At 37.7% G+C, this 144,179-nt stretch overlaps 1 protein-coding gene across 1 annotated transcript; it reads left to right on the top strand.

Moving 5' to 3' along the window:
• The first annotated feature begins 29,040 nt into the window (after positions 1-29,040).
• IGSF1 (immunoglobulin superfamily member 1) lies at positions 29,041-125,826 on the top strand. The gene is made up of 23 exons (XM_074358991.1): positions 29,041-29,130; positions 45,172-45,927; positions 109,852-109,934; positions 110,061-110,121; positions 112,505-112,622; positions 112,754-112,780; positions 113,194-113,478; positions 113,839-114,126; positions 116,030-116,314; positions 116,555-116,848; positions 117,309-117,587; positions 117,943-118,063; positions 119,957-120,027; positions 120,124-120,156; positions 120,539-120,829; positions 121,128-121,406; positions 122,029-122,316; positions 123,080-123,367; positions 123,557-123,844; positions 124,043-124,330; positions 124,450-124,728; positions 125,127-125,250; positions 125,407-125,826. Exons 1-23 carry the CDS (start codon positions 29,041-29,043, stop codon positions 125,540-125,542), a joined length of 5,052 nt encoding a protein of 1,683 aa, XP_074215092.1. The 3' UTR covers positions 125,543-125,826.
• The last annotated feature ends 18,353 nt before the right edge of the window (positions 125,827-144,179 follow it).

The raw sequence follows: 144,179 nt of genomic DNA, 5'->3' as shown, positions 1-144,179 counted from the left end.
TCTTCCTTGGAGAATTGCTTGTTTAGGTCTTCTGCCCATTTTTGGATTGGGTTGTTTGTTTTTTTCTTATTAAGTTGTGTGATCTGCTTATATATTCTATATATTCTGGAGATCAAGCCTTTGTCAGTTTCATTTGCAAAACTTTTCTCCCATTCCATAGGTTGTCTTTTTGTTTTGCTTATGGTTTCCTTTGCTGTGCAGAAGCTTGTAAGTTTCATTAGGTCCCATTTGTTTATTCTTGCTTTTATTTCTATTGCATGGGTAGACTCCCCTATGGGAACATTTCTGAGATGTATGTGAGATAATGTTTTGCCTATGTTTTCTTCTAGGAGGTTTATTTATTGTATCTTGTCTTATGTTTAAGTCTTTGATCCATTTTGAGTTGATTTTTGTATATGATGTAAGGGAGTGTTCTAGCTTCATTGCTTTACATGCTGCTGTCCAGTTTTCCCAACACCATTTGCTGAAAAGACTGTCTTTATTCCATTGTATATTCCTGCCTCCTTTCTCGAAGATTAGTTGACCAAAATTTGTGGGTTCATTTCTGGGCTCTCTATTCTGTTCCATTGGTCTATATGTCTGCTTTTGTACCAATACCATGCTGTCTTGATGACTGTAGCTCTATAGTATTGTCTGAAGTCTGGGGGGGGTGGTTATTCCTCCAGCCTCTTTCTTTCTCTTCAGTATTGCTTTGGCAATTCTAGGTCTTTTGTGGTTCCATATAAATTTTGTTATGATTTGTTCTAGTTCTGTGAAATATGTCCCTGGTAATTTGATAGGAATTGCATTAAATCTGTAGTTTGCCTTGGGCAGTGTGACCATTTTAGCAATATTGATACTTCTAATCCAGGAACATGGGATATCTTTCCATTTTTTAAAGTCTTCTTTAATTTCCTTAATCAGTGTTTTATAGTTTTCTGTGTATAAGTCTTTCACCTTCTTGGTTAAAGTTATTCCTAAGTATTTTATTACTTTGGGTGCTATTTTAAAGGTGATTGTTTCTGTACTTTCTTTTTCTCAGCACCATTTATTAATTAAGTTATCTTTCCTTTTTTCTATAAATTTTAATTGCCATCTTTTTGATGTACCAAATTCCAATATGATTTGTCTCTTAACTTTATAATGCATAAAATTGTGTATACCAACTCCATTTCATTATTCTTCTTTTGCAGAAAAGACTTGGTTATTATTCAATGATTTTTTTCGTGGAGAAATTTTAAAATAAGATTGATTAATTAAAACAATTCCTATAATGATGGATAGATGTCACTATACATCTGTCTAAACACGGAGAATGTACAACATCAAGAGTGAATCCTGAGGGAGAAGCAAGATGGCGGAGTAGAAGAATGCTTGTAGCTCACCCTCTTCCACAAATACACCAAAACTCACATGTATGGCCCTACTCAGCCAACCTGAGCACCTGCTGAACTCCGACAGAACATTGCCCTCTTCGAAAGACAAAGACACCAAAACTCTGGTGGAGAAAAGGAAAAAAGAAAGAAGGAAAAACAAAATAATGTGAGACTGGTTCCATGGGGAGTGAGTGGTAAAGGAGGACTAGCGCTTGTTCACTGTGTCTCCGCCCTCCAATGGAGAGGCCAGTGGGATGGAGGTGGAGCCTCCAAGGCTCAGATCTGCCCTGAGCACTCCTTGACCAACAGAACTAAGTTAATCAGGCACAAATGGTCCCCATGACACCCAGCCCAAGATGTGAGCCAGCATCTGGGGCTGGGACAGGCTCTCTGAGCCAGTCAGAGGACTGGGGCAGCTGCACTGAGGCAGCCCCGGGGGACTGCAGGGTGCTGCATGCTGTGGCTGGGAGGGGATATGGAGCAGACCAACCTCGGTCCCCCATAAACTGTGAAAAAAGCAAAGCAACATGGCTGTTGTGTCCTGGGGGGAGGGGCGCCATAGCCTTTGTCTCCTCAGACCCACAAGGAGCTTCTCCTGAGAAGAAAGGTGGGGCTCAGCCACAGCCTCCATCTCCTCCTGTGCACAGTGCCTGGGCGGAGGCAGGGCCGAGACCTGTATCCGCACCCTGGGGCTCCACAACTTCCTAGGTAGGACTGAGACTTGTTTACAGCCCAAGGCAGATAGGATCTTTCTGCCTTGGCACCTCAGAGAACTTGCGCCACCAAGACAAAAAAGGAGCTGAGACTTGGCCCAGAGCAGGGGTGGGGCCATTCCCTGGCCTCCCCCAAGCCCACCTAGGGAGCTCTGACCCAAGGCAAGCAGGCAGCTGCACAGAGCAGCAGAGCAATTGGTGCCAGGAGAGGGCAGGCAGCCACTCGCCTTCCTGGCAGGAATGCAGCACCTGACCGGAGTGCTGGGATGAGGCACAATCCACCCACCTGCCTCCCCCTGAGTGCCCCATCTGACTGTGGCACTGGGAAGGGGAGTGACCTGCCCACCCACCGGTGCCAGAGAGATATGAGCAATATGAAGAAGCAGAAGAACCACTGCCAATTAAAAGATCAAGAAAAATCCCCTGAAAGCACGATCAAGGAAATAGACATTGATTGCCTACTAGATCAAGATTTCAAAAAAGGAGTGATCAAAGTACTGAAAGAACTAAAAGAAATAGTGTTTAGAGATATAAAATATGTCAAAAATGATATAGAAGCTATAAAGAAGAACCAAATAGAATTAGTAAACTCATTTGCTGAGATGAGAGCTGATGTAAAGGATATAGAAAGCAGGCTAGATAAAGCAGAGGAGCGAATAAGTGACCTAGAAGACAGGACAACAGAAAGCACCCAATCAGAACAGCTGAGAGAAAAACAAATAAAAAACAAGGAAAACAATATGAGGGACCTATGGGATAATATAAAGCATGCCAATCTACGCATAATAGGGGTTACAGAAGGGGAAGAAAGAACAAAGGGGATTGAAAAGGTGTTGGAAGAAATTGTGACTGAAAACTTCCCAAACCTAAAGAAGGAATCAGATATCCAAGTACAGGAAGCTCAGAGGGTCCAAAACAGGAAGAATCCAAACAGACACACACCAAGACATATCATAATCAAAATGGCCAGAGTCAAGGATAAAGAAATGATCCTAAAGGCAGCAAGAGAACAACAAAGAGTAAGAGGACACTCCCCCCCCCCATAAGGCTCTCAGCTGATTACTCTACACAAGCACTACAGGCCAGAAGGGAGTGGCAAGATATATTCAAGTCCTGCATGAAAAAAATGCAGCCTAGGATACTCTATCCAGCAAGGCTATCCTTTAGGATAGAAGAAGAGATAAAGAACTTCACAGACAAGCAAGAAATAAAAGAGTTTAGCAACACTAAACCCATACTAAAAGAAATATTAACAGTTCTACCCTAAATAGAAAAGAAGCAAGATGCTACAAAAATGAGAAACTTATAACTGGAAAGGTGATAACTGCTATGAATTACAAATAGAATAAACACAAAATTGTAAAAGAAGACATGTAAATCATTAAGAGTGGGAGAGGGAAGCAAGGAAAGGAATAGTATTCAGCCACAAAAACCGACAACATAATGACATTTGCAGCAACATGGATGTTCCTGGAGAATGTCATTCTAAGTGATGTAAGCCAGAAAGAGAAAGAAAAATACCATATGAGACCACTCATATGTGGAATCTAAAAAAAACCAAAAAGACAAAAAAAACCATAAATACAAAACAGAAACAGACTCATAGACATAGAATACAAACTCCTGGGTGCTAAGGGGGTGGCGGGGTCGGAAGGGACAGACTGGGATTTCAAAATGTAGAATAGATAAACAAGATTATACTGTATAGCACAGGGAAATATATACAAGATCTTGTGGTAGCTCACAGCGAATAAAAAATGTGACAGTGAATATATGTATGTTCATGTATAACTGAAAATTGTGCTCTACACTGGAATTTGACACAACATTGTAAAATAACTATTGCGCAATTAAAAAAATGTTTAAAAAAAGTGAATCCTAAGGTAAACTATGAGCTTTGGCTGATTATTATGTATCAATGTAGGTTCATCTTTGGTTTAAAAAAGTATCATTCTGGTGAACGATGTTGATAAAGGAGGGTAATGAACGTGTAGGGGAAAGGTAACTGGAAAATCTCTTAACTCCTTCTCAATGCTGTTGTAAACTTAAAATTGCTGTAAAAATAAAGTTTAAATTTTCCTGTTAGTTTTTTAATAGGATCATGTTAATACTATAGATTAATTTAATGTGCAAAGTATGTCTTCCCATTCATTTAACTTTATGACCAAAGATTATGGTTCAAATTTTACTTATGTGCTCCCTATGCATTTCTAGTTAGATCTATTTCTAGAGTCTAGTTTTTGTTTGCTCTTATTGTTGTAGTTGTAAATGTTATGTCTTCTTTCATGACATATAAAATGTGTTTATATATGAACACTTGTGTTTTCTAATTTTTATTTTTGTGTCATCCATCTTATTGATTTCTGCTATTTTTTAAAGAACAAAATATGTTTTCTCTTAAGTAACTAAAGTATGATTTTGGATTAATTTTGAATGATATTATACATTTTAATACAGAATGCTTCATAATACCTTTTCTGCTATAGAAAAGGTGATTTAGCAATGTTTATAGTTCTTATTTTTTCTATATTATATTATTTTTTAATGAACTTCTTAGATGTAAATTACAAGGTTGTATGGTGGGTTTTTTTATTTAAAAAAATTGAAGTATAGTTGATTTAGAATATGGTGTTAGTTTCAGGTGTATAGCATAGTGATTTCAGTATTTTTTTGTTAAACATTTCAACCTTACTAATAAGTTGAGAGAACAAAGAATTTTTATATCCCCTTCACCCATATTACTTAATTGTGACTATTTTAGAATATTTGTTCCATTTCTCTCTTTCTCTGTAGAGACACACACACACACACACTCACAACCGTTACTCTTTTTTTATGACCCAAATGGTTTGATAGCAAAGTTCAGGTATATGCCCAACCATTCCAAAATACTCATGTTTACTTCCCAGAAGTAACGATGTTATCTCTCATAGTCATAAATAGAACCATCCAAATCAACACATCAACATTGATACAGCACTGCCATCCAACCCATATATTGTATTTCAATTTTGCCAAATATCAACAATGTCTCTTTATATTTTCTGGTCTAGGATCCAATCCAGAATCACATGTTACATTTAGTCCTCACTTATTTATAGTCTCCCACAGTCTAGAATATTTTCTCAAGGTTTTCCTATTTTCACGACCATGACAGTTTAATAAGTACATTTCTTCCATTTTGTAATGATGTTCCTCAATCTATGTCTACTTGGTAATTACTCCTGTCCAAACTCAAGCCATGTATTTCTGGCAGAAAGTGCACAGAAATGATATTGTGCTTTAAACATAAAATCAGGGGACAATGATGGCAATTCTGTTCTATCAGTGATAATGGTAATCTTTGTTACTTGCATAAGATGGTGTCTTCCAGGTTTCTCCAACTTAGAGTCATTATTTTTTCCTTTATAATTGTTGGCTTTTTTGAGGAGAACTCTGAAACTATTCCACTACCCTGTTCTTCAATCAGACATTCATTCACTTGCCTTGATGGTTCTTGCCTAAATTAACCACCGTTACCATAATTCTCAAATGATGATTTTCTCCTTACATTATTCCTTCTACGTTCATTACCTTATATTCTACTCTAAGGAAGAAATTTTATTTCTCCTCCATTTATCAAACTCATAATCTTTTTTGTATTTGTATGGACTTATGGATGAATTCCTCTATTTTTCATTTGGTTGTAATCCTTTACTATCATTATTTTATTTGATACTCAAATTATCCTATATTTGGCTAGTGCTTTCAGGTTTGCTTTAGTGTCCTCTTTGCCACATCCCTTTCATTCTTTGATTGTTTCCTTATGTGCCAAATACAATAAGATGTTCCAGGATCATCTTGTACTTCTTCTGCTCCAGCCCTATAATTGGTCATTTCCCAAGGAGCCTTGGTTCCTTTTAGAGGAGGATGATATTTATAAACCAAGATGTGTGCACTCAGTGCCCTCTAGTAGACAGAGCTAGGAAATATTTTGCACATATGTGTACATGTGTGTACACAACAAACTCACACCCCATAAAGATCTATATCTATTTTCTGTGTGTGTGTGTGTGCATGTGATGAATACACATCAATATCTCAAATTCAAATCCAACATCTCAAGATTCTTTCTAGCCTTCCCCTTCCCATATTTGTAAATCCCTTCTCTTATAATGAGAAACCTAGCTCTCATTATTCTCCATATGTTTACTGATATGTTCAATATTCCTGTATATAATCAATTTCCTGACCATGATGGTGACTTCCTCAGCCCATGGCCCCATTGCCATTTCCTCAACCACTGGCTCTTCAGACTTGTCATCTTCTAAATCTCAGCCACACCACTATCTCCATCATCTCATTGTCTTGGTGCATTTTTCTTTTAATGAGTTGATGGCTTCTAATTGCTGATGTTTAATTTGGTATTTTTTATTGGTATTAATAATTAAAATTGACAATATTTTTCTTTTATCAGTTTTTGTATATGTTTGGAAATGTCTCTCTCTTGCTCTATACGAGATTAAATTGTATTAATGTACATTGTTTCTTTAAAATCTGATAGAACAAAAAAATCTGATAGCGTTGGAGACTTGTAGTTTTAGCTCCAATGTGTAAAGAGCTTGGAAGTCATCACTTCTGTTGTAACAGTAAAAAATAGCTGAATAAACTGAAAATCAATGACTTTTCTGTGAGTCATCAGAAAATTGAGGTTTCTAGGAAAACTGCCACCCCAAAATCTGGAGAAACAGGTGAATTCAAAGAGTCAAAGCACAGATCTACTTACTTGGAGTAGAAACTGCTGAAGCCATAAATTCATAGAAATCCTTAAACAGTAATTTTGACAAATTGATTGAGGCTAAGTATGGACTCATATGTACTAGTGCAAAAGTAAAAATTCCTGGGGCCACACTTTTATTGATTTTACTTATAGGAGACCCAATAGGTTCTTCTGGTGAAGAAGAGAGAAAAATCCCCTTGTGGCTGTGATTAGGAGTGGAGAACAGTAATACTTATGAAATATGCTTAGCGTTTTCCATAACAAATGCTTATCGTACAAGGCATAAGACTTTACCAGATCCTTATACTAGCTTGGAGAGGGGCATTTCTGTCATTCCAGTCCCCTCTAGCTTTCCTGTCTCACCAAACAGAGGGAAGCTATACCACTGTCAAGAAACACTTGTGAAGGTCACAGCCTAGAGGACAAGCCCACGATAAGACTGAAATTTAATTGTATGATTACATGACACAAACCATTCCCTACACCTTACCACCATACCAACAAAGTGCCTGTATAATAGCAGTAGATTACATCTGAAAGAGCTGCAAAACACAGACTCTTTCTGAGGAGGAGTACTTATGAAAATCCCAAATCAAGATAGGAGCCAAAAACAAGGACATTGGAGGAATGTGAGGTCTCTGGCACCTCTACCTACAGCAAACACAAAACAGTCCAACTCCTAGGAATATTAACACAAATTACTTCACTAAAGACTATATACCTCACTTCTTATTACCTGCTAAACATATCTGGCTTTCAACAGAAAAAGAATTGCATAACATGCTGAAAGTCAAGGAAATACACAATCCAAAGAAACAAATCGAGCATCAGAATCAGATTCAGATGCAGTATCAATGTTGGAATTATCAGACAGGGAATTTAAAATAATTATAAATTAATACACTAAGGAATTAAGTGGAAAAAAATAAATGGCATGCAAAAATAGGTAATATAATCAGAAAGGTAGAAATTCTAAAAAAGATTCAAAAGGAAAAGCTAAAAATAAAAAAACTGTAGCAGAAATGAAGAATGACTTTGGTGATCTCATCCACAGACTGAGTAAGATTGAAGAAAGAATCAGTTAGATTGAAGACAGGTCAGTAGAAACATTCTAAATTGAAATAAAAGGAGAGAAAAAATTAAAAAAGCAGAACAGGGCATCCAAGAACTATGGGACAACTTCAAAGGGTGTAACATAGTCACAATTGGTGTACCAGAAGGAAAAGAAAGAGAGACTGGAAAAGAAGAAGTAGTTGAAGTGATAATGGCAGAGACCTATCTAAAAGATAGAACAGACACACAGCACAGATTCAGGAATTCAGAGATTAGCAAGCAGAAGAAATAGTAAAACAAACAAACAAACAAGAAAGCAGGAGCAGTAATACTCATATCAGACAAAATAGACTTTAAAACAAAGGCCATAAAGAAAGATAAAGGACACTATATAATGATCAAAAGAGCAATACAAGATGAGGATATTATACTAGTTAAGAAATATGCACCTAATATAGGAGCATCTAAATATATAAAACAAATACAAACAGACATAAAGGGAGAAATTGGTGGAGTATAATAATAGTAGTAGACTTTAACACCCCACTAACATAATTGGACAGGTCTTCCAGACAGAAAATCAGTAAGGCAACAGAGATACTAAATGGCACAACAGAACAATTGGACATGGATATTTTTAGGACATTACATCCCCCCAAAAAGAATATACATTCTTTTCAAGTGCTTATGAAGCATTCTCTAGGAAAGACCATATGCTCAGGCACAAAAGAAGCCTCAACAAATTTAAGAGGGTAGAAATTATTTCAAACATCTTCTGTGACCACACAATGGCATGACACTAGAAATCACAGAAAGAGAAACAAGAAAAAAATGATTGCAAGGAGACTAAACAACATGCTACTACAAAAACAATGGTTCAACAATGAAATCAAAGAAGAAATTAAAAAATACCGTGAGACAAATGACAATGAAAACACAATCACACAAAATCTATGGGATGCAGCAAAAGCAGTCCTTAGAGGGAAGTCCATAGTGTTGTTTCAAACAAGCCTTCCTGAAACAATAAGAACAATCTCAAATAAACAACCTAATGTACCACCTACAAGAATTAGAAAAAGAAGAAGAAACAAAACCTAAAGTCAGCAGAAGGAAAGAAATAGTAAAGATAAGGGAGGAAATAAATAAAATAGAAATTAAAAAAAAAAAGAAAAAAAACCCATCAAACCAAAAGCTGGTTTTTTGAAAGAGTACACAAAATTGACAATCCTCTGGCCAGGCTCACCAAGAAGAAAAGAGAGAGCACACAAATAAACAAAATAAGAAATGAAAATAGTGAGATTATAACCAAAATCACAGAAATACAAAAAATCATAAGAGAATACTATGAGCAGCTATATCACAATAAATTGGACAACTTACAAGAAATAGACAAATTTCAAGAAACATACAGTCAACCAAAATGGAATAAAAAAGAAATAGATCATTTGAACAGCCCAATCACTAGAAATGAAATAGAATCAGCAATATAAAAAACTCCCTGCAAACAAAAGTCCAGTACTAGATGGCTTCACTGGGGAATTCTATCAAACATACAAAGAAGAGCTCATACTGATACTTCTCAAACACTTCCAAAAGATTGAAAAGGAGGGAATACTCCCAAACTCATTCTATGAAGCCACCATCACCCTGATACCAAACCTAGACAAAGACACTACCAAAAAAAGAAAACTATAGGCCAATACCCTTGATGAATATACATGCAAAAATCCTCAAAAAATATTAGCAAACAAAATCCAACAACACATAAAAAATATTATACACCATGATCAAGTTGAATTCATCCCAGGGACATAAGGATGGTTGAATGTATGCAAATTGATCAACGTGATACACCACATCAACAAGAGAAAGAATAAAAATCACATGACCATCTCAATAAATTCAGAAAAGGCATTTGATAAAATTCAACACCCATTTATGATAAAAACTCTAACCAACGTGGGTATAGAAGGAGCAAATTTCAACATAATGAAAGTTCTTTATAACCAACACACAGCAAGCATAATACTCAATTGTGAAAAGTTGAAAGCCTTTCTGCTAAAATCTGAAACAAGATAAGGATGCCTACTCTCACCACTTCTATTTAATATAGTATTGGAAGTCCTAGCCATAGCAATTAGACAAGAAAAAGAAAGAAAAGGGATCCAAATTGAAAGAGAAGAGGTAAAATTGTCATTATATGTGGATGACATGATAATATATACAGAAAACCCTAAAAGCTCCACACAAAAACTACTAGAGATGATAAAAGAATTCAGAAACGTAGCAGGATACAAGATTAACATACAGAAATTAGCTGCATTTCTTCACACTAACAATGAAATATCAGGAAAAGAAAGTAAAGAAACAATCTCTTTTAAAATTGCATCCAGAAAAACAAAATACTTAGGAATAAATCTGACCAAGGAAGTGAAAGACAGACACAGAGAGCTACAAAACATTGACTAAGGAAATTAAAGATAACTTAAAGAAATGGAAAGATATTCCATATTCTTGGATTGGAAGAATTAATATTGTTAAAATGGCTATACTGCTCAAAGCAATCTACAGATTAAATACAATCCTTATCAAATTACCCAGGACATTTTTCACCAAACTAGAACAAATAGCCCTAAAATTTATATGAAATTACAAAAGACCCAGAATTGCCAAAGCAACACTGAAGAAAAAGAACAAAGCTGGAGGAATAACCCTCCCAGACTTCAGATAATACTACAGAGCTACAGTAATCAAAACAGCATAGCATTGGTACAAAAACAGACATATGGATCAAGGGAACAGAATAGAGACCCTGGAAATAAACCCACAAACTTTTGGTCAATTAATCTTTGACAAAGGAGGCAAGAACATACAGTGGAGTAAAGGCAGTCTCTTCAGCAAATGGTGTTGGGATAACTGGACAGCTGCATGTAAATCAGTGAAGCTAGAACACTCCCTCACAGCATACACAAAAATTGACTCAAAATGTCTCAAAGACTTAAACATGAGACAAGACACTATAAACCTCTTAGAAGAAAACATAGGCAAAACATCATCTGATGTCAATCTTAGCAATGTTCTCCTAGGGCAGTCTACCCAGGCAATTGAAAGAAAAGCAACAATAAACAAATGGGACCTAATTAATCTTATAAGCTTTTGCACAGCAAAGGAAACCATAAGCAAAACAAAAAGACAACCTATGGAATGAAAGAAAATATTTGAAAAGGATGAGACTCACAAGGGCTTAATTTCCAGGATATAGAAACAGCTCATGCAACTTAATAAGAAAAAAACAAACAATCCAATCCAAAAATGGGTAGAAGACCTAAACAAGCAATTCTTCAAAGAAGACATACAAATGGCCAATAGGCTCATGAAAAAATGCTCAATATCACTAATTGTCAGAGAAATGCAAATCAAAACTACAAAGTATCAGCTCACACCAGTCAGAATGTCCATCACTCAAAAGTCCACAAACAATAAATGCTGGAGAAGCTGTGGAGAAAAGGGATCCCTTCTACACTGTTGGTGGGAATGTAGTTTGGTGCAGCCATTGTGGAAAACAGGATGGCAATTCCTCAAAGACTAAAAATAGACATTACCATGTGATCCAGCAATCCGACTCCAGGGCATATATCGAGGGAACCTTAATTCAAAAAGATATATGAACCCCAATGTTTATAGCAGCACAATTTACAATATCCAAGACATGGAAACAGCCTAAATGTCCATCTTTGATGACTGGAAAAAGAAGAAGTGGTATATTTATACAATGGAATACTACTCAGCCATAAAATGACAACATAACACCATTTGCAGCAACATGGATGCTCCTGGAGAATGTCACTCTAAGTGAAGTAAGCCAGAAAGAAAAATACCACATGAGATCACTTATATGTGGAATCTAAAAACAAAACAAAACAAAACATAAACACAGAACAGAAATAGACTCATAGACATAGAATACAAACTTGTAGTTGCCAAGGGGGCGGGGGGTGGGAAGGGACAGACTGGGATTTCAAAATGTAGAATAGATAAACAAGATTATACTGTATAGCACAGGGAAATATATACAAGATCTTATGGTATCTCACAGAGAAAAAATGTGACAATGAATATATATGTTCATGTATAACTGAAAAATTGTGCTCTACACTAGAATTTGACACATCATTGTAAAATAACTATAACTCAATAAAATAAATAAGAAAGGAAGAAAGGAAGAAAGGAAGAAAGGAAGAAAGGAAGAAAAGAAAAGAAAAGAAAGAAAGAAAGAAAGAAAGAAAGAAAGAAAGAAAGAAAGAAAGAAAGAAAGAAAGAAAGAAAGAAAGAAAGAAAGAAAGATAGAAAGAAAGATAGAAAGATAGAAAGAAAGAAGGAAGGAATTGTATGGGGTATTTGGGAAATCTCTGTACTAACTTTGCAAACTTTTTATAAGTCTAAAATTGTCCTAAAATTTAAAAAATATATTTTAAAAATCTGGTAGAACTTACTCATGGAACAATTTGGGCCTTATGCTTTTGGGGGAAGAATTGCTCTTTGTCAATTTTCTGAGTTTCTTATATGGTAATTGGTTTGGTTATATATTCTATCTATATGTTCTAGGAGTGAGTTCTGGTAATTTTTATCTTCATAGAAAATAAAATTTAAAAGTCCATGTTTTAAAGTTTGTGTGGAGCGCAACAAGATTTTGAGAAATGCAATTAGGGTTAGCCCAGTAAACTCCTAACTTATGGGCATTTTGCAGCTCCTCTAGTGCATACAAATAAATCTCCCAACTGCAAACTCTCTCTCACTCTTTTCTGAACTGTTGCTACTTTTAGCAGAAACCCTAGCAGCAATTTCAAAGCTTCCATTCCAGACTTACTCTCAGTTTCCCCTGTTACAAGTCGGACTATGACCTGGTACCCAAAATTCCCATGTTGACCCTCTATTAATACCTCCACCTTACCTAGCAATGCATCAGTACCTGGAACTGGGATGGCTTTTTCTGTCCTCTGCTGGATTCATTTGCCTAGACCCCTGCAGAGTTGGAGCTCCCTGCACACACCCATACTCTCAATGCTAACTGATTATCCAGAGCCACTTGCTATCCTACTCTGGTCCAACTTGTTTTCTAGACCTCATCTGTGCCACCTGTTTCATTTGCTACCAGGGTACAATTCTTTGGAGCCTTCTCCACATGTCTCTACTTGCTAAGTGGTGCCCCCTGGAGTTATGAAACATGGCAGTCACCATCCCTTTTCTCTCTCCAAGGAATCCCTTCTGGCTCTCAGGAGTTTTCACTTCATTCCTAATAAATGGATCATTACTTTGTACTAGCTCAAGTCAAGGTCTTACTTGATGACTTTTGCAAGGTAAAAGGGGGAATTCTGTCCACCCACAATGTTTTTTCCTTTCTGTACCCCTCTTTGATGTGAATTTATATTCCAGGGATCTGTGTTAGACAGGTGTTTCTTGGGGTTTACATGTACATTTTTCTCTTTCAGCAGAAGGTGCCTTATAACAACTAGCAACAGAGAAGAGCAATTTAAGAAAATGCTGCTAAAGCACAGAGGCTAAAGCAGATTGATTTCAGTTTCCAAGCTGACCACTGCAGCTGACTACCAATATATCTGCCTGTCCAGGGATGCTTGAAGGGATTTAGCATTTTGCTTGGGCTTTTGTAGCAAGGATTCTGAGATCATTGCCTTAATAGAAGACACACACCCAGGGGAACAATCACAAACTGCTTTAGCAAAAGAATTTCTACAAACTGTTTCTTGTAAGAGACAAAATCACTTTCAAAGCAAGGTACTTTTTAATCAGAAATCTTTGAAAATGTTTTAAACAGTTATTGTTCAAATGTTACCAATTACCCCTGGTGGGTTCAGGCTACAACATGGGAAAATTTGAGATCAGTGGGATGTTGGAGATCTTTATGGCTACTAGGGTTATTAATGGAAGTGACGGGGGTTAGAACAACAGCCTGGTAAGAGTGTGGGTTCTATGTTATATGAAAAGTGGGGAGGGGTAGTCAGGCAGGTGTCAGATGAAATGTATTGGAGTTCTATGAAGATTTATGCTTCAGGAAACTGTTTACTGATTGGTTTCTAGAGTCTTTTAAAAGCCTACAATCCTTTTTTAAAAACATTTTTTATTGATTTATTATCATTTTACAATGTTGTGTCAAATTCCAGTGTAGAGCACAATTTTTCAGTTATACATGAACATATATATATTCATTGTCACATTTTTTTCTCTGTGAGCTACCACAAGATCTTGCATATATTTCCCTGTGCTATACAGTATAATCTTGCTTGTCTATTCTGCATTTTAAAATCCCAGTCTATCCCTTCCCAACCCCGCCCCCGTGGCAACCACAAGTTTGTATTCTATGTCTATGAGTCTATTTCAGTTTTGTATTTATGTTTTATTTGTTTGTTTTAGATTTTATATATGAGCAATTTCATATGGTATTTTTCTTTCTCTTTCTGGCTTACTTCACTTAGAGTGACATTCTCCAGGAGCATCCATGTTGCTGCAAATGGTGTTATGTTGTCAGGTTTTATGGCTGAATAGTAGTCCATTGTATAAATATACCACTTCTTCTTTATTAAGTCATCTGTTGATGGACATTTAGGCTGTTTCCATGTGTTGGCTATTGTAAATAGTGCTGCTATGAACATTGGGGTGCAGGTGTCATTTTGAAGTAGGGTTCCTTCTGGATACAAGCCCAGGAGTGGGATTCCTGGGTCATATGGTAAGTCTCTTCCTAGTCTTTTGAGGAATCTCCATACTGTTTTCCACAGTGGCTGCACCAAACTGCATTCCCACCAGCAGTGTAGGAGGGTTCCTCTTTCTCCACAGCCTCTCCAGCATTTGTCATTTGTGGATTTTTGAATGACGGCCTTTCTGACTGGTGTGAGGTGATACCTCATTGTAGCTTTGATTTGCATTTCTCTGATAATTAGTGATACTGAGCATTTTTTCATGTGCCTATTGATCATTTGTATGTCTTCCTTGGAGAATTGCTTGTTTAGGTCTTCTGCCCATTTTTGGATTGGGTTGTTTTTTTTTTCTTATTAAGTCATATGATCTGCTTATATATTCTATATATTCTGGAGATCAAGCCTTTGTCAGTTTCATTTGCAAAAATTTTCTCCCATTCCATAGGTTGTCTTTTTGTTTTGCTTATGGTTTCCTTCGCTGTGCAGAAGCTTGTAAGTTTCATTAGGTCCCATTTGTTTATTCTTGCTTTTATTTCTATTGCTTGAGTAGACTCCCCTATGAGAACATTTCTGAGATGTATGTGAGATAATGTTTTGCCTATATTTTCTTCTAGGAAGTTTATTGTATCTTGTCTTATGTTTAAGTCTTTGATCCATTTTGAGTTTATTTTTGTGTATGGTGTAAGGGAGTGTTCTAACTTCATTTATTTACATGCTGCTGTCCAGTTTTCCCAACACCATTTGCTGAAGAGACTGTCTTTATTCCATTGTATATTCTTGCCTCCTTTGTTGAAGATTTGTTGACCAAAATTTGTGGGTTCACTTCTGGGCTCTCTATTCTGTTCCATTGGTCTATATGTCTGTTTTTGTACCAATGCCATGCTGTCTTGATGACTGTAGCTCTATAGTATTGTCTGAAGTCTGGGAGAGTTATTCCTCCAGCCTCTTTCTCTTCAGTAATGCTTTGGCAATTCTAGGTCTTTTGTTGTTCCATATAAATTTTGTTATGATTTGTTCTAGTTCTGTGAAATATGTCCTGGGTAATTTGATAGGGATTGCATTAAATCTGTAGATTGCCTTGGGCAGTGTGACCATTTTAACAACATTGATATTTCCAATCTAGGAGCATGCGCTATCTTTCCATTTTTTAAAATCTACTTTAATTTCCTTCATCAATGGTTTATAGTCTTCTGTGTATAATTCTTTCACCTCTTTGGTTAGATTTATTCCTAGGTACTTTATTACTTTTGGTGCTATTTTAAAGGGGAGTGTTTATTTTCTTTTTCTGTTGATTCATCTTTAGTGTAATGAAATGCAACTGAGTTTTGAACGTTAATCTTGTAACCTGCTACCTTGCTGTATTCTTCAATTAGCTCTATTAGTTTTTGTGTGGATCTTTTAGGGTCTTCCATATATAGTAACATGTCGACATATAGTGACACTTTTACCCTTCTTTTCTAATTTGGATCCCTTTTATTTACCTCCCTACAAATAAAAGTCAAGGACCGGATGGCTTCACCAGGGAATTCTACCAAACATACAAAGAAGAACTCATACCAGTCCTTCTCAAACTCTTCCAGAAGATTGAAAAGGAGAGAATCTCCCAAACTCATTCTATGAAGCCACCATCACCCTGATACCAAAACCAGGCAAAGACACTACCAAAAATGAGAATTATAGGGCAATATCACTGCTGAACATAGATGCCAAAATCCTTACCAAAACATTAGCAAGTAGAATCCAACAACACTTAAAAAAGATTATACATCATGATCAAGTGGGGTTCATCCCAGGGACACAAGGGTGGTTCAGCATATGCAAATCAATCAATGTAATACATTACATCAACAAGAGAAAGGACAAAACCACATGGTCATCTCAATAGATGCAGAAAAAGCATTTGATAAAGTTCAGCACCCACTTATGATAAAAACTCTCACCAAAATGGGTATAGAGGGAACATATCTCAACATAATAAAAGCTATATATGACAAACCTACAGCCAGCATAGTACTCAATGGTGAAAAACTCAAAAGCTTCCCCCTAAAATCTGGGACAAGACAAGGATGCCCACTACCAGCACTCCTATTCAACATAGTCCTGGAAGTCCTAGCCACAGCAATCAGGCAAGAGAGAAAAGCCTACACTCCTTGATTTTATATTACAGGAATTCAAAAGGACTAGAAGATCAATTAAGGCTAATAAAACTGGGAATAATTCTTAGAGGAGGTGGAACTGGAAGTTCTGGGGCAAAATTCTGCCCAGGGTCTTGCCTGTCTGCTGATCTACTGAATGAGAACAAACTGGAGAGGTCTTTTTAAGATAGAGATTCCTGAAACTTACTCCTCTACACTCTACCCACTGTAAACTAGGAGGAACCTGGAAGATCCACTCTGATATCAGTGTTTTCACTAGAAGCTTGGGTTTCATAGAATGACCAAATACCTGGGACACAGCAGGATTGCCACAGGTGCTCACTGGCTGTTCTGGAGATGGGTTGGAGGTGGAGTCTAAGCATGAGCAGGAGGCTGTGGCTCAAAGGAGAATGATGTGGAGGTGGGGGATACTGGTTGGGTAAAGATCTGTGCCTCCAGTGGAGCTATAGCTACCCGTTGGAGAGGAAAATGTTTGTGAAGTCTGGAGAAGGTTTTCAGGGTCTAGTTCCCCTGATATGGATGCAGCAGCCTGAAGTCTACTCTTGCAGTCCAGTGAGCTTGGTGAACCCTACCCAGAGGATGAGGTCTGAAACTCACCTTGATCTGAAATACAGAGGGCCTGATCCACCGTAGACATTTCCACATCTCTGGCATTGGAGGGCATGGTTGCTCTACTAATTCCTGATTAGGGGCTGCCAGACCTGTACCTTGACCCACCATTCTTTGGATGCTCAGAGTGAAAGGTGTTTAATCCAGCATGCCTTTGGCTATGAGTCTGGAGTTAAGAAAACCTCTGTGTCACTCTGGTGAACTTGGACAATTACCTTATCTAATTTATGTCATTAATGGGAGGGGGTACTATGTTGCTGCTGGATTTCATTGTATCCTCTGTTCTCCTGGTCAGAATCCCCTCCTGGAAATTTTTTCTCACCTTCGTGTGGCCCTCTCTCTTGCAGCAGGGCTCTTGTACAGATTTTTTTTAACAGTATGAGTTGGTAGGGAGAGAGTTAATCCCACCTGTCATGGTCTCTAAATATTATTTTATATGCTTCTTGGAGGCCTAATGCTCTCACCTCCTGCTATTAATCAAAAGTTTTATTATTGTCTCACTTAGCCAATATGCAAAGCACTCACTCTCCCTTCCCCAGACATGCGTCACTGTCCCTAGCCCAGGGCCTCTCATGAAGCCAGTGCTCAGCTGTTGAATAATTTCATGACTTCAGTGCTGCAGTAGCTGCTTGTAAAGGCCACGTTTTCATTTTCTCAGAAAAACAAGCTGCAATTTAGGTACACTATCACTAGATGGAAGTAGTCTGTTAGAGCAACCTGAGGCCAAGTCCAAAAATTTGAGCTCTGGATAAGTTGTAGATAAATAAGTACAGTGTTTAGATGTTTTCTAGAATCAAATAAATCTATTACAACTGTTCAACTCCAATTTAGACAGCAGAGTAGACAATTCTTTTAAATGAAATAGAAGCCCCAATAGACTCTGTTACCTTTCCTTCTTGATCACTTGCTTCCCCTTCATCATCTCAACTGGAATCATAACTTAGAGTCCAAAACCTCTTCCAACAGGTACTTTTTATTCAGACTTGGAGGTGTTTTTACTTCAAAGCCCCCATCCCCAGATGCTTATCCCTCAATGGTTAGCAGAAACCAAACTGTTGATCTCAACCACAGGCTGTCTCTTCACTTTGCTTCCACTGTTTGAGCTAATTATAGGGAACAACTCTTTGCCCACTAAGGAAGAGAAATAAGCTTCACAGAGGTGTGATGGTGCTGAAAGTGTACAAGCTACCCCTCCCTTCATATCTTTTCCTCAAATCAGAAAAGATACTTTCTCACTTGATACCTTCTACATTACCTCCTCCCATCAGTTCTCTGAACCCACTGGGGGCTGCTGGCTTAATTTCCACAATAGCTGCAGTTAATTAGTATCCCAGGGTAACTGACTTCCCTTAGCAACAGAGGTAACAATGGCTTCAGCTCACAAATTACCTTAGTTACAGTTTCTCTCCACTGATAAAAACATATTCAATGATACTCAAACACAGGTTTTAAACAGAAAATTAATCTGATGTCCACTCATCAGCAAATATTTATTAACCTCCTTCTGTGTGCAAATCACAGAACTGACCACTGGGTATAGTTAAATCATTTATGGTCCTTCCTCTTGGGGAACTCAAAAAGGAATTGGAAAGAAAAAATATGAACTAAAAATGTCTTCTACAAGATAGTGTTAAATATATAGCTTGGTATCAAGACCTGGAGGGTGTCTGAGGAAGGTGAAGGTCTTTGGGGCTGGGGAAGGTGGGTCTTGAGCGTCAAAGCCCAACTATGGAGCTTGACAGATTTTTAACTGAAACCTTAACATTACCACTAGCTGTGTGATCTCAAGCAAGTTACTTAAACTTTCTGAGCTTCAGTTTCCTTTCCTGTAAATGGGGAAGACTGAAGCCCACCTCAAAAGGCTTATGCAAAGATTAGAAATACACAGATAAAGCACCTAGTACATTGCCTGATCAATAGCCCCTCTTTTCATCATTGATAATTTAGGCTGCATAGGCTTTAGCTAGGTGAAGAGGAAAGGGGTGAAATTTCCACTTGGAAGAAAGGGCATCAAAATGCCGAGGGCAACAGCGACAGGTTGGGAAGGGGAGGCAAAGGAAATTAGCTTACAATGAAAGTTTGGGAGTAGGGGTAGATTGAATTGAAAAGGTAGCTCAGATTTTGTCACAAAGACTCTCAGTTTAAATGTCAGAGATGGAAGAAAACTTTAGAAATAATCTGATGGCCCAAGCTCTTTATTTGATTGATGACATGCCTTTCCTTCCATTGGTCCTAAGTCAGATGACTCTTTTCATTGTGAAGTAGAGTTTTATTTTCAAATTTTGAAAAGTTAGTGTTGTTACACTTCCATAATGCCCCCTCTCAGCAGAGCTTTAGTGTAGGTCTAGCTATTGATATGAGGATGACTAAACCCTTACCAGAGACTCTGAAGAAGAGAGACTCCTTGACCTGGTCCGGACCATGAGTCTGACTGGTTGAAAGGGGGTGAAGAGGTGATGAAGAAACAGTTTGCTGCTCCCACAGTTCTGCAAGAAATCCCAGGTTTTATGCTACCCAAGGCCATCTTCACCCTCGATTTAAATCAAGGAGGATGTCTGGTTACTCTTGATTACCAAATTATCATTGCTATCACTGCAAATGATGATAAATAATAATCTACAGTTGTATTCACATAACACTTCTTGCCTTTCCAAAGAACACTCAAGTCTGTTCTCTTACTTTCTTCTCACACCAAACCTGGAGATAGTTAAGCTATTCCCACCCATACCTCACACACATACCACGTCAGTTCTACAGATGAAGAATGAGACCCAGCAAGTTGAAATTACCTGCTCTAGAACACATAGAGAATTAATGATTAGAACCCAGGTCTTCTAACTCTCTACCCAGGGCTGCTGACTGTAATTGGGAGCAGAGCCTATGCAGGAGAAAATGACATAGGATAATCTATGGGACATTCAAACTCCTGTCTCTAAGAAGCCTTGTTCTTCATCACCCTTCCTGGATATCTCTTAGATATCACACATTCTCACCAGCAGCCTTCCTACTCCTACAGATCATCAACAATCATCCAAAAAGCCTGGGGCCAGCACAGTGCTTGGGCTCTTTTCCCACATCTAACCATTCCACAGCATATAACAAACCCTTGACAAATTTCCAATGAGAGAAAAAAATAGCAGGAACCAAATGCCCTCCATCTGTGACGTGATGTGGCCAAGCATAGGCTTATTTCAAAAGGTACACCATAGAACAGTCATGAGGCTCAAACCCCCACTCCAAATCTAGCTGGTGGTTTTTTTCCTGTTATTAGTTAAGAGAATCTTACTAAGATCTTATTTTTTTTATAAAACAAAGGCAAGCATAATTATTACAATTCAGTAAATTTACAGAGGAGCCCTGTTGATACATGTTGCTGTATATTTTGTGGGTTTTGTTTGTTTGTTTCTTTGTTTCATACTGAGCATTCTAACATTAGATCAATATATTTATCTGATTTTCCCCATATGTGTATGATGATATTACTTCCTCATATTTGAATAGAAAACTCACCAACCTTTAAACGGAAACCAAATGCCAAAAAATTCCACCTTCTAGAAAAGCATCAAAGGAAATGACTTTCCAAATGTGTATAATTTTTAATATCTAGCTTTCCACAAATAAATTGACACTTATTTAATACCTATAAAGTTACATACCTGTGTGCTGTGCCCAGTGCACTTTGCCTGTATATCTCATTTAATTCTTAATCTCTATGAAATAGGGATTACTATCCCCATTTTATAGATGAGGAAACTGGAGAACAAAGATGTTAAGCCATTTACCTTTTACAGAACAGAGCTACTACGTGGCAGATCTGGGACTTTAATCCAGGTCTTCTAACTCCAGAGCCAATGCTTTTCTTATTCTACTACAGCAGCAAGTACAGGAGCTTGTTCAAAAGTAAAGTTAATTTTTAGTAAAGAACTAGGTAAGCAAGTATTCATGAATTACAGACATTCCAAATTTCAGATCCAATTCACTTGGCCACTTAAAAAATAAAAGACTTAATCAATCATAAAGAATTCCACTTAAACTTATTGTCTAAAATGATTAATAAGAATGACATTTCCCTACCAACTCCAAATGATAAAATCAATTTGGGAACTTTACCAATAATTTGAACTTGAAACACTAATTTTAAGACAAAGCCTATATATCAAAAATTGTCATCATATGACACAAATATAACAGAATCTTACTTTTCAATTTCTATTAAACTGATTTTTCTTTTAAAGCAGAGTTGGAAAGCCAAAAAACCCTTCAAATCCATTGAGCCCCTTGCATTTTGTTTAAGAGGTTTCATTTTTCAAGCCAAAGCCCAGAAGACAAAACAAGCTCAGTTAATTCACACCCCAGAGTTGTAATTGCTCTGCTCAAGCCAGTGTCTAAGTGCCTGTATTAAGGGCTTCCTACTGACCAGAAAGTGTTAATTCATCAATCTATATAACTTTATTTTGTACTTTTAAGCTACTGCTCATTTTCCTCTTGATTAGGGTTACCTATAAAACAGAAGACACCCGTAATTTTAAATTTGAGGTAAACAACAAACTTTAGATAAGTATGTTCTGTGCAATAATTAGGATATGCTTATACTAAATAAAAATCATTGTTTATCTAAAATTCAAATTTAACAGGACATTCGGTATTTTTATTTGCTAAATCTGACAACATTATTCTCGATAAATTAATGCCATATAATAGAGATTGCCCAACTTCTTACCCTAAAATAAGTTCTGGAACTGTCTATGAGTTGGATGGAAAAGGCAATTTAAAGGCATTAGGAAAAAACATGGAAAAATTATATGAAATCTTAAAGTGGGAAGGAATATGAAAAGCTCAGAAAATGAAAAGTTTGATAAATGTAAATGCATGTAAGATTTTAAAATTTGCTTTTACATGAAAATACAGTAAACACTGTTGAAAAACAATTTTGAAAACATCTACAATACATCTGACCCACAGTGGACTGTTATTTAATATGTAAAGATCTCTTACAAATCAATAGGTAAAAGAGCAAAAGCATAAATAGAAAAATGAATAAAGGCTATAAGTATACAGCTCACTGAAAAACAACTAAACATAGCCAATAAACACAGAACAATATGTGTCACCTCACTAATTTAAGCAACACAAGTGAAAACAGTAGTGAAATATCATTTCCTTCCATCAGATTGGAAAAGATCAAAAGTTAAATAATGCCTAGTGTTGGTAAGGATAGAGAGATGAGCATTTGACACCATGTAGCTGGGGTTATAAATTGGTGCAACTTCTTTGGAGAACATAATTTTGCAACATCTATGACTATTAAAAATGCATTTATCCTTGACTCAAAAATTCTCCTTTTATAAATTTATTTTATGGAAATACTTGTGTAAATTTGAAAAGGTGTACATATGCAAGGGTGGTTATTACAGCATTACTTGTACCAGCAAAAAATTGGGACCAAGCTAAATGTCTATTTTTAGAGGAACGGATAAGTAAATTAGTGTACATTCATGTATTGAAATAATATTCAGTCAATTAAAAATATAGTGGTTTTCACATTTCATTGAAATTAAAGAAAAAGTAAGGATCACAACGGAGTATATAATGTCCTCCCTTTTTTGATTAAAAAGATATGTATATATATAAATACATACATATGTTTGTATGTGCAGAGATAGACTGGCTTTCATTGTTATACCCTTTTGTACTCTGAAACTTTTTGTATGAAGTGCATGTATTACTTTTTCAACAACAAACCTTAATCTATGAAAAATACCTATTTTGGGTCTTTTGTAAAGCTTACTTAGCTCATCTCTCATTTCTTCTCTTGTTCTTATCTCAATATTTGCCAGTTACCACTGTTGTGCCAGTAGGGCCCTGCAGGGAGCTGATGATAATTGGTGGCTTGCTCCCTTTCATAACACAGTCCAACAATCAGCAATTCAATTTCCTTGTACCAGAAAGGCCCTCAGTTGTTGTTAGTACCCAGGAATGTAACTTCTCTCAAATCCCCGAATTTCAGGAGGCAGAATGTTTTCCTCAAACCATGAAGTTTATGGCATACCGCATTTCTTGGACCATAGCAATCTATTACACTCACAGCTCTTGGGTTCTTTACTAACTCTCCAGCAGATGCCGCTCTCCTCAGTACCTTTATCCATGTTCTCATCCCTTCCTAGAATGCCCTTCCCTATTAGCTGGCACTACAAACTTTACCCATCCCTCAAGATTCAAGTCCCACTTTTCCTCCAGGTTAACTTTCATGATTACTTCAACCCTGCTCAGAACACTGTTCTTTTCTTTCTCTGACTTTGTGTCTTACTTTCATAAAAGAATAATAGATATTCCAAATAATTCTTTCTTAAAACTTTCTCTAAAGTGTAACCAACATATAAGAATTAAATATAAGATGTTATCTAAGTTGCACTGGTTTTAGAGTCAAACAGAACAAATTTCAAAATTTTTTCTAACTTTTATAGGACTTTAGGCAAATTATTTAATTTGTCTGTGTCTCAATTTCTCCATTCTTAAACTGTGGATAATAATATCTACCATATAGGGATATCATTGCTATTAAATGTGACTTACACCATACCTAGTATATCATAGATGGTCAGTAGTTTTTACTCTAGGAGAATCTCCTTCTCTGACCAAATTCCTTTACTTTCACTGTGAAAAGATCACTAAACTGGACGTTAATGACCCCAGAATGAAATTTAGAGTACACATTGTGGATTTCTTTCTTTACTTTCCCTATTTATTTCCTTCTCTTATTTCATCTCCCTTCATTATCTTAAGGCCTATTTGTGTTCTGAATCTATCACTCGTCATCTGTGTGACCTTGGGCTAATTACTGAATTTTTTAGAGCCTCAGTTTTTCCATCCTAAAACAAAGTTGATAATGCTATCCTCATAGGGTTGTTGGGAAGTTTAAATGAGATTATGTATGTGAATGTATGAAGTGGTTAAATGCTACAAATCTTATTTCTTATTAAAGTTCTTATTAAACGTTCATGTAGAGTGAAATTTTAAAATGAACAAAAGCCTTTGGAGTCTCAGTGACAGTGATTTATTTTGCAGTTCAGATTGATGTGTCATTTTTAGTTGGTTCATATGCTGGATTTCCAGCTGTCATCTATCAACACTTTGGCCACAGCCTGTTCTTGGCTGCCTGTCTATGTGGAATTAGTTATCCTTCCTAGTTTTCTCCAGATAAAATCCCTTCTTCCCAAAGACAGAGATCCTCTCACCGAGTGTTTTCAACTGGCAAACCTCTTCTTTTGAATCTACCTCATTCTTTCTTCCTCATTTTTCTGTCTTAGAGATGTTGAAACGTTTTTAAAAATTGATTTATTCAATCATCAACTCAGCCCACAAATATTTATTGAGCACCTACTATGTGCCATATCTAGTGTCTAAGTTTTGGGGCTACAGAGGTATAAAGGTACATTCACAGCCCTCAACGACTTCATAGTTGAGTAGGGGAGGTATGTGTAAACAAATGCTTGAAATTTATTTTTTGTAATAAATAAAAATAAACCTTTTTTTTCCAACTGCAGAGACAGCAGATTCAGAAAAAGTTTCTTGGAGAAGGTATCATTTAAATTTTGAAGAAGGAATAATATTTTGATAGATAAGGAAGGGAAGGATAGTTCATGCAGAGAGTACAGTGCATGAAAATGTATAAAGTTATGGAACTTGACACAACATTGTGATGACTGTAACTCAATAAAAATAGTTTAAAAAAGTTATGAAGCAGCACTGCTTATTTAGCTAATATACGACTGGATTATGAAGAGCGTTAGGAAGTGAATCTCAGGCCAGTTCATGGAAGTCACTATAGCCATGCAAAGGGGCTTGAGTAGAGGTGACCACAATAGGGTAGAGTTTCAAATAGAGGAGATGCATAATAAGTCTATAGTAATCGTTGTCAGCCCTCACTGTGCATCAGAATCATCTGAGGATCTTCAAAAATATGTATGTCCAGGCCCTACCCATGAAACTCTTACTTAACCAATTTATGTTGAAACCCAGATTTTGACATTTTTATTGTGCCCTGGTGTTTTAAAGAGTGTTCAGGGTTGAAAAAATGAGTGTAGAGTTTCTAAGAGATAATTTTGATGGTAGTTTGGAGGATGCACTGGGGCTTCAAGAAGGCAAAGGCCAGAAGTGAGCAGACCTTTGAGGAGCAGAAAGCTATTGCTATAATATGGGTGAAATAAAACCTAGAAATATAGTGATATGTTAAAAAAAAGATAAATTGTCATCTTCCCTAAACAAATTATTAGCTTCACAAAAATTAGGACCATGTTTAATAATTTTTCAATGTTGGATATATAACTGCAGTAATTACACTCTCTCTATATATACATGCATATATATGTGTATATATACATATATTTCTGTCTTAGTTCAGGGTGCTATTACTGGATACCATAAACTGGGTGGCTTAAACATCAGAAATTTATTACTAATAATTTTGGAGGCTGGGACATTCAGGATTAGGGTGCAAGTATGTTCAGTTTCTGCTGAGAGCCCTGTTTCTTGTTTGTAGATGGCCACCTTCTTATTGTATACTCACATGGTAAAGAGCAGACAGAAAGAGAGCAAGCTCTCCTGTGTCTTCTTATAAGTCTACTAATCCCATGCATGAAAACTCTACCTTCATGACCTAATCACCTCCCCACCTCCTAATACCATCACATTAGGGGTAAGAACACCAACATGTGAATTGAGGGGGCACATTCAGCTGATAAGTATATATGTAATAACATATATATGTAATGTTTTATAGATATATAAAACATATATACGGAGAGAGAAAGAGAGAGAGAGAAAGAATGAAAGAGAAAAAGCATGTGGCAAAATGATAGCAATGCCACTGAACTGTATCATTGAAATGGTTAAAATGGTAAATTTTAAGTGTGTGTACTTTCTAACAATAAAAATTGGAGAAAAATATACAGATTATATGGATGAGGACATAGACAAACAATCAAATAGGCAGATGACTCAAAGCTGAATATAAGAAAGAAATACATGGATAAGAGCTGAAAAGGTGGATAATACAATCAAGATAGTAACAATTATCAAGATAATGGAATGATGAATAGAGATGAATAATTTCATAGTTCTCCTTCAAGATTCAGAACATCAACTACACATATACAGGATGATTTGTCATGACAGCAATTGGTGTAAAAATGCTCTGGGGTTTTACATTTGTTCCTAGGCTAATGTGAGGCAAGTATGTTACACATTTTCTTTATAAAATCATACAAGTTGAGCTATCAAAAATAGAATATGAATGCCTAAAAGAACAGAAGTTTGAGTCTAACAGTTCTTTATACAGGTCAAGCCATATCTGGAGCACGGTGTTAACTGAAAGAGAGAAACAAGTATACAAGAGAGCCACCAAGATGAGGAAAGCTTAAATTATTTCATCTGAGACATTGGTAAGTGTATTGTATCTAATCAGTGGTCTGCTTGAGAAGAGTAGCTCGGAAGAGATGAAGCAGATGGGCAGATGAATACTGTGTGTTGGTTAACCAGAAACCAAGAAGCAAAATGTTAGAGGTTGAATAATCCATAGGATTCTCAAGAACTAGACCCAAAGGGTTAACAATGCAAAGTTCCCAAGAGCCTGGGCAGCAGCTGTGAGGCAGGCCAACTGCAGCTGCTGCTCAAGGTTTGGCCCCACAGCACTCCCCTTGTTGCTTCTGCCACTGTCTGCCAAAGCCAGGGTGGGGCCCTGAGAATCTAGAGATTAAAAGACATAAAAGGGACACATAAATGAAAACTCATTTCAAAATCTATAGGGCTGGGTGGCAATTATTGCTATGCCCAGTTTACAGATGAGGAAACTAAGGTCCTGAAAGCTTAGATAACTAGTCAAAAGTCACAATGATAAGGAGTGGCAGAAATGGAATTCAAACCCAGGTTATCATTCATTCATGAGTTGATATAATATTTAATGACATCTACTTATGCCCACTACTGAGGCTACAAAGGTAAATAATACATAGTCCTTGCCCTTAGTATACTTATAAATACCTTAAAACAATTCAATCAGGATTAAAATAAAGGATTTCACATTAAGTTATATATTCATGTGCTGGAGATCTGTAGCTTAAGTGGAGCTGGAGTGTAAGGCACATGGAGGAAATGATGGGAAGTACATCTGGAAAATTGATTTGGGCCCAGAATGTGTTGGCCTGAAAATGCTATGTCAAATTGGGTGGACTTTATACTGTATACAGTGAAGAATTATAAACATTTCCAAAGCAGAGGAATGACATGGTAAAATCCATTTAGCAAGATAACTTTAGGAGCAGGTGGAAGATGGATTGGGGGGAGCTGGGAAGAAAGATAACTAAACTTACTATTACAATAGTCCATACAAAGCATATGAAGGCCAGAACTAAGGCAATAACAGTAGAGACATGCAAGAACAGGGATAAACAGATGTGAGAGCTTTCTGGAAAGTTGAATCAGTAAGGCTTTGTGACTGACTAGACGTAAGGGATAAACATAAGGAAATCAATGATGATGACGAATTGGTAAAACATTAGATAATTAATGGAAATGAGAGATACAAGAAGAAGGCCAGGTTGAAGGAGGTAGAAGATGTTTGGTTTGGGATACACTGATCTTAAGGTGACTCTGATATCTAGAAGACAATCCAGTAAGCAGCTAGAAACAGGACTGAAACTGAAGAAAAGCATTTGGGTTAAGGTTGCACAATAGGGATTATCAACTCTTTGAAGCTGGTGGAAGTTTTAAGAGAAGACTGAGATTGAGTGTGTTCGGAAAGTGTGGAGAGGAAGAGAGGACAGAAGAGGGAAAAGAGAAGGGGGAGAAAGGGAAAGGAGGGGAGGGAAGGGAAGGGAGGAGATTCATAAACAATATACACAGACTGTGTCATGGTGTAACTGTAAATTAATGTATAAATGAGTCAGTGAAGGAACCCCAACAATTAAAGTTTGGATAGAAGAGGACTCATCAAAAGGCTGAAAAAGAATGGTGAGAGAATAAGAACCTCCTAGAGAGGATGGAATTGTGCGTGCCAAGAGAGAATAAAATTTTGAGACTAAAATATGATAGAGACAGGACTAAAAAGGCCATGGAAAATTGGAAAATTGCCTTGAGGGACTTGGATCTAGTTGGGGAGTCTAAACTCAGTCACTAATTGTAGCAATATATGAGTGATTTTTTTAAAAAAAATTCCATAAACAGTAAGGGAAGGAAAATAGGTATGCAGACAAAGAAGCAATCAGAGTAGCTTTCTCTGAAGGAGAACATTTGGGGCTGGAAACTTGGATTACTGAAAGGAAGAGAAATGCTCATAAGTATATTGGTCAGCATAAAGGCACATAGACTGGAATGGACTCTCTAGAAAGTGAGAAGTTGGAATATCCCCAATAGTTGGATCAAGAAAACCCACATATATCCATGCGTACCCCTTGTAGCATCATTATTGGTCCAATGTCTCAGTCTGATCACCAAGAGACTGCATTATTAGTCAGCATCTTGGTCTTTTCTTTTCCCCTCAGATTCTGCTCCCCAACACTTACCCCAGGGATTGAGTAACAAGGTCAAGATGATGATGTCTTTCATCCCTCATGCCTTAAGTTTTACACTTCAGCCAGAGAGAGAATGCAACTGTTACTGGCTAAAATCCCCAGTGTAGGTTTTGTAAACATGGGATGTAAAACCAAGGCTGGAAATAATTGGAAAAGGGTTGTGGAAAAGAGCCTAGAGTGTCGGTCTGTGAAGTGGGAACTTGATCTAGTAAGAATGGAAAGACATATGAGTATATTGAGAAGGGAGTGACACAGTGAGAACTTTGCTTCATGGCTGAGAAACAGAAGCAAAACTGATTCCGAGGGTACTTATCCTTTGAGTTTTGATTATTAAGCAAAAGCTACAACAAAATCAGGCCTCAGATCAGACCCCATTCTTGCTATCTATGCCAAGATGGAAGTTACAGCAAGGAAAAAAGGCAAGAGTGGAGGATGCAGTATACCTGGTCTCTTTACAATTTCCTGCGTTCTACAGCCTTCTTTTTCCAGCTTCACTCAGTTTCCCTGTCCCTTCCCATAATTTGGTGACCAGTCCTTCCCAGAAGGAATTTTAAATGATCCATAAATGTAAATAAATGTTGAGTTAAGAACATTTTTATGCCGTAAAAGACCAGTGATTTTAAACAAATATTAGAGTTAGTATTGGCAATCACAAGTTGGGCCTCTCACCAACCTGAAGGCAAGGTACTGACCCAGAAGGTCTCTCAGATTAGATTCCTGTCCAGATCCCTAAGTGTATGCCTTGGGAGTTCTGTCTTAGATGCCACTTGGAAACCATTGGAGGGAAATCAGAAATCAGTACAGTGGCAAAGTTCCTTCTCCAATGGATGACTGATCCTCCTTAGCATTACCTTTAGTTTAAACCCTCTCTTTGGACTATTCATTCTCTTATATACTATCATCATGATGGAAAACCTGTACATGGTCATTTTCATGGGAGTCAGTCTCAGTTTATCTTTCAGCTTTGCCTAGATTTTTGCCATTTACTTTCTCCATTCTCAGAGTCCTAGCAAAGATGTTTTCCAAGCCTGGACCATTCTTATTTTTCTGAGATCTTGAAGCACAGACGAACATCTTCAGCATGTTGTGCATCACAGAGTTATTTCTCTTGATTTGAATGGCCTATGATGACTATGTCACCATCTGTGGCTCTCTATTCTCCCTTGTCACTAGTTCAAGAGATTTCATTGAAATTTGGTTGAAGAAAACTATACATTAAAACCATCAACTCTCAGATCTTATATTCCACCTCCCCTTCTTCAGCCCCTACTCCTGCTTACTCTGGTGATATTCCTCCCAAGTTCAAGGTTATTTCTGAAACATGACTTCCAGCTTTGAACTCTCTGAATTCACTAACTCCAATATGACTCTTCTCAGCCTGTGCCCCCACCCCATGATCTTGAGGTGGTTACTTCCTGGGAAGAGAGAGAGGATATTTTCTGGTTCTACACTGAGGTCATCTCCATGCCAAATTAAAAGATCTGAAGAACAAAGTTTTGACAGAATTTTTTCAGAATTCCATCCATCATTCTTCCACTTGCTCAGATGAAATTTTTGAGGTTTTGAGGTAAAAGTAAAATTTTACCTCATTAAATAATTAAAAGTAAACCACATTTGTATATATTCCCTTAATGCAGAATATTTATACATTTTATGAAGTTCAATGAAGAAACACATTTCATATCAGAGGCATTTCTTTTAATACACTACTATTAATGAAAGATTTGCTTAAAAGTAAGAGGTGCATGCAAATAAGGGCTTGTTTTATTATTTCTGATGAATCTCAAAAATTCTACATGACTTGTATAGGTACAGACTTGTACTAGCTCCTTCAATAGCATAGCTGGTTCCTTATGTATTATGATCCCATGGAAACAAAGTCCAATTACAAAAGAAACTGAGGTTTAAATAGGTTAAATCCCAAGGTCACACAGATGGTGTAGTAGTGCTGGTAACCTTCTTATGTCTGTTTCCAAAGCTTTTACTCTTTGTACTACATATTTCTTTTTTTATATACATTTCCATTTAAGCTTTTAGTTTTTAAAAATTGAAGTAAAGTCAGTTACAATGTGTCAATTTCTGGTGTACAGCACAATGTCCCAGTCATGCATATACATACATATATTCATTTTCATATTCTTTTTTATTAAAGGTTATTGCAAGATACTGAATATAGTTCCCTGTTTGCACCACATATTTCTAACCTGATATCAGGAAAAATGTTCATCAAATGGGGATTAGCTTGGTGGCATATCAGTCATAGGGTGCTTTAAAAAATCTTGAAATTTTAAGTGGCTTGATTGACCATTTAAACTTGCTCGACAGAGATTGTGAAAGCCTTAAACCTCATATATAGCAACAAAGGCAGCATGCTTTCTGAATACACAATTTGGAACCTGAAATGTGATGTTTATTTTAGCTGAGGCAAAATAAAAATCTTACATCTCTCCAGTCATAATGGAAGTCAGTGAGAAAATATGATTTTATGTATGGTAGGCTATTCACTTTACACTCAACTTGTTATAAATGTACTTCATCTATAAGCCTGGCATGACTGGTACCTAATATCCTCCTGCAATCACTTAGCACATTTCCTTTTCATACAATAAATTTTAAGTTCACCGTCAACATTACTAGGATAGTGCACTGCATGAGCTCAGAAGATACTTCATAAATACCCAATGACTTTCTCTCTGGCTCATGTTTCTCTATTTTCCAAGTCCTTCCATTCTGCCACTAGAAGGCCTCATCCACAACATGATAATCATAATTATCTTGACCTCCTTTTACATATAGTCAAATGCCTTTATTCTGTTGGCTGTAAGCCCTTTACATCTATATGCGTTTGTCAGAAGCTGTAAGAGCTTCCAGAGGAGAAAATTTTTGTTTGTTTTTTTGTTTTGCTGAATAATATTCCATTGTATGGTTATACAACAGTTTGTTCCACCACTAATCCATTGAAGGACATTTAGATTGTTTCCAGTTTTTCACTATTATCAATAAAGCTAGTATAAGCAAATGTATATAGATTTTTATCTGAATATAAGCTCTCATTTCCCTAAGAAAAATTATCAAGAGTACAATTGCTATGGTAGGTGTACGTGTAACATGAAAAGAAACTTCCAATATGTTTTCTAGAGTGGCTATACCATTTTGCATTCCCAAAGCAATGTATAAGAATTCCAGTTGCTCCACATCCTCACTAGACTAGTATCCCAGTGTTTTTAAAGACATTTTAATAAGTGTGTAGTGTTATCTAATCTTCGATTTAATTTACATCCACCTAATGGCTAATAATGTTAAATATCTTCACCTGTACTTATTTTTTCTATCTGTATATCCTCTTCAGTCAAGTATCTCCTCATGCCTTTGGTCTATTTTTAAATTTGTGTTATTGTTGTTGTTTTACTATTGAGTTTTCAGTTATTTGTATATCCTAGATAAAAGTCTTTTGTCGGATATATGAAGACTAGGAATAGACTTACCATATGACCCAGGAATCCTTCTCCTGGGCATATATCCAGAAGGAACCTTACTTTAAAAAGACACCTGCACCCCAATGTTCATAGGAGAACTATTTACAATAGTCAAGACATGGAAACAGCCTAAATGTCCATCAACAGATGATGGGATAAAAAAGATGTGGTATATTTATACAATGGAATACTATTCAGCCATAAAAATTGACAACATAAGGCCATTTGCAGCAATATAGATGTCCCTGGAGAATGGCATTCTAAGTGAAGTAAGCCGGAAAGAGAAAGAAAAATACCATATGAGATCACTCATAAGTGGAATCTAAAAAAAAAAAAAAAAAAAAAAAGAACATAAATACCAAACAGAAACAGACTCATAGACATAGAATAGAAACTTGTGGTTGCCAAGAGGGTGGGGGTGGGAAGGAACAGACTGGGAATTCAAAATTTGCAAATACTGACAGGCATATGTAGAATAGATAAACAAGATTATACTGTATAGCACAGGGAAATATATACATGATCTTGTGGTAGCTCACAGTGAAAAAAATGTGACAAAGAATGTACGTATGGTCATGTATAACTGAAAAATTGTGCTCTGCACTGGAATTTGACACAACATGTAAAATGACTATAACTCAATAAAAAATGTTTAAAAAAATTGTAGGCGAGAGAAGCAAGATGGTGGAGTAGAAGGATGCTTGTAGCTTACCCTCTTCCACAAATACACCAAAACTCACATCTATGGACCTACTCAGCCAACCAGAGCACCTGCTGAACTCCGACAGAACACTGCCCTCTTTGAAAGACAAAGACACCAAAAATCTGGTAGGAGAAAAGGATAAAGAAAGGATCCTAAAGGCAGCAAGAGAAAAACAAAGAGTGAGTTACAAGGGACTCCCTATAAGGCTCTCAGCTGATTCCCCTACACAAACACCACAGGCCAGAAGGGAGTGGCAAGATATATTCAAAGTCCTGAATGAAAAAAAGATGCAGCCTAGGATACTCTATCCAGCAAGGCTATCCTTTAGGATAGAAGGAGAGATAAAGAACTTCAGAGACAAGCAAAAACTAAAAGAGTTTAGCAGTACTAAACCCATGCTAAAAGAAATATTGACAAGTCTACTCTAAATAGAAAAGAAGCAAGATGCTACAAAATGAGAAACTCATAACGGGAAAGGAGATAACTGCCATGAATTATAAAAAGAATAAACACAAAATTGTAAAAGAAGACATGTAAATCATTAAGAGTGGGAGAGGGAAGCAAGGAAAGCCACTGTGGAAAACATTATGGAGATTCCTCAAAAGTCTAGGAATAGACTTACCATATGACCCAGGAATCCCACTCCTGGGCATATATCCAGAAGGAACCCTACTTCAAAATGACACCTGCACCCCAATGTTCATAGCAGCACTATTTACAATAGCCAAGACATGGAAACACCCTAAATGTCCATCAACAGATGACTGAATAAAGAAGAAGTGGTATATTTATATGATGGAATACTACTCAGCCACAAAAACAGACAACATAACGCCATTTGCAGCAACACGGATGTCCCTGGAGAATGTCATTCTAAGTGAAGTAAGTCAGAAAGAGAAAGAAAAATACCATATGCGATCGCTTATATGAGGAATCTAAAAACAAAACAAAACAAAACAAACAAAACATAAATACAAAACAGAAACAGACTCATAGACATAGAATACAGACTTGTGGTTGACAAGGGGGCGGAGGGTGGGAAGGGACAGTTTGGGATTTTAAAATGCAGAAAAGATAAACAAGATTATACTGTATAGCACAGGGAAAAATTTACAAGATATTGTGGTAGCTCTTAGCGGAAAAAAATGTGACAATGAATGTATACGTGTTCATGTATGACGGAAAAATTGTGCTCTACACTGGAATTTGACACAACGTTGTAAAATGATTATAAATCAATGAAAAATGTTTTTAAAAAAAAGAAGATGTGGTATATTTATACAATGGAGTACTATTCAGCAATAAAAACCAACAACATAATGCCATTTGCATGTCTTGGCTATTGTAAATCATGCTGCTATGAAAATTGGGGTGCAGGTGTCTTCCTGAAGTAGGGTTCCTTCTGGATATATGCCCAGGAGCGGGATTCCTGGGTCATATGGTAATGTCTATTCCTAGTCTTTTGAGGAATCTCCATACTGTTTTCCACAGTGGCTGCACCAAACTGCATTTCCACCAGCAGTGAAGGAGGGTTCCCTTTCCTCCACAGCTTCTCCAGCATTTTTCATTTGTGGATTTTTGAATGATGGCCATTCTGACTGGTGTGAGGTGATACCTCATTGTAGTTTTGATTTGCATTTTTCTGTTAATTAGTGATATTGAGCATTTTTTCATGTGCCTATTGATCATTTGTAGTTCTTCCTTGGAGAATTGCTTCTTTAGGTCTTTTGCCCATTTTTGGATTGGGTTGTTTGTTTTTTTCTTATCAAGTCATATGAGCTGCTTATATATTCTGGAGCTCAAGCCTTTGTCAGTTTCATTTGCAAAAATTTTCTCCCATTCCATAGGTTGTCTTTTTGTTTTACTTATGGTTTCCTTTGCTGTGCAGAAGCTTGTAAGTTTCATTAGGTCCCATTTGTTTACTCTTGCTTTCATTTCTATTGCATGGGTAGACTCCCCTATGAGAACATTTCTGAGATGTATGTGAGATAATGTTTTGCCTATGTTTTCTTCTAGGAGGTTTATTTATTGTATCTTGTCTTATGTTTAAGTCTTTGATCCATTTTGAGTTTATTTTTTTGTATGGTGTAAGGGAGTGTTCTAGCTTCATTGCTTTACGTGCTGCTGTCCAGTTTTCTCGACACCATTTGCTGAAGAGGCTGTCTTTATTCCATTGCATATTCTTGCTTCCTTTGTCAAAGATTAGTTGACCAAAAGTTTGTGGGTTCACTTTTGGGCTCTCTATTCTGTTCCATTGGTCTATTTGTCTGTTTTGTACCAACACCATGCTGTCTTGATTGCTGTAGCTCTATAGTATTGTCTGAAGTCTGGGGTGGGTGGTTATTCCTCCAGCCTCTTTCTTTCTCTGCAGGATTGCTTTGGCAATTCTATGTCTTTTGTGGTTCCGTATAAATTTTATTATGATTTGTTCTACTTCTGTGAAATATGTCCTGGGTAATTTGATAGGGATTGCATCAAATTTGTAGATTGCCTTGGTCAGTATGACCATTTTAACAGTATTGATTCTTCCAATCCAAGAGCATGGGATATCTTACCATTGTTTTAAGTCTCCTTTAATTTCCTTAATCAGTGTTGTATAGTTTTCCATGTATAAGTCTTTGACCGACTTGGTTAGATTTACTCCGAGGTATTTATTACTTTGTGTGCTATTTTAAAGGGGATTGTTTCTTTATTTTCTTTTTCTGTTGATTCATTGTTAGTGTAAAGAAATGCAACTGATTTTTGAACGTTAATCTTGTAACCTGCTACCTTGCTGAATTCTTCGATCAGCTCTAGTAGTTTTCCTGTGGACCTTTTAGGGTTTTCTATATGTAGTATCATGTCATCTGTATATAGTGACACTTTTACTTCTTCTTTTTCAATTTGGATCCCTTTTATTTCTCTCTCTTGCCTGATTGCTGTGGCTAGGACTTCCAGCACTATGTTGAATAGGAGTGGTGATAGTGGGCAACCTTGTCTTGTCCCAGATTTTAGTGGGAAGCTTGTGAGTTTTTCACCGTTGAGTACTATGCTGGCTGTAAGCTTGTCATATATAGCTTTTATTATGTTGAGATATGTTCCCTCTATACCCACTTTGGTGAGAGTTTTTATCATAAATGGGTGTTGAATTTTATCAAATGCTTTTTCTGCATCTATTGAGATGATCATGTGGGTTTTGTCCTTTCTCTTGTTGATGTGATGTATTACATTGATTGATTTGCATATGTTGAACCACCCTTGTGTCCCTGGGATGAACCCCACTTGGTCATGATGTATAATCTTTTTTATGTGCTGTTGCATTCTATTTGCTAGTATTTTGGTAAGGATTTTTGCATCTATGTTCATCAGTGATACTGGTCTGTAATTCTCTTTTTGGTGGTGTCTTTGCCTGGTTTGGTATCAGGGTGATGGTAGCTTCATAGAATGAGTTTGAGAAGGACTGGTATGAGTTCTTCTTTGTATGTTTGGTAGAATTCCCCAGTGAAGTCGTCCGTTCCTGGACTTTTATTTGTAGGGAGGTTTTCTTATTGCTATTTCAATTTCATTTCTAGTTATCAGTTTATTCAAGTGGTCAGTTTCTTCTTGATTCAGTCTTGGTGGACTGTATGTTTCCAGAAACTTGTCCATCTCCTCTGGGTTACCCATTTTGGTTCCATATAGTTTTTCATAATATTCTTCTATGATTTTCTGTATTTCTATATTATTTGTTGTAATTTCTCCATTTTCCTTTCTTATTTTGCTTATTTGTGCTCTCTCTTTTTTCTTCTTTGTGAGTTTTGCCAGAGGTTTGTCGATTTTATTTACTCTTTAAAAAAAACAGCTTTTGGTTTGATTGATTTTTTCTATGGTTTTTTTAATCTCTATTTTGTTTATTTCCTCCCTGATCTTTGTTATTTCCTTCCTTCTGCTTCCTTTTGGGGTTTTTTGCTTAGTTTTTTTAAAAAAAATCACGAATGGATGTTTTATTTTGTCAAATATTTACTGCGTCTATTGATGTGACCAAGTGGGCTTTTATCTTCTTCTTTAGACTGCTAAAATGGCAGATAATATCAATTGATCTGACTGATTTTTTAAAAATATTAAACTGGCCTTGCATTCCCAGTATAAACCCCAATTGGCTGTCATGTTTTACTCTTTTTAGGTATTGCTGCTTTCATCTTTCCAATATTTTTTGAGGATTTTTTGTATCTATGTGCATGAGTGATATTGGTTTGCAGTTTTACTTTTTTTGCATTATTTTTGTGTAGTTTTAGTATCACAGTAATGCTGAATCATAAAGTAAGTCAGAAAGTGTTTACTGCTATTTTCTGGAATAGATTGGTGTTGTATCTTCTTTAATGTAGTAGATGTCACTAGTGAAACTATCTGGACCTGGAGATACATTTTTCAGAAGAGTTTAAGCTATGAAATGAATTTGTACAAAAGTTAAAGGACTATTCAGGTTATGTATTTAATCTCTGATAAGTTTTGATAATTTCACTTTTGAGGAGTTGGTGACTTCATTTAAGCTGTCGAATTTCTCTGTGTAGAATTGTTCATAGCATTCCCTTATTTTCCTTTTAATGTCTGCAGGGTCTGTAGTAACATATCTCTTTCACTCCTGATACTGAAAATTTGTGTTTTCTCCTTCTCTTTTCTGTCTTACCAGAGAATTATCAATTTTATTAATCTTTTCAAAGTACCAGCTTTAGTTTCATTTGTTTTCTTTCTTTCTTCCTTTAAAAATATTCATTATACTTTTTATTACTTGCTTCCTTTTGCTTGATTATGGTTTAATCTGCTATTATTTTAGTAATTTCCTAAGGCAACTACTTAAATAAATGATTTGAGATTTTTCTCATTTTCTGATACACAATTTTAATTCTATACATTTCTAAGTAGTGCTTTAACTAAATTCCACAAATTTTGGTATGGTGCATTTTAATTCCATTCCAAATAGTTTCTAATTTCCTTTGAGACTTCTATGATTCATGGATTATTTAGGTGGTTTAATTTCCTAATGACTGGAAATTTTCTTTCTCTTTTTTCTATTATTGCTTCCTAGTTTTAATCAATTATAGTCAAACACCATACTTTATATGGTTTCAAGTATTTTCAGTTGTGTTATGGTTTGTTTGGTGTATGACCCAAGATATGGTCTATCTGTTATTGTTGAGTGGAGTATTCTATAAATATCAATTAGTTCCAGTTGGTTGATGATGTTCAAACACTTTTTATTATATTATGTTTTAACACTAGGGAATACTGTTTACTGAGCACTTTCTATGTTACAAGTGCTGTAGTGGACAATTATTTGTAATACTTATTTAAACTCTGTAAGGCAATTATCTCATTTTACAGATTAGAAAACTGACACTCAGAGATGTTGAGTACTGTGCTCAAGATCACACAAGAATAAAACTTTGTGGTCAGAATTTGAACAGAGTTTTGTCTGACTCTGAAGATTATACTCTTTTCATTATACCACCCTCCTTTTGGCATGATATATGTACTAGTTAGTATGTTGTTTGGGGAATATTTTTAAATGTTTTTCACAAGTGTATATTTTGTCTCTCCAACTAGATTATGAGCTCTCTGAAATTAAAGAGTGTTTTCCTTTTACATGGTGAATGTTAAAGATTCAATGTGCAATGATGGCTTGATAGTAGCTGACTCTCAAATTGACTGACTGAAAAGTCTTTTAAAAAGCCTCAGTGGGAATAGGATGATGGTGATCATAACCGCTGTCATTGAAGTGGAAAGAAGTCATATGTCAGACCTGGATTACATATTATTATTTCTCAGTAAATGTGCTGTTGGTATTTGGAGGGAGAAAATTCTTTTCTTAAGAATTGCACAAGACTCTTTTGAGCATTATAGAACATTTAACATTCCTGGCCACCTAGAACAATATCAGTATTTCTTCACAGTTATTTTCACAATCAAAAAAAAAAAAAAACTTCCACACAATTCCAAGAGCCCTTTATAAGGGAGTTATCACCCAAATTAAGAACTAACAGTTCCTGGCACATATAGGTGTTCAATAAAAGTTTGTGTATAAAAAAAAGAGAAAGAGCACCCCTCAATGAAGGTACCTTGTAACTTTGAGAATTGTGATGAAGGATATGTCTCTCCAGATATCCTTGTAGGGAAGCAATGAAGATGATGTTTAAAGTCACTCCTGAAATGTGTTTCCTTCATAAGATTCCTTGGGTTTATCCAAGATTACAGTTCAACTTTTCAGTGATGATCAAGATTTGGTAGGTAAGGAAGCAATTATGAAGATTCAAAGGATTAGTCCCTAACCATTGTGAAAAGACCCTTTCCTGATTGTATTAAGTGAAAGCTCTAAATTCTTCCTCAGACCTGGTAAAGAATCAGGCAGCTAAGGTTAAGTATGCTGCCTGTAAAAAGGAAGCAGGAAAAGGAACTCAGCATAAAACGATGACAATACATTAGTGTCACCTGGGAAGATTTTTTAAAATATGGATGCCCATGCCACACTGCAGACCAGTTAGATCAGAATCTGAGAATGAAACCTAGGTATGGTATATTTTTAAGCTCCCAGGTGATTTTAATGTGCAACTAGTGTTGAGAATCATCAGTTTTAAAGAAAAAGGCTGAGCAGATTAGCAAATAAGTTGTTAAAAGATGATTTTCAGTGTGCTATGGCAAAAATAACATAGATTGATAGATTGTAGTCAGAAGAACCTGGGAAACATTCCTGGCTTAGTTACATATCATCTGTGTGATCCTGGGAAATTTACTTACTTTCTCTGAGCTTCAACTTCTTCATCTGTAGAAATAAACATAGTACCTACCCTATAAAGTTGTTGTAAGAATAACATAAAATTTTGTTTTTGAATTTAACACAGTTCCTTGTACTGACTAGTTAAATAAATCTTTTAAAAATATGTGCATGAAAGTGTAACTTTTGTGCTACACAATATACATTCAGAAAAGTTAGAGAAATTTTCATTTCAGACAGCAAATGGCCAGGATGACATCATAACTAAGGGGGGACACTCATTTCAAGGAGGATATTAATGTTCCAGGTTCTGTGAAGATGGATCCTCTGCCCTCATTCACTGGAGACTGGTGAAAGGACATTCCTCAGGATTTGTCACCAGGATAGGTGATTCCTTTGTCAAGCAGTAATACAACACAGTAATACAAAAAGGGGAAACATGTTTGGGTATCATAAAGCCTGTTCCTCACGTCCTCCAGAAATTCTCCATTCTCACAAATGGAGAAACAAATTAATGTTAGAAAGATCACCAACTTCAACATTGTAAGGAAGGAAATGCTTTCAGATAGACATAAATCTAGAGCCTTCACAATTTAGAGGACTAATTTACTACATTGCCCCTATCAAATAGTTAGGGATGGCTCAGAGCTCACTAGTAAAATACCTACAGAAAAAAATCAGGGACAACAGTGATGACATCATTAGAACCCTTATAAATTAGTCACTTTATGGCACCATCAGAATTTTGCTTCTAGCCATTGAAAGATCTTTGGAGTTTGAGAAATTGATAGTGCACAGGGCTGAGTGCCCAGAAGGCATTGCATCTGTGTTATTCAAATGTCTAGAGGCAGTGACAATGGATAAAGACATCCCCATTAATATATCACAACATGGGAAAGAGATACAGGTCTCTAGATGAAAATATTCAGGCACCAATTTGGTTTTCTGGCACATTACCTTATTCATCCCTGAGCATTAATGAGTTAGCCTTTAAGTTGTTATCCCATAACTTGCATTTCAGCAAAGGCTGCAGTCGTGATGAACAAAATGACTCATTTTACCTTATGTTGTGGTGATGCCCCAAAATAATTAAATTTGGGGACAGTGTTCTACAATACGTGGAATCAGCCCATTATGCCACAGCAGAAGCTCATAAACTGGTTCAAATGTCACCTAATATACCACAGTTTAACTTGAAGAAAATAATAATTTCTCCTTTAAATGGCTACAAAAATCTGCAGAGTTGAGCAACAGAATTAAATGAATCTACCCACAATAGACATGTCTATAAAGTCTACTTTTTAAACAATTTTCTTGCTTTAAAATCAATAGCTTTAGCCCTTAAAATGCATAATAACTTGGTATTTTCTATAAAAGCTGTTAATGAGCCAGCACCAACGAAATTAAGACTGCTTTGGCCTCCCAAATGAGCGACTGTGCACACGCACACGTGTGTGTGTGTGTGTGAGTACACTCACATGTGTGCATATATTGGGGAGTGGGAATGGAGAGTACGTAGGGGATATTAATTTACTATTGATTTTGTATTCCTAGCTCCTAGCACAATGACGGGCACATGATAGATATATAATAAACATTTACTGAATGGAAAAATAAAAGAAATGCATAGAAACAAATCTTCCACAATCCAAACCTGGTCTGATAAAAATGAAACAGTATGGTACCAGGCAGTTGGCCACCACATACATTTCAGGTACAAAAGTATTTTATTAGAACACTGAGTGGCACTCAGAGACTTTACTCACCACATAAAAACTAATTAAATAATTCTTTGATGTTAAGTTATTTATAGTTTATAATCAGAGTAGAGAGCTGAGTAAACAAGGTAATATGACAAATCATGAAATGAGAAATTTATCCTTACTACAATCTTCTGTATTGGTCATTTATCTCTAATTCTTAGGATTCATATGTTTAGGGGAAACAACTGGTATTTTAATTGTGGCTAAGACTTTTTAATATGATTAAGAATGTATTTTAGATTAAAAGTTTATAACACAATATATCTCACAGTCAATTTGATTCTTCCAACTGTTTCCAGAACATCTCAGTGGTGACTACAAGCCCCCAAACTCTCAGTATAATTCAGTGGAAACACCCCATTGGGGATGGCTCTGCTTACTGTTTCAGCCATCTTGGATGTTACAGCTGCTCAGCCCTTGGGCTTACTTTCTTCAGCATCTCAGGAGACCAGTCAAGAAGACAGAAATTTTGCAATATTAATGATACTACCAATTACATAGAAATGGCCAAACCTGGAGGGAGAGGTGGGGAGGGAAATATAACTTGGAGCTTAATTCCAGAGGCTTTACTATTGTGGGCACACAAACTTATCTATGCCTGCCAAGGGAACATCTGGAAAAAGCCCAACCACTGATGCAGGCCTGAAGCATTTTGAATAAGCACAGAAACAGAAAAGTAACTGGTGAATATTTGTGACTTCTAGAGACGTTCAAAGAGTAAAGGTGGGTGATAAAGGACAGGATAAAAGTTTGAATGTCCCAGATATCCAGTCATTCCCAGTTAACTTCTACGTGTACCATTCTTCCAACTGGAGACAGTAGCTCTGGGTAGAATTTAGACCTCGGTTCTACTCCTGACAATGTAACTAAACATCTGAGTATTCTCTGGATATTTGTATGGCTAGCTTCTGTCTATTCATATTCTAGTTCTTAACATCAACTCCATAGATAGGTGTTCCCTTTCACTCTACCTAACGTTGCCTTTCCAAACTCTGAGCTCTCTCTATTCCATTAGCTTGTTTTTATTTTCTTCATAATGTTATTAACCAAAAATTATTTATTCGTTTGTTGGCTGCTCATGTCTTTTCTTTTAGGTTGTAAAGTTCATGAGAGTACCCCAAGGCCTATCACATTGCCAGAAACACCCCCAAGCATCCAGTGAATATTAGTTGAGTGAATGAATGCTGAAAAATAATGTACATAACTTTTTGGTAGCTTGCATTCATTGCCTATAAAATTAAGAGAAACCACCTTGATTATTTCCAAGGTTAGCATGATAACAAAGAAAGGATGTATTTGTAAATCCCTTGAAAAAAACTTTAACAATCTCTAATTGTATGACTCTATATTTAGAAAAGACAGCATGGATACAACAATAGCATTAGAATATTGCAGAACCATACTTGAATATAGATTCTGCAACTTAACAGCTATGAGATCTTGAGCAAGGCATTGAAACACTCTGATCCTAAGTTACCAGGTTTGTAAGATGGAAATGATAATAGTAGTTACGTGCTAAGGTGATTAAAAGATTAAATAAAATGATTTATGTCAATCACCCAGCATAATGTGTGGCACATATTAGGTACTTTATTAATGGTATCTATTAATACTCAAGATAATTTATTTAAAATTTAAACAACCAATACTATGTTCTGTGGAAATTTCAGTTCCCAAAGATGGCCATAAAAGTGACTTTAATGGAACACCAGCCAAAAGCAGGCAGCCACAGCCTCAGGAGGCAGAAGGGCACCAGGCATTTACTTACAGGTTGCTAGAAGCTAATCCAGCTTTCTCTTCCAGGGTCTGACTTGGAGGCCACAAGAAGATGGAAGCAAGTGTTGTGAAAGCCAAGGTGGGTTGGCAGGTGTCAGGGGAGCACCCAGGGAGGAGGGGGCTCTATAGGTGCAATTTAACAATGGTGATAGAACTTTTTAAAAAGTTGACCTGGCTATCCCAGTGCATGCTTTCTGAGTATTTGCCCTGACTATTATTATACTTTACAAAGCATTTTCATATGGACTGTCATAGGATATTTGCAGCAATCTTGTAAATTCAGAAGGCCAAGTGTTATTATGCTCATTTTACAGATGAAGATACTGTGGCCCAGAAAGGACTTACCAAATGCTATAGAGCCAAAAATAGCATGTTATCTGAACTCAAATCCAGGAGTTCTGACTCTAAATCCACTTATATAAATTCTCTATGCGATGCTATAGTTTGTCCTCCACTATCCTAGGTCTTAACAGGAAACACAATATTAAAATAAAGGGCAATTAGAGATTGGCAATCTCCCTGATTAAGAGAAAGGATGGAAATGACCCTGAGCAGAATTCAACGCTGTGATTTCTCAAGAAACTATAGGTGAATCAGCACCCTGTGTTCTGATAAGGACTTGGATTCCATGTTTCTGAAAGAAAAGAGGTCAGAGGCTGTTACCTCCTCCAAGTGGGAGGAATACTCTAGACAGGACACCTGGGTTCAAGTTCTGGCAGTTACACCAAATCATAGGGCAACTTTGGGCAATTTACCTTTCCTTTTGATGCCCTGATATTTGGATTTCTCCCTCTCTAAATCAGTATTAAATGAGAGTAGTAGTCTCACCCTTTTTTACTGCCTCAACACACTGGAGAACTACAACACAATGATTAATAACAGGAGTTCAGTTAGGAAGGGATTCTTAGTAAGGGGTAAGTGGCAGAATGTAAAAGGGGCTTCTGTGTGGTTTGAACAGATAAACCAGGAGTTTCCAATCATGATAAAAGCTAATATTTACCACGTGCTTAATGTGTACCAGACACAGTGCTAAGTGCTTTACATGAATTATTTTATCATCTTCACAGTAAATTAATGAAGTAGGAAATATTTGGTACTCTCATCTTAAAGATGAGGAAACTGAAACTCAGGTTAACTAACTTGCCCAAAGTCATGCAGGTAGTAAGCCACAGAATTGGATTTTAACCCACATATAATTGACCCTGGAGCTTGCCCTCTTACTTCTAAATTATATTGTTTGATATTTCCCCTCCACTCATCCCTTGCTGTCCCTCAGATACACAACTGATAATGAAAGAGCTAGTAAGTCTGAAGAGTCCCCTAATATTTATGACCTTGACTTTATGCTCAGGCTAAACTTTAGTCAAAGACAGTTTCAGTGCTGGGAAAGAGAAAGGAAATTAGGATTCATTGAGTACCTGCTCTTTTCCCCAGGCACTGTTAGATATTTCTATATATACCTATCATCACCTTTAGTCCTTACAGCCAGTCTTACAAGACTGATGTTTTATCCCTGTTAACAAAGAAGACTCAGAGAGGTTAAGACACTAGGCCAAGGTCACAGAGATAATAAGTGGCAAAAACTGAGATTCAGACCCATTCTTCTGACTCCATATTCCATCCTCATGCCTTTAAACTTTGTATCCAATTAGCTGGAAGGTAGCAAGAAATAGGTGAGCAAGGATGAAGCATTTGTCATAGTTGACATACAGAATATGTCATGTCCTAGGTAACCATGACCAGACCCTGTACATCTCTGTTTAAGGACTTGAACTCATTATTGTCATGCATATCCCTCTTGCAGACCTGCAGTTGCCTATTGGGAATAGGCAATGCCAGTGAGTTGAGTGAATTTTTCCTTGTGGGCCTCACTGATGATTCTCAGCTTCAGCCCATCCTCTTTGCCCTCTTCTTCATCATCTATTCATTCACAGTGGTTGGAAACCTGGGCATCCTTGTTCTCATTGTGGTCAGCTCCAGACTCCACACTCCCATGTATTTCTTCCTCAGTAAACTATCCTTTATTGATTTCTGTTATTCTTCAGTCACAGTCCCTAAAATGTTGATTGTGTTTTTCTCTGATTGCCAAACCATTTCCTTCTCTGGTTGTGTGGTCCAGACAAGCTGCTTTGTGATCTTTGTGGTCACTGAGTTCTTCCTCCTGGCCTCCATGGCCTATGATCGCTATGTGGCCATCTGCAACCCTCTGCTCTACCATATTATCATGTCCCCAAGGCTCTGTTTGCAACTAGTGGCTGCCAGCTATGCAGTGGGCCTGACAAATGCGGTGCTCCTCACTAGTACAATCTTTCATTTGACCTTCTGTAAGTCCCATGTCATCACTCATTACTTCTGTGAAATCCCTCCCCTTTTAAAACTCTCCTGCTCTGACACACAGGTCCTTCAGTTTCTCCTCTTTGCCTGTGGTGGTTTTAATGTGACTGTGTCCCTGACAATAGTCCTGGCCTCCTACACATGTGTCTTTTTGGCTATCATCAGAATACCCTCAGCCCAGGGCAAACACAAGTCATTCTCTACTTGTGCATCCCACCTGATGGCGGTCAGCCTATACTATGGAACCACAGTGTTCATTTACTTGTGCCCAATCTCTGAGTACTTAATAGGCAGGGACAGGCTTGTCTCTGTATTCTACACAATGATCATCCCTATGCTTAACCCTATAATATACAGTTTGAGTAACAAAGATGTGAAGGAAGCATTTGGGAACATTCTCAAGAAGACTTCATAATTCTTCTCTCTCCCTACACCCAGATTTCCATAATGTCCCATGCAGTAAAGGAAGGACAGAAAAGAAAAGGAGAGGTAGGTGACATTATTTGGCCACCAACCATGTCTCAGGCATTATTCTAGCAATTTAAAATAGATTATTCCTTGAATCCTCTCCACAGCTCTGGAAGTCAAATATTATTATCTTAATTTTACAGGTAAATAAACTGAGTCCCTGAGAGGTTTGGTGATTTGTCCAAGGTCACACAGCTTTAATGCAGTGGAACTTAGATTTCAATTTAGAACTATCTGATTTTGAAACTTCCTTTCTACTACATTACATTTTTTGCATAAGGCAAGATGCCACCCTCTCTCTTTACCTTCAGCGTCCAAGGTTTCTGAATTTTTTCCCTTTCTGGTAAATCTGGTCTCTCAAATTTATAACAGATTCATTTCCCTAAGACACACTCCCTTCCCCATAGTCAATTCTCTACCTGTGGCATTGGATCATGCCCTATCAGGCCTCTAAATTAATTGAATAATTGATATATACAGAGCCCTATAGCAGATGCAGGGATGGAAGAGGCTGATGAGGAAGAAATCTGTGGTCATTACCTTTTGGCATCTTTCAATTCACTTAGGGAAGACAGATGATCCCACCCAAAGGCAACTGAACTATGGCTTTTTGTTTAAATTGACATTTATTGAATTATTTCTATGTGATAAATGCTAAATCATTTACCTCATAATCCTCCTAAGAACTCTGTGATGTAGGTACTATTGCTGCTTCCATTTTACAGATGAGAATACTGTAGCTAAAAGCATTAAGTAACTCACTCAGAGTAACACAACTAATGAATGGTGAGTACAAGATTTGAATTCTGGTCTGTTTGTCCAAAGAGCCTATGTTCTTTCCATTCTTCTATTTCACCTTCTAGATTACCAGGATGCCTACCAAAAAGCACCAAAAGGCATAAGCTGTGAGGCTGGTACTCAAAGCAAAGGAAGCAGGATGGATTGGGTTCATAAGAGAGCCCCTAGGAAGAGGTGGGTAATTTGAATAAAACCTATAAACAGTGAGAAGTAGCAAAAATAGATGAGTAGTGGAGGGAATGAAGGGAACTGTGGATACAAGTCTGAAATAAAAGAATCTAGATGCATAAAGGGCTGATTTGGCTGAAGCAAGGTAGATGGCAAATTTGGAAGCAAAGGTTGTGGACAAATTGGAGAGATGGTTGCGTAGGGCTGATATACCTTCTTTGTAGATATTACTAACATCAAAACAATCCCTTGATACCATATGTTAGGAAATTCTAAATAGAGCTTGGATTTCCCTAATTTGACCCAAGATGGTTTTGAGTATGTGACTGCTTACAATTGTAACAATCATGTTTTGTGGAGGCCAAGACCTCCATAGAACCTTACTCTGGCTTTACTCTGTTCTCTGTCGACAGTCCATACTACTCAGATTGGCCAGACAACCAACAAATGTGAGACCTTGGTCACAAGGAGCTATCCGGGAATTATTTCCTCACCCAAAACTTGTGGTCAAGTTAGGTTTGGGCAAGATTTAAACAAGTGTGGTCTAGTGAAGTCACTTCAAGTCTAAAGGCAGCCAGACCTAGAGGAGGATCTTGCTTCCTGACACCTTCTTTTTGGGAATTCCTCTGTTCTAAAGCAGGCTTTTCTCTATTTATCATTTGCATGGACTGTTGCAGTAGCTTCTTACCTGGTCTCCCTGCCTTCTAGGCTTGCCCTGACCAATTCATCCTCCACACTGCTGCCTTATTGATTATTCTAAACAGAAGTCTGACTACATCCACTGTTCTAATTTAAACTCTTCAATGGCCCTTCATTGTCCTCAGAATAAAGTCCAAGTCCCTTAACTTACAGGTACTCCATAATCAGAATCTTACCTCTCAAACTTTATCTTTCACAACCCCTTGTCCCTTCTTTGTACTTCATAGCCTCCCCTTTGTACTTACTATTTTCCTCATTTACAATGCTCTAGCTTTCATCACTGAAAAATCCTCCCCTTATTTCTAATCATGACCTTTTTCCTGAGCTGGCCAAAAGTGTTCACCCTTTTCTTGAAACTTTAGAACCGATGATTGCAGCATGCAATCATCCTATACTTCTATACTGTCGTGTTCTATTCCACATTTTTATGCTCATATCATTCTTCCTCTACTAGATTGTATACCTTGTAGGGGAAGACCAAGTTGTCTCATAGCTATGTAACCACCTCAGTGCCTGGAACCAAGTTGACATTAATAAAATGTTCATGGGAAGAAAAACAACTTTGCATGCACTACATCTTTGGGCTTTGCTATGGGCATTTGTGTTCACTTCTGAACCCTCTGAAAAGCCAGAGGTGTGTTTGTTACTATTTCAGCCCTCTTTCTTTTTTCAATTGTATACCTCCTCTCCAATATTTACTTCCAGTCTGACCTTTTCTTATGTCTCTGCCCCACCCAATTCCCAGCATTATAACTTAGCATTTGCAAATACCTTGCTTTCTATTGATTTGATGTATGTGTGTTGTATTCCCAACCAGATTAAAGTTCCTTGAGGAAATGGATCACGTCTGTTTTGGGCTTTCCCAGTAATACTAAGTTATGGAAAACAAGTGCCCATTGGGTGAATAAATACATACCTATAGCTGAAGGGGATTTATGTGGAGCTCAAGCAGGGCAGAGTTAACTAGATACAAGTTTAAGAAGGGAATAGGGAGCTACCATTTATTGTGAGCCTACTAAATGCCAGACACTATGATAAATCCTCAGATTAACTCATTTAATCATCACAACAAACTTATTTAAATTGTTTTAATTATGGCTTTAATTAAGACAATTTTAGAGCAGTTTTAGGTACATAGCAAAATTGAGGGAAAGGTAGATGGTCCCCATGTACCCTCTGCCTCTATATATGCACAGCTTCCTGTATTATTGGCATTCCCCACCAGAGTGAGGTACATTTGTTGCAATTGATGAACCTGCACTGACACATCATAATCACCCAAAAGTTCATAGTTTACATTAGGGTTCACGCTTGGTGTTGTATATTCTATGGATTCAACAACATGATTTTATCCTGATTTTACACATGAGGAAAAAGAGTATCAGAGAAGTTGTGGCTTTCCCAGTTACACATACAGAGCCAGTATGGGGTAGAGTCAGAGTTCTGAAGTCTAAGTCTGTTTGAGTTTAGAGCCTTCATGTTTAAATACTTTACCAATCTTCACTGGAGTGATCATTTCACTTTTCTTAAATCCTAGGTTTGTGCTATACACTGTGGCATCAAGACGCTGGGAGATGAACACTGGGGACTGAGTCAGTAGCAACACAGTTTGTTTAGGTTGAGCTCTTGCTTAACACAGGAAAGAAAATACCCTGAAATCTCCTGTCATCCCATTCATTTAGAAAGTGTACAGGTGGGAGTGGAGGGTCACCACACACTGGTTTATTCTTAAGGCCTTCTCCTGAAACTAGACCCAGATAGGAGGAGAGAGTTCCCAACAATCACTTTAGCCTCTTGCTCAGATACCTCAGAAAATATCATTTCTCATACGTAGGAAAACTGCCAAAACGTCTCTAGAAACATACTTAAAGAAAGTTGTCCTTGGTAGTATCTAGAATCTTTAAAGATTTTACCAGTAGCCATGTGTTCCTTCAACAATTTCTTGAGGCTCCAATGCCTGGAGCACTGCTTAGCTGAAGCAAGGATACTGAGGTCTGGCTCCTACCTTGTTCTATCATTGCTCACTCCACCCTGAGACCATTCTACCTTAGGTGACTTCAAGAAAGCTCCCAAGCAGTGCATATTCTAGAAGGAACTGTTTTTCCTGGTGAATGAGGTGACTCCTAATTGTCACTGGCCTTGCCTAGGTAATATGACCTGGTCAATTGATTTGGATTTCATTCTGGACAATGTGCTCCACCCTCCAAAACTAAGCCATTTTGAGAGCATATTGAGAGGGCAGTGCTTGAATTTACTAATATTATGCATAATAGTAATAACGACTGAGCAAGGGTTCCTCAGGTTGATTGAGTGCTTACAATCCTAGTATTTATTGTTTCATATATAATTTCTCATTTCATTTTATAGACAAAAAACAAGGCTCTGAAAGATGAAACAATTGGACAGAATAAGAAAAATTTACAAATCCTTATTACTAGGGGGGAATTTTTAACACACCCCTTTCAGAAACTGTGGATATGCAAGAATATATAATATTAAACAACACAATTATGAAGTTTGAGTTAACACACAAACACAAAAATATATCAAAACCTGAGCCCCCAAAATATAGGATATACATTATTTTCAAAGACATTTGAAACACTTACAAAACCAGAACACAAGTTAAGTATCAAAGGAAGTCTCCATAAGTTCTAAATATGCAATATCATATTAATAACATTCTCATAAAAATGCAATGAAATAGAAATTAATAAAAAAAAATCCTCTCCAAAACCTGTGCATTTGAACAAAAATCTTTCTAAATGGAATAAAGAAAAATTTAATTAAAATTACACACAATTATTACTGAATTGCATATATTAAATTATAGAATATAAATGATGTGATATAAGAAAATTTGATGCATCCAACATGAAACAAAGTAGCTGAATATTAATATGTTAAGCATTCAACTCAAGAATTTAGAAAACTATCATGAAACAAACCAGAAGAAAGTAAAAGAAAGGAAATAAATATCAAAACAGAAATGAATGAAATGGGAAACAAAAATAAAAATGCTTAATAAAGCCAAAACTTAATTTTTAAATGCTTAATAAAATAGACAATACTCTGATAAGATTGAATAAGTAAAAAAAATTGAAAAAAAAAGAATCAAGACCCGAATAACCACTATGATCAATGAAAATAGGGAAATTACTAAATAAATATTTCAGACTTTTAAAAATATTAAGAGTATGCTGTGAAATGTTGTATGCCAATAAATATAAAACTTTTGACAAGATGAGAAATTCTGTAGAAAAATACAATTAACAAAATTTTGCTTAAGAATAAACTGAAAACTTGAATAGGCCATTAGACACTGAAGAAATTCAGTCAGTAGCCAATCCCTCTGCCACCAAAGACACCAATCCCAAACTCATCATAGGTAAATTTTGTCGAACTGTCACAGAATAGAAAATCTCTATATTATATACAATATTCCAGAGAACAGAAAAAGAGGAAAAGCTACCCATTCCATTTTGTGAGGTCAGTAAAACCTTGATACCAAAACCAGGCTAGCTTATTAAAAAGACTAGAAATTATATGCCAATCTCACTTTTGATAGAAGTCCCAAAAGTCCTGATTAAGATACTAGTTAATTGAACTCAACAAATGTATAAAATAATACTATGTAATCAAATAAACTTGTTTTCAGGAATTAAAGAATGGTCTACCTTTAGAAAATCCATTACTACAAGTCACTACTTAAGCTAATAAAAGAGAAAATATGTACTCACCTCAATAGATTTTTAAGAATTAAATGAAATTCATCCACTCTCTATGGGAAAAAAACCTGTCTAAACAAACAAAAATAGAAAAATTTAATCTGACAAAGACGAACTACAAAAAAATACAATAAATATTACGATAAATGTAGAAACTTTAGAAACATTTTCAATAGAGTCATGAAAAAGAGGATACCTGAATTCCAGATTACTATTTAATATTGCATAGGAGAGATCACTTTGAATTCAGTAAGACAAAGAATGGAGATAGATTTAAGCACTGGAATGAAAGAAAGTGTCATTATTCATGGAATACCTGACTGGCTACATAGAAACCAAAGAGAATTTTCAGATAAATTATTTTAACTTTTAATGGAGTTTGTCAATATTGCTGCAAAGAAGTTACTTTTAAAAAATCAGTAACAATCCTACAAAGGAGCAAAAAATAATTAGAAAATATGATTTTTTAATACCATTCACTGGCTAAAATTAAAAAAAAAACCTGATAATATCAAGTGTTGTGGAGGATGTGGGACAATTACCAGAACTCTGTATTTATTGCTGGTGAAAATGAAAAAATGGTATAGCCATTTTATAAAACAGACTGGCAATTTTTTATAAAGTTAAATATGCATTGCTATACAACCCAGCAACCCCACCCTAGGAATTCACCCAAGAGAAATAAAAACATGTACACACAAAGACTTGTCATATGTAAATATTTATAGTAGCTTTATTCATTAGAGCCAAAACTTGGAAACAACCATAAGCTGGTGAGTGGATAAACTGTGGTACATATACACAATAGAATATTACTCAGCAATAAAAAGGAAAGTACAGATATAAACAAAAACATGGGTGAATCTAAGAAAAAATTGTGTTGAGTAAAAGTCAGGCACAAAAGCCTATATACTTTATAATTCCATTTATATAAAATTCTAGAAAAAGATAAACTATTGTGAAAGGAAACATATCAGTGTTTCCCAGGGACCCAGTGTGAGTGGAAGAAACTCATCTCAAGGGGTATGTGGAAACTTTTTGGAGTGATGGAGGTGTTCTACATCTTGACTGTAGTGATGATTACATAACTATATACATTTGTCAAAACTCATCACATAATTGGTGAATTTTATTGTCTGTAAATTATACCTCAATAAGACTAGTTAAAATAAAGTTACTATTCACAATAATAAGCAGCACTATTAAGTACCTGAGTATATATCTAACAAAAGAAGCCCAAGATCTTTATAGAGATATGTAAGCACTACTGAAGGACATAAAAGAAGACTTTACTAAAAGGAGATATATACCATTTTTTACATATAGAACAACTTATTAACTTAAAGATGTTCACAGTTATAAAAATTAATCTATCAATTCAAGGCAACTTCAAACAAAATTCCAACAGGATTTTTCATAAAACTTAACAAGTTGATTCTAAAATCCTTATGAAAAATTAAAAGACCAAGAATATCCAAGACAATTATGAAGAATAAATAGGAAGTATTTATCCTACAGATATCAAGACTTAGAACACTGTAGTATTTAAAACAGTGTAATATTTGTGTAAAGAGAGGCAAACAGATCAGTTAGAGAAAAGAAAGACCCAGACGCAAATCTGAGACAATTGATGCTTGAACAATGCAGGGGTTAAGGGGTGCCGACCCTCCTCACAGTTGAAAATCCATGTATAATTTACAGTTGACCCTCCATATACACACAGTTCCTTCATACTCCTGGTTCCACATCTGTGGATTCAACCACGGATAGCATACATAGTACTATAGTATTTACTGATGAAAAAAATCCGCATATAAGTGGATCCACACAGTTCAAATCCATGTTGTTCAAGGGTCAACTGTATAAGGAACCTTGGTATGTGACCAAAGTGACATTGCCGATCATGAGAGAAAAGGATGGCTCATTCAATAAATGATGTAGAAACAATTGCTTATTCACATTGGAACAAATAAAATTAATTTCCTATATTTCATCATATACAGAAATAAATTCCAGGTGTATTCAATAACTAAATTTTTTTAACTTTTAAATTTTGAAAGAAATTTAGAATAATATATTAATGATACTGGGATAGGAAAAAGTTTTTGAATAAGACACAAAAAGTATGAATTGTAAATGACTGATAAATTTGACCATATCAAGAAAAACACATTCCAACTTTCTATGTTATAAGACATTGCAATAAACAAAGCAATAGGCAAAAGTGACAGACTTGGGGAAGATATTTGCAACAAATATACAACAGACAGATACAGATTACATAAAGGACTATATTAAACAACAATCCAAATTAACAATGGGCAAAATATTATTGGACAATGAATAAAAGAGAAAACTGAATGGTCAGTAGAAAGATGAAAACATGCTTCTATCCTCACTAATAATTAGGGATATGTATATTAAATTATCACAAATATACTATATCATCAGATACCACAAATAAAACATCTGCTAATACCAAATGCCAGCAAGAATGTGAAGAAACAGATACTGTTTTACACTGCTTGTGGAAATACGTGTTTGTACATTCACTTTAGAGAGCAACTTGGTAGTACCTAGTAAATATGAAAATATGAATATAGTCTGAGCCTACAATTCAACTCCTTGGTACCTTAAAGAAATACAAAAAAACATACTAAAAATACTCATTGCCACATTGTAATGGCTAAAATTTATTAACATAAATGTCCATCCTTTTCTAGACCAAACCATTTCTAGGTTTTCAATTTATAAGAATCTTTCATTCTTTTGTTAATCCATCTAGTGCAACCTCAAAGCAAGGATCTGAGAAAAATAATTCCAATTGCAGGACTTTTAGTTTTAGCAAGTAAGCTACAAGGAAAACCAAACAAACCCACAGCATTCAATATAATGAGGAGCAAGTTAAATCAACAATGAGTGAATGAGAACTATAAGTATCAACAAGGATAGGTCTGAAGAAACAAAATTGTAGAATAGATAAACAAGATTACACTGTATAGCACAGGGAAATATACACAAAATGTTATGATAACTCACAGAGAAAGAAATGCGACAATGAGTGTGTATATGTTCACGTATAACTGAAATATTGTGCTGAACACTGGAATTTGACACAACATTGTAAAATGATTATAAATCAATAAAAAATGTTAAAAAAAGTCACAAAAAAAAGAAACAAATGTGAAGTGGCAGGGGGTGAGGGGAAGCAAGTTGCAAAAAGTTATGCCATTTGTGTGAAATTTTAAATACACAAAATATTATCACATATTGTTTATAGATACATTCATATGTAGTAGGATAAAAACATGGACATGGAGAACACATCAACTTTAGGGGAGTGGATGCCTCTGAGGCTCGAGAGAAATGGGGTTGGGGACAAAAGGAATTTTCACCGTTTCTATAATATTTTGTTCCTTAGAAAACAAGCACTTTAACAAAAATAAGTAATGGCTTTTCCATATGCCAGGATACTATGCAAGTGTTAAAATGAATGAGATCAATCTATGTATACAGACACAGAAAGATCTCCAAAATATACTAAATTAAAAAGCCCTGTGAAATTATTGTGTATTGTGCAATCACTTTTGTGTAAATATGAAAAAAATGTAAATGTATATAAGTGCTGGTTATAAGCATACAAAATTTTTTGAAGCACCCACAACAAACTATAGTAGTGGTCTCTGGGTAGAGGGACTGTTGGTCTGGGGTTGGAGAAAGCGAGAGTTATGCTTTTTAATTATTCACCATGTGTAAATTATGTATTGTTCATTAAATTTAGTTTTTGAAAAATTCATGAATTTAAAACCAAAGGCTGACACTTAGTGTGATCTTAGGTTACTATTCTTTCTGTATTGAAGATTACATAATATTTACTGGATTTTCTCTTAATAAAACTTCCTGCTAAGCCTTAGTGACAAGCATGCTGGCAATTAAAGAAGAGGTGCCACTTTGGTGAGCTGTCCAGCTAGAACATTTTTTTTTCCATTTCCCTCAGGGCCAAGAGCTATATCTGAGACATCTTTGCATCTCCCATTCTACCTAGTACAGATTTTTGCCTGTATTAATAAATTATATTCATATATTCATTCCTTCATTCTTTCATTTGTTTATTCATGTAACAAATGTTATTAGAGAACAGCTATATTTCACTGCAAACATAAGGATTTTCAAGTACTTTGTACTTGAAATAGATTTCTCTGGGATTGCCAGAGATTTGGGAGTGCTGCTCTTTCTCCGGGAAATGTGAGTTGATATCATCAAATAACCAAGTCACACGTGAACTTCAGGGTTATGATCCATTTATATGTTTGCAAATACTCAGAAAAACTATTTTTTTCCTCAGATTTATTTTTGATAAAGTTGAATAATGATGAAGGGACAAGATGGTCTTAGTGACAATGACACTGATGTTACTATTGCCTGAAGCCACTGCCTCCTCTCTTTTTCCTGAATTGAGGTAATAGCCTCCTCACTGAACTTCCTGCCTTGAGTCTCTTCCTTTACCTCTAACTTATTTTGCATAGCTACCCAAAGTATACAACTTTCTAAAACATAAACATGACTATGCCACTTTCCTATTAATGCTTTAAGTGGCTTCCTATTGACCTCAGGATAAAGTTCACATTCCTTAGGATGGTGAATAGGGCTCTCCATCTGTGCTTGTCTATTTCTCCAGCCTCCTCTCCTGTCACTCTTTAGTGGCATACACTATTCCCTCTGACTGAAACTCTTTGCACCAACTTTTTGGCTTGAAAGACTTCTATTCATCATTTAAAACACAATGCATTGTGAAGATTAATGAAGTAATAGATGGAAAAGTGCTTTGGAAAAAAAGAATCCAAACAGTTCCCAAAACAGATGGCAGGCTCTTCAATAGATCTTCACTGTTACTGTTGGCCCTGCAAATTCATCCCCAAATTCCTTTCTCTTTTGCTACATCTACATGTTATACAGAGTCCTTTTGTTGCATTTATCCTGTTGTAATTCCACTGCTTTGTTTACATGTCTGTCATCCCACTATACATCGAGTTCCTAAGTCATGGATTCAGCTTCCTAGCCTTTCTTCATCTTTCAATCCCCAGCATTTAGAGTACTGACTGACACAGAGGAGGAACCAGATGTTGTTTGTGAACTTCATGACCAAGTGGTGACAATAATGATGGCCCGGGACAACACAGGCAATGGTCATATCTCTGCAAGTGCTCTGTTTTGTATGATGCTTCACAAAACCATCAAAGAAATGGGAGAGGCCTTACTAAGAGCTATACAAAGAGGTTTTACTACCCCCAACCAACTCTTTTCTATATGACCTGGAAAGCAGATAAACCAGCATTGAAGAAACTTACTCAGGAGGGCAGACGTAATCTGTCCACCAAGGATGGAAAAATGACAAGGTATTTGGTTTAGAAAACTACCTCTGACAGCTTGTATAAGAGGACTTTCAATTTGATTATAAAAAAAAAATTTTAACAGTTGTGCTTTTATTTAGACTGTAGAATTCACTTAAAGTTGACTGAAGGCTTTGGGGGGAAGGGGTTTAGATGTTTTCAGGCCATATTTAATGATGCAAAAAGGTAAAAGTTTTACTTCTGGTTTTAGAAGTCCAGATATCTTTGAACTTAAAGACAAAACTATCCTCAACTTTTATGATCAGCAACATCATTAACATAACCCTTACATATGATATTAGTAGGAACATATAGATTTCTAGTTGATGAAGGGTTTCCCAAACATCATCTCATTTGAGTCCCACTGCAACACTGTGAAGTCACCAGGGCAAGGTTACTGCCCTATTCAAAGTAGAAAAAACTGGGATTTAGTAATGATGAGTGACACAGCAGATTGCACATGCAGCGAGAGATCCAAGTCTAGAACCTAGATTTTCTGTCACTCGTTTCAGTAATTTTTCACATTGTATCCTTCCCAAGCTATTGCTTAGTGCTTTCAGCAGCCTCTGGAGGCTGGCTTAAATGGATAGTGGCTCTGACCCATGTGACATGTCAGATACTCCAATTTCCAATTTCACACTATTAGTAAGTGAATGGAAGTTCAGGATGTCATGAGAATGCAACATTGATCTCTCAATTAAAACGCAAAACTCCTCTGGGAGCCAAACTTAAAGATAATTGGTTTTCTTATTTGAAATGTATCTACCAGTCCTTACTTTTAGAAGGTTGTAGGAGTGTTTAGAAGACAGATACATAGCCAAGCATTGTGTTCTTTCTAAATCTAAAGGAGATCACTGCAGGAGATAAAAATGCTTTGGTTACAACCACCTGAAAACTAAAAAAGCCTTTAGGGTAAAGTACCCTTAGTTCTTCCTTTTGGAAGCCTGGTGGCATCCAAGGAAGTTATGGAGAAATCTTTGTGCAGATATAAGAGGAAAGGCTGGAAAGCTATGATTCTCAAGGTCCTGTAGGATCTTTTTAAAGGACATATAATAATGTGTCTGTCATGGTCAAACAACATAGTAGTGGTAAAGCAAACTAGTCACGTGTCTTAGCAATCTACTTTGGTCTCTGCTAAGTATTTTGGGTTCCACATTTACAGATAGAACAAGAAGACAGGCTGTGAGGAAGCAAAGTGAACATCTCCACCATGGGCTCATCGTAGCCATTTTGGGATGGCTTAAGTTTCCAAACTGAAGTGAAAGGAAACAGATGAGGTAATTATCTTGGTAATCACTATCTACACTGTCTTTACCCTCTTCTCTTCTAAAAGATGATCCTTCTTTCTTGCCTGAAGATAATGCCTCCACTTGTATATTCCCCATCCCATTCCCTTTAACCTCTTCTGAGACCCTCCTTGCTCCATCAGTCATCCCTTTGTATGTCTTTCATATTTATTTCTCTCTGGACTTAGACTCTTGGCCTAGACTCTTGGCCAAGTTTCTCCTTTACTAAAAAGCAAATCAAGCTTAAACCAGAATATCTTCTCTCAATTCTCTTATAACTCTCCTTTTTTTTTTTTTTTGGCTCTCTCTCCCTCTCCTTTAATTCACCAACAGTGTTCTTGAAACAATAACCCACATTTGTTGTTTTTACTTTTCACCTCCCACCTCAGTGCAGTCAGGATTCTTGCCCCAGCAAACCAATATTCATGGCACCTTCTCTAACAATTCTGATGGCTCCTTTCCTGCCTCAGACTCCGTGAAACCACTCTCTTTGTTTTTCCCACTTAAAAATTTTTTTTTGGTATTTATTTCTCCAAAATTGTATGTATACTCCCCCCTTTTCTGTCCTCAGCCCCCTATTCATTTTGCTCATTCTTTCTGATCAATGGCCAACATGATCCTCAGATTACTGGACCTTTTTTTCACATTATTTCTTTCACCTGAAGTGCCTTCTCTCTTCTTCTTCTGAAAGGGTACTACTTTTGCTGGTCACCCATCATAGTTCTGAAACAGTTTACTTCATCCTGCTTTCCAAACTCCTTTTTCTTAAAGCAGGTGTTTTGTTATATCTCCATCATTGAAATCTACCTCAATTTTTTATTTAGCTCAGATGATGGCAATCTCCATATGGCTCCTACTATACAGTTACTGGAAAAAAACTCCTGGCTCAATATGATTAGCATCTCGTAAATTCACATTTACATCAACATACAGAAGATTAAATTTTATCTCCAAGAGAAAGAGTTATAATTGAAATATAAGTACAATGCGGTAGTATAGTAATTATCATACTTAGTTCTCTCATCTGAAAAATCAGATGAGGAAAAGGGCAAGACACTGAAGATAGACAAAAAGAGAGCAAAAAGTATAAGAGCCTACTATAATGGAAGGAGCAAAAACTAGAAAAAGAGGCCTGGGTGTCATTTCGAGTTCTGTTACTGACTAGATCTGAGGTCCTAAGAAAGACACTTTACCTGCCTGGATTTTCTTTTTCAGTTATGAAAGTAAAGGATTGGTCAAATGATATATTTAATATACTTTCTGTCTTTAATAAACAGTGGAAGGAAATGGGAGACTTACATCATATAGTCCTTCATTACAAATTTTTTCAAATATCCAATTCTCTTGTCTCTTTTTCCCCACTGTTTTCATTTGTCAAACTAAAACCCTGATTGAAACCAATTATTTGCCTACCCCACCCTAGTAGCTAAACATTGCCAGTGAAGATCATTCAAGAAAGCCATGTGGTTACACCTTAAACTTACGCTCTCAAGGATCAAATTGCCACTCAACACTGCCTGGATATTTTACTGTTTGTTCTAGAAGAATAGCATTCCCATTTCCAGATATGACTACTTTATAGTCTTTTTCTGCTACCTCAGACCTCCCATATGTCTTCCTCTACCTTCATTTTTACATGATAACCTCTTCTACTTCATTGAGAAAACAGAAAGCATTAGAAATTCCATTATATTCCTAAGATTAAGTGTAGCAACTTAACTACAACTGCGTCTATTTTCTCTAGCCTTCCTCTTACTAAAAAGATGAAGTGTCCCTGCCCTTACCAAAGGCTAACTCCTCCACTTGAGCTCTGTATCCCACCCTCTCTCACTTTCTAAAAGATTTCACTTTTAAAATTGCCTCTTCATTTACTTATGCATCATCAATAACCCTTCTATGTTGGGTCATTCTCATAAGCATGCAAAAGGTAAGGTCAATGCTCATCTCTCTTTAGTTACCACCCAATTTCTCTATTCCCCTTCAGTCTCCAGCACTTTGCTGAATCTATTATCCATGTAACCAAATATGAGACTATTCTGTGTCTTCATTATAACCTCACACCAGCTTTGAACACAGTCAATAATTTTCTTGAAACATGGCTTCTGTTATTATATTTCCTTCTGGTTTACATCCAATCTCACTGACTCCTCTTTTTCCATCTCCTTTTCTTACTTTTTCTCCTCTGTCAGGCCTAAGAGTCTTAAAGCCCAGTGTAGTGCATTCTTTTATATCCATAATCTCTCTGCAGGTCACCTAAAGACACATATATACAGTATATTTCCTATTTGGGGTCCTTGTTTTTTACATTCATAGTAGACAATTTAAAATTATTTTAAGGGTCTCGTTACTTGTTTTTAGTCTTTCTTTTCCATTAAAATGCTGACTCCATGAGATGTAGAGAGGCATCTTTCAAAGGGTTTGGTATATAGTAGGCACTCAATAAATATTGTTGAATGGATGAATGAATGTATTAAATGATTATTATGGACCGGTGACTGTGTAAAACATGTTACACAGAATTAACATGCTATTATATGGATGAGGAAACTGTCAGATAAGTGATATGACTTACTCAAAAGCACATAGCCATTCAGTGGCAGAGCTGGAATTTGAATTCAGGTATGTCTTTATTATGCCATATCATATCCTTACTATCACTCTTCATTATGCATCTTCTACTAATGTTTAGAGAATTTGCTATCATATAAGTTTTAAGAATTAGACATCCTTCAACATTTGAAATTCAACTCGTATTATTTAATTGGTATGGAACTTTTAAAACAGGAAACAAATTTGATCTTAGAGCTTATACAATTTACAAGTAAGCGATTCAGAGTATTCATTGCTGATGATAACACCTCTAGAAGCAATAGAAACAACCAAAGTAAGATCTCCAAGAATAAAACATTCTCCCTCTATTTTTTTCAAAAATAAATTGTATGTCATAACCATAGTTTCAAAGGCCCACACATTCTATATATGATGGGGGAATTTAAGTCATGGATTAACTTTCCAAATGGCCCCTGGGGAATTGTGGTCATATTTATTAATTAAGAATCTTGAACTTCCAGAAAGAAGCCAGTTATGCTTGATATGTATGATGCCTCTAAGTAGTTTGATTTTTTTCTAAAAATAGAATTTGATCAATGGTAATTCTATTTATAGGTTTTTTTTGTTTGTTTTGTTTTGTTTTGTTTATTTTGTTTTAGATCCAAGTCATGGCTAGCACTGAAGAAGAAAATATGACTCAAATTTCAGAATTTATCCTTTTGGTGTTTGGGAATCTCCATGGCCTTCAGTTCCTTCTTTTTGGGGTATTTTTGGTCATCTATATGGTGACTCTCTTGGGCAATATTTTAATCCTAATTGTGGTTTTGGCTGATCACTCCCTTCACTCCCCCATGTATTTCTTTCTTGGCCACTTCTCTTTCCTAGAGATTGTCTATATCACTACCATTGAGCCCATGATGCTAAGGACATTGCTATCAGCTCATGTGCCTGTTTCTTTCTCAGGCTGTGCATGCCAGTTTTATTTTTTTGCTGCCCTGGTAGCTACAGAATGCTTCTTACTGGCTGTAATGTCTTATGATTGTTTTATAGCCATCTGTAGCCCATTGCATTATTCCAGCATCATGGACTACTGGGGATGCTTACAGCTTGCTGGTGCCTCTTGGGGGGCTGGGTTTCTGGCACCCATACTTCTCATGGTCCTTATTTTTCAGTTAACATTCTGTGATGCCAATAAGATTGACCACTTCTTCTGTGATTTGAAGCCCATCATGAAACTGTGCTGCGCTGATAATCAAGTCACTGAGATGACCTCTTTTATACGTACTTCTTTATTTGCCCTTGGCCCCTTCCTGCTAACTCTGGCTTCTTATACTCGCATTATCTCCACCATTCTGAGGATATCTTCTATTATAGGGAAGCAGAGAGCCTTCTCCACATGTTCCTCCCATCTGATAGTGATCAGTCTGTATTATGGGACTCTGGGCATCGTCTATGGCTTCCCATCAGGGCCTCAGAATGAAGACTTATTGAAGTTTCTTTCCCTTTTGTATACAGTGCTTATGCCTGCCCTTAACCCTATTATTTACACTCTAAGGAATAGGGATGTAAAGGTAGCTCTGATAAAATGGGTATAATGAGGAATGTATGCCTTGTGAAAAGAAAGCCTGATTTTTCTAGTAGCTCTTGGCACTTTCTGAAAATCCCAACAAAGTGGAAATCTTTTTTACAGGGTCAAGAATAGAGAGTGTGAAATTGATGGATTTTCCTATGTCCCATGAACTTTCCCCACATTAATGACCAAGAAGTGTGTTAAACTTTCTTTTGCTGAATGTTTTTGTAGTGCTAGACATTATGCTGTTCTTTGCATGGATTATTGTGCTAAAACCTCATAGCACCACAGTAAGGTAGCTACTGTTACTACCCTTATTTTATAGATATCACAGCTGAGTCCCAGAGATTGATTCACCTACTCAAGACCAGCCAGCCAGACAATAATAAAATCAGAATATGATTTTTTTCATTTTATTTATTTATTTTTATTGAAGTATAGTTGATTTACAATATTCTGTTAGTTTCTGGTGTACAGCATAGTAATTTCACCATACATACTATTTTCATATTCTTTATCATTACAGGTTATTACAAGACATTGAATATAGTTCCCTGTGTGAAACAGTAGGACCTTGTTGTTTATCTACTTTATATATAGTAATGTGTATCTGTTAGTTCGAAACTCCTAATTTATCCTTCCCCCCTTTCACCTTTGGTAACCATAGTTTATTTTCTGTATCTGTGAGTACATTTCTGCTTTATAAATAAGTTCATTTGTATCATTTTCTTAGATTCTGCATATAAGTGATATCATATGATATTTGTCTTTGTCTGACTTACTTCACTTAGTATGATCTCTGGATCTATCTATGTTGCTGCAAATGGCATCATTTTGTTCATTGTTATGGCTGAGTAATACTCCATTGTATATATATATATACCATACCTTCTTCATCTTTTCATCTGTCAATGGACATTTAGGTTGTTCCCATGTTTCAGCCATTGTAGATAATGCTGCTTTGAACATTGGGGTGCATGTATCTTTTCAAATTGGAGTTTTCTTTGGCTGTATGCCCAGGAGTGGAATTGCTGAATTCTTAGGAGACTATAGAGAGTGACTTCCAAGGCTAGGTCATAAAATGTGATTCAGTTTTGCCTAGTTCACTGTAAACTTGCTTTTGGCACACTGAGAGAACATGTAAGAAGTCTGACTATCCTGAGTCTACCATGCTGTGAAGAGGATCAAGTCACATGGGAAGCCATGTAGAGGTGTTCTGGTTGACAGTCCCTAGGGAGACAGAAGTGATGTCTATACAAGGCTTATAGGGTCTATTTAATGTCTTCAATTATTTGATATTCCTCCCACTGAGAGGTGGAATCTATGTCCCTCCCTTTGAATATGGAAGAGGCATGACAGCTTTGATCAATAGAGCATGACTGGTGCATTAACAGAGGGTGACAGTGACAAACAGCATCAATTGCAAGATATGTGAGTGAAGATGCCTCCAGGTGATCCCACTTCCTAGCTCTCTGGTTCCCTCCAGTCATAAAATTTTCTAAGCTGAGGATCCAGACATTTAGAGGCAGAGACAAGCCATCCCTGCTGTGACCTGTCCAAATTTCTGACCCACAGAATTCATTAGCATAATTCAATTGTTGTTTTATTCCACTAATTCTTGGAGTGTTGTGCTATGAAGGCATGGTAGCTAAAAGAGTGTTTACAGAATGTGTGTTATTTTAGGAGGCAAAAAGTAAGTTCGTAAAATTCAGCTATACGGGAAATGTCTCTTGACCAATACTGGATCTTTTAAACATATATTGTACCATTTAGTACACTCCTACACTCACTTGAAGACCTGTTTCTCTGAAGCTTCCCTGATCCTCCCAAGAAGAGAGGAGTACTTTGTCCATACTGGGTGCTACCATTGTGTTGAGAATACCTCTTTATTAGTGGCCTTGTCATACTTGTTGCACATGTTCTCTCTCCTCTCCTAAAATATCTTGTTTATATTACTTCTGTCTCCCCAGTGCCTTGCACTGGAGGCTCAGTTAATACATGTTTGCTGATTAAATTAATGCATCTAAGAATAATTTTAATCTGGTTTAGCTTTGGTCTACTCTAAATGCCAGGTTTCACCATGTACCAGGTCAGCTCCAACCTCCTTCTAACAAAATTGGAATATAGATGAGGGTCTGAGCCATCTGTGCTGTTCTCTTTGATTTAAGGTCATCTGTGGCTTCAACATCCAGATTTCACCACTAGCATTTCATACATTTATTTCCTGCAGTCCTTCTTCCTACAGAAGTAAACACATGGAGGGACAGTCACAGTAATGGGGAAGTCAAGGGCACAGCTAAAAGCAACAATAACCATTATAATAATAAATGAAACTAATAATTAATAAAATTTTACTATGCTCTATTCAGTGTATTAATGTTTTACATACATGAGCCTATGAAATCTTCACAACAGTCATATGATGAGGAAATTGAGGTTCAGAGAGGGTAAATACCAAAATTTCACTGCTAGCAAGTTGTAGCATCCTGGTCTTTCTGACTCTAAATCTTAGTCTACGGACAAGTATTCCCATCAATATTCTGGCTTCCTTGGGATTTTTTAAACAACTTATTTTAAATGGCAAAAGAAAAGCTGTACACATCTGGAATTTAAAGGCTTTTCAGGCAATAGCTTCATTGACTGGAAGGAGGGATGTTTTGAAAGTTAGGCTGGAGTAGGGTTTTCTTTTTTGTATGAATCTACCCCTTAAGGACAGCTGTGAAGATGACCATATTAGTCATTTCAGAGGATCAGGGGCAGAGAGGAGGGTGTGTGTGTGCTGAATTCAGCCATTTTTCCTTTATCTGTGATCCACTTGCCCCTGGAGTTCCAGATAATGCAATTCAGAACTCATTTCTTCCCCTTCATTGCCACTACTAGCCAGGAGTTTCTCCCCTCTCCCCACCTGAAATCCCTTGGGAGGGGATGTAGAACACCCTCTGATGTTGGCAGAGGGCCACATGAGAGAGGGATGGTTCTTGATGAGTATTTTAGATGAAAGGGCCCTACGTGTGGCAGTCAGAGATAACTGTTGGACCGGAAGACCCCAGATTTTATCTTCTAACGATAACAAGTGCTTGAAGGTGATGATTAACGCCAATTCAGAATCTGCATTGCTGACGTGGATGCAGATGAGGGATATACAAGAGCTGACATACTCAGAAAAGAAACTAAGAATTTCGTTTAACTGTGTGGAAGTAATTCTAATTACAGGCATTTATGTGAACTGTTTACAATTTATGCCTAATTGCCACCCAGCACAATAACAATTATGCATATCATTAAATATGTGTCAGATTAATTTTGTTGTAAATTTTGATTATAACAGCAAACCCTATGTGTGTATGCTCTGTCTTCATAATTTGCTGCTTAGATTGCTCACAACTTAGGAAAAAATGAGACAGAATGCTGGCTGGGGGGCCAAGAGTGGGGAGGTTGCAAAGGCGGCTGCCTGGGGTTGAATATTTACTATGGGTAGTGCACAAAGTGGGTAATCAACAAATGCATAAATCCCTGCAGCTTAACTTCACCAGAGCTCTGCAGGCTGCTTCACAATCTTTTATTCATTTATTGTTGATTCTTTGGGCTTATTCATGCCCACATCATGTCCCAAATATTTTCTGGTCTTCTTGGCCTCTCAACTTACCCCTTCCTCTCTACTCTTAATCAGTGGTAGGGATGACCTCATCCTGGCCTTGTACAGTAGGGCTGGCTGGTGCCCCCTACTCTGGCTTCCAAATTTCTTTCATGTTGCAATCCCCTTCTCTCGTGGGTCTCTGACCTCTATCAAATAGGTGTGTCCTTTCACATGTACTCTCTAGCTCTTTCCCCTCCCACGTCCTCAAAGACTGGTTCCTTGCCCCAGCATTTCACTATGTCTTAAATCTCTTTACCTGATTTCTGCCATGCACATAGCAGGCATTCAGTAAATCTTTGTTGAAATTTCCTCCAGACATACATGGGACATACACAGAAACACACACACACAACTGTCCTTGCTTTTCCCTCAGATGCCACCATCTTCTCCCCTTCTTGTACTTTAACCTTGTACATATTGTACATCTTATGTATCCAATTAAATTAGAAATTCATTGACAGAAAAAGATTTCTCTGTTATTTTTTTCAAATTTCTTAGCATAAACTGAAGCACTCAAAAAATGCTGAAAGATCTCCACTCATGGACCCTAACAGGCTGTTTCTCCTGTAGAGAGATGGGGGTTTCTAGCACTTTCTTCTCCAGCTTGTTCTTGGAGAGCTTGAGTAGGGTAATAGAAAGCATGTGTCTTTGGTATCAGACAGACGTTAGTTCCACTCTAGGCCCTACCACTCACTGACTAAGAAAACTTGGGCAACTGATTTCATCTTTCTGAGGTCCAATTTCTTCATCCAAAAAAGTGGGGTTAATAACAATATTTACCTATCTATCTTACAGGGTTGTTGTGAGGATAAAATGACAAATTGATGGAAAAGGCCTGACACAAACTAGAAGTGATTCTTCTCAAGCAGAAACTTTCCGCTCCAGTGGCTCACTCACACTAATGATTTGTTCCTCCTATTTTGGTAATAATAAGCCAGGATTTCAACAACTTCAAGCCTTATTTATTACCCATATTCATCTTTTATTCTTAGCACTATATCAGTAGTTCTCATTTCTATGAGACCTAATACTCCCTCTTAATAACAAATCTTTTGTGACTCCCCCTTCACTATCTGAAATGAAGTTCATAGATAATATAACTTACCTACATACATAATTTCAAAAAAATCAATATAGTGACCTAACTGAAATATAAATGAGAAATACAAGGAAAGTAATTTACAATAAAATGATATTTATTTCAATATGTAAATGCAAGGGCATGGCTACATCAGACAACATAATGAAATACATGATTGCATCAACTCAAAATGAGCAAGTTTATATTAAAGAAGAGTAAGAAGGTTGGTAGTCATTACATATAAGAAAAGAAAACATAAAAAACAGAGATATTGGAAAATAGCAGGATAAAAGCTACTGTTGAGATAAGACAAGATTCAGATAATTATAAACAGTTTTTCTCACCTATAATATTAAGGCTCACTGGAATATGTGAAAACTGTGTAGGACACAGGATAACTCTTCATTATATGAGATTATTCTATACATTTCAGAACAACTAGCATCACTAGCCTCTATCCACTAAGTGTCAGACCTCCCAAATATTGTGATAACCAAAATACCCCTACAATTTTCCAAACACATCGGAATTCCTTTAGTGAAGAACCAGTACTCTAGAGCATGCCCAGTAAGAACAAGGCAAATTTGGAAAGGGTCATGGAACTTGCTTTCCCAGGATGTGGGAATCTCCATGGGTTGGAATTCCTTGTCTTTGCAATGTTTATGGTGACCTTCTTGGGACTCTGAGACACAGTGTTGAGATCCTGATAGTGATATCAAGCAACTACAACTTTTGTTCCCTTATGTACTGCTCTAGTCCTACTTCATCCTCTTGAATATCTGTGACCAATTTACCACTGTCTCACTTTTTCTGCCTGTTTTTTGTCCCATGAATTTTTTTCTCAAGTGGCTAACTAGCCTACATATAACAATAGCTTGGTAATAATTAAATGTTGTCCAGTGGCCATAATGTCTTTAGGTACCACTTAAGTTTCTGCCACTTTCAAACTCCCTCACCTCCAGTCACTCTGACACCAAGTGTTTGACATCAAGGTAGTAAACATTTCATGGCTCATGTGTTTTATTAATTCCATCTTGGTCATTTTTTAGGTGCCAAATTTTTAATCTGTTTTAATAGTAATACATCTAAAGTGTACTCTGTTTTATTAAAGTGATGATACTGAGTATTATTACTTCTTTGATGTTCCATAGGTACTGCTCTATTGAAATTGTTATTTTAATAATTATGGTTTTATTATAAAAATCTTCATAATTTTCTGAACAAAGTTGAAGGTATATTTTTGTCCTAGGGTGAAATGTAGGGTGCCACATGGTATTTACTTGTCATAGCTCCTTAGTCTCCTCCATTCCGTAACAGTTTCTCAATACTTCCTTGTCTTTCATAACCCTGGCACTTTTGAAGAGTATTGGTAAATTATTTTGTACAATGTCCCTCAATTTGGCTTTACCTGATTTTTCTCAAGATTAGATTGGGGTTATATGTTAAGAAGAAGAATACCGCAGAGGCAAAGTGCCCTTCTTGGCACATCATATCAGACAATATATGATATATCCACAGGATTTACCACTGGTGATGTTAACCTTAACCACTTGGTCAAGGTGATGTCTTCTAGGTTTTTTTTACTATGAAGTTACTCAGTTCCAATTCATAGTCTTTCTAATACAAGCAGGTCACTAAGTCTCACCCATAATTAAATGCAAGAGAATTAAACTCTATCTCCTAGAGGGAAGAGTACCAAAGAACTTGTAAATGTTTCTTAAACACAGGAAGTTCTATTTGAGGGAAATACAAACATCTCATTTCTCCTGAAAGTTTTATCCACTAATTTTGGCATTCATCAGTGGATTTTACCTACAGAAATTATTGTGCTACTCTAAGGTGATTTTCTATTTCCTGCAATCCTTCTACTTTTATTAACTAAATTCTTCTCTAAGAAAGAGTTGCCCTTTCTACCCTATTATTCAATTATGTACTTATATCAGTATGGGCTCATTTATTCTTTGAGTTAAAATACAATAATATCATTATTTAATTTGTTGCTCCAATTTTAGTCATTGGGAACTCTTTCAGATTGGGTCCTATATCCTTCTGGCATGACCCTAACCTTCTGGGGTTTTTTAAAAAGTGCTTTCTAGCACTACAAGACACTCCAAGTTTATCTTGTATTTTCCCTGCCCCAACCCTAGAATCACCCATTCCTTTTTTTTTTAACGCTTGATCTCGTTTACTTTTATTTTTTTTTAACATTTTTTATTGAGTTATAGTCATTTTACAATGTTGTGTCAAATTCCAGTGTAGAGCACAATTTTTCAGTTATATATGAACATACGTACATTCATTGTTGCATTTTTTTTACTGTGAGCTACCACAAGATCTTGTATATATCACCCGTTCCTTCAAGGAACCCTGGTTGCTTTTGTTGGGGAATGGTGTTTAGAAAACAAAATCTGTACCTAGGTGTGCTGATTGCTACTGGGATGTTATTGCTTCTAGGCCTGCTTGTTGGACAGACTAGGAAATCTGTGCATACACACACATCTATATTTTATTTTATATCTGTGTATCTATTAAAATAAACATGAATTTACACTAATATATCTATATTCCAGTACTACATGGTTTATTTTATTGTTCCTCCTGTGGTAGGCAAAATAATACCCCCCCAAAAAATACCTACATCCTAATCCCTGAAACCTGTGAATATGTTAACCTTACACAGAACAGGGGAATTAAGGTTGCAGATGGAATTAAGGTTTCTAATCAGTTGACCTTAAAATACAGATATTATTCTGGGTTATCTGGGTGGGCCCGATATAATTAAGAGGTAGAAGAGGCAGGCCAAAGCAGGAGTCAGAGGCTGATGTGACTATGCAAGTAAGATACAGAGAAATGCATTATTGTTGGATTTGAAGATTGAGGAAAGACACTATGAGCCAAGGAATATGAGTGGCCTCTAGAAGAAAGGTAAGGAAACAGACTATTCCCTATAGTCACCAGAAAGGAATACAGCCTGCCAACTCCTTCATATTAGTTCATTGAGACCCATGTCAGAATTCTAACTTATGGAAGTGTAATATAAAATTTTTGAATTATTTTAAACTACTAAGTTTGTGGTAACTTGTGGCAGCAGTAGAAAACTAATACAGCCTCGGTGCTTATTTGTAACTTCTTTCTCTGGTAGAGAAATCTAACTGTCACTATCTATAATATACTTGCTTATTTTTTTCTGCCTTTAGTACTGTCAAAATTGCAGAATCGTACCCTTGTAAGAAATATATTTACCAACAAAAGTATAGTGTTTTTCTATAGGTCCATTTTTCTTATCTTCAAAACAGTATCTAGACAAACTAGTTTTCTAAAATTAAGTCAGCTCCTTTTTTCTCCACTTCCTTTAATTAAGCTATACCATGTTTGTAACAGAGTTAGATTCATTTGTCATAGTCCTCATTCTATCCTGTGTTCATCAGACATCCTAGTTGATTTCATTTTAAATCCAAATACAATGACACTCTTCATGAGGTACAGTTATATTGATTTTAACACATGCATAGTCATGCATCCACAACTATAGTATCACACAGAATATTTCCATCACCCTGAAAATTCCCTTATGTGGATTCTTTGTAGTCAACTCCTGACCCTCTTCCAACTCCTAGAGACCACAGGTCTCTTTTCTGTCCCTATAGTTTTACCTTTTCCAGAATATCATATCAGTGGATTCATAAACTATGTAGTCCTTGTAGTTGTGCTGCTTTCATTTAGCAAAATGCATTTAAGATTCATCCATGTTGTTGCATGAATCAGTCCCTTGTTCCTTTTGATTGCTGAGTAATAGTCCATGGTATCCCAGTTTGTTTACCCATTCACTTTTTGAAAGACATCTAGATTATTTCCAATTTGGGGAAATAATGAATAAGACACTTTAAACCTTCATATAAATGTTTGTTAGTGAATATAAGTTTTAAATTTACTTGTGTATATATTGAAGAGTGAGATTGCTGGGTCATACGGTACCTTTAACTTTACAAGAATCTATCAAACTGTTTTTCAATAAAATGTAAAACTTTTGCCCATTTTTAATTTTTTTTTTGTCCTCTCACTATTGAGTTGTAGATTTTTTTATATATCCTGGATAGTAGTCTTTATTATATATGTGTGTGTGTGTGTAGTGTGTGTGTGTGTGTAGTGTGTGTGTGTGTAGTGTGTGTGTGTGTGAGTGTGTATGATATTTTCTCCTACTACTTGACTTTTACACTTTTTTATTGAAGTACAGTCATTTACAATGTATCAGTTTCTGGTATACAACACAATGTCCCAGTCTTGCATATACATACATATATTTGTTTTCATATTTTTTCCATTAAAGATTACTACAAGATATTAAGAATAGTTCCCCGTGCTATACAAAAGAAAGTTTTTTTAAAATCTATTTTTATATATGGTGGCTAACATTTGTAAATATCAAACTCCCAACTTTATCCCCTCCCAACCCCTTTCCCCAGTAACCATGAGATTATTTAGTAAGTCTGAGAGTCTGTTTCTATTTTGTAGGTGAGTTCATAGTGTCCTTTTTTTTTTTAGATTCCACATATGAGTGATATCATATGATATTTTTCTCTTTTTGGCTTACTTCACTTAGAATGATGATTTCCAGGTCCATCCGTGCTGCAAATGGCATTATTTTATTCTTTTTTATGGCTTAGTAGTATTCCATCATATATTTACACCAAAACTTCTTTATACAGTCATCTGCTGATGGACATTTAGGTTGCTTCCGTGTCTTGTTTATTGTATATAGTGCTGCTATGAACACTGGAGTTTATATATCTTTTTGCATTAGGGTTCCCTCTGGGTATATATCTAGAAGTGGGATTGCTGGATAATATGGTAAGTCTATTTTTAATTTTTTCAGGAATCTCCATACTGTTTTCCATAATGGCTGCACCAAACTGCATTCCCACCAACAGTGAAGGACAGTTCCCTTTTCTCCACACCTTCTCCAGCATTTATCATTTATGGACTTTTGAATGATGGCCATTCTGACTGATGTGAGATGATACCTCATTTTAGTTTTGATTTTCGTTTCTCTGATAATTAGTGATATTGAGTACTTTTTCATATGTCTTTTGGACATTTGTATGTCTTCATTGGAGAATTGCTTGATTAGGTCTTCTGCCCATTTTTGGATTGGATTGTTTCTTTTTTTGTTATTAAGTTGTATGAGCTGTTTATATATTCTGGAAATTAAGCCCTTGTCAGTCTCCTCTTTTGCAAATATTTAATAAATGATTGATTTTTGAATGTTACATGAACCTTGCATTCTTGGGATAAACCATACTTGTCATGATATAGTATCCACTTTATATATTGCTGGATTTGATTGTTAATATTTTGTTAAAGAGTTTTGTATGTATATTCATGGGGAATATTTATTTATACTTCTCATTTATTTATAATGTCTCATTTATTTATAATGTCTTTGCAGGTTTTGGTATTAGAATTAAGTTGAATTTGGACGTGTGCTTCTTTTTTCAATTACGTGAAACTGCATAAATATCATTCCTTAATATTTTGATAGGATTCACAATGAAACCATCTGGCCTTGGAGTTTCTCTGTATAAAGCATTTCAAAAAAATATTACAGTTTAAAAAATAGGTTTAGGAATATTCAAATTTTCTTCTATCAGTTTCAACTTCAGTCAATTTTGGTAAATTCTGTTTTGAAGGAATCTGCCAAATTTATTGGCACAAATTTATTCATAACATCCTCTTGTTACCTTTCTTTTCACAGTTTTATTGAGGTTTAATTTATATACCATAAAGTTCAAATGTATATGTAACAATTCAATTATTTCATTAGATTTATAAAGCTGTGCTTCCATCATGACAATCCAGTTTTGAAATATTTTCGTTCACTTAAAAAGTTTCCTTGTGTCCACTTATAGTTAATCCTAGCTCTCCTATATAATCCTAGTATTATAGTTATTCTTAACCTTAGCCAACCACTGATCAGTTTTCTGTCTTTAAAAATTTACCTTTCTACTAAGTAATATGAATGAAATCATATGTATACAGCTTTTGCATATCTTCTTTCATTTAACACAATGTTATTGAAATTTCATCCATGTTGTAGCACATATCCGTAGTTCATTGTTTAAATTGCCAAAAGGCATTCCACTGTATGGATAAACTACATTATTTTTACCCATTCACCAGTTGACAGAAACTTATAATGTTGCCAGATTTGAGTTGTTATGAACAATGTTGCTATGCTGTACATGTCTTTGTCTGAGCATGTGTTTTATTTCTCTTGGGTAGATTCTTATGAATGAAAATGTTCAGTCACACAATAAGTTTAAGCTAAATGTAAAAGAAACTACTATACTATTTCCCAAACTGAGTGTACCATTTCATATTCCCATCAGCAATGTATAAGGATTCCAATTTATCCACACCCATTCTAACCCTTGATGTAGTCTGTCTTTTGCATAATATACATTCTAAAGAGTGTGTATTGGTATTTTTATCATGGTTTCATTTTGTATTTCCATAATGACTAATGATATTTATCATCTTTTCATATGCTTAGTAGCATTTATTTATTTTATTTACAGAAATGTCTATCTAAATCATTATCCAAATCTTTAATTGGGTTGTTTGTCTTCTTATTATTGAGTTAATTTTTCTTCATATATTCTGGATAAAAATGCTTTAGTAAATGTATTATTTGCAAATATTTTCCTCCAATTCAGGCTTTGCTTTTCATTGTCTTAATGTGTTTTGAAACTCAAATGTCAATTTTGATGAAATCCAATTTATAAATTGTTTTTTCAATTATGGATCATGTCTTTGGTGTTGTACCTGAGAAATCTTGACCTGACCCAAAACTATGAAGATTTTCTCTTACATTATTTTTATAAATGCTGCAGGTTTAGGTTTTAAATCTAGGTCTGGGATGAACTTTGATTTAATTTTTGTGTACGTTGTGAAGTAAAAGTCTAACCTTTCTATTCCTAGACTATTGAGTGCTTGTATCATGAAACAATGATTGATTTTGTCAAATACTTTTACTGGGTCTATTGAAATGGTCATGTAGCTTTTGTCCTTTAAGCTATGGTTTATTACATTGATTTTTGCATATTAAACCAACCATTCATTCCTGTGATAATTTATCCTTGGTCATGGTATATAATCCTTTCTATGTGCTGCTGGATTCAATTTGCCACAATTTTGTTGTGGATTTTTGCGACTAGATTTATTAGGGATATTTGTCTGTAGTTTTGTTTCTTTGTGATGTATTTGCTTGATTTTGGTATCAAGTTAATATTGGACTCAGGATGAGTTGAGGAGCATTCTATTTTTTGGAAGAATTGTGAAGAATTAATGTTAACTCTTTAAAAAAATGTTTGGTAGAGTAAAGTCAGTAAATGCATCTTTTTTCTGAGCTTTCCTTTCTTTGGAGATTTCATTACTAATTCAATCTCTCTACTTTTATATGTCTGTTCAGATTTTCTATTTATTCTTAAGTCACTTTTGGTAGTTTGTTTCTAGGAATTTGTCTATTTTATCTCAATTATCTAATTTATTTGTTTATACATTTCATAACATTCATTTATAATCTGTAAGGTTTTGTTTTCCTCTTCTGTCTTCATTCAAAATTTCCTCTTTTAATTTGGTTTCTGTAGTCTGAATATGTGTGTGTGTGTGTGTGTGTGTGTGTGTGTGTTTGTGTGAGATCTATCTTATCTAGCTTAGTATTCTCTGAGCTTCCCAGTTCTGTTGTTTGGTATCTGTCAATTTTTGGAAAGTTCTTATCCATTAATGCTTCAAATATTTCTTCCACCCTGTTCTCTCTTCTCTTTCTGGTATTCTATTCACATGTATATTACTTCTTTTGATATTGTTTCATAATTTTCCCATATTTTTCTTGTTTTCCCCCTTCCCCTGTCAGAGCCACTGGAGGATTTTTCCTGATCCTCACTGTGAGAATATTATAAGATTCCTGAAGGAAATTTTTACAAAGGTGACCCCTATATTTGTGCCCCCAGGAACTATTTACTCCCACAATAGTCCACACTCAACCTCCAACAATTTTTCATAATTACCAATTAATTAACTAGTCCTACTGCTATTGGCTTTCAGCAGCTCTCCTTAAGGTAATTGACACACCTGTCACTCCAGATTTTGAGGTGTTAGGTTGCACTACTACCTCAGTTCTCTGAGTCTAAGAAAAATCATTGATTTTTTTTTATTTTCTCAGCATTTTCTTATTGTGAGGATGGAAATGAAAACTTCTAAGCTTTTTACATGGTAAGACTGAAACCAGGAGTTCCCTGTTTTTTTAATTAAGAGAAAAAAGTATTTTATATTTACTAATATCTCTACCCCTTTCAATAATCTTTATTTCTTCCAGAGAATCTTACTTTCCAATCAATATTATTTCCATTTTGTCTGTAGAAATTTCTTTAGCAGTTTGTGTAGTGTAAGTCTGCTGATGACTAGTTTCTTTAGTTTTCTTATGTATAGAAACATTTTTATTTTTGCCCTCATTTTGGAGGAATATTTTTACTTGATGTATAATTCTTGGCTGATTATTTGCTTTCATGTTTTAGTTCTTTAAGATGTCATCTCACTATCTTCTAGTCTCCATAGCTTCTTATTAGAAGTCCATGGTCCTTTGAACTATTCATCTTTATGTAATATGTCATTTTTCTCTGGTGGCTTTATAAGTATTTCTCCACATCTTTGGTTTTCAGCGATTTAACTGTGATATGCCTAGGAGTGCTTTTCTTTGAATTTATTTGGCTTCAAGTTCATTGCACTTTTTGAATCTGTAAATGTATGCCTTTCATCAAATCATTGATATTTGGGGATATAATTTCCTCAAATATACTTTCTGCACTTTTCCATCTGGTACTCAAGTTAATTAAGGTGCTTTTCATTTTTCATGAATTTCTCTCTCTTCTTCAAGTTGGATACTGTCTATTGATCTATCAATAAGTTTACTATCTTTTTTCTGTTTCTGGCCTTCAGTGAATTTTTATATTTCATATATTGTGTTGTTAAGTTCTAGAATTTCCATTTTGCTCTTTTTATAATTTATATTTCACAGCTATGATTTTTTTTCACTTTTTAGATAAACATACTTTCTTTTTTGTCATTAAGCATAGATATAGTTGCTTTTCAAATATCTTTTTCTGGTAATCCAACATCTGAATCATCCTGGACTTAGTCCCCTTTATTATCTTTTCTCTTGTTACTGAATCACATATTTCCTGATCCTTTGTGTCAAATAATTTTAGATTGTATTCTGGACACATATTATTTGTGTAGATTCTGGATTATTTCATATTCCTCTAGAAAGGATTTATATTTTTGTTTTAGAAGTTATTAACATATTTGGATTCAAACTTCAAACTGTCTTTTTGATGAAAGATCAAATCTCAGTTAAATTATCTTATCCTTAATTATCATTCTTGAAGTCTTCTCCACACAGATATAGGCCAGAGTTCAGTCAGAGATTTTGACAGAGATTACATACAGATTTTGAAGGTTATCCTTTGTGGCTTATTCCTTTTGGGAGTTTTCCTCTCACTTTGCAGTGTCAGTGTTTGCCCTAAATTTTGTGCTATGATTCTTCAAGCCAGAAGAACTCTTTTGGAATTCCAATCTTCTCACATGGCACTGACTGCATCTGGCTCTAGGCTAAAAGTCATGAAAATAGGTAACTCATCCTATGCCACCTTCTTTTTCCAAGTGTTAACTCCTAGAATTTGCTTGATTTTATTCATTCTACAGAAGTTTTAGGTCATTGTTGCTTATATTTTTGTCCAGAGTTTATAGTTGTTATCTATGTGAATTTATGAACTTTCTAGGCCATATCAGAGGTAGAACTCTTTGATCATTGCTTTGAATTTCTAGTTTTCCTTTGGTGTTATAATATTACATAAAACTCATTATGAAACCACTTATCTTCTATTAATCTGATAATCTCATTTAGCATGGGATTTCCACCTGCCTCTTTTAACTGACAGCTACAGTCTTTTACTATGCGACATTGTGATTTGTCTGTGGGACTTCATCAATATAGTAATCAGATTAATTTACCATTAGGTTATTTTTCTGGTCTGTACTATTGTCTTCCCAATTATAGACCCAGTCATTTTCACATTGAGAAAGAAGTGTGAAAGAGGTTTGTGAGAAAGGTAGATAGTGATGTCTTTTGAGTGTGATTTAGGATTCGAAACTGGCTTCCAGTATGACCAATAATAGGCCCCCATATTACTGCAGAATAGCCAAGGTAAAACAACTATAAATAAAATAATTTTAACTTTTGTTATTTTTAGACAATGTCCATCTTTTACTCAAATAACAGACTGCCGTTAAGCTCTGATAATGTGCCAAGCGCTATACTAGCCTGTGGTTCTATATTAGTCTGTTTGGACTGCCATAACAAATAACCACTGGCTGGCTGTTTCAATAGCAGAAATTTATTTTCTGATAGTTCTGGAGACTGGAAGTCCAAGATCAAGGTGCCACCATGGTTGGTTTCTAATGAGATTTATCTTCCTGCCTTGAAGATGGCCACCTTCATGCTGTATCCTCACATGGGGAAGAGAGAAAGAGTAAGCTCTCCGATGTTTCTTCTTATAAAGACAGTAAACCTGTTGTATCTGGGCTCCACCCCTATGACCTCCTTTAACCTTAGTTACCTCCCTAAAGGCCCTATCTCCAAACAGTCACATTGGGAGTTGGGGTATCAATATTTGAATTTTGATGGGAGATAAACGTTTAGTCCATAATAGGCGCCAAGATGAATATGACATGAGGATCTCTGCTATGTACAGTTTTCATGTACCCATCAGAAATATGCAAATGATCTTCAGTGAGGAGAGATGTAATATATTAATCTTTTTAAAAATATATTTTATAAAGTATAATCAGTTTACAATGTTGTGTCAGTTTCTGGTGTACAACACAATACTTCAGTCATATAGGAAATTACATATATTTGTTTTCATATTGTTTTTAACCATAAGCTACTACAAGATATTAAATATAGTTCTGTGTGCTATACAGTACAAACTTGTTGTTTGTCTATTTTATATATAGTAGTTAGTATCTACAAATCTTGAACTCCCAATTTATCCCTTCTCACTCCCTTCTCCCTCTGGTAACCATAAGTTTGTTTTCTATGTCTGTGAGTCTGTTTCTGTTTTGTAAATAAGTTTGTCTGTCTTTTTTTTTTAGATGCCACATATAAGTGATATCATATGGTATTTTTCTTTCTCTTCCTGGCTTACTTCACTTAGAATGACATTCTCCAGGTCCATCCATGTTGGTGCAAATGGCATTATTTTACTCTTTTTTATGGCTGAGTAATATTCCACTGTATTAATATACCACAATTTCTTTATCCAGTCATCTGTCAATGGACATTTAGATATTTTTCCATGTCTTGTCTATTGTAAACAGTGCTGCTATGAACATTGGTGTACAGGTATCTTTGGAATTAAGTTTCCCTCTGGATATATGCCTAGGAGTGGGATTGCTGGATCATATGGTAAGTCTATTTTTAGTCTTTTGAGGACTCACCATACTGTTTTGCATAATGGGTGCACCAAATAATATATTAATCTTAACTTTAAATTTTTATAAAATAAGTGGGAAGAAAAGGAACTTGAATTGCACATTGAAGTTTTCACTTGATTCCCACAGATCATAGCTTAGCAGCAGTGCATGTAAAAACATGGAGAGTTGGAAGTCAACCCTCAGTATGTATCCATATTAGCCACAGATTAAAAAGCTGCTGTTAGTTTAGATTATATTTACCAGAGTAGAATATCCAAATTGAGGGAGATAATAATCTTATTGTTCTTTGTCCTTACAAGATGACACCTGGAATACTTTATTCATTTCTGGGTGTCAAAATTCATGAGGACATAAAAAAACCAGCACTCATAGACATAGAATACAAACTTGTGGTTGCCAAGGGGGCGGAGGGTGGGAAGGGATAGACTGGGATTTCAAAATTGTAGAATAGATAAACAAGATTATACTGTATAGCACAGGGAAATATATACAAGATCTTATGGTAGCTTATGGAGAAAAAAATGTGACAATGAATATATATATGTTCATGTATAACTGAAAAATTGTGCTCTACCTTGGAATTTGATACAACATTGTAAAATGATTATAAATCAATAAAAATGTTAAAAAAATAAAAGAAACCAGGACATATAGATAAGCAACTAGGATGGATAAGGAATTCCAAACCATATCATAGAAAGAGTAGTTGAAGAAAGTGGTAAGAGTGGCTTTCAGAATAGAAAACTAAAAAGGCTATAATCTCTACTTTTAAATGTGTGAGTGAACAATACATAAATTAAGCATTTCATTTTTTGGACACACAATTAGGTTGATTATAAGGAAGAACACTCAAGTAATCCAAATTGTCTGAAGATGGAATGGGTTGAGTTGGGACATAGTGAGTCTCCTGTCATTAATAGTGTATAAGTACCAACAAGATGACCATGAGCAGGGACATTGTACAAGGAATTCTAGAATCAACTGGGTATTGGACTAGAAAACTTTTCACAGCTCTTCCAACTCTTTTTAAAGTGTATGATTCTTAAGATCACCAGATAATTCTCTTATCTGTAAAATAATCAAGAGCTTTCATTTAAGTATTAAGCAAATCTGATTAATTTCTTATGAAATTCAATTTACTAATTGGGTAAACAGACAAGACTAAACCATGAATGCACTCCTTTCCTGCTATATTTGTTATTCGTATTGAAGCTACTCTTTATTACTAGCCACCTTCAATAGTGGGTATGATGCAAATCCACTTATACTTTACATTTTATTGCCCCATGATGTACTCAATTGATTAAGAATTATTTTTGAGAATTTAGTCTATGCTTAGCACTAGATAGGGCCTGTGAGGTCTCCCTTTCCACCTGGTTTAATTTGTCAGCACTTTTATAAAGATAATACTATTGGTGACAAGTTGAAAAAAAATAAGGTGATTTCTCACTTTTCTTTTGAAGATTTTTGTGAATATAGATACATTGTAGCCACTCAAATATTTGCATTTTCTCTCTCTCTCCCTCCTGTTTTCTGTGTTTTCCTATTTAAATTTATTTTCCCTCTGTTTCTGTACCTCTTTTCTCCTCTTCTTTCTCTTTTCTCCCTTTCCTCCTCTCCCTATCCTTTCCATCTATCCTTTATTTATTTTCTCATTTTTGTTTTCCCTTTCATTTCCTCTTTCCTTCCCTGTCATCTTCTAGCATAGTAATTTCTATTTACAAACTGTCTAAATCAAGAATGTGGCCAATTTACATGAGCTGTTACACACCGTAAGCATTTTGGGCACTGCCAACTCTTTATTTACTTGTTTTAACTGTGAGGATACTAAGTACTCAGTCCCATTCCTATTACATGAGATCACATCAGTCAATTACACCTAATTTCCTATAGTGATTCTGAGAATTTCAGCTGGATAGAGCTTTTACGTTTTGCTTTAAAGCACTCAGTTGTTGATTCCTATGCCGCATACCAATGTCAACCCTTCCTGCCCCTTATTAGAACTATTATGTTTTGACAAATTGGAGTCATTAGTATTTCAGCCCTCTGAAATAGGTTTAATCATTCAGGCAGTGATGTTCTATGTTCAAACTTTTGTATTAACAAACTCCCCTTTTCTTTTGCTTGCTAAATAGGAACCTGATATTCAAGTATCCTAGATTAGTGTTACAGGTGCACTTTCAGCCCACCCATGAGGATCTGTGCTCAGATTCTCATGTCTAATGCCAATGAGCTTTAGAGAGAATAAAGAGGTTCATTTTATAGATTTATTAGAATTGTTCCTTTTGTACCTAGGCCTTTTTTTTCACAAGACCCTGGCTTAAGAGTCTATGCTAGCTAACTCATATTTTCTTTCCTTTCCCAGGATCATGAAGTCCTTTCTAAAAGTGAAATGTGGCAGTGAAGGGGACCTCCTGTGGGCCAGTCCTGCGAGCTTTGAGAGGGAAAGCACAAGAATAAGGGGGAAGTGAAAGGGGGCTGCAGGGAATTGTGGTGTCTAAGGTATAAAGGGAAATAATACCAGTGTCATAGAACCAAATCGGAACATCACTCTTTTGGGAAACAGCTTTAGGGAGGAAGGATAGGTGAAAGAAAGTGGGAGGAGGAGAGTAGAGACAAAGAGAGGGAAAGGGTAGGAGGGTGATATAAAGCAAAAAGAAGATTCAAAGACAACTTCTACCTTCTGTTCCTCCTCAAGAGTTCTCATTTATAGACTAAGAAAGCCTAGGACTCTCAGCAGTCCCTCTCCTGCATGGTTTCCAGACTCTTCAGCAACCTTCTATTCACTTTAGCTTGTGGCTGCTACCCAAATGTTCCTCCCATCCTGCTATTTTCACTGAACAATTCAAGCACAAGTCTGCGAAGCACAGAGCTGGGCTCTGCTATCACTCCTTTGTTTCTGACTCTATCCTTCTATTAATGCAGATGAAGATGGATTTAGTTTTTGGTGCAGCCACACACACAACTGAATAATATTGAGCTTAGAGTCCCTGAAAACCCCTAAATCGTTTTTATATGTGCTGCTACTTAGCCACATCTCATCCTTTGCTTGGGCATCAGGTTGTTTTTGAGCCTAAATGTAGGATTTCACATTCATATTTGTGAACATTTAAAAATTATTTTTGATGCATGTACTATTAAGCTTATTTCAGTTATTTTGAAAATGTCTCAATTTTGCAGTCAAGTAAATGTCTTATTTTGTAAAATTAATTTTCAGAATGAAGGCACAGATAATTAGGCATTTGAGGGCATTTAGATTTTCAAAATTCATTTTTAAAATGTAAATGTTCTCAAATTTAACCTGTTGACAAATAGACAAATAATAGATGTAAATTCTTCATTTTGCTATCTGTTTCAGCCTAAGGTGGAAAAAAAATGTGGCATATGCCTAGACTGTTCCCAGCCTCCTACAATGATGCAATGCTGCGAAAACAACCCTAGTCCTTCATTGCTGGGCAATGGACAGTGTCAAAAATCAAACTCCTTTCATTTTTGCATTTACTTATCTAGCTTAATGTTGAGACAGCCACAAACAAACAAGGTATTTGTTATATAAACGAGATTGTTAATGTGTTTCAGGAAATTTTTAGATCTTACTTAGTGTTTATGTATACTTTCTGTGTTTTAACCTTGGAAGAGATACAAATAATTTAGAGCCAAAATTAAAATTACATTAAAAGAACTCAATCTAAACTTACTACCTTGTGATGAACACCAGTCTTAGAAGAGCCTTTCTGTTGATGTTTTCCATTTGAATGATTTCTAGCAGATGACATTAAGTTATAAGGTGATGTCTTTATAAAACCACAGAATGATCTTTTCATTTTAAAGGAAGTTCAGGTTGTTGTTAGCTTTTATTTCTCTCCCTAAACTCAAAAGAAGATGAATTCAAAGAAAACTTTCTCAATCGGGGTTGCAAATTAGTATGTTTCCAATTCTGCTCAGTTTATGTCTAGTCCTTTATGTCGGCTAACAATACTACTCAAGAACATCTTTCAAAAGTATCACAAGTTATTATATCCATTATCAGTTATAATAGCTAAATTATATATGGCATGTCAACATTCAGTCCAAAGACACGAATGCCTCTGAACAGATTGTTTTTCTGCAGTTAGGTGCTGTTTACTAAGCTAGCAAAGAAAATAAGAATTGATCCCATGTACCTAGGTTCTATTTAACAACATTATTGTGTAGGTAAATGAACAAAATGGATCTATGAACACTTTGGGGGAAAGGAACAATGGTGCAATACATACATAAAGAATTATAATAAAAATAATGACACTCATCAGGTCTAACCTCATGGAAATTAGACAGCAAAAGTAAAAGCAATTTCACAAAACTTGTGTAACTATTTTCTTCTTCTTCTCCTTCTTCTTCTCCTTCTCCTTCTTTTTCTTCTTCATTGCTGTTTGTTTGTTTCCATGGCTATCTTTATTTGCATAAAGGCTCACCATTTGGATTAATTGCCCCCAGTAGTACAACCTTTCACTCCACCTCACTCTCCAAAAGCCCCCTACCAACCTTCCATTTAACCAAATGTCCAAGTAAATTCAACTAAACAGCTAATTAGTTCAGAAAAATGGTCAAAATAAACATTAAGACTTGACTATCTCAAGATGATTTTGAAGATACCGAACACAAGTTAGCCCTTGGAAATGATGCTGTAGGCCAATTGTGCAAACTAAGAATGGGTACAATTGGCTACTTTAGGAAGGATAGGTTCGTAGTGCCAAAACAAGGAAAATCAACAGAAATAAGGAAGAGTAGATATGTTATGTTTCCAATAATTATTTTTCTTTATTATATTTTTCATTGTAATATTGTATATTTATGAACCATAAACTATATATATTTCCTCTGACTTTTTTGCTTTACCAATTTGAACTAGCGTTTATTTTTCTGTTTTTAACATAAATTTAGACTTAGAGAAATGTTGCAAGATTAGTATAAAAAATTTCCAAGATAATACCTTTGTCTCAGATTCTCTAAATTTTGACATTTTAGTATATTTGTTCTCTCCCATTTCCCCTCCCGCTCTCTCTCTTTTTAACTCTCTCTTCTTCCCTCCTTTCACTTTTTCCTGAACCATTTAAGAGTAAGTTAAAAACATAAAATCCACATCACCCTTAAATATTTAAGTGGTATTTCTTAATGACAAGGAATTCTGATTATTTTTAAGTCTACCCTAAAATGTCACTCAACTTTTTAAAAATTCCTTTTTTAATGACAAATCATTTGTTGTCACAGTAGAAAATACAGGGATAAAGATAAAAGAACAGCATCACCTGTAATTCTCCACCACATAAAAAAATGACTGGCCTGAACATTTTGTCTGTATTCTTTGAAGTGTCTTCAATGCAAGTTTTATGGGCTATCACTTGTATATACTTAAAAAACATCATAACATTTATCAAATACCTCATAAAAATAATTTTTAAAAATCGATTACATGGTAGCTCATCTTTTACAAGGGAATAATATTAAAATTTCTTAGCTTAGGCTGAAAATTTGTGGCAGTTTTGCCTCTCTCACTTTTCTCTCCCAAACGGTTTGCAGATTCATTATTTTTTATCTTAAAGAACATCTCTCTTCTTTCCTCTTTCAATTTTCATTCACTTACTTATTCAAAAATTTTAGCTGCTTTCTAGGTAACAGGTACTGAACTATGATTACATGGGCTTTGGAATCAGATAACCTGGATTAAAAATGTAGCTCTCCCTCTGAGTAACTTGTATGATCCTAGGAAAGTTGCTTGACTTCTCTGGGCCTCAGTTTTCTCACATGTAAGAAAATGATACTAATAGTGATATACAGTAGTCCCCTCAATCCATGGTTTTGGTTTCCCTGGTTTCAGTTACTCAAGGTCAACTGTGGTCTGAAAATATTAAATGGATAATTCCAGAAATAAATAATTCATAAGTTTTACATTATGTGCCATTCTGAAGTAGTGGGATGAAATCTCAAGCTGTCCAGTCTTGTCTTGCCAGGAATCCCCAACCATCAATATCATCATGGCTGAATCATCCATAATATCCTGAAGCAGATGATCTTCCATACATATCATTAGAAGGTCAATAGTAGCCTAATGCTGTATCACAACACCTATATAATTCATCTCACTTCATCTCATCACATGGGTGTTTTATCATCTCACATCATCACAACAAGAAGGGTGACTAAAGTACAATAAGATATTTTTGAGAGAGAGAGAGCAAGAGAGACCATATTCATACAAATTTTATTACAGTATATTGTTAGAATTACTCTTTTATTATTAATTATTGTTAATCTCTGACTATGCCTAATTTATAAATTAAACTTTATCGTGTGTATGTGTGTATAAGAAAAAACATGGTATATATAAAATTCAGTACTATCTGTGGTTTCAGGCACCTACTGAGGATCCTGGAATGTATACTCCATGGATAAAGGGGAACTATCATATAGCTCTTAAAGCAGTACTTGGCTCACAGTCAGCATTTAACATATGTCACTGTTGTTGCTGCTATTGCTGCCACAGGAGTGTTGTGAAGGTTAATGTGACAATGTATAGGAAATGCTTAACATGGTGCCCCACAAATAGTAAGCACATGATAAACAGTAGCTATAATTAGTATTATTTCTATGTTAGGGACAAGAGGTAAACAGACGAGTAAGTCACCCTCTCTGCTCTTGGAGAACTAACCATCTAGTATTTACAGCTAATAGATTAATTCGACCATATTTCAGAGTTCAGTTCAAATATGATCTTATCCACAAGACTTTCACTGATCCCATCAGCTGGAAAGAATATTAAAAATATTGCCTTTTACTAAAATTTTCATAACTACTTTTTCTGCACTTATCATATTTGAGCACATTGTACTTTTATTTTTATTTCTTTACATATCTTTGCTCTATTTCTTGATTTCTAGTTACTAGAAGAGCAGTGAATGTGTTTTGTTAATCTTTTAGCTGCCAGAGTATATGCAGAGGGTTTTGCATTCTTCTGTCCTTCCTTCCATCTTTCACCCATCTTATTTCACTAGATATTTGACTGTTCCTTGTTTATAGTGGGCATTCAATAAATGTCAGTTAAATAAATAAGCAATGGAGTTAATCACTTGAAATTCAAGAAAGCATATCCTTAAGTCTATCTTACATATTTTCAAAAAGTATAAAATTTAAACTACTCCTTAGGGTCATAAGGACAGATTTCTACTTCATTTTGAGTTTGTGCTAAGTCCACTTGGTAACTTTTTGGCGCCATCTTACAGCTATTTCAAGTGGGATTCTTTCATGGTGTACATATTTTTAAAATATTGTCATGCTGTGCCCAGGATAGTCACAGAACTTCCACAGCAAGTGCTCCTTGTTGAAGTACAGAGTTATTAATAATGACAAGTCATTTGGATACTTTAATTAGTGTCCAACACTATTTCCATTAGTTAATATATATTTTTAACATCATAGTGTCCGACGATTGTACTGTAGATTTCCTTGGGGCTGCAATTTCCCCAATGGATTATGCTATTCAAAGTTTCTGGAGATATTCTTAAAAATACTAAGAAAAAGTATTCTGTAGGTAAAGGTCACAGAGTTAATCAAAAATATTTTTAATGCCAAGTGGACAAAACTTTTCCTCTACTCCTTTTTTAAACATGTAGACGACTTCCAATAATCTTTCTTCTACACTCCTATCCTTTCTCTCCCTCTTCTCACTTGATTCTGAATAAAGGGGTTTAGGGAAAGGAGATTAGACAGGGCCAGTCAAAAATCTCTTCAGAGTTATCCACACCCCAACCAACCCTAAACACTACTGACATCCAAAAATTCAATTGCTATAGTTTGCAGCAAAAGTAGTATCTTTAGTAATTGTAAAGTCATGAAAATAGCTTCTTATATTGAAGCATTAAAAAATGTATTTACCCAGACACTTAGTAAAAATATTTATTGATTAATATGTGTAGCTTTTTCTGTTTTCTTCACTCACGTATCCTCAGAACTAGAAAGCAAAGTAGTGTACAATAAATAATTTTGAATAAATGTAAAAAGAAAAGATCCCATTTGCCTAAGATCTCACAGTACCTAAACACTATGAGTACTAAAGAATATTTTTTAGTTGTTTTGATTGTAGAGGTACAAAACAGCTGTTCTAATTTTTAGTAGGTGAATCCCATTACGTGCTTATACTAATTTGCTATAGCAATTTTCAGTATTTCTGAGAATTCTGATGAAATCAACTTTTGCATTTGAATTTACTGCACCTAATTTTGATTTTCTTTTCTGTATACAAAATCTTCCCCTGTAAACTGTCTCTCCTCCAAGCCTATTCGAAGTTACCTGGTTGGAGACATTAGAATCTGAGCTAGACACTGATTTTAAAATTACCAGACCTCTGAAAAGAGGCAACTGTTTCATATATGGGTATTTAGTATGCATAACTCTAATTGAAAAAGACCCTATTTCCGGTTTTTGTTTTCTTTTGAAACAGAAACCTAAACTACTAGGAGCCTGAATTAGAGGGACAGGTGGACTGCCAGCTCAGAAAGTGTCCTCTGAGCCTTGTCCCTGAGGATCTGTGCCCAGGATAGCAAAACTAACATAAGGGAGCATTAGGAGCTAGAAAAGGTCATTTTCTTCTTGGTTAGACGCCCTCCCCCTGGACCTAGCTAATGACCTAGCCTTTCAATTTGGCACAAGTAAGAAATTTTACAAAAACGTGCTATGGGGCACACATGGGCCTTAATGATCTGGTTCCTGTCCATGTCTGTAGCCTCATTTTCAGCCACTTTCCACATACCTTGTGCTGCCATACTTTGCATTTCTTCGCCCTTTATTCCCCAAAAAGTAAATCATATTTTGGAATGTCAGGGAGATATCAGGTGGGTGAGGCAAATGTTTTGGGGTAGGCAGCCTCACAGATGCCCCCACCATGGTTAATTATAGGGATGCTTCAGTCTGGAGAATTTAGATGAAGAACTTCCTAAGTGCTGCCAATCAGAATTAACTGTTGTCCTCTATGCTCTCATAATGTTTTGCTTGATGTTGTATCTTTCAAAACTTATCATGCTTTACATTATATTATACCTAGCTATGAACATGGATATAGCTCCCACAAGATCATAAGCTTGAAGACAGAGTTTATTTTGTTATCTCACTCATCACTTTCTACAATACATTGGGTATAATCAAGGTAAATACAATTTTTTTAATTATTCAAAAATAAAGATGATGCTTTGAGGCCTGAGAAGATATCCATTTCTGTTCTATTCAAGTACCCCCCCATCACTGTCCTGTTTCTACCCCCACCATCATCACCAATCTAAATCCCAGATACCACTGTAGAGAGATATTTTTAAAAAACACGATTGAGACTAACAAAGAGTTCTATATTCAGATTTAACTCACAGTTATTGAATACTCATTTGACTGATGAGGAGATGGAGACTCAAATAACTTTCAGTAGCTTGCCAAATGTCACACGATTGCACAGCTAATAAGTGGCTTTGCCAGGACTGAAATTCAAGCCCCCTGACAAAAGTCAAAGTCTCTTTCCACAAACACTGAAACGTTTAGATGAACTCCTCTCACTCTCTGTAATTCTAATGCACCTAGTTGCTTAGTCAGAAACATATTCTGTGTGCCCTCAGCCAGGAAGAAGCTAAATATTCAGAACATGTGAGGTTCATTTTATGTACATATTTATTTCTGTGTTTATGTATTTGTGCTTTTATTTATATCATGTTTTTGTATTCGTATATTTATGTATTCATGTATTTAGTATACTTATGTATTTATATGTCTGTGTTTATTTTTTATTTATGCATTTATGTATTTCTTTATCTTATCTGTAGGACTATGAAGCTCTTACTCTCAATGCTATTAGAGGAAAGCACATCAATTAATTATACCTTAATTTCCTATAGTGTTTCTGAGGATTTCAGCTTAAAATAGGTGTTGAATTTCAGTTAAAAGACCCAATCTCTTGAGCTTCTGGGGGAGAGGACAGAGAGAGCAGCTGTGTGCAGAACCAAATTGCTGAGCTTCGGAGACACCTCGAAGCCAACAGAAGTTTCAGCTACAAGAGCAGGAAAAAAGAGCACAAAAACTACCTAAGCTTAAAAGAGAATGAGGAAAATGATGACAACAACCTTAGGAGCAAACAGGAAGTACTGTGCTGCCACAGAGGAACCAGGGACCTCAAAGGGTTCAAGAGATATAGCTAGCCTGGGGAAGCAGCAGGCAGAACCCAAAGAAAGGGCCAACAAGAGGGAGCTGGTGTTTTCCACCCTTAAAGTGATACAAGACCTCGTGGATGTTTGAAAAACACACAGGAAAAGCTCATCAAAGACTATAGACTGGGATTTCAAAATTGTAGAATAGATAAACAAGATTACACTGTATAGCACAGGGAAATATACACAAAATGTTATGATAACTCACAGAGAAAAAAATGTGACAATGACAATGACAAATATGTCCATGAACGACTGAAAAATTGTGCTGAACACTGGAATTTGACACAACATTGTAATATGATTATAAATCAATAAAAAATGTTTAAAAAAGACTATAGTATACTGATGAATGAGGTCATAGGACTGAAAGATACCCTGAGAAAGGAAAATTATCTAATAAATATCATGGAAGAGAGAATCAATACAAATGAGGACCAAACTGAGCTTCAGTCTCAAAAGATAAAAAAAATTTAAGCAAACAGCTCTTCACAGTACAAGAAAAGGTAATGGATCTTGAAAACACATCAAGGAGGTATAACATTTGTGTTTCTGGCAACCCCAAAGGTACAGAAAATGAAAGTAACCTTGAAACTATTATTAAGGAAATTATTGAAGAAAAATTTCCAGGGCTAAACATAGATCTTAACTTACATACAGAGAGAATCTACAGGTCCCCACTCAAATATACCTCTCAAACTAAAAGTCCAACGCACATAATTGTACAGTTCTTAAACTTGAAAGAAAAAGAAATCATCTTGAAAGCTGCTCAGAAAAAAAGGAGAACTGATTTTCAACAAGATAAAGATAAGGCTGTCACCTGACTATGCCTTACTTACAGTGGAAGACAGACAAAGTTGGAGCAAGATCTACTACCAGCTGAAGTTCCTGGGTCTGAGGCCTCAAGCGAACCGTCCAGCTAAGCTATCTTTCCTATTTGAAGATGAGAGAAGAACCTTTAACAATCAAGATGATTTCAAGGCATCTGTCTGCAAATCCCCTGAACTACTGGCTTTACTGCAACAGCTGCAGCCCAGGGAGAGAATGCTCCTGGAGATAAATGACTAAATTGATTTACAAAGCTGTTTCTTAATAGAATGTAGATCTTAGTTTTATGATTAATTGCATTTTTGCCAGGGTAATTGGTGACAATGAAGTAAAAATGTAATATTGACTGATTTGTTAAGTGTATGTACACCTCTATCTATCTACCTATCTGTCTATCTATCTATTCTTCATGAGTAAGGAAGAAGGAAAAAGCAAAAAAGAAAACAAGAGGGATGAGGGAGGGATAAATGAGAGAGAGGATATGAAAACAGCAAGATAATAATTAACGGTGGGTGGGATAGGGAAACATTGGAATACAATAGATAAAATGAGAAAAAATTATTTTTATTGTGAATATGAAAGCAATAAATTATACAAAATTAACAGACTTGTTTAGAGAAAGAAAGTTTCTCCCACTTTCAATCAAGGGTACTTGGATCTTTTAGAAAATTTGACTGTATCTTAGAGTACAAAACAAGTAGAACTCGAAGAGATGCATGTACATTGAAATGATTGCCTATAAACTGATATTTTTAGAAACAGAGTGTAAACAGTGGGTGATGTTGCAGTGATGTGTTTTTAAATTGCTAATTTGTATTGCTCTTGCAGTTTAGATGTCTCCATTTAACTTTAATTATATAATTGGTTAATCATACAATAAATGGGAATAAAAGAACCCAATTGTTGACTTCTTTACTTTCCTTTGGACAACTGATCAAAGTTCCCAAATGACATTACCTCCCTTCCCCACCTCCAACTCCCCACCCCTGAAAATTCCTACAAATTAGACACGCTGGAGGCAAGTCAGATTCTGAAGCAGAAAAAAAAAAAAACCTTTCCTAGCACTGGCACTTTAAAGTATCCTGCCTGTTTCACACATAAACTGTTTATAGAAGCCAGTCTGCCTGCCCACCCAAGGCAGCGGGTGTGAGCCCACCTCTTTCCTTTTGGGGCCATCACCTTCTTGCTACACAGGAAAAGGGAACACTAACACTTTGCCGCCCATCCTCAGAGCCTTCATTTTATGTCTATCTCTGAACCTTCACCCCCATGTACTGAGATGCACACAACATGTAAGTACACACATATCTTCTCTTATCATTGTTCCTCATATAAATAAAAGACATCTCGTGATGCTAGGAGAATTATTATTTGGGGACAGTGGGCCAATAGTTTACCTTTCTGGGAAATGGTACGTAGGTGGGCTAAACAGAACCTTGTGGCCCTGCTAGACTGGATCACCACAAAACCTCATTTTCTTTATCCACCCCATTAACCTTAAGTTAAATTCACCTAGGTAATGACACTGTTGGTTTGCTTTATGTCAGGCATCCAGAAGCCTGATCATGCAGGTCTCTATGCCTTATTGCTTACAATAAGTCTTTTGATTAAATAAGTTTCAGTTCTAGTTCATCACTTGCATTTGATTTATTCTAGGAATCTTCCTTCACAGTCCTGAAAATACCCTCAGTTACAGCTTCTAGAAGTGACTTAATGCCCCAAACTGTGCTTTTAATAATTGAAATGCTTCACAAAAGATAAGTTGAAGTCCAAGCTCTGTAGGTGCCCCCACACTTACCTTTACACCTCTAAAAGAAGGTACTTCCCATCTCCAAAGCTCAAATCCCCCCAGGTTTTGCTGTTGGAACCTAATCTGTCTGGCTGGACTTCCTCACTGTCCCAGAACACCACTTGTCTAGTACCACCTCAGTTCCTTACTTGTCTACTCCATATACCCTCTCCACTGCAGAAGAAGATCATGACTGAGGCTTACTGGGGAGTTGGGAGGCGTGCTAAAACATATTGGCACCTTTTGAATGCACCAAACACTCTAGAGATGTGACACAGTCCTTAGGTGGCTTACCACAGCAGTGAAGTAGGGGAGGTGGAGTAGATTATAATGCTCATCACTCCCTTGAGAGTGTAAGAAAATTATCAGGATTCTTGGCAGTTCCTGTTTACCACTGAGAATCACTGTCATAAAACAAAACTGGAATAAAGTTGTCGGTTAGTGAATGTTTAACAAACAGCTCTCTGAGGGAAAAGAAAACCTGATTTATAGCATTTGTTTGTTCAGTGGTATAAATTCTCTGACCATGGCCAATTTCAAGCTACCAACATTATATTATTAAATAGTAGATTGAGATAAGATGCACACAATCAGTTCTCCTAAGCCAGTTGTAGCTAGCCCTAGCACATCACTGGGAAGAGACCACTTTTGCCCTGTGTTCCTCCTCGTTGGACTACTATAAGACAAATTTAACTTAAAAAGTCTCATCTCTTAAACCAGACTCAGTTACAAAGAAAGGCTCCCTAGACCATCCTGTGTACATACATGCCCTTTATGTCTCACTTCCTTTGAGCTCTACCTTCTTGAAGCTTTTCTAGCACTCCTGTTCCCCAACACAGTTTTTGTAAGAGAGTTACTCTTGTCTTCTCTCTAGGCTGAAAGCCTTTGGAGCTTATTAATCACATCAGTCCCACCTCTACACTTCATCATACTCCCTACTTCAATGTAGGCAGTATGTACTTAATAAAATCTTGTGTTTAACAGTTGTCTCATAATCCAAAAGAGGTGATTCTGAAGCTTTTGCAGGAGGAACCATTTTCCAGGCCCCCATGCTCAAGGAATCAAAGTGAAAAAGGGTATGGCTCAGGAATATTTTCTGGTATCACCACCTTCCAGGACAGTGACAGTGAGAGCTCCTACGCTACCCCTCCCCTAGATATCCCACCAGTTTAAGGGGATGGAGAATCAGAGGGGTTCTGGCCATTAGGAATAAGACTGACCATTCTCAAAACATTCTTGAAAGAGGAGTTGTTTAATATTATCCAACTCTAAAGTAATAAAACAGGAAAGAAACCCAGGCTTCTAGAAGTATGTGTGTGTGTGTGTGTGTGTGTGTCCATAGGGGAAGGCCAGCAGAGCCAACATCAAGATCTCAGCTAAGTCCCAGCCCCAGACTCTGTTGGCTTCTATCACCAGCTTTATAAACAGTGAGCCACTCGAGCTTTCTCTAAAAAAAGTTGGTCAGAGAACAAACATATCTCCTTCTGCAAGCAAGCTGCAAGGTCCAAGATGCAAAGAGGTAGCCTAGACATGGAGCTTCTAATACTTCAATTGCCAGCCATAGTTTGAATGAGGGGCTTCTATGAAGCCTGAATAATAAGTCCCTTCAGGATTCTACAGTGTCCCAGAGCAAAAACAAGAGTGAGTGGTATTCTCACCTACACAGTCTTAGTACTTTTTCAGGCTTCCATGTCCAGTTGTTGCAGAATCTGGACTCTAGATTCAGACTGTTGGTCCAAGAGCACAAGCTTCAGCCCAATGACTCACAGAGATCAGGAGGACGCTATCATTGTCTTTTATCTATATTATTAACAAAGCATTTGATTGGAGCTTTTCTATTTTACTAAGCATATTCACATCTGTTATTAAATTTTAATTTAAAAAATGTTTTGCTTTTATCATTTCAAGCATCCAATGCAGAGGCAACATAGGGTAGTGATTGAGAACATGGGACTTCTTTTTGCAATATATACAAATATTGAACCATTATGTTGTACACCTGAAACTAATATGTTGTGTGTCAATTATACCTCAATTTTTTAAAAGGAGTAAAAGAACTAAGAAGTTGCTCAGTTACACTGCATAAAGTTTTTGAATTATTTTCTAAATGACTATTTTTAATAAATACATTAAAATTAATAAAGGAGATTAATTACTTTTAAAAACATGGGACCATAGAACTGTGTGTACAGATTGCTTGGATGTGAATCCTAGCTCTGCTACTTCCTGGCTGCATTGGCTGTAGGCAATTTTTTTAGTGGCTCTGTGTTTCAGTTTCATCTGTAAAATGGGGCTCATACTGATAGCTATCTCCTAGTGCTGTTATTAGGATAAAATTAATTAATATTTATAAAGCACTTAGTGCCTGATACTATCATAGTGATTTCTATATACATATTTTGAAAATTGGCATGGATATTTCCACCATGACAGATAATAATTATCAGTATCATGTTCCAAAAAACCATCATGTTTGGCCAATTTTCTCTCCTAAATATTTCAGAAACCCTTGCTCTCCTCTCCTTCTTTACTTCCACTGCCATGATTTAGACACACAATAACAGAAAACTGCTTGCAGTTCTCTGTGCCTTACTTCCTGATCTTTCCTGCTGCACTCCTCTGAAACCCATGGCACACCCATCTTTGTCTATTGCCTACTTACTCTCTACAGACTCCTTTAGAGGGTAAACTGCCATTCTCCCTGGATTGTCAGGATCTAGAACAATGTCTGGCACAAAGAAAATACTCAACAAACATGTATTGAATTAATAGATGATTGGTTGCTGTGTCCAAGCCACTATGTAGTTGTTTATAGAGGGATTTCTTCAATGTCACCCAAAACTCTGTGTGATATTACTTACAATTATTATTCACATTTTACAAATAAGAAAACTGAGGCCTGGAGAGGTTAAATAACTTGCCTCAATACATCTATTTATATTCATATGGCTATTCTATTCTTTATGTGAAACCTGTAGTTTGTAATGGTGTGTAGGAACAGAGGATGCCAGGAAGCCACACTGATATCCCCAGTGCATGAGGATATGACATTCAATTTTCCCTATTAAAGAACTGTTACTTTATTTTTATGTAACTTGTTCTCAAATTATAGTATTTTTTCTTTAGATAATTTTTAATCTTCTATGAAAGTAAAAATTGTACCTAAAGAAAAATGTGGCTATTTCTTACAACAATCAATTAATCTGTGAGTCCACTGGATGCTATACTTTAATCCCATCCTATAATATATGTCAAGAGATTTGGTTAGTACCTTATCTGTACATAATCATTTCAAAAAGCTGTTCATGGTTGGGGCTGAAACCTGAATCCATACCCAAGGGTCCTGCAACATCACAGGCAGTACTGAGATATGATTCTAGCTCCAGGCAGCAGTGGTGGATTTGCTCTGCTGGTGCCTTTGTGGACTCACACCCCTAATATGAATGAGCAGTGTTCTGGCACATGGTGGGGGTGAGTTTGGCCTTTACAGTGGGTGTGCATGCCATACACAGATATGAGGCCGGGGTCTGCTCTGATGTTGTGGCACACCACTGATCCAGGTGTGTCACTGAATGCACACTATGGTGGGTCCTAGTGCCTGAAGTCAGCAGATCTGCACTGGTAGTTCTGCGGGCACAGAATCTGGGGGACACCAGAGTGGGTTGCCAACATTCCTCCAGCTGAGGAGGAGAAAAGGCAGTGTCAACAAAGTGTAACTTTGTAAGCCCACATTAACAAGTGACATACAACACCAGAGAGGGTGCTTCTCAATGGATATCTCCTGTGGAGGTATACCCATAGACTCCTCTTTCAGCTGAAGTGTTCCAACACAGCCTACTACACACCAGAGCTAAGAAACAGGTCTGGAAGCCTTTATTTCAACAACAGGGGAGCAGATTCAGCCCCTGTCAGGGCTGTGACAACCATAGAACAAAATGGAGTCCCTGCTCAACAACAACAATCAGGGCAGGCTCTGATTCCTACAACACCAACCACACCCCCAATCAAAAGGAGGACAGCCAACACACACAGAAGAAAGAAATGGCAACCATCCATACTGAAATAGCCCTCATGACAAAATTAGGATGCACAGTCTACACAAGAGCTCTCCCACTTAAAAAAAAAAAAGAGCCTTTCAAGACTACAGTGGATAACCAAGACTCCTAAAACCGTACAGCCAGAGAAATATAAGTAAAATGAAGAAGCAGAGGTACCACTCCCAATTAAAAGAACAGGAGAAGTCTTCTGAAAGAACAAATAGTGAAATAGACCTCCACATTCTACTAGGTCATGACTTCCAAAAGATGGTGATCAAAGTACTAAAGGAAATAAGAGAGACTATCAATAGAAATGCTGTTACTGTAAAAAGGAAATGGAAGCTACAAAGAGGAGCCAATTCCAAACAGAAAACTCAGTGGCTGAGATAAGAGCTGAGCTAAAGGCAGTCAAAAGCAGACTAGATAATGCAGAGGAATGAATAAGTGACTTAGAAGCAGGATAACAGAAATCATCCAATCAGACAAGCAGACAGAAAAGCAAATGAAAACAATATAAGGGAACTATGGGATAATAAAATATGCCAATCTACACATAATAAGGGTTCCAGAAGAAGAAACAGAAAAAGGGATTGAAAAGTTATTTGAAGAAATCATGACTGAAAACTTCCCAAACCTAAAGAAGGAATCAGATGCCCAAGTAAAGGAAGTACAGAGGATCCCCAACAAGAAGAACCCAAACAGACCTACACCAGGAAATATGAAGATGGCCAAAGTTAAAGATAAAGAAAGGATTCTAAGGCAGCAAGAGAAAAACAAAGAGTTAGTCCAAGGGAACCCCCATAAGGCTTCCAGCTGATTTCTCTACACAAACACTGCTGGCCAGAAGGGAGTGGCAAGATATATTCAGTGTCCTGAATGAGAAAAAGCTGCAACATAGGATACTCTACCCAGGAAGACTATTCTTTAGAATAGAAATAGAGATAAAGAATTTCACAGACAAGCAAAGACTAAAAGAATTCAGCAATACTAAATCTATCCTAAAAGAAATATTGAAAGGTATACTCTAAATAGAAAAGAAGCGGGGGAAGAGAGACAGTGGCAGAGTAGAAGGACTCTCATAGCTCATCCTCTCCCACAAATGCACAAAGACTCACATCCAGAGACCCACTCAGCCAACCAGAGCACCTGCAGAACTCCGAGAGAACATCGCCCTCTTCAAAAGATAGAGACACCAAAAATCTGGTAGGAGAAAAGGAAAAAAGAAAGAAGAAAAGGCAAAGCAGAGCGAGATGGGTCCCGCGGGGAGGGAGCAGCAAAGGAGGACTGGAGCTCCTTCGTTGGGTCTCCCCTCTCCAACTGAGAGGCCAGCAGGACAGAGAGGGAGCCTCTGAGGCTCAGATCTGTACAGACCAGCCCTTGACCGACAGATAACTTAAACAGGCACAGAGGGTCCCTGCAACACCCAGCCTGAGATGCGGGCTGGCAGCTGGGGGCAGGGCCAGGCTGCCCGAGCCGGGCAGAAGAGAAGGGCGTCTGCACTGAGGCAGCCCCAGGGGACTGCAAGGGGCTGTGTGCCATGGCTGTGGGTGCATAGGGCAGAATAACCTGGGACCTACATAAAACAACACGGTTGATGTGCCCTGGGGGGAAGGGTGCATATCCCAATTTCTGGAAACCCGAGGAAAGTTTTCGGGGGAAGAGAGGCAGGGCTCAGGCACAGCCGCCATATCCTCCGGCGCTTAGCATCCAGGCGGGGGTGGGGTGAAACCTGCATCCACATCTAAGGGCTTAGCAGCCTCAAAGGCCAGAGGGAGACTTGTCTACAGCCCGAGGCAGATAGGATCCTTCCATCCGGGTCCCTCAGAGAACTTGCTCCACCAAGACAAACAAGGAGCTGGGTTCTGGCCCGGCAGGGACAAGGCTGTTCCTCGGTCTTCCCCGAGCCCACCTGCAGAGCGCCAACCCGAGGCGGAGCACAGCAGCACAGAGCAGTGGAGCCACCAGCGCCAGGAGAGGGAAGGCAGCCCCCCGCCTTTCGGGCAGGAAAGCAACCCCTGACCACAGTGCTAGAAGGGGGCGTGACACACCCTCCTACCTGGCCAGTCTGCAACATCTGACTGTGTCATTGATAGGGGCAGTGACCCTCCCGCCCACAGCAAAGGAGAGCTGCACCTGAACCAGTGTTGGGAGGAGGCACAATCTGCTTGCCGACAGGCACTGGGAGCAGCACAGACGAGGGCGTCAATGAAGGGCCTCTGGAAACAGCAAGCTGAGCTTCCAAAACAGGACGAAGACAGAAAGACTTCACATTAAAAGCACACAGTATCCAGGAGAACACCGACAACCCCCCCTTTTCTTTTCTTTTCTTTTCTTGTTTTCTTAAATCTGTTTTTACCTGTTCTATTTTCTATTACCCTCTTAATTTTTACTTCTTAATTCATTTTTATTTCTCTTGGGTTTTGATGTTCTGTTATTGATTATACACAGGTTTAAAATACATCTTTTCATCTCTTCTCCTTTTTAAAAGGTTTTAAAAGGACATCTCACCTTGATTGCTATTCTGCTTCAACTTACTCTTCTATTATTCATTATACACTGTTTTCAAACCTTTTTTCTCCCTTCTTTTAAAATTCTTTCTCTCTCTCTCATTTTTTATTTTTTTCCTAAGTCTTATTCCTACATAGGCATTAGATAGATAAACTCCATAAAGACCACAATAGATAACTGATACTCCATAAACCACAGTGCCAGAGAGGTATGAGAAAGATGAAGAAGCAGAGAAATCATTCCCAATTAAAAGAACAAGAGAAATCCCCTGAAAGAACGATCAATGAAATAGACATCAATAGTCTACTAGATCAAGATTTCAAAAAAGGAGTCATCAAAGTGCTGAAGGAACTAAAAGAAATACTGTTTAGAGAAATAAAATATGTTAAAAATGAAATGGAAGCTATAAAGAAGAGCCAAGTAGAATGGGTAAATTCATTGACTGAGATGAGGAATGACCTAAAGCTGTGCAAAGCTAACTAGATAATGCAGAGGAATGAATTAGTGACCTAGAAGACAGGACAATTGAAAGCACCCAATCAGAAAAGCTACAAGATAAACAACTAAAAACTAATGAAAATAGCATAAGGGACCTATGGGATAATATAAAGCATGCCAATCTTCACATAACAGGGGTCCCAGAAGGGGAAGAAAGATCAAAGGGGATTGAAAAAGTTTTTGAAGAAATCATGACTGAAAACTTCCCAAACTTAAAGAAGGAATCAGATATCCAATTACAGGAAGCTCAGAGAGTTCTATACAGGAAGAACCCAAATAGACACACACCAAGACATAATCATAATCAAGATGGCCAGAGTCAAGGATAAAGAAATGATCCTAAAGGCAGCAAGAGAAAAGCAAAGAGTAAGTTACAAGTGAACCCCCATAAGGCTCTCAGCTGATTTCTCTACACAAACACTACAGGCCAGAAGGGAGTGGCAAGATTTATTCAAAGTCCAGAATGAAAAAAAGATTCAGCCTAGGATACTTTATCCAGCAAGGCTATCCTTTAGGATACAAGGAGAGATAAAGAATTTCACAGACAAGAAAAAGCTGCAGGAGTTTAGCAACACTAAACCCATGCTAAAAGAAATATTGAAAGGTCTACTCAAAAACAGAAAAGAAGCAGGATGCTACAGAAATGAGAAACTTACAACTGGAAAGGTGATAACTCATGAATTACAAATAAAATAAACATGAAATTATAAAAGAAGACATACAAATCATTGAGAGTGGGAGAGGGAGGCAGGGAAATATAGAATTTTTTTTCTTTCTTTCTTAAATCTTTTGTTCTTGGTAGGATGGGTTTGAGATCATGTTACTATCAGTTTAATAAAAACAGTTATAGTAATGGGCTAATAGATTTATGAAAAAGGGTAACCACAAGCCAAAAACTTACAAGGGGTCACAAAAATTAAATAAATTCCATGATAACACAAAGGAAAATTACCAAACCACAAAAGGAAGAAGAAAGGAAAAAGGAGGAAATACCAAATCAACTGCAAAGATAAGTTCAAAATGGCAATAAACACACATCTATCATTAATTACTGTAAATGTTAATGGACTAAATGCTCCAGTCAAAAGACACAGAGTGGCAGACTGGATAATAAAGCAACAACCTTCAATATGCTGCATACAAGAGACCCCCTTTAGGGAGAAGGACACATATAGATTGAGAGTGAAAGCATGGAAAAGGATATTCCATGGAAATGGAAAAGCCAAAAAAGCAGGTGTTGCACTACTGATTTCAGACAAAGTAGACTTTAAAACAAAGGCCATAAAGAAAGATAAAGAAGGACATTTTATAATGATTAAAGGAGTGATACAAGATGAAGATATTACACTTGTCAATATATATGCACCCAATATAGGAGCACCTAAGTACATAAAACAATTACTAACAGAGATAAAGGGGGATAATGATGGGAATACAATCATAGTTGGAGATTTTAACACTGCATTAACATCACTAGACAGATCTTCTAGACAGAAAATAAATAAGGCAACAGAGAAATTAAATAATACAATAGAAAAAATAGATTTGGTGGATATTTTCAGAGCATTACACCCCCCCCAAAATAGGATATACATTCTTTTCAAGTGCACATGGAACATTTTCCAGGATTGATCATGTACTTGGGCACAAAAGAAACCTCAACAATTTTAAGAAAATAGAAATTATATCAAGCATCTTACTGACCACAATTTCATGAAACTAGAAATCAACAACAGAGAAACAAAGGAGAAAAAAAGGAAAGCATGAAGATTAAAAAATACGGTATTAAAAAAACAATGGGTCAATGAGAAAATCAAAGCTGAAATTAAAAAATACCTTGAACTAAATGACAATGAAAGCACAACCACTCAAAATCTATGGGATACAGCAAAGGCAGTGCTAAGAGGGAAGTTTATAGTAATACAGGCTTCCTCAAAAAAGAAGAACAATATTGAATAAACAATTTAACCCAATAGCTGAATGAAATAGAAAAAAAAAGAACAAAAAGCCCCAAAAGGCAGCAGAAGGAAGGAAATTATAAAGATTAGGGAGGAAATAAATACAATAGAGATTAACAAGACCATAGGAAAAATCAACCAAACCAAAAGCTGGTTTTTTGAAAAAGTAAATAAAATCGACAAACCTCTGGCAAAACTCACAAAGAAAAAAGAGAGAACACAAATTAGCAAAATAAGAAAGGAAAATGGAGAAATTACAATAAATAACATAGAAATATAGAATATCACACGAGAATATTATGAAAAACTGTATGAACCAAATTGGATAACCTAGAGGAGATGGACAAGTTTCTGGAAACATACAGTCCACCAAGACTGAATGAAGAAGAAACTGACCACTTGAACAAACTGATCACTAGAAATGGAAACGAAATAGCAATAGAAAACATCCCTACAAATAAAAGTCCAGGATCGGACGGCTTCACTGGGGAATTCTACCAAACATAAAAAGAAGAACTCATACCAGTCCTTCTCAAACTCTTCCAGAAGACTGAAAAGGAGGGAATACTCCCAAACTCATTCTATGAAGCCACCATCACCCTGATACCAAAACCAGGCAAAGACACTACCAAAAATGAGAATTATAGGCCAATATCACTGATGAACATAGACACCAACATCCTCACCAAAATATTAGCAAATAGAATCCAAAACACATACAAAAGATTATACATCATGATCAAGTGGGGTTCATCCCAGGGACACAAGGGTGTTTCAACATACACAAATCAATCAGTGTAATACATCACATCAACAAGAGAAAGGACAAAAATCACATGACCATCTCAATAGTTGCAGAAAAAGCATTTGATGAAATTTAACACCCATTTATGATAACTCTTACCAAAGTGGGTATTGAGGGAACATTTCTCAACATAATAAAAGCTATATATGACAAACCTACAGCCAGCATAGTACTCAATGGTGAAAAACTCAAAAGCTTCCCCCTAAAATCTGAGACAAGACAAGGCTGCCCACTATCACCACTCCTATTCAACATAGTCCTGGAAGCCCTAGCCACAGCAATCAGGCAAGAGAGAGAAATAAAAAGGGTCCAAATTGAAAAAGAAGAGGTAAAAGTGTACTATATGTCGATGACATGTTACTATATATAGAAAACCCAAAAAGGTCCGCACAAAAACTACTACAGCTGATCGAAGAATTCAGCAAGGTAGCAGGTTGCAAGGTACCAGGTTACAAAGTTAACTTTCAAAAATCCGTTCTATTTCTTTACACTAATGAGGAATCAATAGAAAAAGAATATAAAGAAGCACTCCCCTTTAAAATAGCACCCAAACTAATAAAATATCTGGGAATAAATCTAACCAAGGAGGTGAAAGAATTATACACGGAAAACTATAAACCATTGATTAAGGAAATTAAAGAAGACTTTAAAAAATGGAACGATAGCCCATGCTCTTGGATTGGAAGAATCAATATTGTTAAAATGGTCACACTGCCCAAGGCAATCTACAGATTTAATGCAATCCCTATCAAATTACCCAGGACATATTTCACAGAACTAGAACAAATCATAATAAAATTTATATGGAACCACAAAAGACCTAGAATTGCCAAAGCATTACTGAAGAGAAAGAAAGAGGCTGGAGGAATAACACCCCCTCAGACTTCAGACAATACTATAGAGCTACAGTCATCAAGACAGCATGGTATTGGTACAAAAACAGACATATAGACCAATGGAACAGAATAGAGACCCCAGAAATGAACCCACAAACTTTTGGTCAACTAATCTTCAACAAAGGAGGCAAGAATATACAATGGAATAAAGACAGTCTCTTCAGCAAATGGTGTTGGGAAAACTGGACAGCAGCATGGAAAGCAATGAAGCTAGAACACTCCCTTACACCATACACAAAAATAAACTCAAAATGGATCAAAGACTTAAACATAAGGCAAGATACAATAAACCTCCTAGAGGAAAATAAAGGCAAAACATTACCTGATATACATCTCAGAAATGTTCTCCTTGAAGAAATAAAAGCAAGAATAAACAAATGGGACCTAATGAAACTTACAAGCTTCTGCACAGCAAAGGAAACCATAAGTGAAACAAAAAGACAACCTACGGAATGACAAAATATTTTTGCAAATGAAACCGAGAAAGGCTTGATCTCCAGAATATATAAGCAGCTCATATGACTCAATAAGAAGAAAATAAACAACCCAATCCAAAAATGGGCAAAAGACCTAAACAAGCAATTCTCCAAGGAAGACATACAAATGATCAATAGGCACATGAAAAAATGCTGAACATCACTAATTATCAGAGAAATGCAAATCAAAACTATAATGAGGTATCACCTCACACCAGTCAGAATGGCCGTCATTCAAAAATCCACAAATGACAAATGCTGGAGAGGCTGTGGAGAAAAGGGAACCCTCCTACACTGCTGGTGGGAATGCAGTTTGGTGCAGCCACTGTGGAAAACAGTATGGAGATTCCTCAAGACTAGGAATAGACTTACCATATGACCCAGGAATCCAGCTCCTGGGCATATATCCAGAAGGAACCTTACTTCAGGATGACACCTGCACCCCAATGTTCATAGCAGCATTATTTACAATAGCCAAAACATGGAAACAGCCTAAATGTCCATCAACAGGTGACTGGATAAAGAAGAAGTGGTATATTTATACAATGGAATACTACTCAGCCATAAAAACTGACAACATAACGCCATTTGCAGCAACATGGATGCTCCTGGAGAATCATTCTAAGTGAAGTAAGCCAGAAAGAGAAAGAAAAATACCATATGAGATCGTCATATGTGGAATCTAAAATAAAAACAAACATATAAACAAACAAAGCATAAATACAGAACAGAAATAGACTCATTGACATAGAATACAGACTTGTGGTTGCCAAGGGGGTGGGGGGTGGGAAGAGATAGACTGGGATTTCAAAATTGTAGAATAGATAAACAAGAGTATACTGTATAGCACAGGGAAATATATGCAGGATCATATTATAGCTCACAGAGTAAGGAATGTGACAATGAATACATATATGTTCATGTATAATTGAAAAATTGTGCTCTACACTGGAATTTGACACAACATTGTAAAATGATTATAAATCAATAAAAATATTTTTTAAAAAATAAATAAATAAATATAAAAGAAGCATGATGTTATAGAAAGGAGAAAACCATAATTGGAAATGTTATAACTACAATGAGTGGCAATAGAATAATCATGAAGATGTTAAAGAGGACATGAAAATCATAAATGGTGGAAGAGGAGAGAAATAAAATGTAGATTTTCTTTTCGTTCTTCTTAGATGTGTTTTAGCCCATATGATTACCATTCTAAAGGAAACAGATATAGTAATAGGTTAACATATTTAAAAAACATGTTAACCACAAATCAAAAGCATACATTAGAGTCTCAAAAACCAAAAGGAAACCAAGCTAATACAAAAGAAAATTATCTAACCACATACACACACAAAGAAAGAAACAAAGAAGAAACAGCAAATCAACTGTAAAGCAAAGTTTAAAATGGCAATAAACACACATCTATCAATAATTACCATAAATTTCAATGGACTAAATACTCCAATCAAAAGACATAGGGTGGCAGATTGGATAATAAAACAAGAGCTTACAATATGCTGCCTACAGGATACCCACTTCAGAGTGAAAGACACACATAGATTTAAAGTGAAAGGATGGAAAAAGATATTTCATGCAAATGGGAATTACAGGAAAACTGGAGTAGCAATGCTCATATCAGACAAAATAGACTTTAAAACAAAGGCCATAAAGACAGATAAAGAAGGACAGTATATAATGATTAAAGGAGTGATACAAGAAAAGGATATTACACATGTTAACATATATGCACCCAATATAGAAGCATCTAAATATATAAAACAAATACTAACAGACATAAAGGGAGAGATTGATGGCAACACAATAATAGTACAAGACTTTAACACTCCCACTAACATCATTGGACAGAACTTCCAGATAGAAAATCAATGAGGCAAAAGAGATACTAAATGACACAGTAGAACAGTTGGACTTGACTGATATTTTAGGACATTACAGACCCCCCCCAAACAGAATATACATTCTTTTCAAGTGTGCATGGAGCATTTGCTAGGATATACCACACACTGGGACACAAAAGAAGCCTGAACAAATTTAAGAGGATAGAAATTATTTCAAGCATCTTCTTTGACCACAATGGCATGATACTAAAAATCAACCACAGAAAGAGAAACAAGAAAAAAATGATGGCATGGAGACTAAACACCATGCTACCCCAAAATCCAATGGGTCAATGATAAAACCAAAGAAGAAATTTAAAAATATCTTGCAACAAATGACAATGAAAACACAACAGCACAAAATCTATGGCATGCAGTAAAAGCAGTCCTGAGAGGGAAGTTCATAAGTGATACAGGCATTCCTCAAAAAACATGAATGCTCTCAAACAACCTAAACTACCACCTAAAAGAATTTTAAGAAGAAGAACAAACAAAACCTGAAGTCAGCAGAAGGAAAGAAATAATAAAGATCAGGGAGGAAATAAGTAAAATAGAGATTAAAAAACAATAGAAAAAAATCAATCAAACAATGAGCTGGTTTTTGTTAAAGATTAAACAAAATTGACAAATTTCTGGCCAGGCACACCAAGGGAAAAAGAGAGAGGTCATAAATAAACAAAATAAAAAAGGAAAATGGAGAAATTACAACCAGCACCACAGAAATACAGAAAACCATAAGAGAATATTATGAACAATTATCTGACAATAAATTGGACAACTTAGAAGAAATGGACAAGCTTCTAGAAACATATAGTCCACCAAAACTGAATCAAAAATAACTATATCATTTGAACAGACTGATCACTAGAAGTGAAATAGAATCAGCAATAAACAGCCTCCCTGAAAACAAAAGTCCAAGGCCAGAAGGCTTCACTAGGGAATTCTACCAAACATACAAAGAACTCATACCAATACTTCTCTAACTCTTTCAAAAGATTGAAGAGGAAGGAATACTCCCAAACTCATTCTATCAAGCCACCATTACCCTGATACCAAAACCAGACAGACACTACCAAAAAACAAAATTACAGACCAATATCATTGATGAACATAGATGCAAAAATCCTCAAGAAAACACTAGCAAACAGAATCCAACAGCACATTATAAAGATCATATACCATAATCAAATTGGACTCATCCTAGGGACACAAGGATGGCTCAACATATGCAAATCAATCAACATCCATTTATTATAAAAAACTCTTACCAAAGTGGGTATAGAGGGAGTATATCTCAACATAATAAAAGCTATTTATGACAAACCTACAGCCAGCATAATACTCAATGGTGAAAAACTGAAAGTCTTCCCACTAAAATTTGGAGCAAAACAAGGATTCTCACTCTCACCACTTCTATTCAACATAGTTTTGGAAGTCCTAGCCACAGCAATCAGGCAAAAAAAGAAATAAAAGTGATCCAAATTGGAAGAGAAGAGGTAAAATTGTCATTATATGCAGGTGACATGATACTATATATAGAAAGCCCTAAAAGCTCCACACAAAAATACTAGAGCTGGTAAAAGAATTTGGCAAGGTAGCAGGATAAAAGATTAAGATACAAAACCAGTTGCATTTCTTTACACTAACAATGAATTAACAGGAAAAGAAAGTAAAGAAACAATCTCTTTTAAAATTGCATCCAAAACAATACTTAAATATAAATCTGCATAAAGAAGTGAAAGACTTATACATGGAGAACTACAAAACATTGATTAAGGAAATTAAAGATGACTTACAAAAAAGGAAAGTTATCCCATGCTCTTGGATTGGAAGGATCAATATTGTTAAAATGGTCATACTGCCCAAGGCAATCTACAGATTTAATATGATTCCTATCAAATTACCCAGGACGTTTTTCACAGAAAAAGAACAAATAATCCTTAAATTTATATGGAATCACAAAAGACCCAAAATTGCCAAAGCAATATTGAAGAAAAAGAACAAAGCTGGAGAATAGCCCTTGCAGACTTCAGGCAATACTGCAGAGTTGCAGTAATCAAAACAGCGTGTTATTGGCATAAAAACAAACATATGAATCAATGGAATAGAATAGAGAGCCTAGAAATAAACCCTCAAACTTTTGGTCAGTTGGTCTTCAACAAAGGAGGCAAGAATATACAATGGAGAAAAGGCATTCTCTTCAGCAAGCGGTGTTGGGAAAACTGGATAGCAGCGTGTAAATAAATGAAGTTAGAACACTCCTTCATACATACACAAAAATAAACTCAAAATGGCTTAAAGAAAAGACATGATAAATCTCCTAGAAGAAAACACAGGCAAAACATTCTCTGACATAAATCTTAGTAATGTTCTCCTAGGGCAGTCTAACCAGGCAATAGAAATAAAAGCAAAAATAAACAAGTGAGACCTAATGAAACTTACAAGCTTCTGCACAGCAAAGGAAACCAGAAGTAAAACAAGAAGAAAACCTACGGAATGGGAGAAAATTTTTACAAGTGAAACCGACAAAGGCTTGATCTCCAGAATATATAAGCAGCTCATATGACTCAATAAGAAAAAAATAAACAACCCAATCCAAAAATGGGCAGAAGACCTAAACAAGCAATTCTCCAAGGAAGACATACAAATGATCAAAAAGCACATGAAAAAATGCTCAATATCACTAATTATCAGAGAAATGCAAATCAAAACTACAATGAGGTATCACCTCACACCAGTCAGAATGGCCGTCATTCAAAAATCCACAAATGACAAATGCTGGAGAGGCTGTGGAGAAAGGGGAACCCTCCTACACTGCTGGTGGGAATGCAGTTTGCTGCAGCCACTATGGAAAACAGTGTGGAGATTCCTCAAAAGACTAGGAATAGACTTACCATATGACCCAGGAATCCCACTCCTGGGCTTGTATCCAGAAGGAAATCTACTTCAGGATGACACCTGCACCCCAATGTTCATAGCAGCACTATTTACAATAGCCAAAACATGGAAACAGCCTAAATGTCCATCAACAGGTGATTGGATAAAGAAGAAGTGGTATATTTATGCAATGGAATACTACTCAGCCATAAAAACCGACAACATAATGCCATTTGCAGCAACATGGATGCTCCTGGAGAATGTCATTCTAAGTGAAGTAAGCCAGAAACAGAAAGAAAAATACCATATGAGATCGCTCATATGTGGAATCTAAAAAACAAAAACAAAAACAAACAAACAGACAAAAACAAAGCGTAAATACAGGACAGAAATAGACTCACAGACAGAGAATACAGACTTGTGGTTGCCAGGGGGGTGGGGGGTGGGAAGAGATAGACTGGGATTTCAAAATTGTAGAATAGATAAACAAGATTACACTGTATAGCACAGGGAAATATACACAAAATGTTATGATAACTCACAGAGAAAAAAATGTGACAATGAGTGTGTATATGTCCATGAATGACTGAAAAATTGTGCTGAACACTGGAATTTGACACAACATTGTAAAATGATTATAAATCAATAAAAAATGTTAAAAAATAAAACAAGTGGGGCCTAATTAAACTTATAAGCTTCTGCACAGCAAGGGAAACCATAAGAAAAACAAAATGAAAACTTACAAATGGGAGAGAATATTTGCAAATGATATGAGTGACAAATAATAACAACAAAAAAACCACAATCCAAAAACTGGCAGAAGACCTAAACAAGTAATTCTCCAATGAAGACACAAATGACCAATAGGCACATGAGAAAATGCTCAATATCACTAATTATCAGAGAAATGCAAATCAATGAGGCATCATCTCACACCATTCAGAATGGCCATCATTCAAAAGTCCACAAACAGTAGATGCTGGAGAGGGTGTGGAGAAAAAGGAACCCTCCTACCTTGTTGGTGGGAAGGTAGTTTGGTGCAGCTGTTACAGAAAACAGTATGGAGAATCATCAAAAGACTAAAAACAGACTTACCGTATGATTCAGCAGTCCCACTCCTGGGCATATATCTGGAGGAAACTCTAATTATAAAAGATACATGCACCCCAATATTCATAGCAGCATTATATACAAAAGCCAAGACATGGAAACAACCTAAATGTCCACCTTCAGATGACTGGATAAAGAAGCTGTGGTATATTAATACAATGGAATACTACTCAGCCATAACAAAGAATAAAATAATGCCATTTGCAGCAACATGGATGGACTTGGAGAATGTCATTCTAAGTGAAGTAAGCCAGAAAGAGAAAGAAAAATACTATATGGTATTACTCATATGTAGAATCTAAAATAGAAAGAAAAAAGAATACATTAATGAACTTATCTACAAAACAGAAACAGACTCACAGACATAGAGAACAAACTTATGGTTACTGGGGGGAAGGGAGTGGGAAGGAATAAACTGGTTATTTGTGATTTGCAAATATTAACTACTATATATGATAGTACTATATATGATGGATAAACAACGTTTCTTCTGTATAGCACAGGGAACTATATTCAATATCTTGTTGTAACCTATAATGAAAAAGAATATGAAAAAGAATATATGTATGACTGAAATATTATGCTGTACACCAGAAATTGACACCTTGTAAACAGACTATACTTCAATTTTTTAAAAAAGTCATTCATTGTCAACTAAATTTAGAAAGGTGTCTACATCATTGAAATCATGTTTCTATAGGGCATTTGGGGAAAGATTTCCAGATTAATAGTTAATGGTAGTAGTAATGGTAGTGGTAGCAGCAGCAGCAGCTACCATTCATTGAGCGCCTACCATGTACCAGGCCTACTGGTCTGTAAGTTTCACTTGCATCACTCCCGGAAGCCCTGTGCAATTACTTCTGTTTTCGTTGTTGTTGTTTCATTCTACAAACGGGGAAACGGGACCTCAGAGAGTTTACTTCATTTTCTTTAGGACGCAGCTATTGAATAATGGAACCAGACTGAAATCCAAATTTGTATGTCTCTGAAGCCTGGACTTTTATCCCAAGCTGGACTTTGAAGGCTTCCCAAGTTACTTAACCCCCTCTGAGATTTGAAATAATGGATGCTCAAGGCTCACAGGCACATAGTAGGCGTTTAAGTCCTGGTGGTGGTGTTTATGCATAAGTGGGGTATTAAATGAGCAGAGGAAGATCTGAGATCCCTTTAAAGGCATCGGGGAACTGGCGAGGAGGGATCTACAGCTTTGGCAGTCTTAAGAGCTGGCCGTCTCCCCTCCAGAGTACAATGACACAATGAAGCTCTTAGCGACAGGCGAGGGGGCAGGGGCCTGAATTTGGCTCCAGCAACCTCTGCAGGGAATCCAGAGAGAGGCGGGAGCTGGGAGGGGCGTGGAAATCCCGGTGGTCAGAGGACTGCCGGTGTCAGGGAGTTTGTGTAGGTGGGCTCCCAGAGGCGAGCGGAGGGAGGGGAGGAGGTTGGAGCCGCCTCGCTGGCGGAGGAGAGAAGGAGGCGGGGCCCTGAGCCTGAGAGGCTGTCCTTAGACTGCTTTTCCCGTGCCGGGCAGTTTGCTGCATCTGGAGGAGCTCACTGGAGAATCTCCAACAGCGAGCGGGCCTTCAACTACCGTAAGTACCTGCAAATGAGCGCATAGTCCAGTGGCTGAAGATTAAATACTGCCCATCAGCTCCTAAATCAAACCCCGAAATAATCTCCCTGCTGTAATTAATTGCCGTAAATCTAAATGCTCCCCAGTCTGTGTCCCCCCACCCCCTTCATCTCTCCCTTTCTCTTTCCCTCCCCGGAACCTAGCTATGCCTCGCTGAGAATCTCCGGGCACTGTAAATATCTTCCCCTTTCCTTCTCAGTCTTCCCTCCAAACCTTTAGCGGAGCATGTACCCGGCACCCTGCCGAGCCAAACCCTTTTGATTCCCAGAGACCTCAAAGCTATGCAGGGGGCGAGCCATTAGACATTTCGGGTATGTCACCCTCTAAAGCACTGCAGCACTGCCTAAGGGTGGGGAAAGTGCTCGGGGTGGAGTAGAAGGGAAGGGTGAAAAGGCTAGACTGCCGAAGTTGGGGGAGTGGGTGTGTGTGGGGAGGGTGACAGGCCAAAATGGGCGTGGCCAATTAACCTGAAGCTTGCAGCTGCTTCCAAAAGAAGATTCATCGTTTTCGCTGGATAGAAATGATAGCGTTTCCTTAGTAGGTTGGAGAGGGAGCAGCCATCAGCTTGCCTTATTCCACTCAAGCCCCCAGAAAATGAAACCCTGGTGTATGGGACCAAGTGGCGGGGCTGGAATCTCAGATGGCATTCCCGGGCAGAATCCCAGGTTCAACCATTCCCTTGGCAGTAAAATCTAAGTTCCCCCAATAAATTCTGGCTCAAGGCCTCAGGGGAAAAAAGCAACAGGGTGGCACCCAAGCCTGGGCCTGGGCCTGACTGTGAGAGGAGTAGGGGCAAGGGGCTGTAGGAGCTGAGATGGAAAGAGCATCTTTGGGGTCCTATACCAGATGAACGCTGCCTTTGGGAGGAAAAATAGCCACTTTTAATGAAATATTCACTATGTGCCTGGCACTGTACATATATTATTCCTGATCCAACTCCACAGCAATGTTAGGTAGATATTATTCCCCAACTTTATAGAGAAGAAAAGTTCAAAGAGGGTAATTTCAGCATCCTTCAATGCAAAGTAAGAAATGCAAAGCAAAATTGTGCTTTCTGGGATCTCTGATTGTTCACCTGCTTACTACAGCCCAGATGTTTGAATCTTCCCCTTTTCCTGCTCCTTCATCTCTCCCAGGGTTAGCAATGGAGCAAGTTAGAGGCTTTGAGACCAGGACCAGTTTGGGGAAGCAGAATCATACCTTCTCTGGGGCTCTGGGAGCCACCTTTATCCTACTCTACTGAGACAGAGTTAAATAGCTGGGGTCAGCTAGACCCTCAGAATCTGAATACAGAGTTGGTAGAGGAGTTAGCCTGAGTTTATGTGGTGGACATACACCTTCCCTTGGCAAAAGGACACTCTGGGTGCAGGGGTTGGGATAGGAGAGGCAGAAAAGCATAAGAGGTCTATTTATGGACATGTAAGGCCTGTGGTCAATAGTGATTTTTGAGAAAATGAGAAGTCCTCCCTGAACTCAAATCTCTTTGCCATATTCCCTGAAATGCAGGCAATTCTTTTTTTTCCTTAGGGGCAATGAACAAAAATGCTTATAAAGCACGGGCAGCCAATAAATCATTTACATTTTATATCGATTAGTTCAAGTAATTTGATTCCCCAACACGTAATTGAGATGGTGGTTTTGAGCTTGGTAGGAGTAAGAGATAAGGGTGAAAGTAATATTGGACTTGAAGCATTCCACAGAAGGGGAGAACCGGGTGGAATGAGATGGGAAAGGTGAGGGAGGGTGAGAAAGGGGGCAAGGGCTGCCTCTGAAACTTTAAATACTGTTTTTAAAGTATAGGCATTGGAGTTAAACATGGATTTGAATTTTGGTTCTGATATTTAATAACTTTTGAATTTGGGCAAATTATATAACCTATATAAGCCTCAGTTTTCTAGTCAGCAAAATGGGGATGGTAGGAACACTTCCTTTGCTAGGTTGTTGGAGGACTCAAACAAAAAATCTATATCTATGTCTATATCTATATCTATCTATATCAATAGATATATATGAGTAAAAGATCTAAAAAAGTGACTCCCTACACCTCCCATCTCCTTCATGCCATGAGGCTTCTGCTGGCCTGGATTAGGTCGTCCTCTGGGCCTCTGAGATCCCAGGGACAAGCAGACATTTCAATAAATCTGACATCATCATCAATACCAGCAAAGACTTTGGGTGGGAGAAGAGAGAAGTGGGGAGAGGGGGCAAAAAAGAGAAGTAGCAGGTAACCCAGCGTGCCTGTGAGGTAGTGGAAGGTAGGGTTGTCAAGTACAATTTAGTGATCCAAACTGAACTTTAAGTAGCAGGACAAGTCCCCTGAGTAAAAACACTTCTGCTTTTAGATCTCACCACCTGTTGAGGGGCAAAGCCCTTCAAGACTCCAGAGGCTCCAGGGCTCTCGACAGGCCAGAGGAGGGGCCACCATGCTGCAGACATTCACTCTCTTGCTCTTTTGCATTCGTGAGTACAAGGAAAGGGTGAGGGGCAAGCACCCCTATGGGTGGGCACCTTGGGGAGGGGGAGAATATTGAGGTTTGAGAGTGAGTGGGGACAATGAGGGGGCTCTTCTTCACCATAACCTCTCTTTTCAGGGCTGAGTCTGGGTATGACACCGATAGGTAAGTGAGTCCTGCCACCTCAGGTACCTTCCTTCCTGAAGGCTGCCAGATATTAGCCTGCCTCCATTGCCCTGGACATAACTGCCTTGAGATCCCAAAAATAATTTCCAGACTGAGCCGTTTAGGAATCAGGGCCCCTCACTTCATGACTTGGTTTCCCACAGAACAGTAAAGAGCTTTATCTCAGATAGAAAGGAAGCAAGATTTGCACTTTATTCCCAACTCACTTGAATTCCCTAAACAGATATGCTGGGGTCCCTATCCTACCCCTACAGAAGCAGACACTCCTGTCCTTAAGGGAAGACAAAAGGAGGAATCTGGGCTGGGGCTAATTTTAAGGGACATCGTGGGGACATGTTATGGGAGGGAGAGGGTTGGACTGCTCACATCTTTGTTATCTTTGGGAACGACAGCAATGATGCAATCTCAACCAGAGCTGTGGATAGAAACCAACTACCTCCAGGCCCCTTGGGAGAACATCACACTTTGGTGCAAAAGCCCCTCTCGGATTTCAAGCAAGTTCCTGCTGCTGAAAGATAAGACACAGATGACCTGGATCCGCCCTTCCCACAAGACCTTTCAAGTTTCATTCCCCATTGGTGCCCTTACTAAATCCAATACAGGTCTTTACAGGTGCTGCTACTGGAAGGAGACAGGCTGGTCAGAGCCCAGTAAAGTTTTAGAGTTGGAGGCACCAGGTAAGAAGATAGAGATAGATAATAAAGAATAAATTCCAGCTCCTGGGATTCAAAGTTGCCTTCACAGAGCAGGGTTTGTTTAAGTCATTCATTTACCTCGAATGCACACATGCATATATGCAGGCATTTCAAAGTTAGTAAATAAGTGCCTGCTCTCTATAGGCAATGCAGAATGGAGACACAGAATCTGGGACAGATCTAAATGGCAGGTTCTCAACATAGGGGAGACCTGAGATGGGGAAAGAAGAGGTGACAAATAAGGACCGTACAGGGAAGGCTCATTTAAATAGAACTCTCTGCTGCTCCCTGAGCAGCCCTATCCTTGCTCTACCTGAATTCCAGTTCGTTCTCTCCTTCCAGGCCAGCTGCCCAAGCCTATCTTCTGGATCCAGGCTGAGACCTCCCCTCTTCCTGGATGTAGTGTTAACATATTCTGTCATGGCTGGCTGCAGGATTTGGTATTCATGCTCTTCAAAGAGGGATATGCCGAACCCATGGATTACCAAGTCCCAACTGGGACAGTGGCCATATTCTCCATTGCCAACATGACACCTGAGAGTGAAGGGGTTTACATCTGCCGCACTCATATCCAGATGCTCCCCACCCTGTGGTCAGAGCCCAGCAACCCCCTGAAGCTGATTGTGGCAGGTGGGTGTGGCTATGGCTGCTGGGGTCTGATGATTGTTGTCCCCGGGATCATGGTTGGATAAACCAAGATTTCTGATTTTACTTTCCTTGGCCAGTTCCCTGAAAGGCCCATGAGCTAGAGTCATTTGACATTTTACTGAGATGCAGATTAGAATCACACATGCTATGAGGCAGATATCTGGGAGCCAATCACTTGGCTATGAGTGAGCCCAGCCAAATATCTAGCAGCTTCAGCTCATCCCAGCTTTGTTGTTCTCTATTTGTTGAATATCATGCATTCATTCATTCATTTGGCTAATATTTATTGAGCACTTAATATGTGCCAGGCACTGCCACTGCAGTCTTGTGAACTGAATTTTAAAATGCAAACGTATTTTTATTCTATTTGTGATTTTAATTTTTAAGTGTGGAAAATAGAATGAATTGCTCATGCTGGTGATAAAAATTAACAAGAAATGACAAAGAAAGTAATAGATTATATTTTAGAAATGGCTTTATAAATTAGTTTAGTTCTGTGTATATAGATCCAGTAAGGCAATACCAAGCTTTAAACACAGAAGAAGGCTCCCCAAAATATCCAAATGCTAGACATACACCCCACAGCCACCTCTCCCACCCCATGGCCTGGGTGCTTCTAGGCAGAATTGGCCACATTTGCTTTAGTTCCTTCATCAAGATAAATAGGCTTGGGAAAAGTTGTGGTGCTACAGAAAGTACCTTGGACTTAGAAGCAGTGATCCTAGTTTCTAGTTCCACCTCTGATACCGCCTCCCTGGGTGATATTGAGCAAGTCACTTCACCTCTGTGCTTCGGTTTCCCCTACTCTAAAATGGGATAATAGTATCTATCCAATCTACTGTATGATACCTCTCTGTGCCTCAGTTTCATGATTTGCAAAATTGATTTAATAATAATGCCTACCTCACAGGGTTGTTGTGAGGATTTGCCTAAATATAATATATGTACAGTGCCTGGCATATAAGTTCTCAATAAATGGTAGATATTGATTTTATTAGTATAGCTCTTTATTGAGGATCAAAGAAAAAAAGACTGTTTGAACTGCGTGTTATGGATGTTGTATGAATGTCTGTCCAGTGTAGATTCCACTCACGCACACTTCCGTAGTTTCCTGTTTGCTGGTGTCCCTGACTAGGCCATGAACTTTTGGCTGACAGGTACTGCGTCTGTCTTCTTTACTCATATATCTGTAGACCTACATGATTCCTGACACATTCTAAATTATTAATGAGCATATGATAGAGCTGATCCTTCCAATAATGGATAGGTGGGCCTACCTGGGATTGGGTTAAGTAAGAAGGAGTGATATGGGACTGAAGTTTGCCCTCTGTTTTGTAGTATAGTCTATTTGGAGAAACAATACATGGAAGTGAAAGTATGGCCCCCTTAACAGAGATTTCTTTGGATTGCAGACTTGCTGGCCAATCCCTCCTTATTGGCTTCTTCCAGTCTCCTGTGGGAATTAGGGTATTCTTTGAAATTAGTGTGTTTAAAAATCATTCTTAATATTGCATCAGAATTTATGCTTTATGAAGATGGAATCAAAGTCATTTTCAGAAGTTTGATTTCTTGAGTGGTTAGAAGAACTACATTTGGCATTTCAAGTACGTAAAGATACTGGGAATTACAGAAGTAGATATTCCACTGAGATACACCTCTACACATAGTTAGAACTCAATGAAGCTGATAAAGTCAGGTGAGAGGGAAGGGACATAAGTGGACTTACCCTGGATTACCTCCAAGAAGAAGCAGAGATTCAGGGAAAAGAGAGAGTGCTGAGGGTAAACTTCAGCTACCACTTCCTGTCTAAAGAAACTAGGAAAATAAAACCAGAATATAAGGAAGAATCATCCTACCTCTAACCTAGGGTTTCTTCCCTTTCTAGGACTCTATCCCAAACCGACTCTGACAGCTTATCCTGGGCCGATCATGGCACCAGGAGAAAGCCTGAATCTCAGGTGTGAAGGGCCAATCTATGGAATGACCTTTGCTTTAATAAGGCTTGAAGACTTGGAGAAGTCCTTTTACCGCAAGAGGCCAATAAAAAATGAGGCATATTTCTTCTTCCGGGCTTTGAAAATCCACGATGCTGGACATTACCTCTGTTTTTACTATGATGGGTCATACAGAGGTTCACTCCTTAGTGATATCCTGAAAATCTGGGTAACCGGTAAGAGAGGGGGTGCCGTGGGACCTATGTTAGAGGTTAGGGGTATACAATCCCTCTGGGCCCCCTAGAAAACCTAACCACACAGCTAGGGCTACTGGTGGAGGAGGGAGCAGAATTTGTTATTATTGGGCTTAGGATGGGATCTGCCAAGGGTGGACTAGAGAAAGAAGAAAAGAATCCTAAAGTAGTGGGAGGGGAAAGTCAAAATGTTAGCCCTTTATACTTTGGGTCTTGTCCTAGACACTTTCCCCAAGACCTGGCTACTTGCTCAGCCCAGTCCTGTGGTCCAAATTGGTCAGAACGTGAGTCTGTGGTGTCGAGGACTGGTGGACGGAGTGGGGCTTGCACTCCATAAGAAAGGTGAAGACAAACCACTTCAGCTCTTGGATATCACCAGCATCGATGATGATGAGTCATTCTTCCTCAACAATGTGACCTATAGTGATGCTGGCATCTACAGGTGCCACTACCTCCTCTCCTGGAAGACCTCCATCAGGATGACATCACACAACACCGTGGAGCTTGTGGTTGTAGGCAAGTGTTAACAATTATTGTTTGTTTTTATCATCATTACAGTGTTATAAGAAGGAGCTGGTAGCCCTGTATCCTCTTGGATTTATGAGCCGAGGAAAAACACACTAGGAAGGTGGTGTAGAGTTTTCCCCAAAAACTTTAGGTACGTTTCTCCCAGGATTGTTACTCAAGTCTTACCCCTCGGCATGGACAAGCCCCACTGTGACCCCTAGAAAAGTTATTTTCCTTAAGGCCAGGGCACACTTACAGGTATGGATGTTTCTGGTTGAAGGTAGGAACCCAGGAATCTTTAGAGAATCAAGGAGTGGACCAAGTGGTTCTGATACATAGTCAAATTTTGAAGCCACTGACCTAGTGGAAGTGGAAAGAAAGAGAAGACCAAATAGAGAACATTTGTTGAAGGAGGTGGTACTGAATTCAGGGTCACTTATTCTAACTGTGGCCTCTGGATTGATTGCAGATAAGCCCCCCAAACCCTCCCTGTCAGCCTGGCCCAGCACCATGTTCAAGCTAGGAAAGGTGATCACCCTTCAGTGCCGAGTTCCTCATCCAGTACTTGAATTTTGTCTGAAATGGGAAGAAAGAGCAACATCCCAAAAATTCTCAGTGGACGGAAACTTCATCATCAGTAATGTTGAAGGGAAAGGCACAGGGACCTATAGTTGCAGCTATCGCATAGAGGAACAGCCTAACACCTGGTCACATTGCAGTGAGCCTCTGAAGCTGATGGGTCCAGCAGGTGAGTGGACAACGCTTTGTATGGATGCTCCCTCCACTGCTTTGGCCATGATACCCCTTGGATCCCAGAGCAATGCCTAGAAGGATATGAAAAGGGGAGTTGAGGGCTTGTAAGTCAGGGCCCTTGAGTTTGGGCATCCCTCCCCTGGAATGATCGCACAATCACTCAAAGGCAGTGAACAGGATACTTTCAAGGACCCCATCCTTCATGAAAGCATCCCATCTTTCATGAAAAAGAAGGCCACTTTTGTCCCAACTTCCCTTCACTTGCAGTAACCAGGCTCCCCTCCCTATAAATGTGTTTACCTGCCCCTGTCCCCATCAGGGTCCCTGCTTCTGGTTTTCTCTGGCCACAGGCTTTCTCACCTGGAATTACATTCTGAATGAAGCTATCAGGTTATCCCTAATCATCCAGCTTGTTGCCTTGCTGTTGGTAGTGCTGTGGATAAGGTGGAAGTGTCGGAGACTCAGAATCAGGTAACTGTCTTGTCCCAACCCCGTTCCTCAAACTAGCTGAGTTCAGGCTCCCCAGAGATTCAGGCATGGGTTATGTTCCAGTTGAGACAGGCCAAAGGGGCACACCCTTTATATCCTCCACCTTCTGGGCTTAAGAGACAAGACTTTCTTATTCCAGCTATTTCACTTTCACCTCACAGAGGAGTCAGCACCCAAGCCAGAGGGTGGAGAAATGTATAATTCTGATGCTGGAGAAATAGTCAGAACCTCATTCACTGATTCCCCCAGGAGAATGCCTAAATCTCCCTTCCAAGCCACCCTGCCTCTCAGAGATGATTGATATCTTCCACATTAACTTGGTCTGAACTTTTTATTTGTAAGAAACCATGCTGTCCTGTCTCCCAGGATGTTATCCAACTCCCATCCCAACATCCCCCACTACCCTTAGTTCTCAAGGACTAGAGAGCCTTGTGGTCCATCCTAGTTGCCACAGAAACTAGTCTCTCTGCCACTCTGGCCCCCAACCACTATGGAGACCATTCTGAGAATATAGCTTTAACCTGGGTGGGCATTTGATGAGAGAATGGGTTGGGCCAGGGAATCATACTTCTTTCTCTGACCCATAAAATGGCAAGCCCAACAGGTTCTCCTGCTATTTACTTTTATCTTTGGGTGCCCCCTGGATCATCTCCTTCTCTCCCTGGTCCCTGTGGCCTTGTTCTCAGGCTATTCTGCTTAAAAATGAGGAGAGAGATGACAACTCCTAGCTTGGTGGGGGCCTCTGCTCCTGAATGCCTTGCTTACTTTCCCCCACCATCTGATCCTGGCTGTACCCCTCCCCCACCATGATCATAGGCCTTTATGTGTCTGGGAGTATTCAATACACAATGGATGATGACTATGATTGTGTGTGTCTGTGTTTTCCACTGAGATCTGAGGGACAGAGTGCTTGGGTAATGAGAAGGGAGCCACCTAAACTTTTTGCAAAACCACTACCTTTTGAGCTTTCAAAAAGTTTCAGTGGGGGTCAATTTCTACTTCTCCTCAGAATCTACCCTGAGTTCCACATACAGAGGGGTAACCTTCAAGCCAGAGGTTAGGAAAAAAATGTAGCTTCAAGTGCCCCACCTCAGTCCAGGACCACTGCATCAAACAATGTGTTCAGAAACCAGATTTCAGAAGAATGTAGCTTGAAAAGCATGTTTTCCTGGCCAGCAAGGAGGATCAGTATTTTCTAAGTAAAAATTGTCAAATGAATTTGCCTTAATATCATCTAATTCTTCAGGACCCATAACCCAAAGCTGCTGCACATTTCTAGTCATAATCTGGGTGGGGGTAAAGAGATCCCATTCTCTGACAAGCTTAGCTCAGCACTGACAATCCTCTGGTAATTCACTGCTGCTGCCTAGGCAACCCTTCCATAACAAAGGCAGGTGAGGCAGGTCGGTCAGAAGACCAATACTGCCATAATAAAAACTGCTTCCAAACTTAAACTTGATGACTGAGAAACACCCAAGATGTGTCCCTCCACCCCCACACCCACCACACAGAGCTGCTGATTACACTGAGCTCCAGGGGTTCTGAGAGCTGGAGTTACAAAAGCATTTTAACATCTGATATCTCAATTCCAGCAACAGCCTAATCAGGGGCCTTGGGGAGCTGACATTTGATATAGTCTGGGGAGAGGGGTGGGGGCAGGGGGCACACGGGTCATGAAATAGCAAGAGGTTTGTAGGTGTTAAGGCCCTCAAAAAGAAAAGTCATCGATGTCAGGAAAGATTATATCCCATTATCCTGGCCATATCCAATCCCTATTGGGTGCTGAGTAAGCCAATGACATAAATTGCCGCCCCCTTCTCTCCGCCCTCCCCCTAATCCCAGCAACTCCTCTCATCTCTTTTCTGGTCTTACTAGAGAAGCCTGGTTGCTGGGAACAGCTCAAGGGGTCACCATGCTCTTCATAATCACGGCTCTTCTCTGCTGTGGTGAGTACAAGGGGGTGGGGAAGGGGCCTGGGCAGAAGGCCGGGGTGAAGTCCTGTAGGGGAGGGGGCAAAGCCCTGGCAGCAATTTCTTTTGCAGGACTGTGCAGTGGGGTATTGACAGAAGAGACTGGTGAGTTTTTCCTGCTCCAGACTGGGACATTCCTCCCTGGAGATCCGAAATAACTACAGAGTGTCAGTGTCAGTGGCCAGGGAGTGACTGGGTTGGGAGGGGAGGACAGCCAGGAAGGGGCACTTGCTAAAGCTGCTGGCAAAATTCAGTCTCCAACTCTGCTTTTCTGCCTGCAAAATTTCCCCCAACCTTCTGCATTTTTCTGAGGCTCAGCTGAGACATCAGCTTCCCCTTTCCCCAGCACCTGCAGAAGGAAGGAAAGAGTTTGGATTGGGATTTAAAGGGGAGGTAGGCAGTGTGATCTGGGGAGGGGGTTCAAGGGCAAGGAAAGGGGGAAAGGAACGGGGAGGGAGGATGGTTTCATTAACTCTGCTGTTTCTAGAAATAATCATGCCAACCCCTAAGCCTGAGCTGTGGGCAGAGACCAACTTCCCTCTGGCCCCGTGGAAGAACTTAACCCTCTGGTGCAGAAGCCCTTCTGGCTCAACTAAGGAGTTTGTGTTGCTGAAGGACGGGACCGGTTGGATTGCAACTCGCCCGGCCTCAGAGCAGGTCCGGGCCGCCTTCCCCCTTGGCGCCCTGACCCGGAGCCACACCGGGAGTTACCACTGCCATTCCTGGGAGGAGATGGCTGTGTCAGAGCCCAGTGAGGCACTTGAGCTGGTGGGGACAGGTAAGAAAAGGCAGAGGGCCCTCCCGTAGTGATCCCCAGTGCTCCTGGGGACTCCAACACTTTTCCTAGGGGTGGGGAAATGCTCAGAGATCCAGAGCCCAAGGGGCTTCTGCTGCTTGTAGGAGAGGAGGGGCACTGAAATGGGGGAGGGGTGGGGAAGAAAGCAAGAAGAGACTGACCGGAAGGGCCAGAGGCCAGTCCAGGATGGATTTCTATTTTGCTGACAAAGTGACTCTAAGTGTCCCACCTGGGCACTTCCAAACTTCAGACTCCTTTTCCTCCCCATTTTGCCTTGCAGACATCCTCCCCAAACCTGTCATTTCTGCCTCCCCCCCAGTCCGGGGCCAGGAACTGCAAATCCAGTGTAAAGGATGGCTGGCAGGCATGGGGTTTGCTCTGTATAAGGCGGGAGTCCAGGAACCTGTCCAGCAACTTGGTGCTGTTGGGAGAGAAGCCTTCTTTACAATCCAAAGAATGGAGGATAAAGACGAAGGCAATTACAGCTGCCGCACTCATACTGAAAAGCACCCCTTCAAGTGGTCTGAGCCCAGTGAGCCCCTGGAGGTTGTCATAAAAGGTAGAGCTGAAAAGGGTATGTGAGGGAGGAGAGGGGAAGCAAAGCTCTGGGTCAGACACTCTTCTCCCCACAGCAAACTTTGCTGCTGGTCCTAGGAGCCTGTGTCCAATCTTAGAGCCAGGCAGGCGTGGCGCTGGGAGTGCCAGGGCCTCTGGCTGCACGATATTAATAGCCTTAATCGTTATTAATAGCTGGAGTTTGTGGAGGGTGATTTAATTTTTCTAATTATTTTCATATCAATTATCTCATATAGCTATAAAGCAAATTTTCAAAAGGAGGTGGATCAGGGACCATTTCCCCTTCTTGTCCAAAAGGGCAAACTGAGGCTCAGGGAACCAGGAGAGCCACAGGGACAATTCACTCTTTGAACTAGCTTCCAGTGCTTGCCCTGTTGACAGTGAGGATTCAGCTGGAGGAGGTGAGGGGTGGGGTGAGGGGTCAATGTGAAAAGTCCATCCACCAAGCAGTTTTGCCTTGATTTTTAAATGTACCTTCTTCTGAATGAAATGCTATAGAAAACAAATCAGCTTTCTGGAACCAGTATCTGCTATATTAGCTATCTTTCTTTCTTTTCTCTTAATTTGGTTTTGTGTTGTTTCTTTTTTTATTTCTTGCCTTCTAGAAATGTACCCCAAGCCTTTCTTCGAGACATGGGCCAGTCCTGTGGTCACTCCTGGTGCCCGAGTGACTTTCAATTGCTCCACCCCCCACCAGCACATGAGCTTTATTCTTTACAAAGATGGAAGTGAAATAGCATCCAATGACAGGTCTTGGGCGACTCCCGGAGCCAGTGCAGCCCACTTTCTGATCATTTCGGTGGGCATTGGTGATGGAGGGAATTACAGCTGCCGCTATTATGACTTTGCTACCTGGTCTGAGCCCAGCGACCCTGTGGAACTCGTGGTAACAGGTCAGGAGTGGGGAAATGAAGGTGGAGGTGGTACTGATCCTGGGACAGTGGGAGGAAGAGCTCTCAGTGCAAAAGAAAGAAGTGCTCCTTTCAAAGTCATCAAAAAATTGCTTAGGACAGTGCCTGGCACATGGTAAACAGTCCATGTAGGGCAACTGCTTATATTATCAACACAAGAAGAAGAGACAAAGGAAAGGAAAGAAGAAAGTAATTCACTTCTGGGGAAAGAAATGAGGCCGATGTGGGTGTTTCACATGTTGCCCTGCTTCTGAAATCTTTTTGTGGCTTGGCCTTGAGCTTCAGGCCCAATGTCTACTCTTTCTTTAGCTGGCTGTCAGAGATTGGTGGGCTGGATGGCCCTCAGAGAAAGGGCGAAGACCTTGAAATGTCAGCTGCATATTATGCAGCCATTACAAATGATAGTTTTCAAAGGCTGTTCAACGTCATAGAAAAATGTTTACAATATAAAGTGAAAAATATTCAACTACACAACTGTTCATCCACTAGGATCCCAATTATGCAAATAGCTATAGCTACAAGGACATAGGCATTTACAAAAAATACAAGGAAAGGAAATAAAGAAACATGTATAAAGAATGGTTATTGTTGAGTGACAGAATTGTATTTTCTTCATTAGGTTTTTTTTTTGGTATTTTCTAATTTTCTACAATAAACATATATTGTTTCTTATCATAACACTAAAAAAGCAATTTACAGAATGTTGGGGGCAGGCTCCTTTCATTTGTGGTCTCTTTAATTTCAGAATTCTACCCCAAACCCACTCTCTTGGCACAGCCGGGTCCTGTGGTGCTTCCTGGGAAGAATGTCACCCTGCGCTGCCAAGGGGCTTTCCAGGGCATGAGATTTGCCCTCTTGCAGGAGGGAACCCAAGTTCCCTTACAGTTCCAGAGTGCCTCGGGGAACTTGGCTGACTTTCTCCTCCACACTGTTGGAGCAGAGGACTCTGGGAACTACAGCTGTGTCTACTATGAGACCACCATGTCAAACAGGGGATCGCATCTCAGCAAACCTCTTATGATCTGGGTGACTGGTAAGGACAGACAAGACATGGGACTGGGACAGAGACAACTGGAGTAAGGGTTAGGGAGGGTGATCCTTCTTGAAAGGCGAGGCTAGGCCACGTAGGGGAACTGTTGTTTCCAGAAGGAGAAAGATAGAGTTAATTTAGCACATGATAAGTTTCCATACTCAGCATTTTACATCTTTGGTCTCTTCCTAGACACATTCCCCAAGCCGTGGTTGTTTGCTGAGCCCAGTTCTGTGGTTCCCATGGGACAGAATGTTACTCTTTGGTGCCAAGGGCCAGTCCATGGAGTAGGGTACATTCTGCACAAAGAAATAGAAGCTACTTCAATGCAGCTCTGGGGATCCACCAGTAATGATGGGGCATTCCCCATCACCAATATATCTGGTGCTAGCATGGGGCGTTACAGCTGCTGCTACCACCCTGACTGGACCAGCTCTATCAAGATACAGCCTAGCAACACCCTGGAACTCATAGTTACAGGTAAGGGGAAGATGCTCTGGAGTGGATAGGGGAGTGTAGAAAAGAGGGAATACAGTGGGAGATGGTTCATGGGAAACAGTTCTCCAAGAGCTCAAGAAGAGGCAAGCAATAGTCTTTCCTTTTTATTGAACAGAGACTCCAGGGGTGATGAACTAGAAAGTGGCCACCTCTCTATGACCAGGAGTTAATTTCTTCTAGGTTTGCTCCCCAAACCCAACCTATTAGCCCAGCCTGGTCCCATGGTGGCCCCTGGAGAAAACATGACTCTTCAATGTCAAGGGGAACTGCCAGACTCAACATTTGTCCTATTGAAGAAGGGTACTCAAGAACCCTTAAAGCAACAGAGTCCAACTGGGTACAGAGCTGACTTCTGGATGCCAGCAGTGAGGAGTGAAGATTCTGGAATCTATAGCTGTGTTTATTATTTGGATTCTGCTCCTTTTGCAGCTTCTAATCACAGTGACTCCCTGGAGATCTGGGTGACAGGTAAGGTGCTGGAGGCTTTAGTAAGAGTCTAGATTTTGTAGTTTTTTAGTAGTTAGCCCTAAGGAGGTAAAAGGCCGGGCTTAAGGCCACTTCTAACTCTGTATCCCGATTGGTTGCAGATAAGCCCCCTAAACCCTCCCTGTCAGCCTGGCCCAGCACCATGTTCAAGCTAGGAAAGGATATCACCCTTCAGTGCAGAGGTCCCCTTCCAGGTGTGGAATTTGTCCTGGAACATGATGGAGAGGAGGCACCTCAGCAGTTCTCAGAGGATGGAGACTTTGTCATTAACAATGTAGAAGGAAAAGGCATTGGAAACTACAGCTGCAGCTACCGTCTTCAAGCCTACCCTGATATCTGGTCAGAGCCTAGTGATCCTCTGGAGCTGGTGGGGGCAGCAGGTGAGATGATAATCCTTCCATAGACCTGGCTTGACACACCTGGGATCCCAGAGATAGTGCCCATGGAAACAGGCCAAGTAGGAGGTGGGGGTATTTGGAGTCAGAGACTGCAAGCATGGTCATCTTGTCATCTTTCTCCTAGGGATGATGAGGAGGTGGAACTTCAGATTCATTCAAAGATAGTGAGAAGGATACTTTCAAGGCCTCTTCCACCCCCCAAAAGGAGGGCTGCTTCTGCCTCAGCATAAACACTACTTCTGACTACCCCATCTGCAGTCTCAACACATGGTTCCCAAGTGAACCCTCATGGAGGCCAGATGAGTGGGCAACAGGAGATCAAGGGGAATATATATGCACTAATCTCTGTGGCCTTGGTTTCTGCTCTTTCATCATCACAGGGCCTGCTGCTCAGGAGTGCACTGTGGGGAACATTGTCCGAAGTACTCTGATCGTGGTGGTGGTTGTGGCTTTGGGGGTAGTGCTAGCCATAGAGTGGAAGAAGTGGCCTCAGCTCCGAACCAGGTAATTGCCTCATTTCAGTCTTCTTCTGTGAACCCAGGGCTTCTGTGTAAAAACAATAGTCTGAATGTTCTTCTAGCATCTGAGCCCCATAATGCAACCTGTTTTTAGGTTGATGGCTCTGGATCCTTCTTTAGTCATGTCTTTTTCTCTACACAGGGGCTCAGAGACAGATGGAAGAGACCAGACCATAGCCCTTGAAGAGTGTAACCAAGAAGGGGACCCAGGCACCAATACCAACTCTCCCTCATCAATCTCTCAGGGAACCACAGTGGAGCTGCCAGTCCCAATATAATAATCTTCTCCTTTACAAGAACTTTCCTCTCCTCTCTTTTATCCTCAGAGATCTGCAGATCTGACTGGTTTCCCTCGGAGTCCACCCCATCTAATGTTTCTTGGCCACTAATCATCCAAGATGGGTTAAGGGGATTTTAGGAGTTGAGACCTCTACCAGGATGAGATGTTTCTTAAAGAGAGATTCCCCATCCCTGTAACTCCTGACTGTACTGATTTACTGGTGCATGAAACTCTATTAAAAATGTATTCTTCTGAATAAAGAGAGTATTCACTATTTAACTGCAGAAACTATGGCAGTGGTTTTCAATTGGTTTGTTGTCCACTTAACACTTAGCAAAATGGTGTTTGGGAGCTGACCTCCATAACAGAATAAGAGAGCACAGAGCTGCTACTACAGAGAAAGGAGCTCAAGGTTGGGGTCAGGGAGGGAGGAATATTCCAAAATAGTACTTTCCGATTTGGTTTGAGACATGGTCACTGAACAGAATGTCCTATTGTCCTTCCATCTCATTATTGAATGAATGAATGGGTGAATGAATGAATGAATGGCAATGTTCTCTCCAAGTTGAGCCTGAGGGGTGCAAACACCCCTTGTTACATCCTTTTCACCAGGTTACTTCTAGATGTATAGTATACTTGCTTTCAAAAGTTAAGATTAGTCCACTGCAGAACTTTGAAATTGGCAGAGTGTGCCTTGTGGCCCTTACCTAACAATCACAGGTGTACATTAATTCACACTTAAGTGTGAACAATTGATAAAGTTGAATACTTTGCCCCTCTCTCAAGAAAGCCCCATTTTCCCAAAGGAATGGGCCTCTTGTGGTGGGATATCGGAGCCTGAGTAAGCAGTTGAGGTGGTTGGTTTGGGGCAGGTGATCTCCCAGTGTCCTGTCCCAGTGTCCCCTCCCAGGACTCCAAATGAAGGTTGGCTCACATTCAGAGCCCCTGGTCTTTCTCCTTGGATCAGCATGCCGCTTGCCACATGAGTGGGAATCCAGTACACATTAGGAGGGTTGAGTTGGGGAAGGGGGCTTACCTAATTCCTTAAACTTGTTCAGGACTTCAGAAGAAATGACCTACTGGTCCTAAAGGAGGTCATGACCCCTTCAAATCTCACCCTAAAGTTCCTTACTTCCCAACACTGTTTAATTCTAACACTGTTCAATAGAGCAATGCACAAGGGTGCTGCACACAGTGAGTTATTTATCTAAATAAAGTTTAGAAAGCAACTCTTATTTTCTTACATTAGGAAGCTTATTTACCCAGCAACTTAATGGAAAAAAAATGCATCACATTTCCCTTAATCCTTACAGAATGAAACACTCTGAGTACTATAGACTAATTTGCATTAATCTCTTTGGAATGTAGAAGTACAAAGTCTCACTCTGATTTCTATTTGATGAGATTCTATTAGTCGCTTATACTAATTTCTTATAGTGTTTCTAAAAATTGCATTCCAAAAGTGCTTTTACATTTGAATTTAGGAAAATCTAATTGTTGCTTTCTACTGAGCACCACTTACTGCCTTCAAACTCTCCATCCCTAACCCTCAATCAAACCGTACATTCTGAAAACTGGAGGGAGGCCCATTCTTGGTCCTTGGTTTTAGGATAGAAGTCCTTTGATCAGGTCTAATTTTGTTTTCCAATCATTGGGTGCTCCAAGGTGTATTGTCAAGGCTAGTGATAGGGCTGTGCAAGTTAGCAAGTGATCGCTTGATTACTTTAGCTGTTCACCAAGGGAAAGAGAGATGGGAAGAAAAGAGCAGAGGATCAAGGACTGAAATTTAGAGAAGATTCTGAGTTAGAAAAGCAGTTAGAAGATGAGGCAGAAATGACAGAAAAAGACTCTTGTGAAATCCAGACATTGAACCTGGGATCTCCAGTATCAAAAGGATTCAAACAGAGATACCTATGCAATCAGAGAAAATTTTGATAAACCTTTCAATGAGAAACAAAAAGTAAGAAATATTGTGATGTTAGACTGTTAGTTGGTTTTCTAGGAAAATGCACATATACAATTCTTTCACTTAGAGAACCAAGTTCTACATGATTTAGAAGGTAAAAAAGTAGTTGTCAATTAACTGTGAAATAAAGATAAAGAGTGGCTTTGGTATTTAACTTTCCTGTTCCCTGTCAGAGCTATTTCAATGAATTAAATATCTATTTATAATGCAGAAGTCATCACAAACTATCTCAATGAATTAAATATCCATTTATAATGCAAACATAGCTTGTTGCTGACAATGCTCCACATGGTATGTTTTTTTTCAACCTGGTTGCCATGGCAACCAGTCCCTTTACCCCTGGCTGGCCTCTAATCAGCGCAGCATCAGGTAATTTCTGGGAAATGGAATCTCAATTAGGGTGGAATGGACCTTTGAGAGGAGAATTTGTCTCTGGGACTTCAGAAACAAAGGCCAAAGATCCTCTCCCCAGTTCTAAAAAGCGGATGTAAATTACCCTACATCCATGGGCTCACACATCTTTGGACTCAGCATCTCAGGGTTACAAAGATTGCCAACGTGGTGTGGTCCAATCTCCAACCCAGTATAGACTATCCTTTATAGCAAAGCTGATAGGTAGGTACAGCCTTTTTCTATTCACCTCCAGGGATGGGGAACTCCCCACTCCAGGAGACAACCTGTGAATTTCAAATTGTTTGATTGATCTCATATTTGCCTGTGTATATTTTCTTCATACTCACTGGCTCTAGCTCTGACTCAAGTTGCAAACCAGATGAAATCTACTTCTTACACCTAATAGCTTTACAACATTTGGAAGATGTGAGTTGTCTTCTCTGAGTTCAGAATAGCTCACTCAGTGTTGCTTTCAGGGTTTGGCCAACATTCATTTGCAAATGTATCTTTATGTAGTTAACTCTCAGTTATCCAGGTTTCAGAGAAGGCAGAGTCCATGCCTACCCAACACCTGCATATTCAACCAGAACAGCTCTTTTATATATTTTATATCTCTGTTATTATATAGCATAATGATATAGACTATTAAACAATGATATAAGATGTAATGAAAAATAAAGCAGAGAAAGGAGATCCAGGAGTGTGCATTTTGTGGGGAGATTATTGCAATTTAAAAGGTGTGGCAGAGAATGCCTAACTGAGAAGGTAACATTTGACTTATGATTGAAGAAAGTGAAAGAGTAAGCCATGCAGATAGTGAAGCAAAGTGGGTTCTGGTCAGAAAGAACAGAAAGTGCAACAGCCCTGAGACAAGAGAATGCCTGGCTGGTTTGAGAAACTGTGACTAGACTACAGTGGAGAAGGAGATAAGGTCAAAGAAGTCATGGGAGCCAAGCCAAGCAACACATCTGTAGGTCTTTGTAAGGACTTTGATTACACTCTTCATGAAACAGGAAGCCATTAGAGCGACATGATTAGACTTACATTTAAATAGGACCATGCAGTCCCCTGTGTAGAGAATAGACTGAGGGGCAAGGGTGGAAACAGAGAGATCTGCAAGGAGGAGACTACAGTAATCCGGCACAAGATCGTGGGCTAGGTCAGCACAGTAGCAGAGAGGTAATTAGAAATAGATGAATTATTGATATAATCCAAGGAAAGAGCCAACAGGGTTTGCTGACAGATTGGATGTGGGGTATGTTCTGTAAACATTTTCCTTAGAAGAAAAAAACTGTTTCAAATATTGCCTTAGTACTTCATTGCCTGGGTTATTTTAATCTCATCCTCAAGAAAGAGTTTTCCAGTGTCTCCCAATCCAGGTCACCACTTGTGGGCAGTTTGTCGGTGAGTTTGTCATTGTCTATCCAGAAATGTTGTAAACAAAATTAAGTCCTGTATGTCTGAAGTGATCTGACCAGCACAGAGTACAGAGGACAGTGAAATGATCATTTTCCAGGATCTCAATTCACCATTTCTATTAACGTTATCTAAAATTACATTTCTCCTAGGGCAGCCAGATCACACTGTTGGCTCATAAGAAACTTGTGGTCAACCAAAACCCACAGCTCTTTTTCACATAAGCACTTGCCAAGCCAATCCTTTCTTGTCCTTCACTTGAGCAAGTGATGTGTTATTTTGCAATTGAGTTTTTAAACTCAGATTTAAGACTTGACATTTATCCCCATTAGGTTTTATTGTATGGGCCCCAGGTTACAGAAGTCATGTATTACCACTTGGTGAGCCCCTTTCAATATGCAACACACATGGGCACTACCTCATTCACTCCTAACAACAATCCTGTGTGACTTTGTGCTATTTTTATCCCCATTTTACACATAAGGAAACAGAGGCTCAGAGAGGTTAGGTAACATGCCCAAGGCACCCAGTTCATAGCCAAGGTCAGAGCTGGAATTAGAACCAATTTTGCCTGACTCTAAAGCCTATACTAAACCTTGGATGGCACAATATCTGGAATACATAGTAGGTGTACAATAAATATTTACTAAATTGGCTGCCTTCACGCCCTACTTTTTAATTTATTTTGTTGAATTGACACTAATATTCATTTAGTATTTGTTAGACTCTGTTACAAAGTTTAACATTTATTAAGCATTGTAATCTTTACAATAAATCTATGAAGTAGGTACTATCATTATTCACATTTCTTACAAAGAAAGAAGCAGAGCCATAGAGATTAAGCAACCTGTCTAGGTGACACAGCAAGCGTTAGAGACGGGATTTGGACCCAGGAAGTCTGGCTCCAGAGTTTGTGTTTATAACCACTAAGCAATGCTGTCTCAGTCTATTCTGAGATCCTGACCTTGCGCTCTCGAGGGAAAGAGGTGCCTCAGTTTAACTCACTGTCCTGTCCAGTATTAAACCTGTGGCCCTCCTGTTGAAATCCACTTTAGCCTCCCTGTTCTTCTCCATGTCCCTTCTTTACAATGGAAGCTGGCCTTTGGGCTTATTAAGAAGGAAGACTTGTACATGTCCCCAAACTTACTCTTGATCTCTTCCTTTCCCTCCCAGAACTCCATGCTATCCTGCTCCTCTGTAGACCAACAGTTCAACTTCCCTCCTTAAGGAGGCAGCCAATATGATGAATTGGTCCCCGTTCTGGGGAAAATCCCTGAAAAGGAAACCACATGGTTGGTGGTGGCAGGTCAATAGAGGGCTGGAGAAGAAATATTCCCTCAGCCTACTCCCCACCCCTAACAATAGACCTTAGGCCAGACCATCATATCAGAATGTGTGGTAAATAAACTCTACAGGGTCCTGGCTAGAGCCATGTTTTAAATTGAGTGTGGCAAGGGTGTGTGGAGAAATTCAAGCCAGCCACATAAGTTATTAGCTTATAAAAGGTGACTTTTGTGAGGAAATCACTTCTTGACCTCCTAGGCTAGCAGAGTATACAGGGGCTAGAATTAATTTTGAGTCTGAGATAAATCCATAAAGGGCGGTTCATCATAAGAAACTTCAAAACTATCCAACGCTCCCTTATTTTGCAGGGTTATTACTCAAGCAATTGCTCCATTTTAAACCCAGCAGTCAATTTTGAGAATTTATCAATTAATATCCCAAAGTTAGACTTGATCATATGCATCTAGATGCAGTGAAGGAATCCTAGACATCAAGAATCTTAGAATTAGAAGGGCCAACAGAGATGATAAAATGCACACACTTTCTACAACATACCAAATAAGCAGCTGACCAAACCTCTGCTTGAACCCTTCTAGAAGACATGTACAGGGGTGTGGGGACATGGAGGAGACTTAATACCTACAAGGAATGGTTGTCCTTTCAATTATCAGGTAGCTATAATGGTGAGGAAATTCTTTTAATGTTCTGAGAGCTGCCTTCTTCTAATTTTCATACCCATTGACCCACAGAAAATGTGTCACACAAAATCCTTTCTTAAGTCTTTGCTTTTCCAAGTAAAACATCATCATTTTCTTCAAATACAGAAACATGAATAAAACAATACTTTAGAAATGCTCTAACCAACATTAGATATAAAGAAACTGTCACCTCCAATGTGGTGGACTGTATACTTCCATTAATATGCTCTTCATATCTCAATAGTATATTTAGCAACCACATAACGCTATAGGCTCATACTAAACTTTAAGCTAATGGAAACCCTTTTGTCTTTTATAGAAGTACTTCTAAGCTTTGCCTTCACACTGTTTATGTAGTTTATTTTAGAGTTAAAATATACAGCTTCATATTTGTCATAACTACATTAGAGTAAGGGTTTTATATTTGTTCAGCTTCACAACTATTTGTCCTTTTGGAAAACTACTGAATATTTCAAACTCAGCTTTCATATCTATAAAATATAGATAATCACTATTCTAATTTTGCAAGATTGTGGTGAGGCTCAAATGAAATAATATATGTGAAAGTGCTCTGGAATTAGAAAAGTATCATGTCAATATAAGGTCTGATGATGACAACAATGAGGATTCTTATTTTCTGTTGTACACAGATACCCCTCCAAGCTTCACCTTAATCCCAAATTTATTCAATGTCTCAGCTTTATCTTTAAAGCATTGGAAAGCACTTGTCTTCCTGGGTTTACATAATTGATTAAACATACACATTTTGTATGTGATCATTTAATGAGTTAAGCATTCAACCATCCATACTCAGCCTACCCTATTTCTTTTTTTTATATAACATTTTTTATTGATTTATAATCATTTTACAATGTTGTGTCAAATTCCAGTGTAGATAGCACAATTTTTCAGTTATACATGAACATATATATATTAATTGTCACATTTTTTCCCTCTGTGAGTTATCGTAAGATCTTGTATATATTTCCCTGTGCTATACAGTATAATCTTGTTTATCTATTCTACAATTTTGAAATCCCGTCTACCCTTCCCACCCTCCGTCCCCTTGGCAACTACAAGTCTGTATTCTATGTCTGTGAGTCTATTTCCGTTTTGTATTTATGCTTTGTTTGTTTGTTTGTTTGTTTGTTTTTTAGATTTCACATATGAGCTATCTCATATGGTATTTTTCTTTCTCTTTCTGGCTTACTTCACTTAGAATGACATTCTCCAGGAGCATCCATGTTGCTGCAAATGGCGTTATGTTGTCAGTTTTTATGGCTGAGTAGTATTCCATTGTATAAATATACCACTTCTTATTTATCCAGTATTCCGTTGATGGACATTTAGGCTGTCTCCATGTCTTGCCTATTGTAAATAGTGCTGCTATGAACATTGGGGTGTAGGTGTCATCCTGAAGTAGGGTTCCTTCTGGATATATGCCCAGGAGTGGGATTCCTGGGTCATATGGTAAGTCTCTTCCTAGTCTTTTGAGGAATCTCAATACTGTTCTCCACAGTGGCTGCACCAAGCTGCATTCCCACCAGCAACGTAGGAGGGTTCCCCTTTCTCCACAGCTTCTCCAGCATTTGTCGTTTGTGGATTTTTGAATGATGGCCATTCTGACTGGTGAGAGGTGATACCTCATTGTAGTTTTGATTTGCATTTCTCTGATAATTAGTGATATTGAGCATCTTTTCATGTGCTTATTGATCATTTGTATGTCTTCCTTGGAGAATTGCTTGTTTAGGTCTTCTGCCCATTTTTGGATTGGGTTGTTTGTTTTTTTCTTATTAAGTCGTAAGAGCTGCTTATATATTCTGGAGATCAAGCCTTTGTTGGTTTCATTTGCAAAATTTTTTTCCCATTCCATAGGTTGTCTTTTTGTTTTACTTATGGTTTCCTTTGCTGTGCAGAAGCCTGTAAGTTTCATTAGGTCCCATTTGTTTACTCTTGCTTTTATTTCTATTGCTTGAGTAGACTGTTTTAGGAGAACATTTTTGAGATGTATGTCAGAGAATGTTTTGCCTATGTTTTCCTCTAGGAGGTTTATTGTATCTTGTCTTATGTTTAAGTCTTTGATCCATTTTGAGTTTATTTTTGTGTATGGGGTAAGGGAGTGTTCTAGCTTCACTGATTTACTGCTGCTGTCCAGTTTTCCCAACACCATTTGCTGAAGAGACTGTCTTTATTCCATTGTATATTCTTGCCTCCTTTGTTGAAGATTAGTTGACCAAAAGTTTGTGGGTTCATTTCTGGGCTCTCTATTCTGTTCCATTGGCCTATATGTCTGTTTTTGTACCAATACCATGCTGTCTTGATGACTGTAGCTCTATAGTATTGTCTGAAGTCTGGTAGAGTTATTCCTCCAGCCTCTTTCTTTCTCTTCAGTAATGCTCTTGCAATTCTAGGTCTCTGATGGTTCCATGTAAATTTTATTATGATTTGTTCTAGTTCTGTGAAATATGTCCTGGGTAATTTGATAGGGGTTGCATTAAATCCTACCCTATTTCTTCACCCTGCCAGAAAAGACATCACAGAAGTGTTTGACAGGATCCTTGCTGAAGTCCAAGTAAATGGGGTTTGCAGCTTCCTCTTGTAAGCCCATCCAAAAGGAAATGAGCTTAGGTCTGGCATGACTCATTCTTAATGAACCTATGCTGGTTCCTAGTGATTACTAAGTCCGTTTCTAAGGGCTCAGAAATCATCTTATAATCAATTCTAGAAGTTTGCTGGGGATCGACGTCAAACTCACCAGGCTAGCATATGTAGATTCTCCTTGCTTTGTAGGGGAAAAAAATCACTGTTTTATTTAGTCTTTTGGCACCTCACTCCTTACCCACAAGTCTTGGAAGACTACCAACAAAGGTATCCAAGCTTATAAGGTAGACCAGGAAGAAACAATTCTGGATCCTAAGCTGTCTACCACTTTTCCTCATTTTTCTGAAGTAGGAGAATTCATCTTTGTTAGAATTATGTAGACGTGCCCTCTGCATTGAGATCATAGGGTTAATATGCCATATCTAAAACCCAGAGTGCCATGGGCATATTGGTTGATGATGTAAAATGTTCTTCCCAAGTGATGAGATCCTGTTAAAATGCAGATTCTAACTCAGTGAATCTGGGGCAGGGCCTAAGTTTAGGCATTTTTCGCCAAGTTCCAAATGATGTCCATGCTCTGGGTACACAGACTATACTTTGTATACCAAGGCTCTAGGTTAATCATTCTAGATCTTGGCCACACACTAGAATCACCTGAAGAGGGTTTAAAAAAATCCCTATGACCAGATTGCTCCCTGCATCAAATAACTCAGAATCTCTGGGATTGGGACCCAGGAATGGATATTCCTAAACTCCTTGGGTTATTCCAATGCACAGCCAAAGTTGAGAACACTGTTCTAAAACTAGTTATCTTTAATCTTTTGGCTAAAAATTTTCAGGAGAACTCAAAATTTATTCCCTGACTTACATAACTGTTGAAGTATATGTTCTCATCTGCTTATTATAGGTCCATGCATAAAGACATACATTTTTAGTAAAATGTTGTTAACCAAGTGTATCAAAAAAGTGTAAGTCTTCAGAGACTATATTTCAATGTTGGTGATTTTAGGGTTACTTTTGCTTTCCTACTGCCACCTACTACCATAATTGAGAGGCTAGAAGGGTGGCATGTGTGGGAGGAAGGTTAGGTTAGAAATAGTTTTGCAGCAATAAAAACTCACTTTTACCCAGTGGGTTATTTTATACAATACTACCACTTGTAGAACAATTTAGAAAGTACTATAGCAATGGCCGGGTTGTGGTTTGGCTCAGACCTCCACAGAGAACTCCATTTATAGTAAACATCTCTCTTTTGAGCAAAGTGAGTACACACATAAAACAGAATATTCTTTATTGTTAAGCAAACCCTGACATTATTGATAGTGGGTCAATGACAGTGGAGGCGGGCTAGCCCAGGCAACTAAAAGAATTTGAGACACCAAATATTAAACATGACTCAAAGACACATCATTCAAAGGTAGACTCTTCCATGAAGAGTCCCCAACATAAAGGTTAAGGATCAACATTATGAAAGGACAAAAACGTAACAGAGAGCACACATTGGAATTTTACGGAGCTGGGCATTTCTTAGTTGAGCAATCCTGATATAAATCCTCTCCCTGGCAGCCAAGCAAAGGGAGAAAGCATATCAGTCTGTGATGGGGTGTGTGAAGGGCAACAGCTTGGCTGGCACTCCAGCTAGGGTCATACCAGAGGGAGAACAGCCAAATGAGGCCAGGCTCAAAGGGGAACAAAGAGCAGACTGGATGGTGGCAGGTCTCAAAAAGTTCTAGGCAAGAATCCTCCCTCAGCAGCAATTTTTGCTGGCACCAGACCTGACAATCCTTTGGGCCAACGTAGAAAAGAGCCACTTTGAGGCCTGCTAATAGGATCACCATTATTACACTACTGACCATTTTATAACATTAAGAGAGTCAACTTTTAGCAAATGCCTTCTCTTTACCTACTAGGCATACATTAGAGGATCTAAAAATGGAAGACCTGATAGGGAGAATTTGTCATTCTGAGTGCTTTTTAGCAAGAGCCCTGTCAGAAAATTTACCAGTGACTCATAGCCTCCTGGAGAACCTCTCAAGACAGAGAAGAGGTGACTTCATTTATCCTCCCTTCCTTCTGAATTGAACTTGCCCCTACTCCTAACCCCCTTCAACTCTCACATACTTCTTCCAACATTTCATTCTTAACCTTCCATCAGCCTGGTAGTCTAAGAGAGAAAAAAATCTTTCCTTGTAGCATATCTTAGTTCCAGATGCAGCTCAGTGTGGCATTGGTGGTTCAGGGGTCTCCCTTCTGAAGGAGACAGTTCCAGGATGACAGGTTTGTCAATATAAACTCCTGGGGATACTTCTTAGTCTGCCAGTAGCTTGCCACTCACCTTCTTTCTTCCATGGGCCTGAGGCATTGTTCTGTGCTCTCTGTTAGACCACCCCCACTCATCCTTCCAAGGCTAACAAACAATGATACTTCTTTTATTTCTCCTTGTCTGGCCAAAAGCAAGGCACACATCCTTTTGAGGTAACACTGAACACAAACAGTTCATTTCGTGTTGTAGTGAGGAACACATGCTTTGGAGTGAGTGAGCCCAGGGTTTTCATACCCCATTTTTCCATTTACCAGCTGCACAGCCACTAAAACTTTATGAGCCTCAGTCTCTCTTTATGTCAAATGGAAGTGAATAATAATAGTACCCAATTCTGAGGGTGGTTATGAGGACTAGCTATGATGTATGTCTAGTGTCTAGCATGTAGTAAGGAAATGGTCAATAAATAGTAGATTTAATTTTTTCTACAGATTTTTCTCTTGGAAACTATAGAGAAAACAACTAGTGAGGTTTAAAATATATTAAGTGTGAATAAAAGTTGAAGGCTACAAAGTCACAACAATTTACAAGGAAAATACAGGAGAAAATTATAAAATTCATAACCTGAGGTAATCACTGAAATACGAATAGAAATAACCTTGAGCTGTCTCTGCCCCAGGCTTGCTCAACTTCAAGTTTTTTTTTTTTTCCTTTTCTTTAAACTGCAGTCTAGTGTAGAGATGAAGGCCTGGAGTCAGACAAGCCTGGGATCACATGCCAGTGATGACCCTTACCAGCTCTGTGACCTTGAACAAGTACCTAAATTTCTCCTGGCCTCAGTTCCCTCATCTACAGGAGGAGAATAATACAAGTACCCAGTTCATATGAGTGTGGAGAGGGTTAAATGTGTTTGTCACAGTGTAAAAGTTCAGTAAAATGAGTTTGGGAGTATTCCCTCCTTTTCAATCGTCTGGAAGAGTTTGAGAAGGACTGGTATGAGTTCTTCTTTGTATGTTTGGTAGAATTTCCCGGTGAAGCCGTCTGGTCCTGGACTTCTATTTGTAGGGAGGTTTTTAATTGCTATTTCTATTTCATTTCTAGTGATCAGATTGTTCAAGTGGTCAGTTTCTTCTTGATTCAGTCTTGGTGGACAGTATGTTTCCAGAAACTTGTCCATCTCCTCTAGGTTATCCAGTTTGGTTACATTATCTGACATACATCTCAAAAATTTTCTCCTAGAAGAAATAAAAGCAAGAATAAACAAATGGGACCTAATGAAGCTTATAAGCTTCTGCACAGCAAAGGAAACCATAAGTAAAACAAAAAGACAACCTATGGAATGGGGGAAAATTTTTGCAAATGAAACCAACAAAGACTTGATCTCCAGAATATATAAGCAGCTCATACGACCCAATAAGAAAAAAATACAGGACAGAAATAGACTCACAGACAGAGAATATAGACTTGTGGTTGCCAGGGGTGTAGAAGGTGGGAAGGGATAGACTGGGATTTCAAAATTGTAGAATAGATAAACAAGATTATACTGTATAGCACAGGTACAAAATGTTATGGTAGCTCACAGAGAAAAAAATGTGACAATGAGTGTGTATATGTCCATGTATGACTGAAAAATTGTGCTGAACACTGGAATTTGACACAACATTGTAAAATGATTATAAATCAATAAAAAATGCTAAAAAAAGTAAACAACCCAATCCAAAAATGGGCAGAAGACCTAAACAAGCAATTCTCCAAGGAAGACATACAAATGATCAAAAGGCACATGAAAAAATGCTCAGTATCACTAATTATCAGAGAAATGCAAATAAAAACTACAATGAGGTATCACCTCACACCAGTCAGAATGGCCATCATTCAAAAATTCACAAATGACAAATGCTGGAAAGGCTGTGGAGAAAGGGGAACCCTCCTATACTGCTGGTGGGAATGCAGTTTGGTGCAGCCAGTGTGGAAAACAGTATGGAGATTCCTCAAAAGACTAGGAATAGGCTTACCAGATGACCTAGGAATCCCACTCCTTGGCTTATATCCAGAAGGAATGCTACTTCAGGATGACACCTGCACCCCAATGTTCATAGCAGCACTATTTACAATAGCCAAATCATGGAAACAGCCTAAATGTCCATCAACAGGTGACTGGATAAAGAAGAAGTGGTATATTTATACAATGGAATACTACTCAGCCATAAAAACCGACAACATAATGCCATTTGCAGCAACATGGATGCTCCTGGAGAATGTCATTCTAAGTGAAGTAAGCCAGAAACAGAAAGAAAAATACCATGTGAGATCACTCATATGTGGAATCTAAAAAAGAAAAAGAAAAACAACAACAACAAAAAAACAAAGTGTAAATACAAAACAGAAATAGACTCACAGACATAGAATACAAACTTGTGGTTGCCAAGGGGACGGAGGGTGGGAAGGGATAGATGGGATTTCAAAATGTAGAATAGATAAACAAGATTATACTGTATAGCACAGGGAAATATACACAAGATCTTATGGTAGCTCACAGAGAAAGGAATGTGACAATGAATATATATATGTTCATGTATAACTGAAAAATTGTGCTGAACACTGGAATTTGACACAACATTGATTATAAATCAATAAAAATGTTTAAAAAACATTAACCAACATAAAAAATATAGTTCAGTAAAAAGTTATTTTCATTAGCTTGTGTTCATACTTTCTGGGTATGTGCTGATAGATTCCATCAACATCTGACGAGTTCTTTCACCTTCCCTTTACTCTTAGGTCCTCTTTCACTTTTTGGAAAATAAGCTTACATTTTTACCCACCAGTATTTCAATCACTCCATCAAGGAGGAAAGGAGAAGAGGATACAGAACCCCAAACTATAGCAGACCCTGTGACCCTGGCAATCAAGGAGGGAGGGGCAGGATTGGAGGCAGAGAAAGGAAATCTTTTCACTTTTGCCTTCTTGGCCTCTCCTCTACACCTGCTAGAAGCAAGCTGAGTAGCTCTGGAAAGGAGCACAAAGAGTGGTGTGTCAGCTCCGCTGCTCCCTCCAGTGGTGGGGCCTGGAGAAGCTATGAGTTAGAGACAGGATGGGGAGTGTAATTCTGCAAAGACTCATGGAGAAGAGCAAATGATATGTGACAGCCATAATAATAAGGACAATAGGAACAATAATCCATCGTAGGCTCATAGGGAAGAAGGAATGATAATGGTAATAACAAAAAGAACAATAATAGTAATCCTTGGTGGACTTGTGGAAGAACAAGACAAAACTTCTGGGAAGATTCATGGATAAGAAAAGAAAATGACAATTATAATTAATACTAAAGAGATCATGATAATCCTCCGTGGGCTCATGAAGAAGAGGGAATAATCATGATTATAAAAGCTAACACTTATCAGTTACTCCCTAGACACCAGTGCTGAGTGCTTTGTATGTATTATTTTACACAACCCTTCATGGGACTTGCCCTTCAAAAAGGTTGAGTAATTTGCCCATGGTCTTAGGGCTAGCAAGTGGCAAAGCCAGTATGAAATCCAGGTCTGTCTGACTCCAAAACCTGTGCACTTTCCCCTGTACCATGTAGTGTCGATGGAGGGAAACCAACTGACCTTGCTGCTTAGGACACCTGATTGCCTTCCACTTCCTCTCAGCAACAAGTGTCTGCAGGGTGCTGAATACAACTGACTGGTTACCATGAAAGCCACTTCTCTCCCCTAACCTCTTTTACCAGTCCTGGACAAGAGGGCTTCTGGAAAATAGAATCTTCCCCAACCTCCAGTAGGGTGGCAGTTTCCCCACTGAGTAGAACAGTCTGATACCCTGATTACCAGGTGTGTCATCTTCTCATAAATGTGTGAACTGAGGGACATGAGGAAGAGTCCTCCTCCCTCATTACTAATGCTTGAAATTGGACCTTTGGAACATCCTGTCCCTTATTAAAATGTAAATACCTGTTTTGATTCATTTATACCACAGTGTGAATCTTTTAGTTCATCATTTCCAAGAAAACTAGTCTCTGAGACTTTAGTCTAATGTAGTTAGCTTGATAGTCAAAGTCCTTTGTAATATCTAGTCTCTAACTCCCTCTCCAGCTTCAATTGCCTCCACTCTCCATCCTAACACTTCCACCACTCTCCAGCCCAAACCAACAACTTCTAATATGTTAGTGTTCCCTCTACTTGGAATAACCTCTACATCTCTCTTTTTCACCTAAATCTTCATCATCAATTAAAATTCAGTACAGATGCCACCTCCCTCCAGTAAGCCTCTCCCTCCACACACCCACGACTACACACAGAGCTCTAAAGTCTGGCTTAGGTGACCATTCCCTATGTTATTAGAGAAGCTTGCAGTTTTATCTGGTTTTCTATCTTTATAATTATGCATATATGTTATAATTATTATTTTCATGTATTATTATTTTTCAGTTACATAAAATAGTATTTATCTCATTAGAATAATGGTAGCAATAAATGCACATGGTTAAAATACACTAATAGTGTAGAAGATTATGAAATGAAAAATAGAATATTTCTATATCCCTCCCACCACAGTCTTATTCTCCAGAGGTAATCTTTGTTAACAATTTCTTATATATTTTTCAAAAAATGTTTGATGCATAAACAAGAATATCTGTATATGTTTGTTTTTGTGCAGACAGTATCTTACTGTTTTGTACCTTGCTTTCCTCTCTCCCTCTCCCTCTCTCTCTCTCTCTCTCTCTCTCTGTCTCTCTCTCTCTCTCTCTATCTATATATATATATCGGAGCACTCCTTATATCAGAATATATATTTATTCTAATCTGTTATATAATATTCAAAAGATGGATGTATCATGATTTCCTTATCTATTGAAGAGTCTGTCTCCCTTTTTTTCTGTTATTTTGCTTTGTTGTCCTTGATCTTACTTTGGTTTGGTTTGGTTTGCTATTAGAAACAATGTTGCAATGAACATTTTCTTACAAATGTACGTTTGCACGTTTATATTCATAAACTTTAGGAAAAATTCTCAGACGTGGAATTGCTGGGTTAAAGGATATGGCCTTTTATATCTTGATAAATATGTCAAATTGCTTTCCAAAAGTGTACCTCTAAGTTATACTCCAACTGATTGTGATGAGAATTAATGAATTCCCTACACCCTCAAAAGCATTATTTGTATAAAGCTTTATCATGTTTTAAGTATGGTAGGGGAGAATATATTTCATTGTTTTGACTTGACTTTAAATAATCATCAGCAGGTTTGAGTAGAATTTTTATATTTATTAGATATTTATTTTATATTTATTTGTGTCAAAAAGTTTATCCATTTTTTCTATCTTTCCCTCCATACATTGTAAAATCTTTTCACATATATTTAACTTTCTTTTAATTTTAAGAACAATTTTTTAAATCCTTCATTTTACGTGTAACATTTCTTCTTAATTTGTCATTTATCTTTTGACTTATTTATTGCCATATAGAAATGATATCTATGTAGCTAAATGTATCAATCTTTTCCTCTATAGCATCGGGTTTTGTAGTATGCTTAGTTAGGTCTCCTTCACTGCAAGATTATAAAAATGATCATCCATGCTTTCGTCTAGTACCTTATGATATTTCCTTTTTTAAATATTTAAATTGTTGAGCAATCTGGAATTTATTTTGGTGTAAGGGGTCAGGTAGGGATGCAGATATTTTATTCAAATGGCTAGCCAATTGCCCAATCACTTTGTATTTGTTAGTGCTTACTTGTCTCTCCCACTAGAATCTGAGCTCTTCCAAGAAAATAACCCTATCTTATTAATTGTTGTAACTCAACATCTAACACTGTGCCTGGCACATAATAACATTTGCTGAATCCATGTTAAATGAATACCGGATACTGTTTCAATTTCTTCTGTTGGTGAACAAAGCCTGCTTGGAGACAATTAGTAGCCTGTATGTGCCGCATTTTGCTAACTCTGCCACTAACCCAGTGGGAGCCTCTTCTCATCAGCTACTGCCTAGTACCTATAACCTCTTATCCAAGCTAGATGATTAAAAAGGCCAGGTAGACATGACTAGAGCCTAATTAAATATTGCAGGCACATAGTAAAAGGAAAAATAATAAAACTCCATCTGGCCAAGAAGCCCCTTACTCTATAATTACTAGTGCTTGAAATTCTATCTTTAGGACTTTATGTCTTTTATTACAAAGCAGATATCTTGTTGAGCTGTGTTTCTTTATTCGTTCACAACACAATGTGATTTTTTTTCTTGCCTGATTCAGTGCAAACAAAATAGTCTATGAAAACAAGTTTTAACAGGAAGTCTGGAAAGAAGTAAAGGTCATCAGAGGGCAAGAGAGAGATCACTCATGAATGAGGGAGCAAAAGGGGTACATGGAGGAGAGCACTTAAAACTTATGTTCTAACAATGGCTCTTTAATGTACTGAACTACTTAACCACAAAATACAGCATCCCCCTCACCTCTCCCTGAACCTCAGCAATCTAAAATTTCTGGATTCTCTAGATATATTTGTAAGGGGCTATTTAGATTAAAGGAGGTTACATCAGTCACTTAAGGACTAATTTCTTTGGAGTATTTTTGAGAATTTTATCTTGAAAGAGCATATGGATATTATACTTTCTTTTGAAAAATATAGTAGTCGATTCTGGTGCCCAAAGTGACTTCTCATCCTCTGTTGACCTCAAACTTAACATCCACCTCATTAAAAGTACTGTAGGGAAAGAAATGGCAAAAACAAAAGGTCAAGATGAACCTTTTTGTCTCTTCATTCTCCTGATTTGGGATTTTTAAATGCATATTGTCAACCCCTCCTTCCCCATATTGTCTGGCTGAAAAGTAACCCAAATTTTAAGGATCTTAAATTGGTGTGACTTGCAAGTCTGCTCAGCATCAGGGCCTGTGCTTTGGGGATTGACGTCAATGAGCAACAGGGGTTAAGAAAGTCATTTTCTTGGTTTATTAGAATGTCTCTCTTTGGGCCCAGGTCATTCCTCACAAGTCCTGGTCACGTCGGTCTAAGCTTCTTCCATCACAAGCTGTTTTTCATTTCCCAGGTTCTATGAAAAATTGACCATAAAAGTCTGTACATGAGCCACTTGTTTACTGCTAATCCATCCCTGGAGTTTGAAGGGAATGAAATAACTAATGGACTCTGAAATTAAGCCCTTATTAAAAGTGTAAATTCAATGGAAATTGCAGCATTTGAGTTAATACCCATTCATATCTTTAGCATGAATTAGTGCTGGAGTCTTCCCTACAGAAACTCTGAAAGCACAGTTTATGAAAGAACAAAGAATAGAAAGGGAAGCAGGGCACTGGACCCTTGGGGTAAGAGTACCACCAGACCCAAAAAGACCCTGAAATAAGAAGTAAGATAACACCAGAAAGAATCCTCAATTTTCCTCAAATTCATCTACAATCGAGTCCCAAGACTGAGTGCTCTGGAACTTTAAAGTAATTTTTTAACCTTGGAGTATAATAGTAATAGTAATAGTAATAATAATAATAAGGAATAATGTTAGGTAATATTCACAGTGATAAAGCAGAATACTCCAGAAATTAAATTGAATTTAAATATTTATGGAGAAAAATATAAATATTCTTAAATATCCTATAAAATAAATATATGCACATAGATATTAAAAAGTAATAATCACAAGAATGGAGATGCTAATATTAATGACAAGTTATATTTACTGAGCACTTACATTGTATCAACCACTGTATGCATAATAACTCATTTATGCTTAACAGTAATTCTTAGGAGGTCATTATTATACTCTCAGTTTTACAGAGGAGGAAACTGAGGCTCAGTGAGATTAGTAAGTTGCCCAATATCACATGACTAATAAGCAAAGTTCTCCTCCACTGGGTGGAAACCCAGGCTGAACCAAGAAGCCCCCCTGTGAACCATCACACTGCTTAACAGCAGGTTTGTGCTGCTGCTGCTGCTGCTTGTTATCTCCAAGCCCAGGTCCACAGAAATCCCTCCTCTGGACATAATTCTAAGTCAGTGTT

This window comes from Camelus bactrianus, chromosome X, assembly GCF_048773025.1.
Source record: "Camelus bactrianus isolate YW-2024 breed Bactrian camel chromosome X, ASM4877302v1, whole genome shotgun sequence".
NCBI lineage: Eukaryota > Metazoa > Chordata > Mammalia > Artiodactyla > Camelidae > Camelus > Camelus bactrianus.
Note: the sequence above shows the minus strand (reverse complement) of the source record. Positions and strands in the feature narration are given on the sequence as shown.

Bases quoted from the DNA above. Each gene is read 5' to 3' on its own strand.
- IGSF1 (XM_074358991.1), top strand. From the start codon at position 29,041: ATGGGATGTAAAACCAAGGCTGGAAATAATTGGAAAAGGGTTGTGGAA. The intron at 120,028-120,123 runs GTGAGTACAAGG...TTTCTTTTGCAG, and splicing joins CACGGCTCTTCTCTGCTGTG to GACTGTGCAGTGGGGTATTG. The intron at 120,157-120,538 runs GTGAGTTTTTCC...TGCTGTTTCTAG, and splicing joins GGTATTGACAGAAGAGACTG to AAATAATCATGCCAACCCCT.